The sequence below is a fragment of the Lutjanus erythropterus genome, chromosome 20 (genome assembly GCF_056507025.1).
Source record: "Lutjanus erythropterus isolate fLutEry1 chromosome 20, fLutEry1.hap2, whole genome shotgun sequence".
Lineage (NCBI taxonomy): Eukaryota > Metazoa > Chordata > Actinopteri > Lutjaniformes > Lutjanidae > Lutjanus > Lutjanus erythropterus.
The window spans coordinates 20086848-20227930 of record NC_139336.1 but is presented as its reverse complement, the minus strand read 5'-3'; the positions used below and the strand labels follow the sequence as shown (position 1 = coordinate 20227930).

At 39.0% G+C, this 141083-nt stretch overlaps 7 protein-coding genes and 1 long non-coding RNA gene across 12 annotated transcripts; 4 read left to right on the top strand and 4 right to left on the bottom strand.

The window, feature by feature from the left end:
- Positions 1-2393: 2393 nt before the first annotated feature.
- LOC146308439 (calsenilin-like) lies at positions 2394-21453 on the bottom strand. Its single transcript, XM_084746526.1, has 10 exons — positions 21335-21453; positions 21131-21221; positions 16064-16238; positions 5945-6069; positions 3943-4012; positions 3563-3633; positions 3367-3474; positions 3173-3277; positions 3039-3101; positions 2394-2943 (listed from the first exon to the last, which is right to left on the bottom strand). Exons 2-10 carry the CDS (start codon positions 21134-21136, stop codon positions 2896-2898), a joined length of 771 nt encoding a protein of 256 aa, XP_084602652.1. The 5' UTR covers positions 21137-21221; positions 21335-21453; the 3' UTR covers positions 2394-2895.
- Positions 21454-29171: 7718 nt separating this feature from the next.
- Positions 29172-33747, top strand: trim69 (tripartite motif containing 69). Its single transcript, XM_084746523.1, has 6 exons — positions 29172-29943; positions 30628-30723; positions 31572-31805; positions 32488-32510; positions 32606-32721; positions 33015-33747. The coding sequence occupies exons 1-6, from the start codon at positions 29302-29304 to the stop codon at positions 33557-33559; spliced, it is 1656 nt and encodes a 551-aa protein (XP_084602649.1). The 5' UTR covers positions 29172-29301; the 3' UTR covers positions 33560-33747.
- A 2112-nt stretch (positions 33748-35859) lies between these two features.
- Positions 35860-55866, bottom strand: LOC146308437 (bone morphogenetic protein 1-like). 3 transcript variants are annotated; one of them, XM_084746518.1, is made up of 20 exons: positions 55502-55866; positions 48271-48369; positions 48017-48166; positions 47640-47757; positions 46790-46968; positions 46582-46687; positions 44512-44636; positions 44243-44358; positions 43295-43397; positions 43034-43150; positions 42773-42918; positions 42462-42657; positions 42256-42381; positions 40574-40737; positions 40246-40426; positions 39134-39259; positions 38626-38753; positions 37737-37950; positions 37267-37517; positions 35860-36451 (listed from the first exon to the last, which is right to left on the bottom strand). In XM_084746518.1, the coding sequence occupies exons 1-20, from the start codon at positions 55635-55637 to the stop codon at positions 36317-36319; spliced, it is 2916 nt and encodes a 971-aa protein (XP_084602644.1). In that variant the 5' UTR covers positions 55638-55866; the 3' UTR covers positions 35860-36316. The 3 variants fall into 3 exon arrangements, with proteins under 3 accessions (XP_084602644.1, XP_084602645.1, XP_084602646.1); XM_084746519.1 differs by having other exon boundaries at positions 40574-40734; XM_084746520.1 differs by lacking the exons at positions 48271-48369; positions 55502-55866 and having other exon boundaries at positions 47640-47753; positions 48017-48146.
- antxr1b (ANTXR cell adhesion molecule 1b) lies at positions 55831-76592 on the top strand. 2 transcript variants are annotated; one of them, XM_084746522.1, is made up of 19 exons: positions 55831-55878; positions 59017-59168; positions 63997-64068; positions 64156-64227; positions 64353-64434; positions 64557-64590; positions 64881-64960; positions 65731-65799; positions 65895-65975; positions 66279-66339; positions 66571-66669; positions 68562-68631; positions 68882-68960; positions 70002-70097; positions 70184-70225; positions 70370-70462; positions 73306-73464; positions 74243-74323; positions 75701-76592. In XM_084746522.1, the coding sequence occupies exons 1-19, from the start codon at positions 55846-55848 to the stop codon at positions 76070-76072; spliced, it is 1827 nt and encodes a 608-aa protein (XP_084602648.1). In that variant the 5' UTR covers positions 55831-55845; the 3' UTR covers positions 76073-76592. The 2 variants fall into 2 exon arrangements, with proteins under 2 accessions (XP_084602648.1, XP_084602647.1); XM_084746521.1 differs by lacking the exon at positions 55831-55878 and having other exon boundaries at positions 58918-59168.
- A 6537-nt stretch (positions 76593-83129) lies between these two features.
- On the bottom strand, positions 83130-109683 carry LOC146308434 (AP2-associated protein kinase 1-like). Of its 2 annotated transcripts, none has more exons than XM_084746516.1 (20): positions 108559-109681; positions 106240-106358; positions 103522-103630; positions 102550-102692; positions 101306-101427; positions 100834-100915; positions 100369-100501; positions 100134-100237; positions 99724-99806; positions 99400-99560; positions 98273-98394; positions 97773-98138; positions 97262-97398; positions 96963-97159; positions 96788-96877; positions 95618-95710; positions 95413-95520; positions 94861-95031; positions 92499-92606; positions 83130-84091 (listed from the first exon to the last, which is right to left on the bottom strand). In XM_084746516.1, the coding sequence occupies exons 1-20, from the start codon at positions 108719-108721 to the stop codon at positions 83388-83390; spliced, it is 3315 nt and encodes a 1104-aa protein (XP_084602642.1). In that variant the 5' UTR covers positions 108722-109681; the 3' UTR covers positions 83130-83387. The 2 variants fall into 2 exon arrangements, with proteins under 2 accessions (XP_084602642.1, XP_084602643.1); XM_084746517.1 differs by lacking the exon at positions 83130-84091 and adding an exon at positions 90563-91251 and having other exon boundaries at positions 108559-109683.
- LOC146308435 (uncharacterized) lies at positions 86427-90009 on the bottom strand. The gene is made up of 2 exons (XR_014772663.1): positions 87931-90009; positions 86427-87866 (listed from the first exon to the last, which is right to left on the bottom strand). It is a non-coding gene; the product is annotated as an uncharacterized LOC146308435 (long non-coding RNA).
- Positions 109684-110558: 875 nt separating the features above from the next.
- On the top strand, positions 110559-124143 carry anxa4 (annexin A4). Its single transcript, XM_084746525.1, has 13 exons — positions 110559-110662; positions 112601-112653; positions 113650-113737; positions 115643-115737; positions 117545-117658; positions 119032-119122; positions 120805-120884; positions 121270-121326; positions 121410-121503; positions 121958-122053; positions 122779-122837; positions 122964-123086; positions 123888-124143. Exons 2-13 carry the CDS (start codon positions 112645-112647, stop codon positions 123942-123944), a joined length of 963 nt encoding a protein of 320 aa, XP_084602651.1. The 5' UTR covers positions 110559-110662; positions 112601-112644; the 3' UTR covers positions 123945-124143.
- Positions 124144-137712: 13569 nt separating this feature from the next.
- On the top strand, positions 137713-140645 carry prlhr2b (prolactin releasing hormone receptor 2b). The gene is made up of 2 exons (XM_084746060.1): positions 137713-138146; positions 139819-140645. Exons 1-2 carry the CDS (start codon positions 137713-137715, stop codon positions 140450-140452), a joined length of 1068 nt encoding a protein of 355 aa, XP_084602186.1. The 3' UTR covers positions 140453-140645.
- Positions 140646-141083: the final 438 nt, after the last annotated feature.

Sequence of the window (141083 nt, the reverse complement as noted above, 5' to 3'; positions counted from 1 at the left end):
GTGTCTCCCATTATTCACAAGGTGCAAAGGCTGGGGTTGTTTTCTATCACAGATCTGCAACAGCTCCCTCCTGTATGTTTGTACTTCCATTTATTCATTAAAAGCTTGTATGTTAATGTCAACACGATTCAAATGCTCAGCAGTGGTTGGGGAAACGATTGGTTTGTCTCCTTAACTTTAAAGACAGGCTTTATTAATGTCAGCTGTAAGGATGGCCTGTTGGAAGAGTGAGACAGTAAAACAAATAAACAAGAGAGGAGCTATTATTGTCAGACAGCGAATCATTAATCATATCATAAGTTCAACGAAAGAATATTCTTTTTCAGAATTAATTTGCACTGTTGCTTTTACTTTATGCCCAATTTAAACCAGAAATCTCATTTTTTGCTCAGGCTCTGCTTGAGTTCTCTTGGTTTTCTGCATGACTGCCACCCAAATCCCCAAATCCCTGGTATTTGTACGCCACAGCAGTTACAGTCAGCTTCTGAGCATCTCAATCAGTGGAAGAAGAAAATAACAATAGAAATGCAGAAAAAACACTTTGTATTTCCATTCAGAACATTCTACAACCATTTTAGTAGCTCTACAGGCAGCCAAGTGTTGCACCTTTGTACCTCAATAACATCTTAATTTATTGTACTATAAAATGTGAAACCCAGAACTTAAAGCGAACTGAAATGTTTAAAATCTCTAACTTACAGTTGAAGTACAGTGGATAGTCTATAAGAGATGTTTGAGACATTTTAAAATCTTTCTTATAAATGGACGTATTCATCATGTAGAACAAGAACAGAATAAGTTAACTGCAAATGACAGACTGGCTCACAGAATAAATGAAATACCAAGACTGTGATGTTATGAATGTGATGGAGTCCAGATGATGTAGAACAAGAGAGATGATTATTCAGAAGAGACTGTCAGACTGGTCAAAATACTGATAATTGGTGGGAAACTGCTCCAGGCAAATTCAAAGAACTATGAAGTTTTACATTGTGTCATTGGTAAGGAATCTTCTTCAGGGTTTTTTTTTTTTTTTTTTTGGACAATTGTACATTTGTTCAATATCACTCTTACAATGACACACTGAATTTTCCATACTTAACTGGATGCATACACAAGCTGCATAGATCTTTGTTTTGTTGCTTTTTTTTTTGCAGATTTGCAGATACATAACCTCAGTGCAACACATTCGATGTGATTATTTACAAGATATTAAAACTGTACAGAAACTAGTTACAAACAAGATAAAAACAACTGCATATAGAAAGGCTTTATGGTGGAGCCGATGTATGTTGCATAAATATACTGCATAATGCTTTCAAATTCAATCACAAACAAACAGTTAAATTCTTTCTGTGTATGCCATCAGCGTCCCGTGGGACGTTATTGACTTCAACAGGCTGTGACACAAGATATTCTTCGGAAAACAGTCAAGAGTTCTCAGAAATAACCAGTGGAGGATAACATCTGGGTTCAATCAAGGACACACACACACACACACACACACACACACACACACACACACATACAGTACATGCAAATTCACGTGCATATACAGTACACACACATATACACAGATGAGACTTTACAAAAGGAGGTGGTGCATCTTTGCTCTGGCTTTCTATTTGTCAAATAAACTGCTGCTTTTATGCACTAAGTTCCCGTCTCTGACTCATCTCTGATTCGACTTTGAATTGCCACCACAACTTTTGCACTTTTTGATCATCTGTAGGCCCATAAAAAATGACGCATAAAGAAATGTTCCCCAGTTTTAATGTTTTGACCAGTCTGACCAGTCTTGTCTGAACAATCACCTCTCTTGTTCTACATCCTCCAGACTCTTTACTTTTTTTTTTTTTGTTACATCACGGTCTTGATATTTCATACAAAAAGGGATAAAATTGAAATCTGTGGTTTGTGAGAAATTTTTGTCCGTATTCTCTACAAACAAAATCCATGAAATCAAACTCCTGACTGGTCACATCATTGGTAATCCTTCTCCACACTGCGACTTCTGCTTTTCTCAGTCATTTCAAAGCCCGTTCACGGTGCACTTTGAAACACGCAAATGCCAAATTAAAGCCTTCATTGAGACTGTTAGATGTGACGCCAGATTTCTAAAAGGTTTTGTTGATCCCGCTGTTTTATCTATTACAAAGATACTGTACAGCAACAATAAATGCCTGTTCTGAGTTTCTCACGCCACAGAAACTTGTTATTAACCCCCCAGCAAAATGTGCATGTTGAGCAGTTTGATTGGACATGTCCAGATAGGTTTGAGCAACCAGAGCCAGAGGACGGTTGTATTATTCTAACAAATAAATATATAATACACTTTAGGCTTACTATGATTCATGAGATTATGATATTTGAAAAGAAGCTATTCAGTGGAGTTATCATTAAGTGAAGGTATTTATTTATTCCAGCAGGTTTTGGGTCAACATGACAATGACTGGGCATCACATTTACACAAAAATCTGAAGAACTTAGAAACAGATTTTTTTTCTTTACAGTATAATACAAAGTATTCTCATTCGCCCAATTTTCAAAACCCAAGGTGGTTTGCATCACATGCTGTTAAGTGTTGGGCAAGCACTCATGCTTATCCGGCAACAATGATGTTTTTTTCACATTTCCTTCGTGTGCTAAATTAAAACTGTCATGCAAAGAAACATTTCTTCTTCAAGTGAGTTGGTGAATTCTGCACATTTCTGTGTGTGCATAGAACAGCTTGACAGGAAAAGCAAATAGTGTTTGCCAGTTTGTTTTGAAATGTGTCAAATGTGTTGCATGACCCAGTTTTTCCTTCTCAGGATGACTGAAGTTATTCCAGGCCCAGAGGCTTGTAGCTGGAAGCACTGTACGAAATTACTGACCCACGTCCCTCTACAGAAACTAGATGACGTTCTCAAAGAGCTGCATGGAAGCCATTATATTTTCATCCTGTTGTAAAAAAAAAGAAGACAGATTCAAGAGAAAATGTGTTATTTGTTGACAAAGCTGCATGAACAAAACTGTCTGTTTGTTGTTAACTTTACCTTTTGGCAGGTTTCTATGAATTCATCAATGGTCACCACTCCGTCTCTGTTCCGATCCATTTTCTGAAAAATGTCAGACACGTAAAGGATGCAGTCATATACTGCACATTCAGAGTGTAGCACAGATAACATACCTGGAAGAATCTCTCCACATGCTCATAGGGGGAATCATCTCGTACACTTGGTAAGGTATACCTGCCCATCATGTCATAAATGGAGGTCATTATTGCCATCATTTCCTGTGGGAAACCACAGACACATGTAGCACATCTACAGAAACATCACCGCAGCAGATTTTGGTATGTTTTCTCTTGTATGTTGAATGTACCTCCTTAGTAATGTAGCCATCTTTGTTGATGTCGTACAGGTTGAACGCCCATCGCAGTTTCTCGGTAACAGAGCCTCTAAGCAACACAGACAATCCTATCACAAAGTCCTGTAAAAGCAAGATGCAGTTTAACTAGGTTAACTATCTTACGTGGCAACAGGATACAAGCTTATCGGCAAACAATCAGTGAACTCACCTCAAATCGGATGGAGCCACTTCTGTCCATGTCAAATGCATTGAACAAGAAATGTGCATATGTGGTTGCATCTGTGAATTAATAATTAATATGCATGACTTTGTTCAACCTTGTTCAATTGCCACACATTTTTAACTTTATTTATTTTATACTGCAAATCATGAGTAACTGCTTGTCCTACAACATTTAACACATTTTTTCCCATTATTCTTTCTGTCAGTTGAAGATGAAATATTAGTTTTTGATGAGGCGTGTTCAGACATTTTGAAATCAACTGTTGACTCCAAACAGTAGCAACATTTACAAGGAAACAATATCAACCTCAGCCAGTGAGGGCAGTCTGCTCATATGATGCTAGTGACATTAGTAACATACTTTACCTCCTTGAGGGAAGAACTGTGAATAAATGGTCTTAAAAGTCTCCTCATCCACGAGCCCACTAGGACACTCCTGTTGAAAGAGAAACATGAACATGAATATTTACATTTATTGCTTATGTTATTATAAGAAGTGTTGAGATCAGCTGCACTTTCTGCAACAGCTCTACTGTCAGTCATTTTTCAGCTCGGGACTAGCATGCTGCCATCACCTTAAATCATGCTTATCATTCAGATTTGTTATGTTGATATGAAAAAAGAAAAAAAAAAAACAGGAGATAGGGCGATGCACCAAATTCTGACCTTAGAAATACATTCATAAATAAATAAAAGTAGAGCAATGCATGAATTAAAATGTAATGGGGTAAAAGTAATGATGAATTATTATGCATGAGTATGAAGTATGTTGCATTTAAACTACTATGACAAGTACAACCTCTCAAAAAAGTTAGAGTACATGTAACAGAGGAAATTTAACTCCATGCCTGCTCATCACCCATTTGATGAGCCCACTTTTTGTTAAATACCATAATTTGAAAATTTGTGTTACTGACATCCTCTCTTTGCTGGCTGCATTGCATGTATGTGGCCACTAGAGGTCACCAAGAGCAGGATATTACAAGCTTCATTATCATCAGCTGAATTTTGAGTGAGGCCTTTTATGCTGAAAAATAATATCCTCAAAATGCAGTTACAGTACCCCAAAGCTGTAAAGTAATGAAAAGGTTAATGACCTGTGTGTACAAGCTCTAACGTTCTGTGCTGATTGAAGCCAACAGAGGATGTTACAGAGGAAGATGAAAGTGATGCAAAGATAAGGAAACACCAGTAACAATACAACAAGGAACAGAAGAAAAAAAAAAAAAAACAAGTGAGAGAATTTTAGATTTTGAAAACTAAAATCAATTTAAATGGCCTGTTTTCCAGCAACGTCACTTAGCAGAGCAGTCTAGCACCAGGAACACTGTGAACAAATATCACAGGCCAAACAGGTGAGTCACAGGCAATATGTTTAGTCCCTCAGGTTGCCAGCTCATTGTAGGTAGGTTATAGGTTTCCAGTACATTAAAAAAAACTGACTTTACTGACAACTGCAATGAGCTGACTTGTTATAGCAAGGAAAGCTCAGGTGGAACTAACAACATTAGTGATGCCTCTGCATTTCCTGCTACGACAAGTCAAAATGTCCTCACTGAAACAGGTCTATTTGGTTATTTAAAGGCACCCTGTGGATTTTTCATTACAGTGTTGTTTACACAGCTGAGCATCTGCCACCACAACTCATTATGGGTATTATTAACGCCTAAGAAACCTCAGCAGGCTTTTTGTTTAAGTCTGCTTTGTTTAGATCAGCTTGTGCTCTTCTACTCCTTCTTCTTCTTCCCTTTAATGGCACTTTACTACCTTTAATGGCATATCATAGTCACTAACTGCTGACATGCATTAACTGTCTCTGCAGTTCTCAAAACTATGTATCACATATCACATCTGTGCATGCGTTGGTAGAACCATCGGCATGTCTCGGGAGAACACAGCGGGCACGACCTCCTCAATATTCACAATACATGCATTTGTAAATGGTTAGATAGTGCTCATATCTGGGATATTTTGGCGAGGTCACATGTAAAAAAAAAAACACTGTTTTGAAGTGTGCTTCTGACTGCAAGTTTGGTGAGGGCTAAGGAAAGGTCTCACACATATTGTAACCGCTCAGACATACATGGAGTGTTCACACACACATATTCACTCTCTCTCTCTGTCACATTTTTGCTAACGGCTGGATTTCCATTAAAAAGAAAAAGAAAAGGCAGATAAAGTCGCCCTTTAACTGCTCAGTTTCAACTGCATCCCTAAGCCGTCGTTACTACTGCTAAAACTTCACTGATAATGCCTGATATAATGGCAACATGCAAAAATGAAAGCTGATATTTAAAGTCCAAACCACTTGACTGAGTTTGTGAACAGGATGGACATCTACCCCTGACTGTGCTGAGTGTTTTCATACATTTTTGAAGCCTCTGTAAAGCGACTGCAGCTCCTTCCTGGTGAACTGTGTCTGGGCCTGGAGCTGATCGAGGCCCTCGGGTTGGTGACGCACCATGGAGAGTTCAAGGTCGCTGTCACAGCTGTCTGTCAGCGGGAAACAGAGGAGACAACAGGGCGAGGGAGGGTGGGAAAGAGGGGGGAGGAAGAGAGGAGGAAGGGAAAAGCGGTAAGACAAGAAAGAAAGGAAAAAAAACTAAAGGAAGGGTCCGGGAGGAGTTGAAAATACTAGAAACAGAAATTTAAAATTACTGCACAAAACTCAAAATGCTCACCATCTTTACACAAATGAAATATAATTTTTAAAACAAATATGGAAAGGTTAGAGAAGGAAAGGTGAGACAAGGAAATGGGTGGGAGATAAAAAAAAAAAAAGTGGTGAGAGTACAGTATTAGATAAATGGATGAGACAGAAGGAAAGATGTAGGACTGTTTTTGATAGAGAAGTGGAAAAATAAGTTTTGAAAAAGCATTTTGAGAAGAAGGGAGGTTAGAGGCAGTAAGCAGGTATAGTGCATAGCACTGGTTCCCAACCTGGAGGTTCCAAAAACCACTAGAGGTCACCATAGCTTGTTGTGGTGATGTTATATTTTAATATTTAATATTTTTTTAATATATTTTTTATTTTTTTATTTGATTTTTTTTTTTTTTAATTTATATAGTAGGCCTATATTTCAGCATTTAATTTATTTATATGAAGAAACAAAATGAAATTGTTGTTTTTCAAGGTTGGATTACTATTTAAGATAAAAAGTTAAAAATAAAATCCCACAGGATAAGATCCTTCACTCTCAGCCTCATCCTGCATTAGAGAAGTAGAACAACTAAAGAGCAGAACAGAAGAATGATCGAGCATCAGAGAGAAGACAACACAGAATTTGTCAAAAAGAAATCTTCCGCATATGAATGAGTATTAACAATTGTTCCTAAAAATATTGGGAAAATGCATCTTCACAGGAAATATTCAGCTCAAAATTAATCCAAATAGCTCATTTTACACAAATGTTCTGCAGTTATTGTGGGTTAACTGTACAGTTTATCAGTTGTTCTGTCCTGTTACTGTTATGCATTATGAAATAATCATAAAATGTGTCACTTAGTCAGAGGTCCTCTATAAGGAAAAAGGTTGGGAACCACTCTGTAGGATAGTATAGGATAACTAGCAGGTAAGAGCAGTTTATTAAGGAAAAAAGACCTTCGTAATTGTGGACACTTTGGCTGTGTCTGGAAATAACTCCCTCTTTCACTCATCCCCTGTCCCCTACATAATGAAAACACAATAATTTAATTTCTAATAAGGAATAAATTGAGATTTCAGTATCATTATCACCGAACTTTAGTACAGTTTTACCAAAAATATTGTTCTAACCACAATTCTTTGCTTAAAAAAGGGACAGTTTTTAAATCACTATCATTATTATTATTATACACTCACCGACCACCTTTTTAGGTACACCTGTTTAACTGCTTGTTAACACAAATATCTTATCAGCCAATCATATGGCAGCAACTCAAAACATTTTGGCATGTGGACATGGTCGAGACGACCTGCTGAAGTTCAACCCAAGCATCAGAATGTGGAAGAAAGGTGATTTAAGTGACTTTGAATGTGGCATGGTTGTTGGTGCCAGACTGGCTGGTCCGAATATTTCAGAAACTGCTGATCTACTGGGATTTTCACACACAAACATCTCTAGGGTTTACAAAGAATGATCCGAAAAGGAGAAAATATCCAGTGAGCCGCAGTTCTCTGGCCGGAAATTCCTTGTTGATGCCAGAGGTCAGAGTAAAATGGCCAGACTGGTTTGAGATGATAGAAAGGCAACAGTAACTCAAATAACCAGTCGTTACAACCAAGGTATGCAGAAGATCGTCTCTGAACGCACAACATGTCAAACCTTGAAGCAGATGGGTTACAGCAGCAGACCACACCGGGTGCCACTCCTGTCTGCTAAGAACAGGAAACTGAGGCTACAGTTCACACGGGCTCAACAAAATTGGGCCAGTGGAAGGCTGGTCTGATGAGTCTCGATTTCTGCTGCGACTTTCAGATGGTAGGGTGACAATTTAGTGTAAACAACATGAAAGCATGGATCCATCCTGTATCAACGGTTCACAGGATATTTTCTTGTCACACTTTCGGCCCCGTAGTACCAACTGAGCATCGTTCAAACACTACAGTCTACTGGAGTATTGTTGCTGACCATGTCCATCCCTTCATGACCACAGTGTACCCGTCTTCTGATGGCTACTTCCAGCAGGATAATCCACCATGTCACGAAGCTCAAATCATCTCAAACTGGTTTCCTGACTCCAATGGCCTCCACAGTCACCAGATCTCAATCCAATAGAGCACCTTCGGGATGTGGTGGAACAGGAGAGTCGCATCATGGATGTGCAGCCGACAAACCTGCAGCAACTGTGTGACGCTATCATGTCAATATGGACCAAAATCTGAGGAATGTTTCCAGTTCCTTGTTGAATCTATGCCATGAAGAATTAAGGCAGTTTTGGAGGCACAAGGGGGTCCGATCAGGTATTAGCACGGTGTACCTAATGAAGCGGCTGGTGAGTGCACATTTCATCTTAACTAAGAGAAAGTAAACATACATGGTAGCAAATAGGGAGTGATTTTAGACACAGTCCTTCCCTTGTAAAAATCACAGGTGTCACTAATTAACATTGATGAAGTTTCATTTTGTTGTAGCAGTGAGTCAGTGTACATGACATAGCATGTCATACCAGAAACATCTCAGGTGTATTAATGATGCTTCTATTGTACATGCTGGTTCACTGTCACTGTTACTGGGACACTTAATGAAGCTGTGCCCTAATTACTGTTATTAAGCCCACCTGTGTTTGTTCCTGCTCTGAAAAGTCAAAATGTCTGCTGTGTAACTAAACCATTAATCTCATTCGTGACACCTGCGTTTGACAAGTCTTCAAGGGTTACTCCATCAGCGGAAGGGACAAAACTGTTCAACTTTAGTTCAATAAAAAATTAAAGGCAAGAAGTTCTTCAGAGATGGCAGGGATGAAACTAAAGAATAACGCTCAGAGGATCATCACTGCAGATACTCACCATCTTTACAAGAATAAAACACAAATGGGAGTGAAGAGAGTGAGGAAAGGTGAAGAAGAGAGACACAGACTTGTTAAAATATTTCACAGTGAACACACTATTAAAGCACAGATTCACATTTGAACATGCCAATATATGCACTGAAAGCAGGAGCGAAAGAAAATATTGATATACTTGTTTGTGATATTGTGATGTTATGTTTTGTGGCAAAAACACTATTGATTTTTAGAAATGTGGCAGTGTTGTAATCAGTCTTCAGCCATTGACTCTTACACCCTAATGTAACAACATTAAGTGAGAAAACAGAAAAAGGTAAATACATATTGTTCCTTTGCACAGGTACAAGAAGTAGTACTATGATGTTTCACGTTACAGGGACTGTGATAAATTCAGACAGATGTTCCTACTGATCTGACTGCATAAACCTTTTACTTAGATTATATTCATATGGCAGTATGTTCTTAATACTAAAATTAAATTTAAAATAATTGTAATATATCACAGTTTTGCAACATATCACAATATATTGAACTTTAACCCCTGTATTGTGACACATATCACTTTGCCAGGTTCTGCCAGAAACTAAAAGCGTTTTGTTTGCTGTTCACAGCCAGTATGAACAGGATGAACAATAATATTACTTATTGTCTATGGAAATATATGAATGCTGTTTCATTCATTCATTCAACCTTTATTTATACTGAAGAGATCACTGAGGGGCAACACTCATCCACAGTGACAAGTAAGGAAACAAAGAAAAAGGATTAAAATTAATAAAATATAAAAAAAAAAAAATAGTTATATTAAAATTGTGCAAGACAGTCTACCATAAAACACTGAAAGAAATAGCTGAGAAAACTCAAAATTTCAAAGCAACTGTCTTCACTGAAGTTTTGAATTTTAAATCAGACTAAAACTCTTAAAGGTGGAGTCAGTAAGATTAATCCAATGCTGTTTGTAAATGCAGCAGGACGTCAGAGGCCAGTGTTTATGGTTGGTGAAACGTCCCGAGTTTTAGAAACAAAAAAAGTAAAAAAAAATGTTGAGTAAATTCATTAAAGTAAAAGTGAATAATAGTCAATAATTTATATGTTTAGTTGCAGCCATTTAATTTTTAATTTTCAAGCAAGTATGGATAAATCGGGCTCACAGTTTACTATGAACAGTTTGTGAAATATGGAATTTTGGGGGGTTTCTAAAATGCAAAATAAAATTTGGGGGGGTTTCTAAAAATAGTTTCAGTTCATTTCAAAACAGCAACAAGAAGAGTTTAAGTTTGACCTAAAACTTAAAAATTTACTGAAGCCAGTTGCCATGACATTAGAGTTTTCTCAACTATTTACTTTTTTTTTTACGGTGAGTACAATTATTTAAAATAATTACAAGAAGAGGGAGTTTAAGGGTCTTGTTTCTAAATTGTCTCGATAAAAATGTGATCCTTTAATATTTTACAGACGGCTCATGTGACTGCGGTTCATTTTAGCTTTACTGTTACAGTCAACAGTTTAAATCAAATAACAAGAAGGTTGATAAGATTGTACAAGATTTTAACTTGCTCTTCGTGTCTTACCTTCCAGTGATAAGGGCTCCCAAATCCCAAACTGTTTGAGCACGATAATAAACAGTCCAATGACAACAACAATGGCAATTACTTCCATGCCATCCAATCCCATCATTTTGTTGCATTAGATGTCTCCTGTACAAAGATCTTCTTAAAAAACTTGTGTCATCACAAACATAATCTGCTGCCACTCATTTCCAGCCGGTACAGGCATCAGCTATTATATTCACTTAAATGAAACCTCTCACTTAAACCACTGACCAGTTAGGGGGGAAAAAGCTGATAGATTGACTGCAGAGCATCCTCCTTTCAGTAAACAGGTTCAAAGTCCATCATGTGCAAAGAAATCCCTTAATCCCTCAAGATCATCCAAAACTACCTCCGCTCGCAGACGATCCATCTCTGTTTATGCTCGCCGGCATTTAATGTCCTGCATGGCCAGTTCATTTTAGGATCTCTCCCACAACTCCCATCAACTCAGGTGCTCCACCCCCCTACTCACTCCATCCATCTCCTCTCACTCTGTCCTGGGCTGTGTGTGTGGTGAGGGTGAGGCTGTGGGGGAGGGGGGGGTTAGTACTGAAGGAATTCTTTACTAATAGTTGCTGATTGACAGCCTTTATTTGCTCAGTCATTTCAATGATGTAAAGCTGTAAAACCAAGCAGGCATTGATCCACATTCGCTGATGGCTGGGATATGAACAGCACTTAAAATGAAGGAGCCGGCCCTGCCCTGTGTGGCGCTGCTCACGTCTACTGGGTCATTCAGCAATATGCACGGTCAATAACTCAGAAAGATTCACTCAGAGCTGAAAAACATTGTGACCGCTGTGACTGTAAAAGCATTGTAGTTAAGAATAGTAAAGTTGTGAAGTGAAATACAGGACATCTGGGACATAAAGTTGACCTGCATCCCTCAGAGATCAGTTCTGCGGTGGTCCAAAAAGACTTTTTCACAAGTCTTTGTTGGCGAGACTTGAGTGAGTCTTTGCATGATTGTGCTGTACTGGAGGACGATGAGAGTAAAGAAGAATATGAGTATAGTTCACAACTGATGACTCTGCACAACATAATGGACTCAGTTTAAGTAGGAAAGGAGGGTGGAGAGGAAATCAATTGTTGAGAGCTAAAATATTGGTCTTAGGACAGGGAGAGAAAGCGGCCAGGCCAGAAATGCATTTGGATAGCTGGGGACGGTTTATGTAAATGGCCTTGTCCTTGATGTCTGAGTTAAACAGCTACTGAAATAACTAAGGGACTGGCCTGGGATAGTGCCACTCCAAAAATACCAAAGACATTCAATACTATGGCTGCAGCGCACCTTAGGAGCACTGTGACGGCTGCATGCCTTCATTCGAAATTTGTATTGTTTGTATTTGTTCTCCAACATGTGGTTTCAGAGTGAGATTGGATGTGATAGTCCAAGGACCATCAACTGGTGGCCCGCTGGCCACAACAGGCCCTGTAAAGCTTCCCATCTGACCCACAGAATGGTCCTGATGAAAGCATTTACGAACTGGGTGTCTGTGGTGAAAAACCCTGGGAAACTGCTGTATCAAATTACTGCTACTGTTGCAGCTTCACATTAAAAGCATTTAACTGGAGAAACACAGGCTAACCTTTACTATGAAGTGGTCAAAGGAAGTGCATTGCCTTTGTCAGTAATCTTTACCACTATCATTCAGCACGTAATGATGGAAAAAGGTCAGTACGTACCTGACTTATTTATGAAATGCACAATATGTAAAGTCTGCTGCTAATAATCTCTCTCACATTAAAAACAGTAATGAAAGATTGATGACATTGTGAGGTAGCCTGGGGTCATGGGAGTTGTTATCTTCAGTTTTAAACAACCACTACATGTGATGAAAATCTATCTGACGTGACTAAGGCAGAAATCATGTTCATGTTCATGTTCAATCAATTCATAATGTCATCAAACTAACGTCTTTTGCTATTGCTTTAAAATGAGGGAGACAATTAATTAATGAATAAATAAATAAACAGAAAATAAATTAATTATAAATAAAAAGGTAAGAAATAAAAAAAAATACAACATGGCAGAATTTACACAACGTTAATCATATATGATCTATGAATCCAAAAGCTCTTTCAGTTTGTCAGTAAAAGAGAGATATATATGCAATGTCCAACAGAGACTGTAGCCAGTGATTTCAGGACAGAGAATTAGGAGGCTGCCAATGAAGGGCTAACCTTTTTTTTTTTGCTGCTTTCAGACCAAGTCCAAGCATTCAATGAGATGGTAGACCTAGAGAGGAAGTATCATTCAACAGTGGCAGCTTAGGACAACATGGCAATTTAGTATCAAGGAAATTAGATGAGGTTGTGGATACCATTTTCCAAAAATGCACTACGCCTGGACAGATACAGACCCTGTATCTACATTTGGGCAGTGCTCGCTACTTCTTGGATTTTTGTAAGGATGGCTGAGCGTGAGCAACTGCAGGTAAATTAACCCACTAAAAATATGCTTAACTTTGCATTATATGGGTCAGTCAGAGTGTAAACTGTGTGATCAGAGTTGATAGACTGCTTCAGCCAGGTATCCTTTGAATATGAATGTCTGTTTTTGCAGTGTTTTTGACTTGTGCGTTAGTCCGACCTCACCAGACAGAAACACACTGATCCATTACACCAACATGCAAGATGCATGAGCTCATGTGGGAACTCTCTCCTGCCATAAAAATAATGCAGCATTATTATACTGTTTAATGCGCCCTAAGTGCTGAGCTATCCCTGTTCTTCTATTAAATACAGACCAGAGTGAGGTGGCTTAAGCATGCAGAGATGCAGACAGTGCAGCCATCAGTCTCACCGTCAGCTTTTAATGACTGCAGAGAGAGAGAGCCACATTACAACTCAGACCCTAAAGTCATCAATCAAAAAAAACTATCACGCAAGTTCCCGTCACACGATTAAACACCCTTAACTTTGCTCCCTCTCAGCCCTTTTCTTAGTTCAGCCTTTAAGCTCTTTCACTGACTTTTTTGGCAAGAAGTTGCTTTTCTGAAGAGGCCTCATACACACATCTTGAACTGCGTATCATTGAACTTTGAATTACACCATCAAACATGCACATTTCTAAATGGACAGCTACCCTAAATGTCATTTTATTGCAGTATTTCCACCATCTGTAGCCTATTCACTCTCTGTAATATTGTATGACAGTTAGTTTCACCTCACACACAGTTATCAAGGAGAAAAATATCCCTGCAGCAGCCACTATGACGATTTATTGTACATTTTGACCTCTGAAATACCCAGACGTTTTTCACAAAGTGACCAGTTCACAGAGGAATAGTTTCCTCTACTCACACCAAAACAGATAACAGCTCAAACATAATAACAAAGCAAAGAAACTTGACACAAATAGACAATATGTTGTGAGATAATCTCACGGCTATAAGAAGATATTCAAATAGGCCCTTTAAGACTGAAGAGTGAAGAAGAAGAAGTGGTGTGAGAGGCGGTCAAGAGAAATTGATCAGGCTGCTGTGGGCCAGACACAAATGTGATGTATACAGTATGATATACAGTATGATGTGGAAGAACTCACAAGGCAGAATGACATTTTACAGTAAGTGCTATCTGTATTAGAACAGATACATACTAATTCTAGCCAAACAAATATTTAAAAATCCTTGTTTTCAGCTTTCACACAATCTTACAGTCCAACATTGTCTGCTGATATCTGTCTATGATATCAGAAATATTTATTATTTGAAATTGTGTTATTCTCACTTTCATAATGTATAAATCATGTTGTGCATCACATCATGGAACCCAACATTTTTATATTATTAAACAGCAGTTCCACCCTTTTTCAGTATGATTTTTTTAAATGTTAGGAACTGACACAAAACTGCTTTATTAAAACAACAACAAAAAACAATCAGAAGAAAAACAACAGAGGCCTTTTCACATTGTCTTGCACATAGGAACGTGTGGAGGCCAACTAATAGCATGGAGGGCAGCCTATATGATAATGTATTGCATCTCCTTCACCGGAAGATCACCCATTAGTGCCCTGGATCATATTTTCTCCACTGGAAGGGCATCTTATAGGGCACTTTATCATGTGTTATCTACCACAGGAACATACAAGAGGACACTTTTGCCATGTTTTTTCCCACAAGGGGGCATTGGGGGAATGTTTTTGCATACGTTACAGCTGTACCTATGAGAGTGAGTGCAGACCACCTCTTACTGAATGGAGACAGTGGTGTAGGAGACATTCAGGTGCTATAATGCCCACAGACCAGTAGATGGTGATCTAGATGTTCTAAAGTGGAGGGGATTGATTAACAAATACTTCATATTTTAATATGCAATGAAGAGTCAAAGTCATTTCCTTGCTAATCTCCAAATTAAGGACTAGATACATTTTTAGATTTAAACTGTATATTATGACAGAACACCAGGACATTTGTTCTGTAACTGTTTTCATCAGTGTCCTGTCCGAGGCACATGACCATCTGTCTGCTGGCAGAGAGAGAAGTCAGCAATAAACGAGTGTGGATGACAACAGCAGGTCATTTCTGGAAACTGTCTGCTCATCACTGTGTTTGTTATCCAGCCTGGTTAACATGTCAGCGAGGAAAACAATCTAATAATTCAAAGAGACTGTTTCCACATTAGTTGAAATGAAAGAATTATGTGACGTTGCTTTGACAGATTGTATAAATTCCTGTCCTGTCTGTCAGGTGCATGTACATCATTGACTGTCTGCACTGTCTGCCCACACAGAAGGACAATGTCAATAATTTAGACAAAGAAAATGGGGGCATGTAAGGGGCAGTCAGTGGAAGGCAGTGTGACCTGCATCCTAAGAATGTGCTGCCTTTCCTTTTGTGATACATAAACATGATGAAAAGACGTGCAAACTTCATATTTTTTCATTTTCTTGTTGTTTAATTCCGTCATAAATTGAGCTATTTGAATTGTTAAGATTGAAACTAGTCCCTAAGATGTAATCATTCCTCATAATTTCTCAGGGGTGAGGTTGTGAGACAAAAATAACAGCAGGGGGTGAGGGGAAAGCAGTAAATAGGGAGGGACGGATGTGTGGAAGATCAAAGTTAATTTTATGCAGAAGAATCAGAGGTGAGAGTGAAACCAGCAGCCCACCATTCATTGACTGATTAGCTGCTGAAATAAAGTGACATTTGGTGAAGAGGGAGGTCTGTGTTATAAACACTGAACAGAGGCGAAGAAGGGTGAGACATATAGCAGATATATACTGTACTGTAGATGGGGCAGATGCTTTAAAATTCATGTATTCTGTAGTGCAGCAGATTGAAGGCCTGCCCTCCTGCTCTGTTCCCCCTGCTGTCACACACAATCATGCAGATACTAAAATATGCTGTGTTGTTGTTTTGGGTGTTACCCTGCTGCCGTGTTTGTCTTTGTGCCTGTACCTGGCCCTTGTTGCGTGGTGCTGGCGATAATCCACTTGACGAGACAACACTTCATCAGAGATTTACGGGACAGCCGTGGTCTCTGCCACTTGGAGCCCTCCGTCTGTCCACCTGGGTTTGGATCCTTGCCGTTGGCATCAGGCAGCAGACCGCCATCCACTGCCTTCTCATCCGCCTGAGGGAGACATAAAAAAGACAGAAGATGGACCTTATGTTGCTTCTGCACTTTTAAAAGTCCCCAACAGAGGGTTCACCTGTCCACAGCGGCAGGCACGGAGAGAAAACAAGCTCCCCTGCTTGGAGACAGAGACAAACAACCCAGGCGTAATTTCTTCCATTTCGTTCCACCAGACAATTTTGCCTGTAATGATCTCCAATAATTCATTGTCCAAACTGAAAAAGAGGCTTTAGATTCCTCTTTGATCTGTCTTTTGACTCCCAGCTGCATAGCTCCATGGATGGCAGACAATCAGTCCACCACTTAGGACTGAAATATCTCAACAATTATTTGATGGATCTCCAGGAAATTTGGTAGATGAATTGATGGTGCCCAGATAATGAAAGAGCCGCTGACTTTTCCTTGAGGTTCTTGTTTATGGTTTTCAGGGAAGCTTTGCGACAAATATTGGATGGATTGCTATGAAATATTTTGGTTTATGGCTGGATGCATATAGATCGACCTATGACCAATCAGAGCAACGAAACACGGTGTAGAGCTGAGTGACAGAGCAGAGTTATGCATGTGAAATTAACATTAGTGAATTTTCACCTCCTGTTCATTTCCAGTCTATTTGAATATAGGGACCAATAAAACCTTCACTTCCTGTGGCAAAGCAGATTTACATCTCTGCTTCGTCTGGAATTCACATCACATCACATTCACATTTTGCCTCAGTCTGTGATAGTCCCTTTCCTGCATTCATGTATGTGAAACTGAAAAGATTTGGGGTGAGAAACAGGCGATGCTGTAACAGAATCTTGATTCATATTTGATCAGCACTGCCTTGTTTGACAGTGTGGTCTGAGTTTTGCATCACAGATGTTCAGATCTGGACTGGTGAGGCTCAGTTATTGTATAACATCCTCCCTATATAAAACAAAAGGTTGTGATTGGCCTGACTTAATCCAGGATGGACCAATTACAACCAGACTTATCTACCAGGGCAAATGAAACATGAGCTTGCAGATTCGTCTGGTTCTTAGACTAGTTTACAGCCAAATATCTTCAAAACCAGTGAGATTCCCATCAGCCTCAGCTTTACTTTATCTCGAGTGCTAAGCAAATGTCAGCACGCTAACACACAAAACTAAGAGGGTAAACATTGTAAATATCATGCCTGCATGACAGCATGCTGATGTCAGCATTTAGATCAAAGCTCCACTGTGCTTAAATACAGCCTCACAGAGCCGCTGGCATGTCTGTAGACTCTTAATCTTGTTGTTGGTATATCTGATTCAAAAAGTTAATAATGTTGTTCATTTTTGCTGAGCCTCAAACAAAACATGCAGACAGAAACGCAAGAAAATGCATTTTACGGAGCCCTGGTGTCTCAGGGGTTTATGATGCTGACCATGTAATTGCAATGTCTCTGTTTCGAGTTCTGCTGGGGCATTTGTTACACATCATCTCTCTCTCTCTCCTTGTTTCCTGTCAGCTCTCTGCTGCTCTCTGTCTAATAAAGGCTGAAAACACCCCCAGTACTTAGAAAAAAGAAAATTTCTCTGCATTGCAACTTGGAGTCCTGCCTTAGAAGCCAATGGTGTCTCTCAATCCCTAAAAACTAGGTTTATGAACCGTTGTCTGGTAGAGGATGGAAGTTGCAGAAAACAGAAGGTCCTGAACACAGAAGACACTGAATCTAAGCACATTTTCCTCTGGTACAACTTCCCATAATTGCCATTTAGAAAGGACAAGTGAAACAATGATAAAGGTTTTTAATCACATGCTGGTATGACATGACAGTAGCTTTGGCACTGGAAAGCTGGATCTGCTTTCATAGCTTTGCATGGTGAAACTTAGGAGGCTCTTATGACAGCTGGACCAGCAGCAGGAGTTACATTCAAACATCCAGCCAACTGGTGAGTGTGGATGAACAGATCGATACCGCGGTAATCAATACTTCAATACTCAAAGGCTGCACATTTGATACCAGAATGTGTTGATTACACAGAACTATTTATATTTATCTGTCTGGAAGGCTCTGACTCTTTACAACTACATACATTTGTGTCAAGTATATTCTGACATTGCAGTTAGGAAAGGATCAGTTTACGTAGTTCTGTAAAATGATGGTCTTTTTTATGTATTATATAAATATTAAAGAAGTTTTAAATGTGTGAGCTTCCGGAAAAAGAGAGAAAAAAAAATCTAATATACTTGTAACATGAGCACTTATGAGAATAGGGACATGCAAGCTCTCACGTTTCCAGTTATTTGCACCATCACATAACATCTTCTCATCTCACACTGCATGCACATTCACTGTTTCTACAGTCGGATGAATATTTCAGTGATAATAAAGCTGTACATAAGTGAGATGGCGAATTTAAATAGCACAGCTGATGTAGGAATATTCCTCTTTGAATATTTTGTTCACTCATTCTCCATCTTTAGTGGACTATGTTTCACTCTTATCGCATAATATTCTGTTTTGCCCTCAGTTTTTTTTCTTTCTTCTTCAGATTTTTCTTCTTCCTTCCTTTTCTTATCTGGATCTTTAGAGCCTTAATGCTCTTGTCTGCCTTTACTTTGTCTCTGCAAAGTCTTCCCCTCGCTTGCAATAACAGGCTTTATGAATAAAACAGCTTTCTTTAAGAGGCTGTTGCGAATGTAATGTAAAGAGTTTGTAGAGAAAATAGACGGGGCTGCTATCTGGGGAGCTGTCTCCGTCCCCCTACTCCCCTATTTGAATATGAAGGGATGCCAAAGCTTACAGAGCATCGAGAGCGCCGCTCAATAATTCACACTCCTTAAAACTGCATCAATAAAAGATCACAGTTGGCTGCCATGTTGAGGTGAATGATGACAAGAGTAAAACACTAAGACGGATACTTGATGGATCAGCCAAAAGCATGATAGGCAGCTACTGTACACACACATACACAATCACACTGTATGCACCCATGCCAGATACACAATCACATTAAAAAACTAAAAAAATACCTGTACTGACTGTCTAAGGGTTAATCTGATAACATATCAGGCAAATTATAAAATATCAGCCATTGGTCATCTGTGACCCATCTAGCATTTCTCTGAGTCCAGGTTGAGAAACTGGAGAGACTAAAAGATGTGAAGAGCAGGTGATTTTGGTTCTTAACATCCAGAGCGCTGCATTATTAAAAGACCTGAAGCCATGTGTGCTGAGGAGTGAGCTGCTCCCCGTGATCATCTAAGTCATCGTGAACACCGTGGGTGACTGTCCTCCCCTGATCATCACATATGTTACCTTTGTGAGCACACACACACACACACTAAAACAAAGAGACTACCTGATAACTGCCAAAATCGTGTCTTTCTTCCAGCCCACTTGAAAAAAAAAAACAACACAGCTGCTGGTGGATATTTCAATGAAATGATAAACCTTGTGTAGTTTACCTGCTTTGGATCTCTTCAAAGCTAAAATCCTGCTGCCTGCACAGCTCAGTACAACTCTTTACTATAATTACTAGAAAGACTACACCCAAAATTCACGTAAGTGACATCACAACTTTCTCTCTCCAAAAGCTGAAAAACAGCTGCTGCAGTTATGATGCCTGTGTGTTTTCATACCAGGATGCAATGACACAAACAACGGGTTTTTTCTTGTTCTTTTGCATCCTGGAAGATAAAAGGACCAGGAGCCACTGGATAAAACACTTAAAGTAAGACAACGTTAAACAGACAGCAATGTAAGATATAGTTCACTGAGTGATTCCACACTAAACTACAACAGTGACTGTCTTAACATGTGAAATTATGCTTTAAGTGGACAAACATCATATGTGCAATTCAATTCCGATCCAAAAAATTATTTGTCCATCACTGCTAACTACTGTTTATACTTTTTCCGAAATAAAGTCACACCCAAACTCAAAGCTCTTATGCCACTTTGAATTGGTCTTTAATACCCTTGATGAAAATGGCTAGTTTTTTTTGGATATGAAGGGGTAGTTTAAATTGTTCGTGGGCTGGAGGGAGGGGATCAGGGACCTGCACTTTTAGACCTCTGCAGTAGGTCTACAAGTTTTATTTCATTCGCCACTGCCTAGCAAACCCACTCATGAACAACTCTCTTTTACAACATGAAACTGACAGGAAAAAAAAAAGAAGAAGTCCTGACAACAAATCTGTGCAACTTCAGCACCACGGACAGCAGCACAGATTTATCAATACACAGCACAGTTAGACTGCTGATATTTCTGCGCCATGGTCGGGGCCACAAATTCTAACTGACACAAACCTCAGTTTCTAACCCTATCCCTACTTTATAATTGATTTCACTATATTTCAGAGGGAAATGTGCATTTTACTCCACTACATTATTTGGCAGCTTTAATTATTTTGCAGGTCCAGAATTAGATACAAAACAAACAAAATTGATGAAAATAATATAATGCATTTTTAGAAATTTATGTACACAGCATTGAAATTCTTCATTTTTTTAAACTTTTGCAAAAGTAAAATGATAATAATTAAAGTAATATTATATTATCAATAATAGTAATAGTAGTAGTAGTAGTAGTAGTAGTAGTATTTTGATATTTTGTCTGTACTTTTATGTAAAATAAAATAATTTACTTTTAGCCAACCTGTAACTGAATATTTGTACATTAATGTATTCAGTATATATGTAAAGTACTTCTTCCACCACTGGAAATCACAATGCATGCCTCACTAAATTGCTTTTTCTCTGTAAAGGTCAGTTTAGTTTAAAGAGTTTCTGCTATAACTGGCACAGGTAGGCTGCACACTATAAACACATACAGGAGTATTAGCCTACCATAGTTAATCGTTCTGCATGCCAGTGTATTCCAGTAATAACAAAATATAAAATTATTGCACGTAGTGTCAAACGTTTATTGTACCTGCATTGCGTCTGGATTCAAATCGCGGTTTTGCAGAATAAATCGCTGCGCTCCTCCTCAGCTCCCGATCCTGAAGCGACTCCTGACTGATCTGCAGCAGCAGCAGAGAGACAAGAGAGAAAAGAGTGAAGGAGAGGAGGAGCAGAGCTGCTCACAGTCCTCAGCGGACTGAGACCGAGGAGAAACAGCTGCAGATTAACGAACCTGAAGAGTCAAGAGATCAGACAGTCTTCAGGAGAGTCGTGATCCTGTACAGAGGAGAGCCTGAGTTCTGCTGAAGCTGGTCCTCAACAAGTGAAGCAAAGGAGGCAAACAATTTATAGAGCGACCTGTGGATGAGGTTGCTTACATCGTGACAAATATTATTAAAAGAGGCAGACACGTTATAACCTGCTGTGATGGAGTGTGGGTCCAGCTCAGACAGGAGCTAACAGTCTGACTCTCTGAGGAAATTAAAAAGGATTCCTGTGTCTTTGATACACACTCACTCTTTCTTATAACTGTCTGCTTGGCTTTGTGTATGATCCTGCTTAGATATAATAATAATAATAATAATAATAAGAGCAGGTCAGGAGAATATTATTAGATTTACAGTCCTCCACATCAACAGACAGGACAATCTCGCAGACTGTAACATTTTCTCACTTTTATCTCTGAGTCACAGTTAGTTTTGGGGGAACAAACTGTGATGATTCACTTTCTTTCAGCTGAAAAATTCTGACACATTTCTCAGGTTAAAATGACAGCATGACAACATGTAAAGCTGTGTTTTTTGTTTGTTATAGAGAGGAACAAAAACATAATGTACTAGTCAGAGAAGATGTTTTAGTAGGGGAGAGCAGGGGCAATCCTAACGGGAAGCAGTGGTAGCACACTTAACTCCTCCAATCAGAAACAAGCTAGAGTGATGCCAGTTATACTGCACATGCTCAGTAGGATTCTCTCTCGGCCAGTGGACCAACAGCAGGATCATTTCACACTGATGGAAATTTTGAATGAAAAAATGATTTTGAGGTATTAAAGTTACTTTTTGGATGCACAATATGTTTTTTTCTGCTGTATAAAGTTTAGATGACTGTTAATTTAAAATACATCAGCCTTATCTTGACGTTGCTGGTTAAAAATGAACATGAACAATCAATGCTAATACATGTGTTTAACTAACATAGATTTTATCATGCCTGCAAGATGATGCAATCGGAACATTGTGCAACTGAGGCACATGGCCCATGTTTGTCTGCACTGACACACTTTCCTTTTAGAAAATTGAATGTGAAATTACTTTACTCCTAGCTAGCTACCACTAGAACAGTTGTCTAGAAATCTGCCACAATAGAAAGAGAATTTTGTTTTGAATCATGTACGTATGTATGACGAATGTCATCTAAAAGAATTTGAACCGCATACAAAAAGTAATTAATTAATGCCAATTATTTTTTCAGTGTTACAGTTGTCCACAATGACTCTGACTTCTTACATTAGATTTAATATTATAGTCCTGTTAGTATTAGTGAAAATATATCAGTTGTATTATTATGTTGTGCATTTGTGCCAAATGTTCTAAACCCACAGAAAACAACAAAACATTGAATAAACAGGCTACATTTATGTTCATGTGGTTGCGTACACACAAAATGGCATCATGCAGCAAAATTTGACTTTGAAATTTGACATTAAGCTATAGCTCAGTGAGTGCACACTTTGTACTGTGCACCTGTTTCTATCCACAGTCTCACATTAACTCGAAAGGTAAATGAATACGAGTGCAGGAAGCTGCCTCCTGTGCCCAAAATATGCTCTGACATTGCCTCTGCATCCGTTTAAGTGTCTCTTCTCAAATTCTATGAAAGTCATGAGGAAGAGGAGAGTTGTTTTATTGTTGGGGGGTAATCTGACAAAAGAAAAAACAGGGATGAAGACCAACAGAGAGGGAGAGAGAAAGAAATTTATGGGTTTAAAGTGATGCATGGGAAGAAAGTAAATATATTTTGGAGAAGAAATAATCACTTTTTAAGTTTTGACCTGATGATGGTGCAAAAGCAATTAGGAGGATCATCAAAATCATTCAGCAATGCTACTAGCAAGGACAAAATGTTACAAAGAAATGAATAGAAATTCAAATCATCATTACAATTATAATATTTTCTTTGCTTAAGATAACTGTCAGTTGTCAGAGAACATAGTAATTGAAAACAATATCTTTACCGTGGTCACCGCCATCATCAAAATTTGAGAAATTCAATATTTTCATACCGTCTGTCCTTGTGGCTCTTATCTTCCTACAGGTCTGTCTCACTCCTGCAGACACTGAGGTTATTTTTAGCCTCACAAGTTCCCAGAGAGCCTCCAGTTTCCCTGGTGCCTTACACATCAGCTCAGGGTTTAATTGAGGGTGTGTGTTCAGTGCAGATGTGTCTTTTGTGTGTGTGTGTGTGTGTGTGTGTGTGTGTGTGTGTGTGTGTGTGTGTGTGTGTGTGTGTGTGTGTGTAGTCTGTGTGAAAAGGAGTTTCTTTTATTTCCTCTCTTTCCTCATAAATGTTGCATTTTTCTTGCAGAATTTGCCACAAACACTCACATGCATGGCTGCACACATTTGAGCCCATATTCACACTTTGTCTCCAGCTGTGCCACAAATATCCACTGCTCCTCTTCTCTATGTATGATGAGAGACATGAACATGACCTTTAAATATAATGTAAAACTTCTTTATGAGTTATAGAAGATACTGACATGTTCACGTAGTGGGGGAAGATGAAGATAAACAGCCTCTTAGCAAAGAGGACATTAAAGTTTTCTTGTTGTTTACCGTCTGTGGTTATAACTCTTTTCCCCAAAGGTATAAACACAAAACAAAAATATGGAAGAGACAAAATTAAAATCTCCACAGCTAGTCCCAATAAACAAAACTATAGGCTATAATAAAATACAGTATTGTGGGTTTTTTTTTGTCATGTTGGCATGATAGGATGCTAACATTTGCTAATTAGCACTAAACAGAAAGTACAGCTGACGCTCATGAGAACTAGTTTTGCAGATATTTAGTTATAAGCCAAAACATTGGGCAAATTTTGACCTGATGATGATGCTAGATGAAAAGTCAGAGGATTACGAAAATGATTACAATTGACCCTCTCAAAGTCCTTTTGCTGTATACTCCAAAAGAGCTGAGCAAGCTTGGTACCCGCCAGAACCTCAGTCAACTTTCTCCTTCCGAGGGTCGTAATGAGACGGTAACCCCAGTCTCACAAGAGTGATTACTTTAAACCACACCATGGTCCCTACCTAACCCTAGCCAAGCATCCTTAAACCTACCTAGAGCCTAACCACAGTGTTGCCCCATTATTAAACACATAAGTTTGTATAACGTGCACAATGAAGAAACAAGACATACAAATCTCGCAAGCGTTTTGCCAACCAAGGGCTCCATTTTAGACATAATCCCTTTCCTGTACTTAGATATGCTTTGTGCTAGGTGTAGTCACATAGGTAGCTATGTCTGCAAGCTAGTTCATGCAGTCAACTCGAGTTGCATCCCAATCACATGTGACACGCCTCACACTCTGTAGTACATATCAAACGCACCCTTCGAATCTAGTGTTTTTTTTAAAACTGCTAAAACCTCCCATCTCTCCCTCTGCCTGTCGTTGCAAGGCAGCAACGGCTTCACTACCTGATCATTCAGCCCCACCTCCACCCCAGCATCCACCTGCAGGCTCCAACAAGATATGTATTCATCACTCCTCAATATCTCTATGTAAACATAATCTGCGAGGAGTGATGAGGTCGGAGCCTTGATGCCAAACTCATATTCTGCTGCTGCAATAAACATTCTTAAATAATAATAAAGTTATCTAATGTCAGCAAAATGTTAGGCAACTGACTAGTTAATCTACATCAATCATTAACTAGTTAGCTAGTTCTAACATTAGCTGACTTAAGATGTAACTATATGTGACTTTTACAAGTCCCAGTCAAGTCAAGACATATTTTAACTACTTTAAAAATGTGTTTTCCTTTTAAACATAGATGAGCTCAGCACATAGCATGTCTAAGTTCAGGAAAAGGAAAAGAGAAAGTTGACCGAGGTTCCACCAGGCATCGAGCTCGCTCGACAACAACAAATAGTTGTTAAGATATTTCAGTCTGGTGGTGGACCGACAGGACATGCCACACAACTAAAAACACTGTTTCTGCCAGCATTTAATTTTCTGTGCAACACCACATGCTTGTGGCAGAAAGGTATTCTGATGTAAAGGATTAGTAGTAACCCTCTTGCTTGCTCTACCTCTCTGCACTGCAGCCGTGAATTTACCTCCATCAATTTGACTATAATGTGACTAAAATGCAAAAACTGCTGCTGTGTTTTCTGCGTTTTACGGGTTGAGTGCACTTGGAAAAACAGGAAAGACTTTTAAAGCTCCCAGTTTAGTTTTTGCTGTTAAAGATGTGGTGGACTATAAGCACTTCACTGACCCTCTGCTGAGCCCCTCTCAAAATTTTCCTGACCCATGAGGCTCACAGAGGAATCATTGTACTACAGAATTTCAACAGTTTAATTAACTCAACAATCCTAATCTGCCCTCTGTGTTAATTACGTGTGTGCAGCTCTGAAGATGCTGTGATGGCCGTTTTTATTACGAACCACTGAAGGTTACAAGTTAATTACTCTGGGTGCCACCACTTAACTTAATTTCCACTAAAACCTCAGTGAATATAGAAGAGAGCAGATAAAACTTTCATATCATATAGCTTTTCTTCTTCACAGTACTTTCCAGTAATTACTCATCTTAACAACAGCAACACGTCACGCCGCATCAGTGCTGATTTACTGCAGGCTGATTGGATTTGACGGCATTATACTGAGCAGTATTTGACGTGTTCATCTTATTGTGTTACCTCATGTAATATTTCACAGTTTCACATGTGATACTGTACTTAATGTGTTTGTGCTCATGCAACACAATGGAGAAGCAAATAACATAACATTCCTTTACAGAGGATCATTTGTTGTCGCTGTCCAGCAAAAACCTTTTATCTTCAAATTTTTATGTTGATTTTTTTTGTGTATTTAGGCTGTTTTTGCTGATAAAAAGTTGACATTTTGGAGAGTCATTCTTTTCACACAGACAACGAAAGTTATATAAAAATAACGATGCCATTAGTTGAGCATAATTCTTTTTATGTGTTTATTTGGTTGCACCAGTGTGAAGGATTTAGTGGCATCTAGCTGTGAATTTGCAGACTACAAACATGTTACCTCACTCTCCCCTTCCGAACATGTAGGAGAAACTACAGCGCCCATGAAACTTGTGAAAAATGCAAAATGCCATATCTGGAGTCAGTGTTTGGTTTGTCTGTTCTGAGCATGGCAACATGACAAATCAAGTTAACGAGTTAGTTCAACAAAATTGAAAAAGGAAAAAATATTTTGTTGGCTGTCATTTGAAATAATTTGTTTGGTCCAACAATTTTTTTTTATGAGAAAATGTGCTTGAAAAAGTGAAGTTTGGTATTTTGTGTTTAGGCAGGTTTTGAAAAGTATCAGTCTGTGAAATCTTTCATGATTCTCGAAGACGTCAGACATGTTGCTCAAAGGGCGTGTTCATACTTGGCCGTACATGTTCAGCACCATGGACAGCTCCAGCAGCTTTTCAGCACCACAGACAGCGACTTCACGTGATTACAACACTTATTCATGGGGCTGCAGAGGCACAGCTGCAGCACACTGAGCTTTATCAGCTCCTCATCATGTGTCTTACACTGTTGGTCTGTGTGAGGGGTTTTGGCACACAAAGAGCAAAACTTGTTTCTCATTTGCTTTCCATTATTTACCACTTAGTGCACTTAACTGTTTTCTTGCTGCTTCTTGAGCCCCAGGGCCTCTGTGCTCCTTGGTCTAGATTTTTGTGAGTAATTAACTTATTCAATGTTTACCTCCTCTGTATATTTTTTTGTCTTGGTTTTAGGAATTTGTACTTAAGACATTTATTTGTCTTTCTACTTTTAATTAACTATACCATTCCAAAATGGCATCTTCGGCTGCAGTTTCAGATTTCAGATCAATTTTCAGACCTTTTTTTTACAGCAGACATTCTGACATGAAATAGTAGGGTGTTGAAGGTTCTGTTCCATTTAGGTCAAACAGAGTCAGGGTGCTGCTGTTGTGTATACTGGCTCGCTGATAAGGCTGTGCTAAATTGTACAGGACCCTATTTAGGACTTTCTTCTCATTCCAAACTGTATCTGATGCACAATTCTGTTCAACAAGTGAAAATCCTTGAGTAGAATTGTGCATCAGGCACATAAGATAACTGGTATCAGCCTGCCAGCTCTACAGGATCTCCGTACTTCCAGGCTCTTGTCTCGTGCCGCTTGCATAATCAGGGACCCTTCATGTCATCCTGCTGCCAGTCTTTTTGTTCCTCTTCCTTTGGGCAGATGCTGTCATTCTTTAAATGCTCCACCACGTGAGAACTGAGTTGAAGAACTCTTGATGCTTGAGTCTCTCACGTGTCTACAGAAGCTGTTCTAGGGAGACACTTTTGCATATGTTCTGTTCCATAATAGTACCAGGGAGGCCGCATTCTGTTTTTATGCACCTAAACTGTGAAACTCTCTGGATACTTGAATGGCAACCCCTTATTTTTTAAAGTCATGTTTTAACCCAGTGTTTATTTCATTTTATTTTATCTTGTTTTATTTTATTGCATTTTATTTATTGATATTTAACATTTTATCACTGTAATTTTAGTCTTGTCAGATTTTATTTATTGTTGTTTATTGTCTTTTTTTATTTCTTGTCTGTGTCATTTTAATATTGCTATTTGAAGCTCTTTGGTCTGCATGTTTGTATCAAAGTTGAGAAATTAATAAAAAGCTGAGTTGATCACAAACATCTAATAACTGATACACACATAATGTGCAATACTATATATCATAATTACCACATATCAAAATTTCTTTCATATCTCATTTTATCTCTATCTGACCAGTACTGTTATGTCGGCTCTTTTTGCGTAGCTGACCTGTTCCTCTTGTCCCACACATTTCATTGTACCATGAACCCTGTGTTAACCTACATAACAGAACCGAACTTGAATAATTCATCCTTGTTTAATATTGAGCCACCAGATGTCACTATTGTCCATAGCATACTGCAGAGAGCATTTCAAAGATGTAACTTAACTTATTAAACTCCACACACCAGGATGTTAAATGTGCATCTGTGTCTGTCTGTGTGTGTATCTGTCTCTGACACACACCCACGTATTTTTTAAATTAACATAATCCTATTTATGCTCCCCTGACCTGTGATTATGTTCCAGTGCATAATCACAGGGTGTCAGTATTGAGTTCACGGTGATACGGTGTGATTAGCCTGATGTAACACCCTGTAATATTTATATTAGAGACTACAGCCATTATATTATGCCAATATGTAGCAAGTCACATAAAAACTCTTAACTAGTGAGATGAAAGGAGCTTTAATTTACTGGACAGATGTTGCAGCCCTCAGGGAACAAGATCTAAATATCTGTAGAAAAGTTACAGGATGCCTGGAGAATTTGTATTTGCTCATGGTGGAGTTTTTCTTCCTGCAGGACGTTTTCTTTCTTTGTGTAAATCTCTTAATGATCTTGTTTACCCTTCAGCAGCGATGATTACTTTCTGGGCAGAGAGCAGTTTCCATAAAAAGAAGCAGGAAATCTGTTACTGCTCACAGACTTCTGGTCAAACACACTCATGCGTGGGTGCACACACACACACACACACACACACACACACACACATATGAACTCAAAGTCACATAAAATGGATTTACATGTTTCTGTAGTTCCGCTAAAGCAGATTAGGAGTTGCGAATTAGGAATTTTTCGCAGTTACCAGCCAGACTTCACTAAACAAACATGCCAAGGATAGAATATCCACGGTCCGCCTTGGTTTCCTGAGATGTGACGTCAGTCTGGAGGGAAAAGGGGGGCTCAGTGAGATCCCCTCACTATCTGCTGAGGATGTGAGAGGCTGTGGCTGTTTCTGCACCACCCACTTTATTTCCCCACAATCAACAGGAAGACTGGAGGCCGGAGAGAGCAGCCACACTCTGCAGAAGAGGAAGGACGTAGAGGTCCAGCTGTATAGTCAGAACAAAGGATAACAATCAAGGCAAAGGAATGAGCAAGAATCAGAAGGAAGTGAAGAAAATCCAGTCAGTCTATCTGCAGAACTTGGAGAAACTGAACCAGGGGATAAAGCCAGACAAGAAAAGTTGGAAACCAAAGGAAGGAGATTTTGCTGTGCAGACAGCGATGGAAAAGCTGCGACAGCCTCCCATAGCTGGAAAAGTCACCAAAAGCTCAGCACACACACACAGAATCAGCAGAGATCTCACCTGCTCCATCTGCCTGGATCTTTTCAAGCAGCCTGTGTCCCTGCCCTGTGATCACACCTTCTGCCAGGCGTGCATTGAGGGTTACTGGACTGGTCCCAGGGGCCCTGGGCAGGGGGGCACAGGCTCCTGCCCCCAGTGCAGGAAGGTGTACCCGGGACAGAGTTACAGGCCCAACCGCATTGTCGCCAACATAGTGGAGAGTTACTGTCAGGGTCTGGAGGAGAGCGGGACCGGACCCTGCCTGCCAGATGTTGGGGTGGCAGAGAGGGCTCCTGCTCCGGTCCCACGCTGCAGCAGACACAGAGAGGAGCTCAAGCTTTACTGTGAGGAGGACCAGGAGCTGGTGTGTCTGGTGTGTGGTCTCTCCCAGGAGCACAGAAATCACACCATGGTGTGTGTCCAGGAGGCTGAACTGAAGTACAGGGTGAGTGAAGCTTTAATAATCTCAGGAAGTATGCATATTTTACTTAGTGCATGGCACAGTATGACCACTGTTTTCCATCTGTAATGGTGACAACCTGTCAACATCAACTTTGACAGTAGGTGCAAATGCTCCTTCTCTGTTCTTATAGTACCTGCTATGGTCCTTTTAATCATCGTTTGTCCCATGTTTATCACTGCTGTGCATCCTTGTTTTCATACATCAGTGCAGGGGACTTAAAGGCATACTATGCAGGATTTTTCCAAAATAACAAGCACAGACACGGTCATACAAAAATAACCACTCTCAATCATCATGCACGACCCACCAGAAGTGTGTGGTGGCGCCTGCATCCGCAGAGACCCAGCCCTCTGCCCGTACCCTCTTATTTTCTCATTATTCTGCTGTGCTAGGGATGCTTTACAAACCCCAAGCGACTGCATTTGACGTCCTGGGAATAAGATTCACAATCAGCTGGGTTTTTTTTTTTTTTTGGTGCATTTAAGAACCAAAACAGACAAATCCTGCATATTGTACCTTTAAGGAAACACCAGTGCTTATTTACTATGTTTATTTTTATTGTATAAGGATTTTTTTTAAATCTGCATCCAAAACAACCATTTTAACATTGTATTCAAAGTGAGAGGCAGATCAGTGTGCAATGACATTGTGTCTCTGTCCCATCAGGCGTCCCTGAATAGCTCCATGGATTCCCTTAAAGCTGAGCTCAACACAGCGCTGCAGTGTGACAGAGAAGCTGAGGACGAGGTTAAAAAGCTCAAGGTGAGAAGGAACACCTCAGAAACAAGATTTCATGTCATAATGCACACTCTGCAATCACTACTGCATTTTCTGCACCACTGTAAACATCCAGTTTGATCCATTTATACTGGCTTGCACCAACAAAGACTAATTTAATCTAAAATTAGTTCTAATCAGAGATCAGCAAAACTAGGTTCAAAATGAGTAAATCCAGATTCAAAAGACAGCAGATCTCTGTTGTTAAAAACTGTTCTCCATTCAGTAAATCCAACTTTAGTGATGTAAACCAAAATTAAATAGAGTTTAATCAGGAGTATTCCTTACCCAAATTAAAATAAATAAAAAGTAAAGTGTGGGACCCAGTTAAGACTAAAAGAGGGGGACAACTGTTTCTGGCTGCTCTGTGTTTCTTAATGAAATGTTGTGTTGTTTGATAGCTAGGTATAAAATTTATAAAATGTGAAAAAAACAGACAGCTCAGTATGGAAAAATAAGGATTTAAACTTAATTTTTCTTATTTTAAGATCATTTCAAATTTTGATGCAACATTTTTTAAGATAAAGCCATGATTTAATTGGGTGAATCCTTGTTGGTACAACTCAGCCTTTACATCTTAAAATCAGATTATACTTGAAAGAAATGATTATATCTGCAAGGCAAATATGATGTTTTTCTCTAATATTCAGTGCAGAAGAGTGTTCTGCCTAATTTGGACATTTGAACATTTGTTTCTACATCATAAAAGAGTAAAACATGAAATGGATTCATCCTTCCATCTTTGTAGTCATGCAACCACTGTAATTCTTGAGAAATCTAAAGGTAATTAATTGCTCCCAGCGACAAATACTCATCATCCTCCACCTCCTTAGGAGCACACCGCTGACCTGAAGCAGCGCATCGAGGCCCAGTTCAGCGACCTGCACCAGTTCCTGTACCAGGAGGAAAAGCTGCTGCAGGTGAAGCTGAAGACGGAGGAGCGCAGAGAGCTGATCCGACTGGACGAGCACAAGGCCCTGCTGTGTGTGGAGATCTCTCGTCTGCAGCGGGCCGTCCAGGAGATAGAGGAAAAACTGAAGGAGCAGGACCCATTCACTCTGCTCCGGGTGAGCTCAGCACATATGAACTTCATGCACCATGAATACAGTCCATCTGGAAGTTATTGAGTGCATGATGACTCAGCTCTGGGGATGATTAAGACGAGAAATGCTGAGCTCTTGATTTTTAACTTATTTGGTCCAAGACTTTTTATAAGCCAAAAAGTAAAGAGGTAGAATTTAGGCTGAAAGTTAGTTTTATACATCTTTTTGTCATAAATCAGACATACATGGTGATTCTGTGCCAGAATGTTAAACAGTTTCCAACATCAACATTAAAGATTTGACTGAGCAGGGTGTGACCATTCTTAAAGGCCATGGACATGTTTATCATGTCAGTTTGCATGTATTCAGAGAGTAAACTTTGACATACTGGTGAAAATAGTAACACTGCTGCTGCTTTTCTAATAACAAAAGACTTGAGCGGTGAGCGGAGACAGGATGTAGGATGTAGTCTAGTGATCTCACTCGTTGATCTGGGGGATAAGGAGTTTAGTTCAGGCACAGGGCCATACTCAGGCCACAACTGCGGGACTTTCCCCCGGCCACAGGGAGATCCCACAGGGTGGGATAGCGTGCGCTCAGACATTGATGTAATGTGGAAAAAGCTTTCTCGTCTTTCAGATACAACAAAACTAATCACCAGACTGTGTCTCTCTTTTCCTGTGTTTATTCTTGTGTCTTGTTTCAGAGCATTAAAGTCCTCCTCCAGAGGTGAGTGTGAGAAAAGTTTTTTACTCCCTCATCCTGCAATAGGCTTTTGTTTTTAATCTCTCTCTTCACTGTTCTGACTTTGCTTCTGTTGGCAGGCCTTCGCTGAAGTTTGAGAAACCTGCGTTTACACCGCCCAGTCTGTGCGAGGGGCGGTTTGCCGGGCCCCTGCAGTACAGAGTCTGGAAATCCATGAAGGGAAGCATTTATCCAGGTATTTTAAAGGGATCATTTGCATTACTCGAAGTCAGTGTTACCTACAGTAGATGGTGTTTGGCAGAAGCAGCATGGAAGCTCCGTTTTGTTGGACCCTGTCCACAGCAGTACATTGCCTAGCGTCCATGCGGGTACTCCTCTCTGCTTCTCCAACACTGGGGGTATGTTGACTGCCATCTACTGTAGGTAATACACTACACTACATTCCCACTTAAAATAATTGATATTCTAAGTATCAACATATACTTTCAAAAAACATTTAAAATCCTTTGTTATGTTTCCTCGTTTTAGTTCCAGCAGCCATCACGTTCAACTCCAGCACGGCCAACCCTTGGCTCAGCCTGACCTCGTCCCTCACCTGCGTTCGCTACCAGACCTTTAACCACACAGTGCAGGACAACCCCTACAGGTTCAACGCTGCCCTGTCCCTTCTCGGCAGCCAGGGCTTCACCCACGGACGCCACTACTGGGAGATCGAAGTCTACAGCAGCACAGTCTGGACCGTGGGGGTGGCGAGAGAGTCGGTGCCCAGGAAGGGAGTCATCAAAGCCCTGCCAGCCAACGGCTTCTGGACTCTGTCCCTCTCTTATGGGATTCAGTACATGGCTGGCACTTCACCACCAAAGGTCCTGTCCCTGGAGGAGCCACTGGCACGGATCGGAGTGTACCTGGACTACAAGAGGGGCCTGGTGTCCTTTTACAACGCAGAGAGCATGACACACCTCTACACCTTCAGGGAGAACTTCACAGAGACACTGTACCCATACTTCAACTTAGGCTTTCTGGACAAAGTGCATGAGAATGAGCCTCTCAAAGTTTTCTTGCCAAAGATTTAAAAAACTGTGCCAGAAATACAACAGAAAGGGGAGCAAAAGGGTAAAAAGTTACCAAAAAACATACAAATAAAAGATTTCTACTTTCTATTTTACAGAAAAACAGTGGGTTTGTAATTGTGCAATGTATTTGTACATTAGATATCTGAATAATCTCCATTAGAAACAGATGTACCATAAAGGGACCCTGTGGAGTTAAAAAGCTATTTTTACATTCAGCATTACTCACTAAATTGCATTGGGTGTATCCTGGAGGTCTAACAAACGTGTTGAGTGCATTTCCTTTCTCATAAACATTTTCAAAGCTGATGTTTTAAGTATTTCAAGTATTCCAGTGAAACAGTGACATCACTGGTAGGACTATGTATCGTCCAATAAACATAAACCAAATGGGGACCGACTCATAGACAAACAGCTCTGTTGAGGTCTAAAACTCTGCAGGGAGCCTTTAAACTGTAACACTTTTGTTGACATTGTTCAGTTTGTAGACTGGATCTACAGCCACACATTTCATTTCAGAGAAGCTGTGCTTCGGTGACGAATGTGAACTGTCTGGTTACATGATGAATGCAACGTGCTATTATGTTTATTTTTGCAATACTTCAATAATCTTTCTTGTGCATGATACACTAATACATTCAAAAATATATCTTTACCATTGAGATGCTGACAAAATTGTGCATTATGTTTTAGTTGATTATGTCATATATTACTAATGATGTTTTCTGGTGCATTCAAGGACCTTGGGAGATGTTAAGAGGCAGAACGGTAATAAGACGTATATAAAAGCAACTTGGGTTTAATAGTCTTTTTTTTATAAGAACAAATGGTTATAATTTTGGATATCTACTTTGTACTTATTGTGGTAGATGCTTTGACTGGACCAACTGTTTACTGTGGTGATCTGAGGGCTAATGCATGTTACATGGCACCCAATATGACACAGGATAATATGGGTAACAATTTAATAAAAGCATTTCTTGAAAAAGAAAAAAAAAAGAGTTTGCTTTTTCCAACATCACCGTAAATTGTCCTTTAGTTACATAATGTAGATGTTGAAGCACTATTTGCCATTGTTTAAGTGTCAGAAGTTCCCATCATAGCTGAGGCAGGGAGAACAATACAGGCGCAACCACTTCACCTTCATGAGAGGATATTAATGTTCTGTCTTTGACCCTGGCCATGTTTTGTGCTTCCTGTAAGTGAATTTACTCATTTAAGAGGTGCAGTAAGTGATTTTGGGGACAGCTGATTGTCATTCGTTGGTTGCCAAATACCAACGCTTCGGGTTGGCGGCTTGGACCGACCTGGGAATGAGACTCAACAATCAACTGTCTTTCTCTAGAATTGCTTACTGCACCTTTAACACCACACTGAAAGCAATGTTTCGCTGTCTTCACTGGTTTAGAGTTTCAAGTTTCTCCTCTGACAACACCTAGCAATAAGACGTATTCTGTTGCACCTGTAAGCGAGCACACTTTAAATGAATCTTTATGAATGTTTGTCTGTTGTTGTCAGTATCATTTGGTCAGTTAGGTAATTTTCAATATACTTTGCATTAGTGTTGCGGGGGCACTGTGATTAATCTGCAGATCGGGTGCATCTTCCCAGTAAGTTAGAAGCTTGCACACATTTACGCAGCAGCACAACATCTATGATTATTTAATTGTTTCCACTGGAGTTTCCTCTATCGTGTCAAGTTTAGGTTTTCTACTTAAATATTGATATAATAATGATATTTGCTTCAGTAACATTACTGAGCACATGATATTTAATTTAAAATCACTGAAAGTAGCCTCTCAAATTATTAAAGAAAGCATTTGTACATCAATACAACAAACATTAAAGAAACCAGCATAATTTAAATATGTAAATATATAGGCAGCAGGGCTTTACACAAAAAAATTACACAGCTGACCAAATGACAACAGTCATACGTATTCATAAAGATTATGGTTATGATGGGGGTATGTTAATCTTATGCTCACCCCTTTAAATAAAGTATTACAGAAAACGTTTACTGATAACAATGTAGTCTGAAAGTAAAGGAAAAATACCGGATGGATTTCACCCATTATACTGCTGTACTGCTGTGTGTTGCAATAGTATATAACACACATAAACACCAATCAGAGGGAAGGCTTTTCACAAAAAACAAAGTCACGAAGTACCTCAAAATGTACTGTGGGGACTGTTAATATACTGCAAAGGAACTTAAGTAAATCAAAGGCAGGTAGGAAAAAAAATATTAAATAACAGATCAGATCTGTACAAACTGAGCTTTTAACATATTTGATTTGTTCTTCATCCTCCATTCTCATTATGTGCATTTGTCCAGTGATATAATAAAGTGCATCACATTCATTAGAAGTGACCGTACTTTCAACTTCAGACAGTAAAAAGTGACACAGTTGATATTATGATTAAAAAAAACAAGGCAAACTATATCACAATATATACATTTTATATCTTAAAACAGTGCTATGATGTAATCAGCTCATTACAGGCGGTGCGACTGAATTTACTTAAAATAATCACTGCAAACTAGTCCTTGCCTTTCATCCTATATAGCTATATAATGAGGAGGAGTAAAGGTGCAATTTGTCTGCATGGCTTCACCCTGTCTAACAGATGTAAAGTATGTGGGTTGGTGTTTGTGGTGTCAATCCGTGCATTCACTCCTCGTCTGGAGATGGGTGTGTCCCACCCAAATGTTAGGGGTGAAGTCTCCATTTAGGTTTTGGGGGTAGATTTAGAGAGTCACTTGCTTGCGTGTAACGTGTCCTGGAACTTTGTGCTTGTGTAGCGTACATGAAAGCCTTTTTTATTGATGCTGTCATCCGAGTGAAACTTTAAGACTATGGCGTCTCCAGCTGAGTAGACCTCCTCTGGGGCCTGAGAAAGACAAAAAGGAGGTCTCAGCATAATAATAAGAAGCAACCAGCTTTACTTAACATCAAGTCAGACACAAACTAGAAATAATATGTTTGTTTTTAGACAGTAGACAACTGAAATTGACTGTAAACTAAAGTAGACTATTTTCCAATCCTAGACCCTTATTATACTTTACTAGAGGGTATAATTTCATCAAATTAGACAAAAAAACCTTTACTCTTTATTTGACAGTAGTGGACTTTTTCAGAAGGTAATACAACAGAAATGTACTGTAAACTAAAATGGATAATCTTCTACTGTTATGCCCTTATTGGTTATTATTTTATCAAATTAGATGTACACCAGAAATAATATTTTCTTTATTAGACAGTATTAGACTTGATTATAGAGCAATAAGGGGCACATTACAACAGAAATGTACTGTAAACTAAAGTGAAATCACATTATCTGCCCACAGTATTACAATACACCTGACAAAATATTCCTCTACATCTATGATTTTGGCCTTTACTTGTTAGATCTGGTTCACATATTGTTTTTAAAAGGAGGAAACAGTACATATGTGATTTAATTTCAGTTTTCAGTACAGTTCTGCAGTAATGTGTCTTTAATTAACCTCTAATTAAGTCTAATAAGGGTCTAATAAATGCTCTAATACTATATAATAACATGCTCATTAACAATTAATTTCTAGTTTGTCTAATTTGATACAAAGTACTTCTTGTTTCGTTTTATTAGTGTACTGTAAAACAAAACACGACTGCATTTAATTTATACAGTGTTTACTAACACGAGACTGATATTTTTAGCCTTACCCCAGATCCACAGTATCGTCCCAGCCTCGGAGACTTGATGTCAGCGCCGTCATAGAGCTCCACGTAATCATAGCCGCAGTCTGCCTCCTCCTCGATCTCAAACACTTGGAAGATGATCTCCACTCCGTAGCCCTTCTCAGCAGAGACCACCCACAGACAGTCGGAGCCGCTGGGGTAGTTGTTATCTCCAAACTGGGCATGAGAGTAAAGATCTTTTGTCTTGACCTCGGCTTTCAGGCTTCCTCCACATTCTGGGAATTCACAACCACAAAATTAGAGGGGTCAAAAAGAGGAACTCATAAAAGTGTGGAAAGAATGCAGCGTTCTAAACCCAGCAGAGAACAAACCCAAGGTTTAAAATGTTACATTTATGGTGTTCTATTCTTTCTCCATTGTGCCATTTTACTCATTTTCCAGGCTTTTTGTGGGGGGGTATACAGAAAAAGTTACTTTATGGTTGCTTTGCCCACCTGCTCCATATGAAACCTCAAAGCCTCTCTTCTGCACTGAGTTGTCTGAGAAAAAACGCAGGAACATTTTGTTGCCACTGGAGATGACTGGAGAAGGCTTTTTGGTGCCACAGAAGCGTCCGAGGCTTGGGGCACGCACGTCTCGTCCGTCATAGATCTCCAGATGGTCGTAGGCGCACTCCAGATGAGCCTCCATGTCAATCTCATTGAAAACCTGAGAGTCATTTTGAAAAGCTATGAACGGTCTGAATAAGTTGGTCTTGGTTATGTATTGGCATATTGTTTAAAGGGACAGTTCACCCCAGAACTCAACATCAGTGTTTCTTCCTAGAAGTCATGACTCGGTCCTGACCAAGTTACTCAAGATAATCCACAGTCGAGAATCTAATCACGGACGAGAGATTACAGTTCAGCTGAGGAGGACGTAATTAATGTTTACATCCTGCACTGTCACAAGCACAAGCCTCTCTTCCATGAGTAGATGCACACTTCCGTCCGCGCAGTAATTGGTATTGTGCAAGTTCACACTTCACAAGAGCTATATATAAGTTGGAAGAGATTAAAATTAACTAGTTCACATTCATAGTTCACAATTTTGAAGTTTTTAAGTTCGTAGTCCCCAAAATGAACCAGTTTACATTAATTTCTACTGTTTTTCAAAAAATAACATTCTACATAGAACTTCCTCCTACCAGGGACACTGGATTCAATATGCTGACGTCCTATTAAATGGTTTTCAATATGCATGTTTTTATAATTAAATAATAATTAAATAAAGAGACACTGATGTTGAGGTACTACAGGTTACAGGAAAAACACGTATAATCTTTTTGAAATTTGTGGTAAAGTGTCCCTTTAAATTAAAAACAAAAACATACTATTAACATACAAGTTTGATACGATGGCCTGGGGTTGTGGACAGAGACCAGGTACAGGCCTTCTTGCTGGGATACCTATCAGGCCAGTTGGGGCTGCTTATTGTGCCCGACACACTGTTAACAACATGATCACAGCCCGCTGAAAGACATAAACACAGCGTGTCAGAGCACAACAATGAAAGCTGCATGAGAGATGACATAATTTCCTCTTCCTCAACACTTGGGTAACCTCCCTATTAATAGATGAAAAGTGAAGGAAAATGAAAGCAAACCTAAACCTTGTCATGCTCAAACACACTGGGCATTTCCCAACAATTTCCATTTTCAATTGGGACAAAGTGGCTATAAGCAGTTATAAGAATTTCCACACTGAGGTCAGAGCACGATGATCAACTCAAAAGGACTGATGGAGAGTCAAGCCTTCAAATCAAAACAACAAATCTTATCCACACTTTTTTCTCATTTGGGTGACCTGACCCTTGAAATGAAGCGGACAGTGGACGCTGCAGACAACTGTACCTTCCTTGCAGTCGTGTCTGTTATCGTGCAGCATGAAGCCGCTGCGGCACTGGCAGCTGTAGCTTCCAAAGGTGTTCACGCACTCATGCTGGCAGCCTCCGTTTTCTTTGGAGCACTCATCGATATCTGTTGGGTAATGTTACACATAATGTCACTTAAATATTCTTTGCACACGATGTGAGTATGACAGAACAGGCTGCCAAAAACTCGCAGAACATACTGAGTTAACATTTCAGGCCCAGATCTACTGCTGCTGAGTGCAAGCATAAAGGTCTCTGTCTGAAACAAGCCCCACAACCCTGGATCATCTAATAGAAATCTGCCAAATTTATTTTTGAACTCTTCCCATTCATAGAACAAAATGATCAGTTAAATATATCCACAATTTGCATTTCCACATGTATCAACATTAATGTGGATATGGCTCCATGAGTGAATAATTCCAAAATAAAAACATGTGAGCAGGCCATCACCAACTTTTGATGTTAAAATAAGAAGTGACAGTTCACATAAACAGCATATTGTAAATTTCTAAATGTAGAATTTTCCGATAAGAAGTGGAACATTCCAATATTATCAGCAAACTTTGGACATGTACACTGCATTTGGGATATGTGTTGCAGTTGGGGTTTTTACTGCAGTTTGCAGCACACGGCCTCTTGCCTGTTTACTGTCAGCTCTGTGCAAAAGCCCACATTTCAGGTCAGAAGGAGAAACACACCTACTTTTAAATATCATGAAAGACTTTGATGTCAAAATTGTTTTGTGTATGCTTTGATATGACTTGGAAGCTGTATGAAAACCTTTTTTGGCTTCTGAAAGGGGGGCATACCAGGAATGGTTTGGAACCACTGTTCTAAGGTAACAGACACACCACGATTCTTATTTTCAGGCGATTATACACTAATAAAAACTAACTTATATTCACTTTCTGGCATATTCTGACAATTAATCCCAATTTGTCAAAGAGTCACACTGAACTATTGTGGAATTCTTGGTCTTGGATTGGGCTGATGGTTTTCCTTCCTACAGCACCACATCTAAACCTTAAATAATAGATTTTTAATATCCTTCCTCCACACTTCCTAAATACTTCACTCTTCATGACTTACCAGAGAAGAAGTGAGCCTTGAAGCCCCTCTTGGAGACGGTGTTGTCAGACTTGAACTCGATCCTCATGTTGTTGTTTTGGGAGGTGATGACCTCAGGTTTCTCTGCCCCACAGAACTTCCCATGAAGCTTTGAGTCTGAGCTCAGCCCGCTGCGCACCTCCACATAATCATACTTACACACCTGATGGTGAACACTGGACAATTTTACTTACTACAAAGGACAAAGAATTGGTCTGTGAAACTGTCATGACTTTATGTGAATAAACCTCTGTAGAAGGACAATGATGCATTAGCTATGAGCAGAAAAACATAGCTTTCGTTAACTTACATCGTTTCCTTCTGTCTCAAACACGTCAAACACCAGAGTGATCCGATACTGGATGGGTGCGACCAGCTGCCACACACAGTTCTTGTTGGGAGGGTATTCTTTGGGCCACCCAGGGGTGGTGAGGGAGCCATTAAGCTTGGTAATGAACCCACCACAGGCAGCTGCTGGTGGGACAGAGAGCACTGGTTTTAGTGGTCAATGTGTGAGAAAAAAACACTTTCAGAACATAAATTATATTACCCATTTGTGTGAACTTGTGCAATCTTTAAAGGGACAGTTCATCCCAAAATCAAAAATAAATGTTTTTTTTTTTCTCAGAGAGAAAAGGCAATTAACGGAAGGTGCTTCCAGCTCTCAAAGAAACAGAATAGTGTAATTGCAGTAAAAAGGCAATAACAGCTTTTAAATCAAAATAAAAATTGCAAAATGTTTTTCTATTTATTTCTATAAAATCAAAGCAATGCACCACAATGTTGAATTTATGAATCAGATCAGTGCTGTGATGGACTGGACTGTCAAGGCTCAACCTGCAAAAACGAGTGCAAGTGAGCGCTGCCCTCTTGTGGTAGAAGAGAAACTACCAGGCCAACACAACTGGTTTCAGGTACAATACACTATTTAAATGGAATGAAGTGCAAACTGCCTTCAAACTAGAGTCTTGCATCCCCCCTGTAGATTTTAACACTGATGTTTTGTCTTTTTTATTTTTTTTTTAAATTTTTTAAATTAATTTCTTGTTTATAGTGTAGTTGTGATCCGTTTACTCGTTGTGTTTTTGTGAGTGATTTTTGTTCTCAGGCCTCTCTTGGAAAGGAGAGCTTAATCTCAGTGAGACTGCCTGACAAAATAAAGATAAATTAAAATAAATTAATTTGAACAATTTGAATGGATTATGTGAATGTTCAGCAACGTTCTTTGGCATCAGGTCTCTGACATGTCATCCCCCACAAGGAAACCTTACATGGTTAGGTAAGAACATTGATACCATACTTATGTCTGCAGGCTAAACAAGCTAAAACAAGTAGGTGGTTAGAGACAAGAGGAAACAGGTGTTGATCTTCCCAATTTTTCCCAGCAAGCACAGATCTGCTGGTGATGTCTCTAGGCAAAAATGGTCCCTGTCGTATGCCAAAAACTGCAACATAGTTATGAACTGGAGGGCCAGGAAACCAGGAAATATTGATTATATTACTACTATGTCTTTTTTGTCACGTGTCTTTTTTTATATGAGACTCCACACCCATCTTTTTGAATATAAAAACACATTAATGCCATTTATGTATATCTGCATGTAAATTATATCACTTTCTCATTATTTCAAGCCTGTGGTGTCTTTGATTACGCATGGAACAAGTTTGCCTTCCGGGCTTTCTGCCAGAAAGTCAAGTGATGTTGTGTAAAGAGTGACAAAGTCTGCGTTGGGAGCAGGACTTTCCCCCAGAGGACACAGGTCAGAGTCCTGTGAGTCATACAAATTTTTAGACTTAGTTGACTTATTATTTTTTATTTTTCAGGATGTATAAACATACTGAAACAACGATTTGCAACGTTTGCTGTGCTGTAACAGGAGGTGAATAAGCATATTTGTTCAGGCTCCTTAGCCTTTGCTTCATACTTTGAAGTAGTGGCACTCTAATGTTGGGTATCAGTATTGTGTTAGTGTGTTAGTGCTCTGCACTCACTCTCACAGCTGCGTCTGTCAGCTGCCAGTTCATATCCAGGATCACAGGCACATCTGTAGCTGCCCAGCGTGTTCATACAGCGCTGCTCACAGTGACCATTGTCAGGTCTGGAGCACTCGTCCATCTCTGGAAAATCAACAGAATTAGCTCCAAATGAAAAAGTTCTTTTTATTTCTAGCAGTTTATACCTGAAAGGACTTCCTGACCTTTAAAAAAGTTGGCCGCAAACCCAGCTTTGTTGACTGATCCATCAGATACAAACTTCAGCCAGAGCTGGTTGGAGCTGCTCTTGATGTCGTCTGGTTTGTCGTAGCCGCAGAAACGGCCAAGCAGCGGGCTGTTCTCCGCACCACCGTCCCTCACCTCCACGTAGTCGTAAGAACAACTGTCATGCCTCTCAATCTGCAGTCAAAGCAAAGGATAGTGAAGTTTATGAACAGTCAGTTATAGTTGTAAATTTCCCCCAAAATGTTTTTTTTTCTTAATATGCAACCAATAACAATAAAAGTAATCTTACCTCAAATGACTGAAAGGAGAGGCCAACATCGAAACCCTCTGCTACTGTGATTTTCCACACGCACACTTTGTTAGACTGATAGTCATCAGGATAATTGGGGGACTGGATCTGGCCACTGTCCCGCTTCACCTCGCCCCCACAGATGGCTGAACAGGAGGTGAGAAGTGAGATTTTTAGCTTCAGCTGTCTACATTATACAGTGAAAAGAGATGGCAAATGCAGCATGTGTAAATTGCATATTAAATCCATGTACTGTCACACCTTCATAAACTGCTGAAAAGCCTTTGCCCACCCAGCTGCTGCTGCTTCTGAATTCAATCCACAGCTGACTGTCAGTTGAAATGATCGGCTCTGGAAGTGTGTCGCCACAAAAACGACCTGCCACAGCACATGAACAAATAACAGCGTGCTCAGTAGTGAGTATATAACACAGCTCTGACAGGTTTCTGGATGACACTCAGTGGAGAGAGAGGAGGAGGAAGAGGAGGAGGAGGAGGTCTATTGTAAATCAAAGTTAAAGACCTTTCAGAGGAGCTTTTCTCCAGAAGCCGTCTCGGACCTCCACGTGGTCGTACCAACACAAGTGACTCCTAAAGAGGTCCATGGCGGTAAAATTCAGAACAATCTATGGGACAGATGACACAGACGGACAGATTGTTATGAGAAAAACATGGCATCAAAATTTAATATCTATCTAGATTCAGAGTGTTGAAAATGTGCAAACATAAGTGACAGCAACATGGCGTTTTGCTCATGTAAGTTTCCTTGCCATGTACTGACTACAGACAAAATTCAATTTCAGTGACTGGAAATTTTTTAATGCTTTGATTGAAAGGCAGCCTTTTCTAACAGGAAACTGCTGTTACAGTATACAAGCCAAATAAAACTCTCTCTAAAACTGCGGCCTCAATCAGTAGGTTTGTTTGGGCTATTGTGTGACTTCTGTGAATCCAAACTAACCTCTTAAAGCACTGAAGTCACACAATAACACAAACAAACTAACAGATCTCGGCAGCACTAAACCAGCAACTCCCGTGTTCTGCGAGGTGAAATGACCTGATCTTGCCAACGGAGGCTGGTTGGTTTGGAGAGAGCGATATTTGGCTTATATGAGGCTTGGGAAAGGCTGCCCGGTGACAAGGTTAAGTCCATAGCATACACTTACACTTTTTTTTGGGTGAATTTTTTTTTAAGTCACTAAAATACATTTTGTTGCTGACCCTGTCCACAGTAGACCATTGACTAGTTTTCTACATTGGTACTCCTGCAGGGCATGAGGACCACCATCTACTGTAAGCAAAATACTGACTATAGATGAGTACCTCATATAACCCCACTTCAAAAAATCCGAACTATCCCTGGAATTAACTTATTTTGTTAGTGATATGACCATTCATTAAGTCAGTAACTTTGGTTAACTGTCTAGTTCTTATTGAGTTTATGTAATTTAACTTATTTATAATCACTCACCTTCTCTCCAGGAGTGACAGAAATTCTCCAGACACAGTGAGCGTATGCTGAGTAACCGTTCGGAAAACCAGGAGAAGAGAAGTTTCCAGCACTCTCCTGCAGGCTGTCCCCACACCCTTTAACCAACACACACCATCACGGACACACATGATCACACCAAAAAAGTCCCAGACTGAAGAACAGAGGAGATTTTAAACTCTTTTTTTTAATTCTGTTTTAACTTTATTCAGTGAACGACATGCTTTGAAAACACATATAATGCCTCTTACTTGCACACTTGTAGAGTTTGCGGGCTTGTGCAATGTCCCCTTTGCTAAGCCTGGTCCTCTGTCCAATGGGTGGCCTGACTCCGTTGACATCATAACGGGGCAGGATTGTGTCTAAGAAGATGCCTCTGTTTCAGCGAAACCACAAACATCAAAAGTCAATTACAGCACAAGAAGTCTGATGGGAAAAACATTGTTTACTACACTGATGTGCAGGAAAATGTGGTTTTCAAAAGTTCCCACAAAGAAGAGTACTTTTTTTTATATCTGACTTCTGTTCAACACCTTGATACTTTATTGATTCTGATAATCTCTCTCTGGGTTTAGAGCTCACTCTTGCACAGTTCCCATGGTGATGCACCCATGAATGACAGGCATGTGCAAACAGAGCGCTCTGAATGGGGCCTTTCGGCGGTGCCAGCCGGCTCAGTGGAGCCCGCTCCTGAATGCCAGAGAAAAAGGCCACTCCAGCCCAAATTGTTCAACAAAGCCTGAACTGCCAGGCCTTTATTTAGCTTGGCTTGCCTCCATGACCCAGACCAGCAAAGCGGTGATGGAGGTAAAAAACCAAAGCGCAGAGAAAAAGCAACGGGGCAACAACATGCACGAGACAGAAATGAAAAGGAGACTACTGTGAAACCAGTTCTGTGACAATAAAGGATCAAATCCCCTGAGGTTTCCTATGGAGCTTGTTTAGCAAAGCTGAATAAAAGGACAAACAGCAGGTCAGCTGATGATGCAGTCGGATATTAGTATCATGGAGGGATATTTTTTTTTTCTTATGGCTGCATTGAACTTGATGACATCTTCTCCAAATGACCACGAAACCTGTATTAAATACTGAACAACAAATAAGAAATTTTAAAAAGGGGTAGTTAGTTATATGAAGTACTTAACAACAGTAAGTGTATTACCTATAGTAGATGCTGGTTGGCGTTCACCCAGTTAGGAGAAGTAGAGAGGAGCACCAGGTCGGAAGCTAACCAATGAGCTGCTATGGACAGGGTCAGCAACCGAAGGTATTTTAGCCACTTAAAAAGGTCTCTCCAAACCAACCAAAACTCCATAGGCAAAATCAGTCATTTTACCTCACCGAGCACAGGAGCTGCCGGTCCACCACTGCCTTGATCTGTTAGTGTTATTGTGTGACTTTGTTGAATCTGAACCGTCCTTCAAAAACACCAAAGGCAGGGCACCCCTGTAGTTCAGCAGAGCACGACCCATGTACTGAGGCCGTCAGTCCACACTAGTCCAACTCCCACCTGCGGCCCTTTCTGTCTCTCTCCCTACCCGCTTTGCTGTCGTATCTTCAGCTGTCTCTATGAACTAAAGGCAAAAATGTCCCAAAATAATGATCTAAAAAGAAAGTCACAAAATAATACAAACAAAATAACAAATCAAGACAGTTGCAGACCATCAACTCCCACATTCTGTGAGGTAAAAGGACAGATTGTGTGGAGTTTCGGTTGGTTTGGAGAGAGCGATATTTCACATATATAACAGCAGTTTCCCATCCGAAGTGTCTGTCTGACAGCAAAGTAAAGCGGGAAAAATATTCTAAATATAGTGTACACTGATTTTTTTTAATAGGGGGACCTTTTTAGTGGCTAAAGTATTTCATTGTTTAGCTTCCATGCTGGTGCTCCTATCTGCTTCTCCAAACTGAGGGCACGTTGACCACCATCTACTGTGGATAATACACTAATTATTGAGTGCTTCATACAACCTTACTATAAACAAACAGAACTATCCCTTTAAGGTCAAAAGCAAGGTAGTGGTGATGATGGCCTGGTTAGAGAAGCAGACTGGTGAACTGTATGCTGCCAATTTAAATATAGAGGCAGGGTGGACAGAGTGAATCACAAAATGTCCAACATTAGGCTCTCAAGCAGGACATTTAACCAATAGCTGCTCCAGTGAAGCTGTTTAATGTTGAACCAGAGCTTAAAATGAAGTGTGCATGCTCAGGAAACTTTCACCTGGAAAATAAAAGTGATGAAATCCTTGCAGTCAAAACATAAAACTAACTTTAGAAAAGAAAACTTGAAGCATAAGAATTCACGACATACCAACCTGGAAAACGTATTCCTTGCATAATGCATGATGCTGCCGAAGTCGTACACTTCCCCGAGCGAGTCGACCTCGCCAGGCTCCATCTTCAGGAAGTTATACTCCTGTCCTAGTCATACACAGACAGTCAATGCAAGGAGAAACATCTGGAGCACACACACACACACACACACACTTATTTTTGTATCAGCACACCTCAAGTTAACAGTACCTGGTTGGATGTTGTCTCTGATGATGCTTACATGCTCGTCGCGGTCTGGACGTGTGTGCTCGTGCCAGAAGCCGATCACATGGCCAAGTTCATGTACCACAATGCCAAATTTGTCACAGTTCTTTCCTATAGAGATGGCCTGAGGGCCGCCGCCTCTCCTCCCCACGTAGGAGCAACACCTGCAGGGGGGCAACACTGTTCAGGTCCACGTCCTAGAGCTGCCTTTGAATATTAATGGGTCATACCAGCATGTTTGCCAGTTTTTTCTCCTTAACTACAATATAAATTATATACTCTTTATTTCTGTTGATCTTTTTAGAAGGCAGGTTTAGGTAATTTCCTGTAGTTCCAGGCAGCCAGACAACACGTGTGCAGCATTTAGAAAACATGCTTCACAAAAAGCAAAAAATGTTGCCAGACACTAAAACACTAGTATGTTTATGTTAACTTTGTCTGTCTGCTGTTTGGTGCTGGGCAGGCAGAGTACAGTACACTGTGGTTTTTTGGAGCTTTTAAAAATGTTTCTGGCTGTGTCCAAAAATGACGGGAAAACAGTGAGACTGTACCAAAACAATAAAGTTGTGGGTTGAAACAAAACAAAACAAACAATGAGCTGGAGGGAGATATCATGTTCTGCAGAGACGGGTGGTGATCCTCTGTAGGTTCATCGCTTTGAGCAACTCCTTTCACATACACAGTCATTTAATATATTGTTTATATAAATATTGATCATAGCAGCTTTAACTGCAGAGATTGTGTTCTTATGGGCTGAAGCATTATTTATGTGCAAATTTGTTGATTAATTAGTAAATAATGGGAATTAAATGAGACTAATGAGTACAAAACTCACCCACAAGGTCGGTAGGTGAAAACAATATAGCTTTCTTCAGTCGTCCTCTCTGTGAATGTTACACAAGTGTGTTTCTCCCAATGACGCATCGCCTGACGGAAAATGGCTCGCTGGCTGCCTGAAAGGAATTAAAGTTTGTCAGCTTCAGCAAAACCACACATGGCAACCAGCACATCCCGACTGTATAAAGTACACAACTCCCCTGTAAGAATGAATGAAAGATTTGGGCTATTAATTTGCAAAATTCATTTTCCTAAATCATGTTTTTGTTGTGTGTGCAGTCCAGGGAACATCAATCAAATTGGTGTTTATTCGTTTTAAGAATGGTGTTTGTCTGCAAATGAACTCTTCATTTGCTGCTTTTATTCAGAACTCACCGGTGAAATTCCCACTGATCAGATACGGGATGATGCCATCAGGCCACACTCGCTCAGGTCTGGACGTGGCCGCTCTCCTCCATCGATGGAGACTCCGTCTGTCTACGGCTCTCTTACTCCTGAAACTTGCACTGGCAGTGGAGCCGTTAACTGTAACAAGTACACGGCAAATCAGCATTGATTCTCATTCATGTCTCTGAACTCAGTGAAATCAGTCCACATTATGAAGAACAAGTCTACTCCCGCTTCGATACCTGAGTCTGTGTGGTTGGTCTGCGCACCATCACTGCTGTGGGCGTCTTTGAACATGCGGAGGTCATCTTCATCAAGGGCAATATCTCCCAAAAAGGCAGCTAGGACAAACACATGAATACAGAGATAAAGAATACATACATAAAACTGAAATTATGCGAAAAAGAAAACAATAAACTCAAAATGAATGTCAGAAATCAGAATACATGCAATATACTAGATTTGCTATACTTTAAATTCCCATGAGGTCAATCACATGTTTTTTGTTATAGGTCACCTGTATGCCAGTATCTGGCTCATCATGGAAAAGTCATTTTACAGATATTCTTGGGTATTTTTTAATGGTATTTCAACCTTTTTCTGGAAAATCATTTGAAACTACCGATGACTCATCCTGCACTTGTGGCCATCCAATGAAACACTGTCTAGCCTATGACACAGCAGAGCGTTGAAGAAGAAGTCATCTGTTCACCATTGCAGTGTTTCTGGGGAACATTGCGCAAATACTGTGCAAAAACACAACGTTGTTCACTGATTTTTGTGGAACTAGATCACATTTTATGGAGAAAAACGTTCTGGTTTCTCCTCTGATCTCCAGCTGGACAGATAGCTTTAGCTTACTTGTTAATTGTAACTGTTAGCTGCCGTTATTGAGCAACATAACTGGGCTCAGCAGCCTCACACTGAACAATACTAGTGACCGGGACAAACACAGCTTCAGAAACAGGGAATACAGTATTGGGGTTGTTTATGGTGCATCCTGATTGAAAGACCGCTTTACTTGTTGCTAAAGTAAGTTAGCTAACCGGGGTGATAACCACTACCTGGGAGCCAAACCTGACAAGAAAACCATCTTGGTACTGTAGCCTGCTCTCTGTCATCAAACTGGCCTTAAGGTTAGAGAAGCAAGCTTGCGACCAGAATGTCACCGGTTCAATCTCCCAACTGGCAGGATAAATCCGGGTGGGTAAAGTGAAAGGCAGCACTTTCTTATCCCTTATTACCACCACCGGGGTCCCCTTGAGCAGGGTTATTAACCCTAACCCCAGTGTCTGCAGATAAGACTGTGGTTGTACTGGGCAGCTTCCAGATGTGAGTGTGCGACTGTGATCAGGGCATTCCTGCAAAAGACAGCATCACTCTCGGTTAACCTTCCTTAACAAAAAGATTAGAAACATGAAAACAGCTAGCTTGACTCTGTACAGAGGTAACAAAATCCACCTAATTACGACGTTATGAATTAGTGAGCTTTAGAGGGTCTGTACATGAACACAAAATTCATACATATAAGCTCACCAGCTCACACTCCTCAGTTAATTATATGCAGTAGTATTATGCCGTTTGAAAAGTGGATTAATTAAAATTTTTTAGTGATTTTTTTTACACTTGATCTGTGAATTCCAGGTTTCTCTGGTTTATAGAAGCCAAAACTAACTGCATGCTTTATTGTACTCTAAGTACACATCTCTGTCCTGAAAAAAGTCCTGAACAGGACTCGATGTGTCTGTTTGATCAGCAAACACCTCCTGAGTACACTCCACGCTGCACACACACTGAAGCATATTGGAGGACTGTCCAGCTAGTGTCATTTTAAAGAATGAAGATGTGAACTGAATACTTCACACAGCACTGTGATCTGGACTTTGCAGTGTTGCTGAAAAGCTGCTCAAACAGCAACCTACAGTAAAAATCAGCCTTTTGTATTGAACCATTGTTAGTAGCCTCATATAGAGGGCCTATAGAAAATGTGTGCATAGTTGCTTTCCCCAGATTTACACAACTCTATTATGCTCTGGTCAGAAAGCAGGAATATGTTGTTTAAAAAAACAAACCTGAAGAGCAGTGTTTCTCTTGCATATTTGCTGTAGCAACCTGCTCTCAAATGTTCAGCAACTGATTAACCCAGGAGTGATGTCCTCTGTGTGAGAGCAAAGACCTCAACATGCCTGATAAGATGAAGTAATGCATCTTTGCTATACGGACTAAACATATGTACAGTGTTTCTCCACCTGTGAAATTATTATGAGAGGAAACTTTTAAAATTAAACAGCTGTGACCAACCACCTGGATCTTGATTGTCCACTGAGCAGGATTGGAGTTCCCAAACAATATTAGCTTTTGTACGATGCCCAAAGTTGTTCTTGATCATGTTTAACAACACGATAATGCCAGTGTCAGGCTTCACCTTTTCTACAGCCGCAGAATATGCAATGTGCTGATTGCTATGTGGAAAGAATGATCACAACAGAACCATGAAATGATTTTGCCTTTTGACACACAGACTGAACACAAACTCAGTCTCAAGTTTACTCAAGTACTGTATTGTGCAGATCTCCACAATTCTGAAAAACTACCACAGTGCTTTACTTGAGTATCTCAATTTTCTATGACTTTATACTGAACAGTTCACCCTAAAACTAAAAAAACCCATTTTTTTTTACCTGTAGTGATATTTGTTCATCTAGATAGCTTTGGTGTGAGTTGCAGAGTTTTGGAGATACTGGCACGGAGCTGTATCACCATATCACTGCGCAGAAGGAAGCATGCATCTACTCATGGACAAGAGGCTTGTGCTCGTGACCGTGCATTGAGAGCAACATAGCAAAATTCAAGGGCTAGTTCACCCAAAAATGAAAATTCAGTCATTATCTTCTCACCCTCATGCCGATTGAGTGTCGGGTTTATTTTGTTAGTCCACAAAACACTGCTGGAGTTAAAAACAACGGGAAAATAAAACATGAACTGCCTCCATAATGCTTGCCTGGCATAATCCAAGTCTCCTAAAGTCCCAACAAGCCATTTACACACTGTGACAACACACACACACACAGTTCAGACAGTGTTAATGTGCACATGAACGTGGCTCCAAGCTAAGGATCCAAAGTGAAGATTCAGGCTTTCGGAGACTTGGATTACACCAGACGAGACGGTTTGGGAGATTCTGCAATGCTGTTTCCCTGTGAAACTCCAGCAGTGGTTTGTGGCATGAGGGTGAGTAGATAATGACTGAATTTTCATTTTTGGGTGAACTATAACTTTAATGTCATTCTCCTTAGCTAAGCTGTAACATTAGCACCACTGAGTAGTTTGGTAGAGAATACACTGCTCACAACAAGTGGATTATCTTGAGTAACCAGGTCAGGACTTCTGGAAAGAGACATCGCTGTTGTAGTTTTTCAAATGTATTTTTTAGTTCTTTGCGCACCACAAACTGAGCGCCATCTAATTCCATTATATTTTTATATTTGAGAGAAAGCCACTATCTCCAAAACTTGGCGACTCACACCAAAACAATCTAGATGGATAAATAGAACTACAGGCCAGAGGAAACATACATATTTTGGATTTTGGATTTTGGGGTGGACTTTTACAATCAAAACGCATCTGCCTCTAAGATATGACTTGTTAGATTAACATACAGCCATATATAAACAGTTAGCTTCACCTCCACCTGTTACAAAATTGAAATACTGTTTACATTCTACTAAGAAATGATTGAAGTAATGATGAGTACATCAGACAAAAATCTCATGTAAATAAAAGATTTTAGTAGCTTGATGTGTCAGTTTGTACGTAACATTTGCTCAGAATCATTAAACAAATATGAAAATAAGTTTTTATTCTTACAATGTGATCCCACTGAAAGTTTCTGCAAAGTGAATATTCTTCTGACCACTGATTACTGCAGGATTTAATGTGTTTTTACATAGTCAGCAGTGCAGCTCAGAAACTGGAAGATAAGAGGAGTAAAAGCAGTGAAGAGTCGTAACTTAATAGCTTGAGTAGCCACACTCAGTATTGCTGAAGTGGATAATTCCTTTCAAATAATTCCACCTCAGCAGCTGAAGATTGCGAGGAAAAGAAGGGCAATCATCAACAATCATAAATATGAAACACGCCAAAAGCAATAATGATTGTCAGTGACAGAAAATTGGCCTAAAATTGGGTTGTTGGCTCCAACAAACTGAATGGGAAAACCCTCAACTTCTGTCTTGAAATTCAGACTTTATCTAATGAACTCTGTCTGCCTGATTCAGGATTTTCTGGCTCCGGTAAGACGCCACCGACCAGTTAACCTAAATCCAGGCTTCAAACCATCCTTTCTGAAACTTCTAGGTGACATCACACACCCATTTGGTCCATGCCCCCGCCTCCCGCCCTCTTTAACATTTTGTTTCCATTATTATGACCATACCACCTCCTGTATAAATCAACCGGCCAAGCAGAACAGCTCACTAGAGACTTTCCCATTAAATAGCTCATTTAGGCGTGTGATGTAACAACCTTTGAAAGTCCAAATGAAAAGACGTAGCGGACCCTGTGTCGGCCTTTGAAGTGAATTCACTCATGCAAAGGGTGACTGTAAATGACTGTCACCCCTGCGGCGTGCACCCCATGCCCTGAAGCCAGAGGGATTTCACCGGCGTCCAGCCGAGGACTGCGCTGGCACGGCCTCAATGACCTCTAGTCTCCAGGCAACTGCTGCCTCGGAGGAGAAGAGGAGTGGTGTGTTTTGGAAGTTTCAGAAGTCACCAGTGAAAAAGGGACCCCGACCAGCTGGAGGCTGCCTAGTAAGCAAAGCAACTGTTTGGCATATGAGATGATGGAAAAAAAAAATCAACACAAATCAAATTCAATTAGATTTGACATTTAATTCATAACACACGAATGAAATATAATCTTCATCTGAATATTTCTTCAAAGTAGATGATTTATAAGACAAACCCTTAAATTTGACTTGCTCTAAACATTCGCATGACCCCTTTAACTTAAACTCAGCAGTGGAATATCACTAAATACATTTATTCAAGTACACTACGTAAAGGGACAGTTCACCCCAAAATCAATGGGACTAAATGGGACTCAGGTTGTGGTGCTCAAAGCACCAAAAAACAAATTTGAAAAGTTCAGAACCTGTGTCTCCTTCCAAAAACCATGAACCAGTTAGTCAGGATAATTCATACGCCTTGTTGTGAAGAGTTTCATGGAGAAACTATTTCCTTTCTGCATTAGAATTTGCTGGAACTACTTTCTTTCTGCTAGTAAGACAGTAGTACCTATATGACACTGCTCTCAACAAGGTCTGTGAATTATCTTGAGTAAACGGGTCATAATTTTTGGAAAAAGACACTGGTGTTGAATTTTTCAAATATATATTTTTTTGGTGCTCTGTGCACCACATGCCGAGTCCCATTATATTGGAGAGAAGACAGACATATCTACGGCTGATATCTCCAAAACTCAAAAACCCACACGAAAAATCTAGATGGATAAATAGAACAACAGGCCAGGGGAAAATATGCATTTTTGATTTTTTTCTGGGGGGGAATGTCCCCTTAAGTACAATTCTGCTCTGCCTACTTGTACTTTATTTGAGTACATCCATTTAAAGCTACTTTATACTTCTACTCCATTACATTTCAGAGATAAACATTGTGTTTCACTTTACTACATTTATCTGACAGCTGTAGTTAGTCCAATATTTTGTTTTAAATGTTTAAGTTGACTGAATTTGAAAAGACATATTGACGTAATTTTGTAATGATTCAAAACAAATAAATTTCTTAAGCTTAAGACATTAAGTTGAACCAACGACTCTTCATTCACACTGATCAGCATTATAAACAGGTTTGATTTCCTTTTACATTTTATCAGTTTGAAAAGTCAGTTCTTCATTTCACACAAAGAACTTACGTCTGCTCCCAAACGATGCATACTGGGAAGTTTATATGTTAATATGCTTATCATGTCTCTTTAAAAACTGAATTTAATGATTTGACTGAACTCTGTACAGTACATTCATTCAACTTATCATTTAAGTTAAAGGACCTCAAAAACTCGTAAGTTCTTAAGAGGTCTGAAGATAAATACGAGAAATTTTCAATTTTATTAACTTAAATAATTAAACTTGTATATTTATGTATTTACATTAAGCCAGAGAGAAAACATGATATTGAACTTTAATTCATTTGTATCAATAACATGATAAAAGGGGCCATTCTGTCACCTAATTAATACTTTGATTACATTTTGTTTCTAGTACTTTTGTATTTCTACTTTAGTAAAATTATAAATGCAGAACTTTCACTTATAATGGAGTACTTTATTATATTGTGGTATTGCTACTTTTTCTGCCACTGCCTAAAACTTGAACATTACTTGAGAGCTGTTGAATAAAGGTGCTTTCCCTCAACCATCACTGTACTAGTAAACCAAGATTAACCAGATACCCTACAATGAAAGAAATAAGTGAGTACGTATCGTGGTCCAAATGCAGTATGTCCTTCAAATACAGCAACATATACATAAAAATACTACAAGTCTGATGATGAATATATTAGTGATTTGGCTCCCTGCAAACCATGTCAACAGTCTATTACCACTGGAGCTGCTCTGCACTGATCTCATCCACCTTGATCAATGATAACTGCTGTGTCAAAGAACCATTAGTGTCTTCAGGTTAGTGTTGCTCTCCGGGCTTTGTTGAGAGATTCAACTGGAAACATTCCACTACAAAATGAAGCAGCCCATTAAAATGTCACATTAAAATTACTGGTTGGCTATTTTGAGCAGTTGAAGTGCATGACTCACAATATTCGTATGATTCCTTTAACTTAAACCCAGCAGTGAAATGTCACTAAATACATTTACTCAAGTTCAGTTTTTTTTTTTTTGTTTTTTTTTTAATACATTTTTTACACTTTTACTACATTTTTGATGAACACACTGTGGTTTTTAACTCCTACATTTATTTAATAATTAATAGTTATTTTGAAGATCAAGATTGTGAACAAACAATTATGTTTAAAATATGATGCATTGCTTACTTTTGTTGCATTTTACTCACTATTTCGTGAGCAAAACTATGAATACAGGACGTGCACTTTTAGACCATAAGAGTATTTTTATAGTGTGTTTTTAACACTAAAGTACAAGATCTGTTTTAGAATTGCTCTGTACATTAGCAAGCAAGTTGAAAGAAGGCATTTCACAAATTTTTATTGCTTTGTACTAGTAGCAAATAATTAATACTTAATTTTCGCTTTAATTAACAGAAATTATGGAGATTGTTGTTTTGCAAGTAAATATTTGCAGTAGCCTACATTTAATCCTTCACATCCACATCATAAGAGCTACATTTAACTTATCTTCCATAGCTCATAGTGATCAGGGACAATAGTTATTAGCAAAAACACAAACAGGAAAAGCAAAAGATAAATAAATGCACTGTACCAGCTTTACAGGGATCCTTGTAGTCGATTGCATCACCGAGGTAGGTAAAATTACTGTCCACAAACTCAAAATCAGCCGCCAGAGAAACGCGCAGACAGAAGCACAGCAGGAGCAAAAAACTAGGAGCGACTTCCATGACTTCTGGTCCAGAATCTATAAGAGGTGAAGGTGACTGTAGGAAGAGAAAAGAGCGTAAAAAAAAAAAGTTGGTCGCCGGCGGCGATGTGATTTAATAAAACACATGCAGCAGCGCTGTTTTCTCACGTCTCCATTCTGCTGCAGTGACTCGCTGACATACAGCAGTGAGAGCAATGCTCACACAGTTCACAGCTAAACACACATGCATGCATCTGCAACCAGAGAGGTGCTTCACCTGCAGCCACATGGCTTACACACATCCTACTAACATAATTAGAGCCTATTTGTGCGTCCCACCATTAAACCCACATTCCTCCAGTCCCCTCCAAACCTGTCTGGGGGGGGGGGGCAATTTTTGCATATGGTGTTTATTATGGGTGTTTTTTTTGTTTTACTTTGTTTTTTAAAACTCATTCTATTCATTGTTAATGTTAAAAAATACTCTAGTTTTATTTTTTTAACTTTACTTTTGAATCCTTTATTTTGAAAGCCAGACCTTTATGCTGAAATCCAGAACTACTACCACCCTAAAAAACTTTTTTTTAACTCAGTACCACAATCAGGAAGAAAAAAAAAAAACAACTACTACACTAACATTTGCAGCATGTACGCTTAATCTCCTTGACTTTGAGAAGCACCATCTGAGCCAGCTCAACAATTGGGAGCTGCTGAAGATGACTCCTGTGACCCAAACAGTAATTTGACCTTGCAGAAATCAATATTGCTTTATGTGTACGCTATATTTAGAACATTTATAATGCTTTACTTTGCCATCAGACAGCCTTTTCCAATGGAGAACTGAAGCTGCTCTCACTGCCTATGTGCATTTGGTGCCCATGTTAATACATTGGACTGAATAAACAAAGTGTGACACGGTGTGGAGCTCCGTGTCTGGCTCATGATCTGATTCAGTTTCTGTGATCCATTGTCAGGGGTCAAAGGTCAAGCTGTCTGAGAGCTGGAGATGCAGCTCTGAGAGGGCCCACCTGATGTCAGCCGCACTCAGGAGGCCTCCTCGGTGATGATGATGATGATGATGATGATCTTCACACAAGGATCAGAACGTAATGCTAATCAAAAACATTTCACAGAATCAATTCATTCTAGTAGCTTGGCCAAAACAAATAACACAAGAGGAAAATAAGTTGGACACCAGCTACAACTAATACAAAGCAAAAACTAAGAAAAGCCAAATCCCCCCTCTGACTTGGCAACACATGGTTGGGTCTGATTGGGGTGGGTCCAGGATTTAAGACTCCTCAGCTCTCAGCCACGCCTTTTACTCCTCCAGGAAGGGACCAACCCCAACAACCAGGTAACTCAAAGACAAAGAAACAAATGATTCATATAACAGAAGAGTTCTTGTTCAACCCTGCAGTGAGAGATTGTTTGCACTCTGTTAAGCCTAAAAGCAAATCTACAGGATTACAAACTGAACAAACTGTGTAATGTGATTTGTTTGATTGATGCATTATGAACTGTACACAGATTTTTTTTAAAAAGGTGTTAAAGACTTAAAGGGACATTCATCTCCAAATCCAAAATACATGTTGCCTCCTACTTGTAGTGGTATCTACTAGAAGGAAAGTGGTTTCTATGAAACTGCTCATAACAAGGTGTGTGGAGTATCCAGGTAGTCCCATTTAGTCCTGTCATGTTGGAGAGAAGGCAGTCGTCTCTATGGCCGATATCTCCAAAATTCAGCAACCCACACCAAAACTATCTAGATGGATAAATAGCACCACAGGCAAGAAGAAAAATGTGCATTATTGATTTTAGGGTGAACTGTCCCTTTAAGTTCAAATTATTCTTCCAAAAAACTCCTCAGAATATGAATGAGTTTTTAACTGTTGATGTTTAAATGCAGTATCATTCATGGACAGTTCAGTATGAGTTAGTGATGCTGATGCATTGATTTGAACTCACTTGTCTTCTTCTACTGCTTTTATTTCTTCTTCTACTTCTGTATACAGGAAATCATCAGTGGCTTGAACGCTACAGCAGCTTGGCGGCAAAACACAAGACAAAAGCTGTCTTCATGCACTGGACATGGACACTCCTTGGAGATACGGAGCAGTTGGATGACAGTCAGCTGATGAGAGCTGATTAGTGATGAGCCACAGGTGTGAAAACCAGAGGAGCAGACTGAGGACACCTGGTGGACAGGCGAGGAATGAAACTCACACAGGCAGAAAAACTGGGGAGAGTATGAGACTGGAGGGAGAGGAGAACAACTGTGGAAAAGGAGCACAAAGTTTACAGGAATAGTTCAACATTCTTGCAGAAAATCTAATTTTTGTTAGTTGCATTTCTTTTTTGTAAATCACTTGAGGCTATTAATCTGTCTCTAAACTAACCAAAGTTCTTTTGTTGCCTAAATCTAACATCTTGATCTTTGCTTACCTTATCCTTAACTGATTTTGTTGCAGAGCTCTGGTCACAAACCCTAGACTTTGGTCACAGTCCTGCACTTTGCACAGCCGCTGTCCACCCAGCCACCTCCTTGTGTATCCGCTGTGGTAAATTAATGTACTGTTTCATTCACTCAGAGAAACCTCATCTGTGAACTTAATCCAGGCAGGAATTACGTTGTCACCAGAATGTAATTTTGAAAACCTTTTAATAATATACAAATGTAAATTCAAGGATGCAGTTGACTTTTCAGACCCTGAAGGCTAAGTGTAATCTGTTGTACACAATAGTTTATGAATGGTTAAAGATAATATAAGTGGTTGTTTGGTTTAAACTGAAGGCAGTGAGCCAGGAATCTAGTTTGCAGAATGTTGTATAGCATAAAAAGCTTTATCAAAAGATGCATGAGAAGAAAGGGGCCCACAGAGACTCCTTTTAGATTTCATTGAGGTAAAGTTCTAACTTTTGAATGAGAAACTAAATGGATGTTTGAGTGGAGCTGCAGTGAGTTGCATGGTGCATGCGTTTACCACTAAGTGGCACTGATGGATAGGCTGTAGAATAAACCTGCAAGAAAGGTGAAAGACAAAGCAAACAAAAGTATTTCCAAGAACAAATGTCTGACGAAAGTTGTGGGATCATTCAGACAACACAGTAAATCACACACTAGGACTTAAAAAAAATCACTGATGTGATCTCATTGTGTGTTAAAATGGTTTAGTGTGGTGAGAGAGGGAGAGGAAGACTCAGTCCCACCAGCTTCACTCCTCCTCTGAGTCTGCCAGCACACATCTGCTGTGAGGAGATGGGACACTGATCCAGAGAGGAGCGTTTAATGCCTTGGAGATCAGCTCTGCACATGCCTGCATCAGTGTGCTGTGAGAGTGGAAAGTGGACCAAAACCTCCAAACTGGAGAGTATTTATGTTTACCTTCTCTTTTCTTTGTCTTAAACTTGGGGTGATGTCCCAGTGCTGGTGCAGGCAGGTCCTGCTCGGTGTGGAACTGGGCATGCTGGTGGCGGTCCTGGTGGCCGGGAGCGCGGGACAGATCCATGACAGGAGGGAGGCAGGGTCGTCCTGCTATGGAGGATTTGACCTTTACTTTGTTTTGGATAAGTGAGTGCTACTACTAACCTACTTTTATTTCATCACAGAGGAACTCGGCTTTTAACGCATGACTCATGTGAGGTTGTTTTGAAGACACAGGTGCAAACCTTCAAGATGATCTCCGGAGACATTAATGGGCTGCTTGCATGAAAAATATGTGCTACTGTGCCGTAACCGGCAGCTTTAGCCAGTTTATTCTCAGTGTTGGTCTCCCTGGTGTTTATTTTGTTATGTAAAATTAAATTAGGTCATGTGAGTGACTCAGAGTCATAACTGCCAAAACAAAGCACATGGGGATATCATGTATGTTTATATTGAAATGTCACCTGTCCAGTTCCTTCTGCTGACTAAAGGTTAAATCAAAAACAGTCAGTCACCAGATCTGCTGATTTCTTGTGGTGCAACAAGTTGTTGTTTGGCGCAGAGGTGATAAAAGTACACACATTCTTAGTTCAAGTAAAAGTACAGATAGTTCTGTAAAAATGAGTGTGGTAGAAGTAGAAGCACTGATTCAGCTTCTTTACTGAAGTTCAAGTGAAATAGTACAGTTTCAACATGTACTCAAAGTACAAAAGTGAAAAGAAGCCCCCTGAAGCATATTTCTACCAGCTGTTTCTGTGCAAAGCTAACTGAACCTCAGCTCTTCTGTGCAGTTGAGTCTTACCCGTCTGTTTTGTCATGTTACAGCCATTATGTTGTTTTTGTCTTGATATGTCTGCTGTGTGTTGTATGCCCTGATGGATACACCAGGGGTTTGTCTTTTCTGTGTCTTATTGTCATCTATTTAGGGGAGGTGGGCAGCGTGCAATGATGCAAAATAAAAATAATCAATAGTTCCCTTCAAATGCATTAAAATTAAGATAACGAGACGGTTTCAAAAATGTAAGGAGTGGAAAGTACAGGTATGTGTGTTGAAATGCAGGGGATTAAAAGTACAAAGTTGTCAGAAAAAGAAAAGTAATAGAAAAATACCCCTTACGGTATCCCGGAGTCCTTGTGGCATCTTCAAATATCTTGTTTTGTCTGATCAACTGTTCAAAACCCAAAGATATTCAATGATATGTCATATTTAATGACCTGGCTATAAAAAAGAGAAAAATAGCAACGTTCTCCCAGTGGAACCAGAGAATGGTTAGCATTTTTGCTTCAAAAATGACTCAGAAGATTAATTGATCATCAGAATAGTTGTAGATTAATTTACTATCAACAGATCAGTTATGTAACAAAATATCAAATATTGCGATATTGCAATTAAAAAAGGCTCAGTATTACACTCAGCTGTGACTGTATACTGACTGTTGCATTAGTTTTGTTTTGTACATACCTAATTCAAATAATTACCTAATTCTAAACCTAACTACATGCTGAACACACCAGATTTATCATTTTATAAAGGACATTTTTTCAAGTTTAGGTCAAATTACACTGTAAAGATGAAAAAGCTGATAAAACGCAAGATTTCTGGGCAACTTACTGAACCACATTTTTGGTTTTTTTTTAGCGCAACTCTTGAGTTTTGAAAAAGTTTTATCAACTTACAATATTGTGTTGAGTTATACTGACAAATCAGGTTCACAGCTCACTATGAACTATTTTTAAAAAGTTTCTAAAACTCAAAGATTCAAGCTTATCCAAAGAAGAGAAGTGAATTAGCTCAACAAAAGGTTGGCAAAACTTTGTTTAGTTTATTTCAGAACTTAAGAGATTGATTCAAAACTCAAAAATCTAGTGAATGTGGTTTCCTTGAAATGGAGTTTTCTGAACTTTTTGTTTTTTGTTTTAGAGTGCAGTAGGATGTGTCTGACTTGTTTAGAAACGCACCAGAGAGATAGTTGATTGCTGTGGCTACTTGCCAGAACGTCTAATACTGATGTTTTGGGTTGGTAAAGCGTCCTGAGCACAACAAAATGATGAGAAATCCTGGCAGGGGGCAGGATGTCTGTAGATACAGCTACCACCACAAGATTCTGATAAGAGTTATTTTTAAGAGCCTACACGTTGTTTTTGGGGGGGAAATGTTGCATATTATGCCTTAAACATCAAGATAAATATTACATTGTGGACTTTTTACTGTGGTATTATCGTACTGGGTTCTTGTTATGGTTACATCCCAACTGTGTCTTCTTATGTACCAAACAAAGGAGCGGATTTCTCAAGACTTGAATTCCCTGTGAATGCAGACATAAGGGTTAAATTACACCGTCCATCAAACTGTCACGAAGCTAATGTGAAGCTCCTGAACGGGTCACGTCAAGTGTTATTGTTTTTGTAGGCCAGATCATAGTAAACATTCAGCATGAGCAACTTAGAATGAGTAAGACAGTTGACAGAAAGTGTGTTTACACAGTGATGAATCATTTGCAAAGTGCTTATGCAGTCACTTGAATGATAAAGTGCGCTGCAGGGATTCTTGTTGTCAAACTGTGGCCACGTTTCACTGACAGGAGCCCACATCTAGTCCCAGCTTCAGCTCTCTCTGCTTCAGTCTGCAGAACCCTTTCTCCATTAGAGCCAGATGTTCCAAAGATCCCCAGTTTTTGGCTGTGCACTGGGACTCACATCACAGGATAAATGAAAACATAAGGGAGTGAGGAGAAAAAGCAGAGGGGCAGTGCAGCGTGAGAAGAGGCTGCAGAGGTTTTTGCATATTTTGCCTCACGAATTATCTTTAATTGCTGACTTCCGCTTTAAATGCTGCGCTCTTCTTCTGATTGCTTTGTCGCGTCGGCACCTGTTTTCACAATCAGGACCTGACACGAAGCTGAGCTCATCTGAGAAACTGACGTGGCACTTGAGTTTGTGTTTGGCATTTAAGAATGAGCTGCAAAGCCACATGAGAAAGAGTGGAAAAATTAAGCATCAGCACTCAGAACAAAATACAAAGGCTGAAACTCTCTGGCCTCTCTATGTCAAGCTTCACCATGTGTTCATTCATTACATATACAGTAAAAGTAAAGTGATGGCTCTGGACACACGGACAACAGTGAAACAAATCTGCAAGAAAGAGTAGGTACAGTATAACCATCAGATTTTGGTTCCTAAATTCATCCAAAGATTTTTAACCCTAGGCTAAATGTGTAGTGCTTTTGATCAGGCATCAGCATTTTACTCATCTATTTTGTTAATAATAAGTTGGGGTAAGTGATACTGAGTGGCTCTGTCTGAGCGACCAACCCAAAGAATCAGTATTTGATGACCTGGGAATTAGATTCAACTACTTTTCTCCAGAATCACTTACAAAGCCTTTAATTGTTTCAATCACTTTTCAACCAGAATGCAAAAGAAATAGCTGACTCCAGACTCTCACATGTGAAGTGTCCTGCTTTTCTTTGTCTAATATGATAGTTAACTCAGTGTCTTTGGGTTCTTAACTGTTTTTTGGACAAAACAAGCAATTGGAAAATGATGCCTTGGGATCTGCATACTTGTCATAATTTACTCTACTTTCTGATAGTTTCTAGATTCAGCAGATTACTTGATTCAGAAAATTATCATCGGTTGCAGCCCCATATCTGGTTGTACTGTAAATGCAATCCCCAGTCAGTTCCACCTTTTTATGCATGGTTCCAATCTCTCTTTTGTAAGTCCTTTCAAGGCAAAAGTGTGTGGTGTTAATGGTAAACATAGTCAAGTGAAACAAACTCCTCATTGTGTGGTGTAATGACCAAGAAAACTGAGTTCTCCTGCTCATGGGCCTGTGCAGCAATGCCTACATGTACCAGGATGCATTGTGGATTAACTTGACCCCACGCCCAAGTTGCTGAGTTATCACCAACTGCGCTTAAAACTATTACTTTGTTGGCCAGTGTTAGGTGACAATAATACTCATCTACCATGTCCCCTACCTACCCAGAGACAGAGACTAGAAATCCAAGATGAAGTGTCCTGTGGTTCTTCCTCACAAGAACAACTACAGGTTTTCCTGCAAGAGAACAATTAATTGATCAATATAGCATCCACTGAGGAATTTACTACCTCAACTGACTACATTTACCATCAACACTGATTGGACATCCACATGAAACATGCTGAATTTTCCCTTTAACTGTATGGAAGTACAACACTAAATCATTTGAGTACTCTCATACACATTTTAGTTCATTGTTTGTGTTGAACTATCTCCAAAGGAGTCATGAATTAAACTTACTGTGCTAGAATTATAAACAGAACTGGACAACCTTAAGGACCACTACAGTTATCTTACTATATATTCATGAAACAAGACCGTTACAGCTGCTATAGGAAGTTTATTTTGGATGTCACTAAGCAAAAGTTCCATAAATTACATAAAGTGTAGTTCAAGTGGCCTGAGAGAAAACTAGACTTCTGCTCCTCCTCTCTGCTCTGTTTTCAAGCTGCAGAAAGTCTAGCCTGAGACGGGAGACTTTGACCAATCACATGCTGGCTAAATCTCACCAGGCTGCCCTGCTCTGTTTCAAATATGAGTCTCTTTTAAGAGGGATGCCACCTCAATCTGCACCGCACAGATCGAGCAGGCAGGAAGTCGGACACAGAAAAAGCAGAGAGTCTGGTCAGTTTTCAAAATAAAAGACCCTCTGCAGACTAATGATTATAAAGACAGATAGAAAAGACTCTATTTATCCATGGTAGAAGCACAAAAAGCAAGGGAAGTGGACTAAATCAACAAAATCTGAGTAAGTAAACATACTTACACACTTCTGAAACACTGCTGGTGTGACCTGCAGTTGTGTCGAGGATGGATCAAAACTGTGATGCCACGCCTAGAAGAATACTCACTCACCTGGGAACAATCAGCTGTTTTCTCCAGAACCGCTTATTGCACCTTTAACTGATCTTAATGATTTTTCCCCCTCAGGTCTGGCAGTGTGCAGCATTACTGGAATGAGATATATTACTTTGTTGACCACCTGGCTCACAAGTTTATCAGGTACGTTCACACAGAAACATCAGATTTAAAGAGAAGAAGAGTAAAACATGTTTTGCCTCATGAATGCCTCTTCTTTTTTTTTTCCAGTCCTCAGCTGCGGATGTCCTTTATTGTATTTTCAACAGATGGAAGGACTCTCATGCCACTAACAGAAGACAGGTCAATACATGATCTTAATGACTTTATTTGTTTGTCCCTTGTATTTTCTGATATTTAGCTAAATTGAATCTTATTCCATTTTAATTAATTTATATTTTTCTTGTCTGGATTATGTCGATGACCAGGGAGCAGATTCGGGCCGGACTGGAGGAGCTGAGGATGGTGCAGCCAGGTGGAGACACCTACATGCACAGAGGTTTTCAAAGAGTAAGCCATCTGTTAAGTTAATGGGGAACTGATCCCACTTACCCGATAGTACGGCATCTAACTTTTTTAAAATGAGGCTCATTTAAATTTATAACCGCTGACGCCTTAAACTTCTCCCTCAGGCCAGCGAGCAAATATACTACGGGACTGGAGACGGTGAGTTGAAAATTTTCCTTTTTAACACTTAATCATTTCTTCTACTCGTGGAGTCTTTATCCATTCATCAGAGCTCAATTCAAACAGATGGAAGAATCATCATATGCAGAAAGAATGAACAACAAAAACCAGCTGCTGCTTCCATCACATGACAATTGTGTTTTCCAAACGGCTCACGTTAACTCTTATTTTGAAAAACAAAAGAAAAGAAAAAGAATGCCACTAGGTGAGCGGGATTTTACATTATTTAAATGGCTAATATTTTTCTCCACTCTGTCTCTGACTTGAAGGTTACCGGACAGCCAGTGTTATCATCGCCCTGACAGATGGTGAACTGAGAGAGAATCAGTTTGACCTGGCACAAAGAGAGGTGACATGAATACGCTATATTTAGAATATTTTCTCTGCTTTACCAGCATTTTTGGACAGGAAAATATATGCCAAATGTGTACATATATTTCGAATCATTCTATCTTGCTCAACCAGACTCCACTGATGAGATCAGTAATTGCTGGTCTACCACTGCTTCAATCTGTTTGTGTAATTGTGTCACTTTGGTATTTTAAAAGCTAGTCACACAGTAACACAAACGATCTAACCCAATGAAGCAGCAGTAGACCAGAAACTCCTCCTATTTGTTCCCGTTGGAATCTGTACTGATAAGTACTTTGTACAGTCCCCCTTCAAAAATTTCAAATTATCCCTTTAATTCTACCCTTTTCCCAAAACCATGTATTAATAATTCATAATGTCACTTTATCAACATCACATGATAATGCATCATATTGTTTGTTTTTCCCCTCATTATGTTACTTGAAATTTAAATTTAAAGGTTAAAGGTTTAAAAAGGTTTAAAGGTTAAATCCACTCTGAATTACAAACTGCAGGAAGTATCACCCAAACTTCCAGGCTTGTTGTGTTTGTGGCCACACCCCTTTCAGTGATGTCACAGCAGATGTTTTCCAGCAGTTGTCAATGGCAAAACATCAGCAGCAACATCCACTGATGGAGGCGCAGCCGAGTGGATTTAAAGATTTAAAGTTTCAGACCCATGACGATCAGTGTCGCCGTTGTGATTCATAATATTTACTGCGGCTTATTTTGTTGTTTGTTTGTTTGTTTAATGTCTTTTTAAATCAGGCCAGCAGAGCACGCCAGTTGGGCGCCACTGTGTACTGTGTAGGAGTAAAAGACTTTAATGAAACGCAGGTAAATCAATATGACAGCCAATAAACCAGTTAACCAGTGGAGGAATTGATTAATTATTCAAACACTAAGATGTATAAAATTATATTTCTTGACAGCTTTCAACGATAGCAGACAGTAAGGACCATGTCTTCCCTGTGAATGATGGATTTGAGGCGCTACAAGGCATCATCGACTCGGTAGGAAAGACGCAAGCATGACACTATAATATCACAGAAAGATGCACATTCCTGATTAAATAAAACAAAGCAGCACAAATCAAAATCTGATGTATTGGGTGCACGGTCAAAATAAGGATCAGTTTAGTTGTTTATTGTGGGCATGTTGATGGTGGCTTAGAGCTGAAACGTGTAAAACCACTAAACCACTAAACTAATAATCAGTGAGTGCAGGTATTTTGTATGCTTTTTATTACTGCTTAAATACCTCATCACATAACTGTGCTTTTTTTCAGCTGTTTGTATTATTATTTTGCCTTTCAGATACTAAAGAGATCGTGCATTGAGATCCTGGCTGTAGAGCCATCCAGCATCTGTGAAGGAGGTAAAGACACACAACCACAGAGGAAAACTGTACTGTATACACTATTGTTTACATACACATGTATTATTTATATCATATTTAGTTTATAAAACTGCAACAGAAAATTACCTACAATTATATGCAGTATATAGATTGATTGATATTGATGGTTCCAAGCTTCCTCAGAAATACGCATTGCATAGCCTGCTGTAAGTAAACATGATATAAATGGTCAATTTAATCCCACTTCAGAATCTTTCCAGGTGGTAGTCAAAGGAAATGGTTTCCTTCACGCTCGAGACGTGCAGAAAGTTCTCTGCAGCTTTCGCATCAATGACACAGTTACTTTGAGTAAGTACACGCTCCAGTCGTATAGATTCTACCTTTCCTACCTTTGTAATATTTCTTCATTCATGTTTTTTCACAACAAGATTTCACACATTTATACTGTCAGTTATTTCTCATGCTTGTGTGTATTTGTTATGGCTGCTGGCTTAAATGTACTTCGGATTATGCGCTTGCTCTTTCCATATTCTTCCAAGAGAACAACATTCCCATCATCTGTCCAGTTAGGCTTTCTGTCTCATTTTCTATTCTCTATGTTGTCCAACTTGGAGAAGCTAGCTAACATTGTTGAAACTCAGCAGTTGGTGGAGACCAAAACTGAGCCAAAAAAACGAAAAAAGTGAATATTGGAATTGCAATCATCAGGTCAGATTGTGTCTGATGGGAGTGCAAATAGGCAAATGTTTGCTAACATGTTCATCATATCAACATATGTCAGTCGTCAGAGCTTGTTGTGAAGTTGTCGTGGAGGCAAAAAAAAAAACGGTACAGTTGCAATTTGTTGCTTTAAGATAATTGTCTCATTCCCAAAACTTCAGTATTTGACAACCTGGGAATGAGACCCAACAACTAACTATGGTACTGACCCGTGATTGGCCAAAGTCCCCTGTCACAGGCTAGACTTACTAAAGCCTGAAAACAGAGCCAGTAGGAGGAGTAGAAGTATATGTTTTCCCAGACAACTTCAATCGCAATATGTTTAAGGTTTATTATTGAACATTTGTCCAATGAAGCCAAAAATAAACTGCCTGTCGCCTCTTTAATGCAGCTAAACATTTCTTACAATGCACAGTATAATCAGTCCAAAGTAAATCATAGGTAAACTTGTGTAGACTTGGATGAAGAACCAAATTTAATCCACAAGCTTTTGAGTTGATCATACTGTTAAAACTTATGTTAGTAAATCATAGAACTGATGGATGTAAATGTGCTTAAAGGAGCAGTTTGTCATTTTGGGAAATACACTCACATTTGCCAAAAGTATTAAGGCAGTTCAGGACCCAGAAGCAGACGCAGACACTGCAGGTAGTTGCACAAGGTAAAGGGGCACTGGAGAGGGAAGGAAACAGGCTGGCAGATGAGCTGGGTGGACGAGTGGAGGAATGAGCCGCAGCGGTGTCTGTAGATGGCTGGTCCTGGAGATGTTGGCACTGGAATTCTGGGGCACAGGAGATGAGACATTGGATCTCTATACTAAATATGAAGCTGCAGCCTGTTAGCTTACCTTAGAATAAAGACTGCAAACAAAGGGAAACTGCTAACCTGGCTCTCTCAACAGAGGACAGCAACATCGTAGGTGTGTGAATTTGAACATCACATGAAATTCATCTAGCTATTAATAGATAGAATAGAAAAGCAGCAGTTTATGGGATTCCACTCAGCAGCCATTTTACATCATCGTGCCAAGTTTGTTTTGGCCAGTATGTATGGGGATGGGTGGGGGGAGAGCAGCTCTTTGCGGCTCACAATGATTTAAACCACCGCCCTCCCCAAAAACCATCAGCACCATCTCCTCCAGCTTTGAATCAGCTGGTTTAACGCTCAGCGCTTCTCAGATGTCTAAGGGGGAATGTGGATCTCATCAGCAACAACGAGTGCTGTCTCTGCACACACTAGACACTCACTCAGCCAGGGTAAATAAACCACAGCCCTACGTACCTCATTTGCTTCATTTTCCATAAGGAGAGGAAGTTCAGGAATTTAATAACAAAAAGAATATTTTTGGTCTTGAATCGACTGAAGTTTCAGGACTGGTAGAGAAAAGTCAAGTTAACATTTCCCTTCACTTTCAATACTTTCTTCCACTAATGATTCTGATTTATTTTGCAATCTTACTATGTGCGATATATTCTCATTACATCCATATACATATTTTCATGTTAATTCTATTTCTACAGTGAAAAGACCTCTGGTGGTGCAAGATGTCTACCTTTTATGCCCAGCTCCTGTTCTAGAGAAAGAGGGAACGTAAGTGATTATTGCTCACAAGATATATTGTGGCATATTAGACTGAGAGGATCAAAACAGGAACTTTTCACCAAAAAACAAAGATTGTAACTTAACGTCAGCATCACAGTTTTGTGATCAACAACACTGCACTTCTCATAGCAACCTCTACAGTTTCTATTATGCAAAGCATATTTTTGAAGATTTTAACTTAAGATTGAAATGAAGCAAACTACTGTTGCTCTTATTTACTCTCCCACCATTTCTGCAGGTCTGCCACCCTCCACGTCAGCATGAATAATGGCCTGAGCTTCATATCGAGCTCTGTCACAATCACTGCCGTCAGTTGTGTAAGTATAATGTAAAGAACGTTGTCCTAAGAAGCTGAACTCACACATTAGCTTATATGAGCTTCAGTCTAGACTCTGACTTTGCGTGAAGCAGGGCCTTCAAACTGCCAGCTCAGGGACGAAAATGTATCACATCTATAAATTTCTGAAAGATTGCATGTTGCAATTCACTGATATTCTATGTCCAGAAAATAATTGAGCTTGTTTAACAGTATTTCTCTGTTGGCAAACACAGTGGCAGAGCAGATTAGCAAGTTATCAAGTGATATTTAGGATCAGTCATGTGACAAAGCTGCAGTTTTCAGCACATACTCTGCTGTTTGACAAAAGAAAAGACAAAACTGACAATGCTCAGCTAGTCATTTGAGTTTGTGTCCAATACATGGCTAACTGATGTTTATAAAAATGTATAGAAAATGCTGGTTGCCTTTTTATTACATTTATGACCCCACGCCACTTTGGGGCTACTAATGTATGTACCAAGTAGTATCAAAACTTCTCCAGTCAAACATATATGATGACCAGTCATCTAAAATACTTAACCTTTTGGTTGAAAGTTCCAGAGGCGGGGCCAGTCATTGTTTTACACGTGACAAGTCTTTGCACTTGCTGTTCTTTGTGGAGCCTCAAAAGTCGAATGACGTTGGTAGTCGTTCCGTCTGTTGCATCTCCCTTTGTTGACCACCACATAGTTTCTGTGCACAAACGAAATTAGTTTTGGATAATTTTTTTTCCAACTGGAGCTCAGTAACGTAAGAATAGTTGTCTATGTATCTTGGAGCTTAAGTGTTGACTTGCTGAGAATGAATAGTGAAGGGAATAATTAATTGATTCCATCCGCTCTTTTCACATATGTTTTGATATTTGAGCTAGGAAAGTGTCAAGTATTTGACATAAAATACACATATGAAACATCATTGAGTATGAAATGTTTCATGTGGTGTTTTTGTCATTTTATCCTGCAAACACACACGTCATTATAACAGCAGTCATACAAATCAGTGACTACAACTCATCCTGTTTATGTCCTTTCTCTTCTAGTCTGATGGGACCTTTGTGGCCATAGCTCTGCTCATCCTGATGCTCCTGCTCACCATCGCTCTGCTGTGGTGGTTCTGGCCTCTCTGCTGCACCGTGGTACGAACATGCAGTGGCAAATATGTTTATGTGACAACACATCAGCCACCCTTTGAGGCTTATGATACATATTTCTGTTCTCGCAGGTCATTCATGAGCCGCCTCCTCCGGTCATAGATGACTTCTCTGTGAGTAGTTTTATTTATTCATCACCACGTAATGACAAAATTCTTGGCAGCTGCATTTGTTGCTTTACAACACATCTGCTCTTCAGCTATAGCCTCATCTATTTGTTTTACTCTTGTTAATATTAATGTTTCCTTCCTTTTTAGGATGATGAGGATGGTTTTCCCAAGAAGAGGTGGCCCACAGTGGATGCCTCGTACTACGGAGGACGTGGAGTCGGAGGCATCAAGAGAATGGAGGTAGAAAGAGATAAAATTCAAATTAAAACTACTGCTTATATGTATCTATCAACCAGCTTTGGGTTCATGTAGTTCATGAATGAAACACGTGGCAATCTCTCACACAGTTACTGACAGGAGTGGGATCAAACACAAGTACAGCAGAAATACAAAGGGAAACAGGAAAACGACTCATTCCTTAAAAGAGATGAGTCTGCAATTCTATGCTGGAAGAGGCTGAGTCACTTTACTCTTGTGACTAGTTTGGAGCGTTGGTGAGGGTTAAAATGAGGCCATCTGGCCGCTAAACTGCAAAGACAACAGATCTACCAAAAGCTTGGTAGAAGCAAACAGTCGGACTGTTTTAAGACCCAGAGGCTAGCATGTGTACTCTGTTAGCAGCCAAATCATGCAAGCTTGCATGATTCGTTTGTGGTTTATCTTTGGTGTTTGGCAGCCTGCTCAGTAGAGAAGAAGGTTCCTGTCAGTGAAACCTTGTGTAAAGGCTTAGAGTTTGCCGCTTGAGATGGTGAAAGGAATCAACTCAAAAGGAAAAGGTAGCAGTGGAAAATAAAAGTTCAGAAACATGACGTCAAGAGATTTTTGAGGCAGTCAGACATCTGAGCCCAGCGCTGAATGACACCCGAGAGCAGCCTTCAGTTGAATATGAGGTGAACAACAGAAATGAGACGTCCACAGGTCGAGAGGGACCAGATGTGTCTGTGGTCAAAGAGGAAGAAGGTCAAGGAGACAGACATCAACCCCTCAGTGTGCTCAAGTGCTTTACAGACTGGTGGTGCAGTCTGAGGAGCCTGTGCTGTGAACTTGAAGCAGCACTACTTCCAAACAGAGCAGTGGAAAATATGCATAACTTCATTTAAGTGTTTTCTCTGCCAAGTTAAAGCTTTCATGGTTGGTCTGTCGCAGCTGCAAGGGAGTGAATCTGAGTAATGAGCTTGCAAGATTGCTTTGACAGTACCGGTTTCATTCTTGATGTGATGGATCGGTTTTAGATTTGCATCAGGTTTTTTTAGTGGTTCTCTAGGCATCAAGGTAATTATGTTGGCAACAAAAAATCTAATCTCATCTAAAGCTTTACCTAAAGGTACCTACCTGTGGCAGTGGTTCTCTTGCTGAATTTTGAACCTGTTTAATGCCATAACATTTTTGAAAATAACTTTGGAAAATAAAATGAAACAATTACACTTTGAGGCAAGGGAGCCAGCGTCTGTTTTTCTGTGGATTTTAGAGGACTGGGTTTAATTAAATTCCACGTAGACATGCTACAAACATCTGCCAAACAAGGAAATAGTAGCTTAATCTTCTACATGTAAAAATAATGCAGCAAGTTGTTGCAAAGACTGACATCTTTTACAGCCGTTTCAGTCACTGAATGCAGATGCAAAGGCATTGGTAGAAATGGTCTCTTCTGGTGTTGACATTATCAGCTCAAATCAGATCACAACATTGTGCTGATGTGATAAAACTGTCATCTATAACAAGGTAGTATTGTATCAAGAAATTCTAAATGTTAGCATGCGAACAGACAGCAATCCGCCCAGGTCCTTTCCTCCTGTGTCATGCTTCCGCCCCCTTTTTGGGTGAAAACAACCACTCTAATTCGACTTATGGTCAATACAAATTCAGAGGTCTTTGCCAGTTTAAATTTGTAAAATAAGATCTCTTTTGAGCTTTTAGTGGCCCAAATCGTCTGGCTAGTCAGGTGAACAATCATGCTATGTCTTTGGCGATGAACAATTAGCATCATTACATAGGAAAAAAAAAAAGACAAAATAGAGGTTGGTGAGTGTCTGCCTCCATCAAAATGGAAGAATGACCCCACCGAGTAGTTGGAGGTAGTATATCCTGACATATACATGTACCTTATTAAATCCCCAGGTAATGTATTTCTTTCGCTTTTTCTTTTTGGCGCTGGCATTTTAACCATACTTGTTTTCACTCAAAATGCAGCATGGTCGAGGGAAGTGACGTATGGCTGCTCTCATCTGTGACAATGCTAACATGCTGATGTTAAGTAGATTTAATGTTTGATTTAACACATACACCTGAACCTCATAGGAATAGCTTTAGTTTTACAGCTATTTAGTCAGAAACAAAAGGTTAGACAAATAAAACAGTTGACGACACTTGAAGAAAAGTTAAAGGTGCAGGAAAAATCTGGAGAAAGATAGCTGAAGAGTCTCATTCCCATTGGTCGAGACTTTCTGGGAATGAGACTCAACAATCAGCTATCCTCCCAGCCTGTGATTGGCCAAAGTCTCCCAACATGGGCTATGTTTTCTAAAGCCTGAAAACAGAGGCAAAAGGAGGAGCAAGATTCTAGTTTTCTCTCAGACCACTTGAATTACATCATGGTGAAAGTTTACAAATGAAGGTTTGCCCAGTGATGCCAAAAATAAACTGCCTGCACCGGCTTTAAGAGATCACCAAATTTATGACAATCCATCCTCTGAGCAATAGTTGAGGGAAATCTCTAGGAACTAATGTCAAGCTCATGGTGGTACTAGAGTAAAAGTAAGGGGATCATCAAATGTGTAGAATTCATCATTTGGGAGCAATGAATGTTTGTGCAAAATTTCATGGCAATCCATCCATCAGTTGCTCAGATATTTCAGTCTCGACCAAAGTTGCAAACCAACCAACAGGTCAGCTTTGCAACAGAGCCACACGACGACGTGGCTAAAAATAATCATAAACACTCTCTGCATCTGCAGCCAATAAAACCAAATACAATGGTTGATCTATCAGCAGTATTTCTATTTTAAACCAGTCTTACTTACAATGAATGACTCACATTTATTGCTGACTGCAGCACAGTGCTGAAAGCTCCTGCTTCTGTTCAGGTCCGATGGGGAGATAAAGGCTCAACTGAAGAAGGAGCCAAACTGGAAAAAGCTAAAAACGCTCGAGTTGTGATGCCCCCGGAGGAGTTCGAGCCGCCACGGCCTTACTACACCATGCACAAACCTACCCGCCCCCAGAAGTGGTACTCTCCCATCAAGGTTATTCACTTTTTCCTTTCATTTTAATTATGTCATTTATGAATTCATTCAATTATTCAGGCGGGACTCTTTGGATTCTGTGCACGTTACTCTTATCTCATGTTTCATTCGACCATTTGTGACCAGATGTTTGTTTTGCTTTCAGCCTCATCTCATGGTCTTTCTTAGTTTGCACAGTTGTCATAGAGAGCGGTTATAGCTGTCATGAAATGTATCTCAAGTAATGAATCACATGTAATGTACAGCATGACACCTCTTCCAGATGTATTCCAGATGTGAAACCAGTTTCACATTTAAGACCTCTTCCTTATGATGGCGTCTGTCCACCATAACCTAAAAATCTTTCATTTTTAGTGTTTCTGGGACTGATACCAGTGCTACCAGGAAATAGTTAATAAAATTAGTTTCCGAACATATTAGTCAGCTGAATGGATGGTAATGAGAAGCAGACACGAACTGAGCTGAACCCTGAATATGGAATCTGTTGAGTTGGTGTTATTCCTGACAAAATACATTCTTTGTTTATCTGTCTCTCCACCATACTAAGCTTCCTATGCAAGAATCAAAGAGAGACATCTGGAGCACAAAGTGGAGCAAATACAGTCTGGCAGAGTCACAAATAAACACACAAATCCAGCTTTTTAGTTAACGCAGCTTTACAAAGGATTGTTTTGGCCAATCTATACAACTTATGTTAATATTCTGGTAGTTATTGGCAATTATTGATATAATAAAGCATATTTATTTTTTACTGTCATCTGTGATCGTCTTTTTACAGGGCAAACTGGATGCTCTGTGTGTATTCCTGAGAAAAGGCTATGACAGAGTGTCTGTGATGCGACCTCATCCTGGAGACAAGGTGAGACATTTTGGCAAGCGTGACGAAGGCATTGGCGTACGATTTCCTCTGCGGAGTAATGAAAAACAGCATCAACTCTTTACAGCTGTTAGATAAGCACACGTTCATTCAAAACAAAGCAATCAATAAGATTGTGAACCAACTATGTCAACTTTTGGCAGGCAGATGTTTAAGAGGAATTTGCCAAAGCTCAAATTCACAAGCATGGAAATGAGGGATAAGGGAAGTTTGAATCAAACATCCCAGAGGAAAGCAAGTTGAAGTCTGCATGACGTTTACTGCAGTTATTCCATGGAATAAACATTTTTAGAAAGTCAAAGCTGCATCAAACCATAAGAAGTGACTTCAAGGAAACTGACAAGTGGCATAGTGAGTAAACAAAAGGTAAATTTGGAGCAGTATTGTCTGGAAGAATGCTCTTGTCTGTAGAAGTCATTAGAAGTAGATGCTGCCGGTTCCCAGCGTCAGCTCGGCTTGGCTGGCAGGAATGCTGTTTCCTTCCATGACACTCACTAACAGAGGAATTTTCTCTTTCCATCTGTTGAAAGCTGTACCCTTTCAAACCTGCCAATCGCTGTGGTATATATGAGTTTTTCATTAAGTTTCACTGCAGTTTCTCTTCTTTACTTTTCTTTATATCTGGCATTGCACACTTATGGTACCAGTGTTTAGACCCTCATCCCAGCTCACTGAATACCAACGCTGCTTTGTCCCACCCCTCGGCGTCTCATACTGATGCATAAGGTACTTTTTAGTGGCTGTATGAGATGCTCCCAGAAAGGCTTTTTAAACACGTCGTTAATGTTATGTAAAGGTCACAGTTCATCAGAGTTTGGTTTAGGAGAAGACCATGGTTTAGGTTCAAATAAGTTATGTTTCGTATGGTAAGTGAAGCAAGTCACAAGACGAAAGTTGCATGACACAAGTCACAAGAAGCACATGATGTACCTTAAAACCTTTAACAATGTTTTGGTTCCACTTGAGACAAAATCCCAGCCTCTTGTTGAAAGTAGACTTGGGCTGTATAAAGGTATTAAGATAAACCAGAGTATTAAGAAATCTCAACAGTGTGATCCTCAGTACCATCATAAATACAGACACTCCTCTGACTATCAAACTGATAAGGAGAAACATGGTGTTGAGGGGAAGAATTACAGGACTGGCTAGTGGAAAGAAAAATGACTCAACTAAAGGTACACATTACTCTGACCAGAGAGTGAATGCGTTTCTGAGCAGAGGAGGAGCTGCGCAGTGCAGCTGTCAGTCTGGCAGTAAATGTACAGTTTAGGTCTGAGTTTGGCAGTCAATACAGGCTGCAGCAGACTTCCTGACTCTTACTGTTTGTGACCTGAACAAACTTCTTTTTCTGTATTTCAGGGAAAGTGCATAAACTTCACCCGAAGCAAATCCTACCCTGCTCCTCGCTATCCCATCTACAACCACCCCTCCACACCTGTCTACACTTTGCCCCATAGATACCAGCGCCGCCCATCAGATGACAGCCACCTCTTCAACTTGCCCCCTTCGCCTACTTCAACGCTGCCCCCTCTTCCGTCCACTCCTCCCCCGTGCTCCAGCTCCCCACCCATATACTACACACCGCCTCCAAACAGAGCCCTGCCCCCAGCCAACGTCTCTGCACCCCCATCTCCGACCGGCTCCCTCCCGCCTCCACCTCAGGGTCCACCTCCATGTAGAGCGCCTCCTCCTTCACGGCCTCCTCCACGCCCCAACCAGGAGAACCACTGATGGATCAAATCTCAGGATGGAAACCTGAAAAGACCTTCTCACTGTGCCTCTGTTTAATTACGTCTGAACAGAGTGAGAATTAAAGTGACTGAGTAATGCTGGTGATTCAACACCTGCGCAATGAAAAACTTTCAACAATTAAGTCTGTTTTCCTCAACAAGTGGCTCACGCATGATGTGCCATGAACTAAGACTTTTTTTAGAATGAATATTTAGTGTAGCAAGTACAGCTTTAGCTATTAAATGCTATTGGAGCTAAGCAATTTATTAATTTTTTCAGAACATTTCTTCCTAATATTGGATCAGACAAATTGGTCAAGAATTGCGATGTGCTATAGACTGGTATAAACTTGCATTTTAGCATCTTTTACTGCTTTGCGCAGTGAAAAACAATAATCCTGAGTTAAAACCGCAAAAGAAGCCCGTAGCTCAGCAACTGCGTCATGTGTTTTATACATGCAAGTCTGTATATTTTGTGAATGAATATTCATTAAATCACAGAAATATATGTGTATACATAATATTGCTTTATATGTCTGATTTCCATACACAATTTTTTTTTTAGGTTAAACAAGGAGGAGCAGTTAATAGTTGGGTATTTTGGACTTATTCTTTTTCTTGGTGAGAGTGAATTAAGGAGATAAAAACCACTGTCATGCTGTATGGCCATGACCAATGTTTGCTATCAGTAAGGTGGCTTTAAAAAATCTGCATTGAAATGCCAGAATCAAAAAAATAAAACAATCAACATGGAAATAAATCTTAGAGTTATACAACTAGAGACTTTAATCTGTAAAACTGTCTGGATGAAGCTCTTAAAAGTCAAGGGTTACATCTTTGGCAGAGTATGAGGCTGCCTGTCAGGAGCTGTTATAAAGTTATGTAGCGCCACAAAAAAACTGACCTCTGGAAGATCATCCTGAGACTGCAGACTGCAGTCTTATGATAAGATGTGTTCATACCAATATGATGAGCAATGAATCAGTAAAAAGTTGTTTTTCAGTTTTTTTCCACTTTATTCTCCATTTATCATCACCATTAATCCTCCTTGTCAGGCTTTTTCACTGTGATGGATTCACTGACCACGACACAAAGGAGTTGTTTGTTTAACACTGAGCTCAGTCACTCAATGCTTAGGGTTGACAATTTAGGATTATAACTGAGACTTATTACAACCACGACTTTAAAGGGTCCTCACATGGTTTACTACCACAACTATGCATGTGCACAGCTATGCAGCTGGCTGACCACACTTTTAATAAAGACTGAAAATTGTCTTTGAGGTTTTTAATTAATTGTGAAACTGAAAACACTACTGAAAAACATTGAGATTAGATTAACAAGAGTTAGACCAAAGATATTGTAAAAATTAACAGAGTAACAATGAAACTGGATTCAAAAACATAGACTAGGTGTCAGAGTAGTTACACTGAGCCTCATATCACTTCTCAGTGAAAGTAAAACAAAGAAAATGATGATGATGATGATGAGTACACAATAATAATTCAACAATGATGCCTTAACAATATATTAGCTCCAAACAGCTAGCTATATAGAACAGTGGCCTGCTTGGTTAGCAGTAAGCTGATCATAGAAAAATTAAATTTTGTTTTGCATATATTAGTTGTAAAAGGAGTTCCAACAGATAATGCAGGAACAATGACATCTGGAGTATAAAAGATAACCTATTTCTCAGTCCACAGTTGCTTGGACACAGATCTGATGCTGGTGGATGTAATAATGTCAGTTAGGCCTCTAATCGGCGCTCTGTGGGCGTGTACAAACTGTGACAGCTCCCTTACTTTCCTGTTAGCTTTGTGCAACTGTTTGGGCAGGACAACCATAAATGGACCAATCAGTGTGTCCAAAACCACTCATTTGTTCCCTCATCATGTAAATAAAATTAATGATGACTGAATTACTTTTAGCTGCTTCAGTCTCATGGTCCCGGTGGCCTGTTGGTCATGATGTCACCATGAATCGCTGGGACACTTCCAATAAAATGCAGCCGTCGTAAAGGTTATTAGTAACACCTGTGCTTTCTCCACTATGACAAACTGAATTTGTGAAGGCAGTATACAATATAATGCATATATTTTACACTCAGAACTCTCACATAAAATGTAGACTAGCAAATGTGGTGTGAGCAGGGAGGGGTCTCTGACACAGCCCAGGACTTTTATTACTGCATAAAGTTTGGTGACATCATGTAAAACTCTGTGTAACTGCATCCATCTTCAACCTGAGCAGAGGTCCAATCAGCAAGAGGAATCAAAAAAACACCTGTGTGGGTGTGCAGGGCGTTTCACTTTATTACCTTTACCCAAATGGACCTCCTTTGGCACCACTAGAAACTTGGAAAAGCTGGAGAAATGTGCAAGGAAAACACATCTGGGCTGCTCTGCTCTGCTTTCCAAAGTGCTGCAGGGAATGTGCATACAGCTAGAATGTGGCAGGATTAATAGAGGGGTAAATAAAGTGAAACTATTTATTTATAACAGTACTCTAAAATGTTTGGAGTGAATAGTTTCCATTTTGGGTAAGATGTGTATAGACTGTCTTTAAATTAAAAAAAAATATAGGCCTAACATGATATCAGAGTTTGTCATTATGCAACAGTCAGCTGAGTCTTATTCCAGTCAGATCTACGAAAATAAACCCTGTTATATCTTTTCCATGTGCATTCCTGTTCATTCTCCATTTGCAAATGCTTTTACAGGCAGGCGCACGCAGACCGACCTGCAGTCCTGTGGGCAGCAGTGAGCTCATGGAGGCGTGTCCGAGAATAACGCCAGACACAGAGGCAGACAATAAAATCAAAATCCAACTATGATGCCATGAAGATCTGGAAGAGGTATTTACACAGCTTAACACTTCACCAAGTTCATCAGCAAGCAGTGAAACGGCAGTTAAGAAAATGCTTTATTATACCCTCCTATTGAAAAGCATACAACTGGAGCTTAAAACGAGGCAAGTTAAGTCCTCTGGGGCCATTTAAAAGCATGTTTGTCTGTTTTTATCCTTTTTGTCTGCTTCCAGCCTTTTGTTGGCAGACAGTATTGTTTTTTCTTCTGTCTGATGAACATGACACAAAATTAAATTCTCCAAAGGACAACAGCACAACTAGGGACATTGTTTAGGAAGTGTGAACACACGTGACAACTAGTATATGGTTCTTTTTTTGATTTTCTCAGTGTGTTGAGTATTTCAAGCTCCCTCCCTCCTATATGTTTTGTGTGTTAGATCTCACAGCTGTGGCACCTGTAGCATCACAAAATAACCCATACCACATTAATATGCTTGATTTTAAAGGGACAGTTCACTACAAAATATGAAATATTTAAATATGAATTTTTGTATTTTGTAGTGTTATTTATCCATTTAGATAGTTTTGGTGTGAGATGACGAGTTTTGGAGATGCTGATTGTTTTCTGCCTTCTCTCGAGTACAATGGAAGCAAATGGCGCTCGGCTTCTCAAAATGCATCATGAGAACTAAATTTTTTCTACCATAAAAAGAAAATAGTCCCTTATAAAAATGCTCTAAAAAGGTCTGTGGATTATCTGGAGTAACCAGGTCATGATTTCTGGGTGGAGACATTGCTGTTGAGTCAAATAAAAATCTCTTCCTGCTTCATTTTAGATGACCAATATACTACGCAATGCCACTTTGGCTGGAAAAATGTAAACACAGGCTTTTGATTTCATCTGATTTAAAGGAGAATCTGAGCTGGTGGCAGGTATGAAGAATTACTATACAGAAATAGCCAATCTTCTTTCAGATGATCTTGTTATTTAACTTATGTCATATAGTGGCATCACTATTAAATTGAGGTTGTTTCAGAAACAGTAAAAAATTCTTTGTAGCAGCTTTAAAAGGCAAGAAATAATCTGAATACATAAAATTTGGACTGATAATGGTAGTGTGTTGAATGTAGTAATATCCTGTCACAACCCAGTTTGTTTCTCTCCCTCTTTTTTCTCTTTTTTGGGGGGTCTTCAGAAATTTTTTTAACAATTGGAAAGGGACTTTAAGTTACAAAAGGTTGGGAACCCCCAATCTAGATGGATAAGCACTGCAGGTAAGAGGAAAATACACATTTTTGATTTTGGGGCAAACTGTTCCTTTCAGGATGAGACTGTAAAAGTAGGCTCAGCAGTGGCCTCAACTTGGCCAGTGACAAAGTCTACCTTGGCTGAACAAACAATGGCAATCACTGACATCACAACAGCTAATCAGCTCCACCGCTGTGTACGAACTACTTCAGCACACGGCCTCCTCAGACTTATCTATTTCCATTCACATATACAAAAAAAAACATGTTTACTGTGATGAAATCAGCTCAAGATTCACTTGGCTCATTCTCCTCTTTTTCCGTGTGCTCTGCTTGTTTTGGATTCAGGAAAATGAACCTCTTACTAAATCTAAAATCACATGCTGTTTTACGCATTGTTGAACAAAAACAAGCGGCTCATCTTTCACACAAGCTCATCTTACCCCTTTTTCTTCCTGAAGTAGAAGCTGTGAGTCACATTTTTGTGCTTGTTTATTGGGGGCTCAGCCTGATGTGAAATAGCAGACACTTGTGTTTATAGTTTTATATGTTTTTCCATTTTACCTCTGCATTTTGTTTGATCTGCATAATCTGGTACGAATAACAATGAAGATAAATTAAAAACCTTCCTGGAAAGACCATACTTTGGCATACAGATTTGTTTTCATTGCATTTTATAAGGACACGATTGCAACAGCAGCCTGGGGAGCAACATCCTGCTGCATCTACAGTAAAAGGGACTCATCATCCTCATTAAGTAAATCTCAGCAAGTCTATCAATACAGTGGGGACATGAAACAACAAATCTTACTGTTGGTTAAGAGGGATTTGCCATCATGCCCCAACTCAAGTGCAGCCACGAAAGTCTGGATCTCCCATGAAACAAGGACTTAAGTGGATATCAAGATCCACCAGGGACGTGACTGGGATATACCTTAACATCTGCAGTGAGTGTAATAAGTGGTTAAATGCCACAAGATTGAAAAATTGTTTTCTATATGTTCTTATTGTCCTGAACAAGTGAAAGTGAAAAAGAAAGATGTCATGTAAAAAAAGGTCTTGGACTACAATCACACTTAGAAGAAAAAAAGGATGCCATGGTGCTTACAATGTTTTAATAAAATACAGTTTAAAGTTAAATTTTCACTGACAACCATCTTGTCCAGTTTTAATAGCCAGATAATATAGACATACACATATGCTGTTAGCAAAGGCAGCACAGTTTACATAAAGTCCTTATCTGTGCAAAAGTATAAAGCAAAATCAGGAGCATTATTCACTTTAAGAGAAACTTCCTAAAATCTCAGCTTGGTGGAGCTCTGTTGTTTTTCTTTCCTTAACACTTCTTTAGAATTCCTTCTGACTGTAAAACATCAGCGAGTCTGAATAACAGACATGATATGTGTCATTTAAAAGACCAAGACCAAAGACAAACAACATTAGCAGGTTAAAAAAAATGCTTTCAAGAGAACGATAAAGGTCCATTAACACTGGTGCAGTTTGTGGGAAAATGGCAGCAGCAACCTGCGAACAATTATCAAGCAGTAAAGCAGGTAAATTGAGCTTGAAATGATTGACTTAAGTCTTTTGAAATCTTAACATTAAACTAGTTCCAGCATAATGTTCTCTAGTGATCAGCCATTTGGGATTTTGCGTAACTCGCCTGCCTTTTCCTAAAATATTTATAAATAGTTTACAGTGTGTTCACTGTTCATATGAAAGTAATAATGCATAAATAATTTTTGTCCTTCATTAAGTTTAATTTCCAATTATTTCTTTGGCTTGCAGCAAAAATGTTTGGTGTCTTCTGCAGCACTGATACTGAATATCAACCACAGGGTCTGCAATTATACCACCGATATTAAAGGCACAATCTGTCATGTAAATGTAAACAACTAAAAAGAGAACACAATAAGAACCTGATCACTGCCAAGTCAACTGACATGTTTTGAATACAAACACTACATGAAAACTTCTATAAGAAAACTATAGGCGAGAGATGAAAACTATCTATAAGCTATTTTCTGATGCTGTTAAATATTTGTCTATAACAGTAATGTTTGTAAAGGTCCGAGTTAAACAGACCCATATTTTCAATTATGATAACTGAGAAAAAAACACTACGTACTTCTTATTCATTATTTGAATAAAAGTGTTCTTTAAATAGGCAAAAAATACAGGTTGGGCTTTTAATGAAACCCTTCTTGATATCTTAAATTGAGTCCAGGACCAGTCCTTCAAGTTCTTCTCAGAACTTCTCAGTCCAAATTCAGACTGTTTGTAAAGTGCTGAAATGTTGCACTCACATGACTGAGGTAGAACTTTAAAGAGGTTCTTATCACAGTCAGTGTTTTAACTACAGTAGATAGTGGTCGACACGCCCCCAGTTTAGAGAAGCAGAGAGGAGTACCAGCACGGTAGCTAAGCAATGTTCTGCTGTGGACAGGGTCAGCAACAACGTGTATTTAAGCCACTTAAAAAAGGTCCAGCTCAAAAATTAATATCAGTTGAAGTGTACGTTATGTTTAGAATACTTTCACCACTTTGCCTTGCCGTCAGACAGCCTTTTCTGATGGGAAACTGCCGTTATAGAAGCTAAATAACACTCACACTTGCTCAACCAACCTTCTTTTGCAAAGTCAGTAATTTTTTGCCTTGGGTGTTGCTGGTCTACCACTGCCTCGATCAGTTAGTTAGTTTGTGTTATTATGTCACTGTCACTTTAAAACACACAAACTGACTACTCGAGGCAGCGGTAGACCAGCAACACCCAAGGCAAAATGAGCAAGTGTGAGTGTTACTTGGCTTCTATAACGGCAGTTTCCCATCAGAAAAGGCTGTCTGACGGCAAGGCAAAGTGGTGAAAGTATTCTAACATAACGTACACTTCAACTGATATTAATTTTTGAGATGGACCTTTTTTAAGTGGCTTAAATACATGTTGTTGCTGACCATGTCCACAGCAGAACACTGCTAAACTTCCGTGCTGGTACTATTTCAACCTCAGGGCGTATCACGAACATCTAGTGTAGGTAATACACTGACTATTGAAATGTACCTCATACAACCCCACTTCACATAATCTGAACTATCCCTTTAGGTTTAAACAAGTACATACTTGGTAAAAATGATTATTTAGTCATCTTAATACTGCAGAATAATGACAAGAGTAAACTACATTAGAAACTTGGGTAATACTGTCACTGAACTGTATTTTGGCTCCTTAGATTATTGGAAAAAGCTCTGACTTGGCGTATTTATCTCAAGGTTTCCCCTGAGAGCATCTCGGATGAAAAGGTGCAGCAGTAAATGGGTCTTCCAGGGGTTTCCCCCCAATGGTCCAGGCATGCAAAGGCCCCACAGCAACCGAACCGACGGCGGCCTGCTGACCAATCCTGGAGACGACCCGGTGCACCGCCACCGGCTGCTGGAGCAGAGGCGCCTCCATGTGCATGTGAGGGGCCCGAACACCAAGAGACTGAGGGGCAGCAGGAGATGATACTGGGACCAGGCGACATTGTTGCTGTACACCAGACTTAAATATGTGAGTGTTACTGGGAACAGCTTTGGTGGTTTCATGCCTCTTTCCGAACGGTGCCTGGAGGAAAACATCAGACGCCTCAGCAGGTTTATAAGACGCAGAAGAGGAGGAGCTGCTGAATGCCATCTTGCTCTCTTTCGCTGGTGTTTTAAAAGGGGCCAGCTGGAAGACATCAGAGGTGACTGGTCTCTGTGGGGGCTGGAACTGGGACACTTGGTTGACAGGTATAAACTGTAGGCTGGTGGAAGTATCTGGTGTTGTAATGTGCTGTATGTGCCTCTCATCCGATGGCAACATGTGTTTATTATGGACACACGCAGCAGTCTTCTGCTGGATCCTCTGCCTCTGACTGTCCTCAGTGAACCGCACAAAAGCCGCGGTCTGAGCGGCTCGCAGTACATTACTGTTGAGCTCCCTCTGCAGGTCTGTGTGTGGAAATAATGAGAGAAAGGTCATATATGAAGATGCATTGCTGAAAAGCTTTGCTGACCTCCAAATCACTAACATATAACTGCATAAAATATAGTTATGCCTATTAAACATCATAATAAGAAATGGTAAGGAATATTATTTGTATTATTTACATGTGTATTTTATTTTTAGAGTTCCAGCATTGTTTTGCTACCATTTATGTTCTATATTCAAGCCAATTTTCCACTTTGGTGGACAACTGAGTTCTATTATTGTTTACCTGGACAATCTTTATTAAGTAAATTAAAGTCTAATGATATAACACTGCACAAAGGAAGTGGAAAAGTGGAAAAGAAAAACAGTAACAAGGACAAAGGTGTAACATTTTCCTGTGTTCTTTAAACTGCATGTTCTGAATGTGATATTTATCAGCAAACTCAGACAGGTCATGTGAAAAAAAAGCCCAACATACCCTGGAGTTCTGAGACTGATAGATATCTGTTCCCAGCCTGTACAATAGTTTAGCTACTAAGAGCAACAGAATGTCTGTGGCTGTGATGGATGAAGAGGTTAAACACAGAACTCTTCCCCAGAATTTGAAACAGACTGGGATCTGGGTCCCGTGTGAAGCTAGAGGTCAATTTTTAATCCTTAGACATGGTTGATTTATTATTTTTTATTTAGTTTTCAAGTCATAACCATACAACCATACCACTACTGACACCTGGGTGCTTGCATTTGCCTTGAAAAAAAAAAACGATTCACGACAAAGACACACACACACACACACATGCTTATAGATATATATATATGAATAAACTCAAGACAAGCATCTTTTATAAAGACCTGTTGAATTTGGTTGTTGGAGATATTATGTACTGTGTGGATCACCTTACAGTTGAAAGTAAACTCGTCTGTGCTCTCTGGTGGATAAACTATCTGCAATAAAATGTTTCACGTCAATATATCAGTCAGGCTCTGGAAACAATCCTAACCTGCTCAGTAGCAGATGTGAAAAAATGATGGAGTCATAGTCACAAAAATGTAAATAAAACAAAAAAACAAAAATGGACTGGCATTTTAATGGGGCATGAAGTTGATGTCGATGCTTACCTGAGTAGAATTAACCTGCTATTTGAGCAGAATAAGAATTTTGTTAGTGCATCAGACAACTGAACCTGCTCGAAAATATTATGCAACAAATTAACAAATAACTTATTATATAATTTTAATCTTATTCTCATACAGATACTTTTGCATGCAAGTCTGATGAGAAGCAGTTAAAAGAGAACTCCATGGATTTGTTGTACTCCTATAAAAGTCTTGGACTAATGATGGACAGTTTAGGAACAAAAAAGGATAATAATCGATACAGCAGAACCAGAGATATTGTCGTTGTTTTACTCTTCAATTATGTGGGGAAAACACATTTTAAAAGATTAAACTCCTGGCTATTAAACCTTGTAATGGGTCAACCTCCTTGTTATTACTTTTTTTAAATTAAATTTAGACGTCAAGTCAGATGGAAAATTTGACGGAGTTGATGTCTTACAGAGTTAACAAAATATTACTTATTTCACTTATTTCCCTCATTTCACAGCACAGTTGCAGTGAGTAGCCATTTTATTCTTTAAAGTTTAAAGTTCTTAACATTAATCAAAATGCACATTTTTAAACAATAATTCTTATTTATCTTTGATGTAAAAGGCTACAGAGTTGACATTTTATGGTTGAGACACATGATCGCAATATTATTTAATGAATTTGCCAAAAAATAGTGAGATAGCTTAACCTTTTTTATACCTAATTAAACCATGTTTTAATTAGGTAACCAAAATCTGACTGAGAAGACAGGAATCTGGGACAATTTTAAAGGGTCCAACCATTTCCTTAAAATAATTATTTTAAAACAATGGAACAGATTTTTTAAATGTCTGAAGTTGTGAGTTTTTGTCTGGGACAAGGAAGTTTTCTGACACAGAGCAAGTTTAGAAAAATAAAAAAAAAATAAAACAGCCCCAAACATAACAGTAATTAGTAATATGTAATATATTACATTTGAAAGTAACTTTCCAAAACTGAAGATGATATCTAGTCTCATATCACAATATCAATTTAATACTGACACATTGCCCTGCTCCCTTAGTTTGGAGCCACAAAAGGCTTCAAAATGTGTTTTAAGATCAGATTGTTTAAAGCAAATATTTTAAATACAAATATAATTCAGAATTTTGACAAAACATTATGAACCCAATAATTCTGTGTATATATCATGTACTTTTGTTGCATTACATTAATCAATTTTCTAAACAAGGACATAAATAAACCTTACAATCAATACTCGACACGTTGACATTCACATTTGTATTTTATTTGCCATCCCTTTATAATTCTTTAATTATCTCACAAAAATAGAAGGAGCACACGATACCACAGCTCTGACGCAGGTTTGGGCCATAAAGACAAGAGGCGTCTCAAAACACTCAATAGTATCAGATAATTGACAGCTTTCATTTTTGGCAAAACAACAGAGAAAAAGGAGGGGCGTCTGTTTCACATCGAGGACTAATCTCACTACCTGCTTGGCTTTTATTGATTACAACAGCACACTGGCGGCTACAGGGAGAAGAAGCTCGGGAGTTGCATAGGTTCAAACAGTAACTGCAAATGATTGAGTTGTTCAGTGGAAGGATCAGAAAGATGATTTTAAAAAAAACAAGCTTTCAGCTTCACATGCAGTGCCCACTGTAGATGCACCTGGGAGCCACTCCTGCAAGCTTTAATTTGTTTCTAAGATAAAATTATGTCATTCAAAATTCAAATCAGGAATTCAAAATACTGTCAGTTTTGGGGGTTAACAAATAAAATTGAAATAGGAGAGAAACAAATATATTTAATCACATTATTATGAATTTCTTGACCATTTATCATCAAAGAGGATATGAACAGGTCACAACCTGTGCTCCCTGATTTTGGCACTATTTTCAGATTCTGAAATTTAAGATTCAGTTTTGAGGTGATTTATTTTATACTGCTGCCTTGACTTCAGTCATTCAACAGCTAACTACATTTTTAAGTGGAATAAATATAACTTGTATGTGAAATCAATTAAGATTTGTGCACTTCCTCAGCATCAAACCACAAGATGACTGATTTAGCATTCATGATTCTTGTTTTACTTAAATAATAATAAAAAAAACTATTAATCCTGATCATTTAAACTTATCTCTGAATTACCTTCCAGTTCTTCCAGATCTAGTTGATCAAACAAAGACATAATGCACTATAAATGCTATTTGAAATCACTTTCTAACATGCAAAATGAAATAAAAAAGTTGGAGGTAGTCTTCCCACTGTTATGGAAGCTCATATCTGTCAGTGTAATGAAAAAGAAAATCCTGTAAGTCATTATAATGAGAAACTTTCTCAAAATAATGAGTTGGCATCTAAAAATACTGAGAATTTTTCTCAAAAATAATGAGTTAATATCGCAAAATTATGAAAACCTTTATTAAAGTAATGAGTCTGTATCTCAAAATGAGAAATTTTCTCAAAATAATGAGTTCATGTCTTAAAATTATGAGAAATGTTCTAAAAAAAAAAGCAATTTTCTCAAAATAATGAGCTCATATCTTAAAATAATGAGAATTTTTCTCAAAATGAGCACTTTTCTCAAAATAATTACTTAGTATCTCAAAATAATACATTTTCTCAAAAATGAGATAGTATTGCAAAATAATGAAGACCTTTATCAAAATAATGAGTTTGTATCTCAAAATAGTGAGAAACCTTCCAAAAATAATGACTTCCTTATCTCAAAGTAATGAGTTAGCATCTCAAAATAATGAGAAACTTTCTCTAAATAATAACTTGGTATGACTTAGTATGTAATTATTTTTAGAAAGTTTCTCACTCTTGCTCTTTGAAATACTAACTCATTATGTAAGGAAATCTTTGAGAAACTATTTTGAGATATTAACTCATTATTTTGAATAAGTTTCTCATTGTAATGACTTACAGGATCTTTTTCTTCAGCATATTGGCAGAAATGCACATCCATACCCCGTGATCATGCATGGGAAGCAAAATAACTTTGTTTGATCCTACAGAAACATTTATATTGCTGATTGGAGCTGATCTTTCAAACCCTGGACAGCTGACTCAATGCTGCCTGATAACCAAATCAAACCAATGCTACAGCAGCGTCGCTGTTTAGACTGGCAGATTAAACTTTTTCACACTTCACAGAGCCCCTCGCACACATCACCTATCAGACAAATTCTCTTCACCGCAATATGGAGCGCAGACTTCCGGCGGACAGCGAGACTGGGGAGCAGTAAGCCAATACTTATCTCAGAGAGAGTGATGTAGCTCTGACTTCCTGAGAGAATTTAGGGGGTGGGGTGGAGGGGTGGAGGGGTGGGGCTGTGCTTTCAGAAGAGATTTTAATGACAACGTGACCGTCGCCATGTTTGCAGCAAACAACAACACAAGTAGGCTACTGGAAAACACATCCAACAATTCTGACTCCACGCACACACACATACTTATCATTAACACTGTATACCAACACACATGAACATAACATTCAACAACACTGCCATGCTTTTTGATATGAACTCTGTGATCACTAAAACCGGTAAAGCAAAACAAAGCTTTACAAAGCACAAGTTCAGAAAAGAGTTTCTAGTTTTTAGCGATGAAATGAAACAAGAGGTTATTTACGCTCCCCACTTTCCAGAAAACTGTCGACTGTTTTGAATAAAAATATAATCCTTCGTCAGTCCATGTAAACAAACATAACACAGGCTCGCGTTCTGTTCACAGAGGAGGAGGAGGAGGAGGAGGGTGGAGTAAGACATGGGATTCAGCCTAATCTCCAGGTTGAACAAAGACTAGGATTATCATCTATACATTTGAATGTACTGACAATAATTGAGTAGATATAACCAAGAAAAAAACTTTCTCAACACACAATTCCACAAAGAGGAATGAAATATTTATATAGAGTATTCTTCAATATTATTCAGTGATTATGGTGTTAAGAATCATAGATATTTTTTATTATAGACTAATATTTATTTCTTACATTCATTCTCTAACACTCTATTCATATTAACATTTATTAACAGGAAAACAATGTCATTTTTCATTCATATATATATCCATATACGGAGTGTATATATCGATATATATGTGAGATTTCACAAGTAAAGCAATATGTTTTCCACAAGTAAAGCTTTATGACAATGACTTGATATATACATGGGAAGAACCAATTCTATGGTCTGGATAAGAGCCCGCAGGGTAGCAGATATCTATTTACATAAATCAGGAGTAACAAATGATAGGAATGTAAGAAAGATTGCACAATGCGGGATGAATGTTTGTGTTATTAATAAAATAAAAGGTGAGTGAGTGAAAATGCCATATTAGACTGTTTCTGTTAGTGCCAAAAAATGACCTGAATAGTCTCTCTATATATATTATAGCTATTGTATTTCTACTATTTCCTATTACTGTTGATTACTCAAATTATTTTCATGATTTCATGCATTTTCTATTGATATGGCACACTGCTATAAACACTGTTAAATGACTGATTTGTCATTTAATTCCAAAACAACCTATTGCTTGCCTTGACGATGAAGTGAAAAATAAGCTTAAAATAATAGGTCCTTGTCTGAAAAGTACAGTGCGTCTGGAAAACAAGTTCACCTTGAATTGTCGGATGTTGTTTTGCAGTTGGATTTTGAGTTTCAGAGCTCCACCAGTCAGCAGTTTTCTTCACAGATTATTTTATGGCACTTCACTGTTTAGTCTGATCAGGGAAAGTTTTAGGCTGGGTTGGACCAACAAGGATTCACATTTAATCTTTTTGGTCTTTAAATTATGTTGCACCAAACTTCAAAACTATCTTAAAGTTAAAAAGTTGAAACCCCACATAAGCCAGCTAACTAGGCTAACTAACTTTTTAACTAGCTAACAAACAATGTAGTGTTTTGTTAACTTTTTAGCTAACTAGCACACAACATAATGTTTTGTTAAGGAATAGCTCCTGAGCGCACTGAAATTTATTTTCTAATTATCTATATTATAAATAGATTTGGGTAATCAAATATATCCACATTCATTAAACTCAATTTTAAATCTGGAATTACAAATTCTACATCCAGCTTTGTTAAACTCTGATTTGATCTAATCTTTGTTTAAATTAATCTTCGTTGGTGCAACCCAATCTTAGTGTCCTCTCTCTGACCCAATAACTTAGTGTTGCGTTAGCAGGACGTGTGGTTATGGCTGTGTTGTTTCCAGATTGTTTGATAAGATTTTTCAGTCTAATCTATAGCAGCTTTAAATTGTTAAAGATATTCCATTCCATACAGCCCTGACAGAGGTAACATTTATGCTACTGTGCAAATCAGGCTACATGACTAAGTTTCCCTTTTATAGAGGAAATGAACTGACCTCATTTCAACAAATGCTCATTTAACTTTTCCATGGTTTTACTTTAAAATGTGCAAATAAATCTGGGGAGGAGAATTTAAAAAGGCAAACGACGACAAATTCACTTGTGCACCATAATAACTACAACCACTTATAACTATGCCTATTGTACATTACAACAATGATCTTCTATTGTTTGCTATTAGACATAATGCAATATTGTTCAAACAAACGGGATAGCAATATTATATCCTGATTGACAGAAAGATGTAATGGCTTGTAATGGTTTAGAAAGGATGATGTTAGTGTACTGGCCACTCTTTAACTGATGGACGATAAGTGATGTGTGGAGACTACAACAAAGAGAAAATGTGAGTGAGAGGGTGAGAGATGAGAGGTGAAGAGAAGCCAGATGATGCAATCGATACGGCAGAGAGGGCAGGAATGAAGAAGCACTGAAAGGCGAAGGTTATTTCTACTGTAGGAACTAGAATGGAGATGACAGCCGGGGGGGGTTGCAAGAAGCTAGCTATGACAACAGTGTTGATTGCCGTTATGCTATGCCAGTCTATAATCCAGTGTTACAGCTTCTACTGGGGGGCGGGGAGTGAGGGGGGGGGGCGCGCCTACAAGTCGATGAGCTGGTCCACCAGCAGCAGGGAGCGCGCCAAGCTGGGCAGGCTGGATTCAGAGCCGCCACTGTTACTGCGCGAGTGGCCTCCTGAAACTGGCCGGAGAGACAAGAAGGAAGGGGGAGGAAGGCAGGGGAGGAGACGAATACAGGCAAACACAAGGGGGGGGGGGGGAGCAGAGGAGCGGGAGTCACAACAAGCAAACACAGCAGTCAAGGAGGGGGAGAGAGAGGTCAAGAAAGAGAGAGAAGAGAGGGCAGAATTTACCCTGTTAACGTCTACTGGTTTTAAAACATTCTTAAAGGGATAGTTCAGATTTTCTGAGGTGGGGTTGTATGAGGTACTTATCTTATTTCAAGTCACTTGCTTTTTACTGATATTACTGTTTGTTTTTACTAGTTTCACTGTTTTATTATCTTTCATTATATCTTAACTGCTCTGACTGCCCTTTTTTTTATAACTGTATAAATAAGTGCTTCTTAGCTTGTTTTGAAAAGCGCAAAATACTGAAGATATTATTATTGATAGTCAATATATTAGCTATAGTATATGTGGGTCGCCATGCCTCCAGTTTGTTGAAGCAGTAGAATTACCAGCGTGGAAGCAAAACAATGTACTGCCGTGGACAGGGGCAACAGCAACACATATTTTGGCCAACTGGAAACCAGTGTTATAATAAGCCAAATATCACTTTCTCCAAACCAACCAAACTCCATTATCAAAATTAATAAAAGTAAATTTACCTCAAAGAACACAGGAGTTGCTGGTCTACCTCTGTCTTAACCGTTTAGTCAGTTTGTTATGGTGTGACTTTAGTGCTTCAAAGTGACAGTTCAGAGTAACACAATAACACAATCAAACTAACAGACTGACGCACTGGTAGACCAGCAGCTCTGTGTTCCTTGAGGTAAAATCACTGTTTTTGCCAAAGGAGTCTGGTTGCTTGGTAGAGAGTGATATTTGGCTTATATAATGATCATTTTTCATCTGAAAATGCTTATAGACAGTAAGATAAAATGGCAAAAATATTCTAAATATAGTGTATATTTAAACTGATATTGAAGGTACTTCTGCTTTTCTAAACTGGAGGTGTGTTGAAGGCCATCTACTGTAAATAATACAATGACTATGCATAATACCTCATACACCACTTCAAATAATTTGAATTCCCTTTAACTCTAAGGATGTAAAAATAGTGAAGGCACCTGATCCTGTTATCAGCAGGTTTGACTAATCCATTCATTATTTATCAAATTAGCATGCAACGCAGTGGAACCCATAAACCAAAAGATCAACCCGTGTCACCCACCTGTGCTTCCTTGTGGAGAATGTAAAGACTCACCTTGGGAGTTCTTTCTGCCTGTGACGGGAATAGGATCGAACTCGTCCTCTGTGCCGGCCTCTGCACTGGCCTGTTGGGGCTCGAAGTCTGAGATCAGGAGGGACGAGTCTGCAGGGGATAAAAGATAGGAGGGTTGTTGAGGTAAAAGTATGAAAGCCGGAAAAAGTTTTAGGTGAAGGAGTGAAAAGATTAGAAAAATAAGCTCTGGTTTTTCCCTCAGTACCTTCCTCGACATTATATATATATATATATATATATATATATATATATATAAAAATCAGAAAGTCAGCAGTTACTGCAAAAACATGTCAGAAGCTCTCCAAAGCGTGTTTGATAAGATATTATGAGAAGAGATCAGCAGCAATTAGGCTCATGCAGCTGGTGGTCGGGCTGTAATTCAGAGTTGGCACAGAGAAATGCCTTCATTATTCAGCCAAGAACCAACAACTAAACCACAGCTGTGGAGCGCTCAATGTCGGACACACAAGACGGTTTTATAGATTGTTCCACTCAAAAGAAGCACTCGGTTATCTTTCTAAAACTAGTTTTTGATTTTTTTTCATTTACTTTAATGTTGAAACTTCATGAAGTTATGGGGATAAAGGTAACATAGTCTGTCAGGATGAATTTGGATCAGATGAGTTTGTCAGGAGGTGATGGAAATGCTTCTGCTGCCACCCAGTGGTTGAAAACTTCAGCTTACTGCACAAAATGTCACTAAAGTTACAAATGTCACTCCACAAGTAGTTGGAAAGTTTATGTTTGTTTTAGAGTTTTTCTGCCCTCTTGTGTTGACAACAGCTTTAAGCCCAACTACCGTCAAATTGATTTGCTTTCTTAGAATTTTTTTTGTGTGCTACAGCATCCATATCAGCTCGATGAGCCTCATCTTGTGTGAACTTCCTCCAGAAAATTAATCGGAAAGCAATAGGAAGAAATTTATATTTTAAATTTAAACATTTCATGACGGTGTCCCCTGAATTTGTTTAATTTGTTGAATACTGTCAGCTCTGTCTATATAGATGGCACAGATGGTCACATTAACAGTCAGCGGCCAACACAGACTTTGGACAACAACCCACATTAGCTTTCCTGCTAAAGTGTCCTTATCTAACTTCTAAACACAAATACGCATCTTGTCCTGAAACTTAGCTGGTTGAATGAACGACCAAACAAAAAAAAAGTAGAATAAAGTGCATTGCTTACTAGAGCTGCCCCTTTACAGTCGACAAAAAGTTAGAAAGAAAGGAAAAGTCTTTGTTGAGTTTTCATTTATCCGTTTGTCGCAGAAAAAAAAAAACACCTCAAACTTCATTGAGGAGTTGCACCATACCATTAAGCCCCGAGGAACACAGACTCTTGTAACACTGTGGTCACTGGTGCACTGTTGCTAACAGCTCGAGTGAGTTAATTTGTAAGTACACATCATTCATTGTGTTTAAGTCTAGTAATATTTGTTTTGTGAAGTTGGAAGTTATTTATCCCCATGTTTTGAACAACAAAACCTGAGAGATTGCACTGTGTTGAAATAAATTACCTAAGTGTCCGGTCTCCATGCTGGTTTTTCAGACACATTTAGAATCATTAGCATCTTTGCTGTTAGCATTTAACAGGCGGCTAACTTTGAGCCCCAAAATATGTATTTCAATAATTAAATTTGTATCATAAATGTGTGAAGACATATCAGCTAATAGCCTGAACTAACAACTACTGGTTGACTAAGAAAATCTTTAGTTGGGGGCAGCCCTACTGCTTACATCGGTTAGCAGGCTGCTTAGCTAAATAACACTAGATGATCAGCTCCAGCACAATAAACAACACATAAACATACCTGTAAATATCATTAAAGTTCAGTTAGATGTTGTGGTCCTTACTCTTCAGTATTACTGCTAACAACACACTGTCTAACTGTGGCTTCTATGCTGCAAAGCAAGTTTATTTAATTTGTCTCTCTTAGTGCCTGTTGTTCAGTAGCGCAGCCTGCCAGCTGCTCAATCAAACTCAGACACTGACATGTCCCTTCAGCACAGACCATTTTTCTTCTTTTTGATAGTAAAAAATTAGCAATACATTAAAAAAACAAGTTAATTAAGTTGAAAGTTCATTTCAACTGCAAAAAGGAATGACTGATTGTAATTTCAGCTATACTTCATGGCACTTTTTTTCTGATCTTAAAAGATCCACAGCAGTTACAAATTTCTCTCAGCTATACAAAACTGGGTCTAAATAAAATGTAGCATAAAACAGACAAACCTTATCACTGGAAGACAACATCTAATCAAAGTTTGTTCTTAGTAGTTTTAAATATTTGGCGCTAATGTGACGAAACCCTTCTGTGACTAATTAAAAAGCATCGTCTTACCTGCTTTAGGCTGTGTGGAGTCTCCAGACAACAGGCTGAAATCATCCAAAGCAGAGGCTGCGGAGGTGGGAGCAGAAGAGACGGAGGAGGTGGCACTGCTTGCTGGGGGAGGGGCGGACGGACCGGAGATCAGGGAGCAGCCCAGGAGAGAGTCATCTGTAGTGAGAGGATCTGAAACAGGCCAAAGGTGGACAGAAAAGAGAGTTAAGTTTAGTTATGGCTCAAGCACGAAGACAAGGCCACGGTTCTAAGATATAATCATCATACACCTTCTGATTTTGGGTTCTTCTTCTTTTTGCAAAGCTGAAGGATAACAACAATATTTAAAGATCAAGAGTTTGACACAACACAGAAACATATTATGTTATGTGTTAGGTGTTATTAACCACTCAACCAGATTTGAACAATTAAAATATCATGAGAAAAACTATGACTCCTCCACATCACTGATCATGTTTCAGGTTTGCCCAAAAAAATCCTGGGCACAGAAACCCTGACTGCAAATACCACCGAAGAAATAAATAAATGGAATGCATTTTGAAACACACAGACCTTTTGCAGCCTCTTCCACAGAGCCACCAAAGGGATCAGACAATGACAAGAGGTCGGGAAGCATGAGTGAAGACGTGTCTGGAGATTTGAGTCCTTCAATCAGCTTCTCTAAAGGTCAATCAAGAATTGAAGAGACATACTTGAGCCAAGTGCAAAATCAAGATCAACTGTAGCAACCACAACTAAGAAAAAGAGAAATATTTACCTGGGGCATCTGACAGTTCGATACCAAAAGGATCAGGGACAACCAACAGTGAGGCTCCTGAATCCATATCAAGAAGGGTTGATGGTTTTTCAACTGGGACACAGAGGCAGTGTTTTAGAGCAGGTAGATAACGGATTTATAACATTCTCTATAAAGCCTAAAAATGAGCTTTAAAATGTATGTGTGAGGAAGCTGATGAAGCAGATTTTTTCAGTTGGGTATGTGTCATTACAAATGCTTGTTTGGGCAGATTGCAACAATTAATACCAAGTCAAGTAAGTATGTGTTATCTGTAGCTGGTATTAACTGCAGTTTCTTAAACATTATCAAATTTATTCACAAGTCTAAATAAGTAGAAATTCCTTGAATGCATGTTAAACAAACCAACAGAGGAAATGAGGAAACTTGAGCCACACTTTAACCTAATAAGTCTATGAACAAATAAAGTCTTTAACTTTCCTAACTTGTTAAAGGAAACGCATAAAAAAATCAGTGGGTACATTTGCTGGGCTGATCAGCAGTACTGTCTCTTTAGATTAACATCATTAGAGTAACGTCACTTCTAGTATTCTGACTGAACCCCTTATTTTATTTATGTGATGCACAGAGGCAGCCCTGGCTTTCAGAAGCTTCTTAAAGCCATCAGATTAATGGATGAGGTGCATTGAGATGCTTGACATTACATTATTCAGACTGATACTGTACAATGCATTATATGGCATCGGTAAAGTGAAGTGGGGACAATTTTTTGCTGTACATCTCTTGTACTGATCTAATATTTGTGATGACCAGTCATTAAATGCCGCTAAAAGCTAAAATAAGATAATTTTCTCCCCCAATATTCAGTGTTAAACTGACCCAGAAACAAACTGATGCTCCTGCAATGATCTGAATTTCACTGTTATTTCCCTGACAACACAGAAAAACACATTTGCTTGTTTTACAAAATATGCTCACATATGTGTCTCAAATTTGGTAATCAAATTCTGTATTTAATGTGATTTTGCTGTTAGGATTGTTCTATTGTATTTCCCTCCATCCTGAGAGTGGGATCCCTCCTCTGTGGTTCTCCCTGAGGATGAGTTTGTGATGATGTCACTAAATGGTCAGTGAAAGTTTCATGGGTTCAGGTTCATGAAAAAGAGAGAGAAGGAGAAAACTGAGACATACCAGTCTCTGGAGGTGTATTATCCACAGCTGAGGACTGCAGGCCTGGTATCAACTCTTCAGAGGATGTTGGCTCAAGATCTGAAGGTGCGTCTGGAAGAAAGAAACACAACTTTCAACAGTTAATCACACATTAAAAATATTTAAAACACAATGTACACATGCACATCAACTCTACCAGCAGGCTTTTTGTCTTCAGTTTTGAATTCGTCTGCACTGAGATTGGAGAAGTTGTCATCGTCAAACGGGTTCCATGCAGGTTGAGTGGTTGTGTTGGTGGCACCGCCAGACGCAGGAACAGCAGCTCCAGATTTGCTTTGGTCCTGTCCTGCATCCCCAACAGGCTGGGTGGTACTTGGTTGAGATGTAAGTGACCTACAGGTTAAAAACACATACAAAATGTCATAAATAAAACAAACAGGAGAAGACCTGAGTGTCACTCTTCTTCAGGCCAGTTCTAGTATATATGGCACTTACTGAGCAGTGTCTCCATTAGCTGCTTGTGGCTGCTGTGAGGTGTCACTGACTGGGACTCCGGCAACGCTGCTCACTGTGGCATCACTCGGTGTGCGCTCATGGCCTCGTTCTTCGGTCTTTGGAGAAGCAGGTGGAGTCTGATCAAAAAAACACAGATCAGGGAAATATTTCATGGAAGATCTCACAAGTCACAGAAACTCTCACAGCCAACTGTGTTTAACTGCTTGACACAAATGTGTGGACAAGCCATGTCATTAAGTTTTCATTTCACTCAAAGCCACAGTTTTTGATGAGAAAACGTGTCTAAGAGAAGCAAAATGGTTGATAGATTTAGGAGGTAACAAGCAGGGATAGTACAGTTATTCTTTTTTTTTTTCTCAAATAAGGAAAATTTGAAACAATTGAGGGATGGATGGATGAAAAGAACAAATGACACCCACTTAAAAGTTTATAGACAAATACAAAGCTCTACAGTGATGATAATGTTCAGATACTGCAGAGGGCCACTCACTGCCTCAGCCGCTTTTTGGCTGATCTCGGTGGAGGCGGGCTGAGCCTGGGCTGCTGATGGCTGAGTTATCTGCTGCTGAAGAGATGCAGGCAGCTGACCAGCGGTCGGTTTGCTGGGTGAAGGCTGAGCCGCTGGCTGCTGAGCCTGGCTGGCCTGCTTGCGTCGGGCTGGGCGCTGAGGCGGAGCCGGGCTCGATGGAGTCTGGGCTGGCTGCTGGGAGGCGGCGCTGACCCCGGCTGGAGGTGTGGTCTGTTGCTGAACTATCGGCTGTGCTTGTGGTTGGATGTCAGCTTTGGTCACTGGTGACACGACTGCTGCTGCTGTTGTTGTGGTCTCTGCTGCTGCAGCTGCAACTGGCTGCACTGGCTGTCACACATGATTACATTTAAATCTCAAATGACTTCCTGCTCCAGGTCCCAAAAGCAACTGTGATTTTTTTTTTTTGTGAAATGTGTGTAATGCTGATATAAATGGTGTCAGTGTAATTTGTCAGTACGTACCTGCTTCTGTGGAGTCACAGCCTGATTTGAATTGTTTTGTGCCGGGATGAGAGGCAGGGCTGAAGTCTGTACCTTCTGTGACTGCAGAGCTGCAGCTGGCTGAGAGAGGTCTAAGCTGACTCCTGTGAGATGTTAACAAGAGCACAGGCTACACATTAGACAGCAGCATTGGAATATTCTGTATCTTAAAACCATGTTAGTTTGTCATGTGCAGACAAGAGACACAATTAATCAGTCTACATATTTTCATTATATTGTTGTGCTTACTAAATGGCGTGAAGACAATGCCCTTTTCATTAATGGAATTAAGACTAAGGAGTTGTTTTTTGTGACTCAACATAATGCCTATTATTCACCTGTTGTAATTAATGACCAGGTGTTTCACAGAGGAGACGAGGGGATCTGTCTGTTTGTCACTGAGAGGAGGGCTGCTGTCTGATGGGGACATCTTAGATGCAACAGTTAACTGGCTTTGTAAATTAATAAAATATAGTTAATTAATTATAGTATTTCTGGCACCAGCTAGTGAGGGCGGTGTCATTTAATTGTTTAGCCAACTAATTGTGCAAGTACTTATTCAGTTGAGACCCTAAATCACATCATCTTTTTTTCAGTCAGAATAAAATGCTAAATCTACCATTCCCATGAAAATCATGTCTCATACTACAAATGCAACATCTGTCAAAATGATTACAATATGTTTAATTTATATATTGTTCAGTACTAATGCACAACAATTTAAATATAAGCAATATAAAAAGTTTACTGGAGCATCTGAGGTAATATTTATCTTACATGTAATCTGCAAAAGAGGATTATATGATCTGTTAAATGCTGGTAGAAGACATCAAAGTGATTAGTAACAGGTACAAAAAGTGATATCAACAGCAGCTGCGTTCAGAGTGCAGAGAAAATCATTACATAATCACTTTGGGCCTGTGGTTATCCTGCTTTAATTTGCACGAGTCTTAACCTGTATTCTTGATCTGTTCCTGTTGAGAACTGCAGCATTTATTGTGTGCATTGAGGATTAGAGGGATTCCTGTTTTTATGCACATCTTTATTCAGAAGCTCAGTTTCATCTCCCTATGATGAATAGGAGAATAAGAACGGAGCACTGTACATACCCACAGGCTGAGCTGCACCACCAGGGAGATTAGCCCGCTTGCGAGGGGTGAGAGCAGCAGGCTGGATGGGTAGGATGCCAGCCGCAGGCTGGGTATGGGCTGCTTTGGGCCTCTGGCGAGGGGTGATCGAGGTTTCAGTGGTGGGAATTGGATCCGTCAGTCTGGCAACAAAGGGAGCATGTTGGCCTTCGTGTTAATCATGGCCAATAGTGTTAACATAATTATTAAATGAGTATCAGAATACTGATTGTACCTAATTACTTCCACAGAATGTAGTGTCACTACAGCTTTATTGGTAATACAATGTAAGCAGGTCATGCTTGCCTGGGCTTAGTCTGGCTCTTCTTTGCTGCAGCAGCCTCACTTGCTTTGACTGGCTCAGGAAGTTTAGAAGGAATCGGAGAATTCTGGATTATGGAAAAAAAAATGTATAATTGTTGAATTTCCACAAGACAGCAGTATCAATGACAATGGTAGACAGGCAAAACTTGGTGATTCCTGCAGTTGGCAGTTACTGTAATAAAGAATATAGTCAGTGCTGTAAGCATTTCCTGCTGCATGCAACTGATGAACTGGACTAGATTTTCCTCCCACAGTGTGAAAACTGACTGGTCAGGCAGTGAACCAACTGTATAGCAGATTCCACTAAATACAACATGGAAATCGATCCCTGTTGACAGAAAGCCAAGAAAATCCAAATATTTCAGCTGACGTTGGTGCTGAGAGAGACTGACCTTCACATTCTGAACAGGGCAGGTCCGCTGAGCTAGTTTAAAAGCAAAGTGGGACACCTGGTAGATATCTGGTCTTTTGTCTGGGTCTGGCTCCAGCATGTACCCTAAAACACACCATGAAAAAACAAGAGTGAGACTCCAAAAATGGATGAAAGGAAGATATCCATGCTTCAATCACAAGTGAAAACTCAATTTGATGTTGCCGAAGAATGATCAGTGTTTAAGAAGGACTAACGAATGAGGCAGTGAAGATCATAAGAGTAGCGGGAGTTATCTGGGATGGTGAAACTGCCATCACAGATGGCCACCTGGCTTTCACCAAAGGGCAGAGTGAAGAAGCACAACTTGTACAGCAAACACCCCAGCGCCTGGAGAAGACAATCACATGCACACCCCATCGCACCAAACAAAGACAGAGGAGGAGAGGAGAGAAAATTAATCTGAAAATACAAATAATACACAGTAAGTCACACAGCAAACATTTTCCCCACTAAATAGTAGCTGGTTTAAGGTTAAAACCTATGTATTCAGTCATATCACAGAAGCAAACCTTTTGGCTTTTGAACTATTGAAAAACTTAAAATTTTAACTTTTTGTTTTTAAGAAGAAACAACCACTAAAACTCATATCCCCAACTTAACAAACCTACACCAGGTTTCTCTTGGAGATCAGTTTATTTACCACAGGCTTTTTCACTCACCCAGATATCTGCTTTTGTGGTGATAATCTTGTTGTTGTAGAGGTTCACCATCTCAGGGGCACGATATGATAAAGTGGTGTACCTGAAACAAAATAGGAATAAATTGGTAGGAACTGAACAGGAGAAAATTAGTAAGAAAACTAACGGTTTTATGTGTGGCAGTGAAATGAAACAGCCTATCAAGTGTTATATGCTCATAAATACAAATGAAATAAGTGATTTTATCTGTAGCAAATTCAATTTTGCATCAAGCAAAGCCTGTTTTGCACATACATCAAAATATTTACAGTGCCGTCTAGAAACCTACAGTCCATATGAGGAAGAGGTGAAAAATTCAATTAGTCAAATAAAAACAACAATAGAGCTCATGAATGAAAAGCTGCTGACAAGTTTCTGAGCAGCCATACCTAAAAGGACTGCTAACAAATGAGAGCTGCAAATATCACCAAAGCGGATGAAAAGAGGCACAAACTTTTTGATCTCTTCCTCCACGGCGGCCACTCCTTCAGTCTGCGGACTCTGGAACTTGTTGGTGGCGCTGCCAAAGTCACACAGCACATAATGACCCTTGTCATGCAGGAGGATGTTCTCCACCTGCAGAAAACAAAAATGACACCCAAAGGCTTTATGATCAAAGAATGTTTATATCACATCAAAACTGTTCATATTCACACATGCTCTTTCTTGCGCTCGTTTGCATGACCACTTTCTTGCTCTTTCTCGCTTTCCCCTATCATGCTTAAATAGCCTGGTTTTTCAGCAGTTTTTACCAGGCTGAATGTGGTTACGCATTGCTCCAGTTGAGTGAATATATGCCGGTTTGTTTTGACACAGCCTACATACAACCTTATTTTTATTTTCTAGATCAAAATGCTGCCAAACCACACTGTTTACGCACCATAATCTCTCCCTTTTTGCTGATAACACCATCCAGGCCAGTGAGCCATAGCAAGGAGAGAGGAGGGCTGCTGCAATAGTTAACTGGCTTTGTAAATGAATAAAATATTGATAAATAGTATAACTGACTCATATTTCTGGTGCCTGCTAGCGAGGGCTGTGAGTTTGATCCTGCTGATCCTGTCCAGAGCAGTTCATTCCTTAGCTTTTCACATCAGACGTCCTGCTGCTGCTTCTCCAGACTTGGGGGTGTGTCGACCACCATTTACTACCTCATACAACCCCACTTCAAATAATTCGAACTATCCCTTTAAGCATTCTCCTCAAGGAGATGGTGCAGTATTTGACCCGTTCTGACAGAAGTTTCTTGCTTCCTGCAACATGTGGACTTGAGTTAATGATTAATACAGAAATAAAGGTGAAACCAGCTTCACGTTATGACACACACACTCTCATTATTTTCATTTTTTATGCAAATCAATGCAAAAAAAAGGAATATTTCCATAAGAACTAAATCTAGTAAGTGACAGTAACTTAAAATTGATACAACCACAGTGTAGCTGACTGTGTTTTGCAGAAATTGAACTATTTGAGGTATTTTGACAGCTGACAATCTCTTCTCCCCTCCTATTAGAGCCTTCCATAATTAAACAGCTTCTACTCACACAAACATATCAATCACGATTCTTCAAAAGACCTCACACAGCATGGTGATCTACATTTAGTAGGCGTTTCCCCTGTGTTAACACAGGCTGCCTGCCTGTCCCATCCTACGTATTGCAGAGCATCACACAGAACACGAGTGGCAAAATGTATCACCTTAAGGTCTCTATGGATGATGGGTATCTTGCGCTGGTGCAGGCGAGAAACAGCATCACAGGTGTCACAGAAGATCTGCAGAACCTCAGCCTCAGTGAAGCCAGTCTGCAGCCTCTGGTTCATCAGATTGACCACCTGCCCTCCTGTAAAATAACATCCAGTTTATACAGTAGGACATGACTGAATCTTAACTTATATTTTACAACAATGATGCTTTTAAAGAGACACTTTACTCCAAACTCAAAAATACACATTTTTCCTCTTACTTAGTGTTTTTACAGGTTTTGAAGAAATATATGCTGCCATTCAAAACTTGTCTTTTTAAGGGATGACCCTGCTTATTTCAGCAGGACAATGCCAAGCCATATTCTGTATTACAACAGTGTGGCTTTGTAGTAAAAGAGTGTGGGTACTAGACTGGCCTGTATGCAGTCCAGACCTGTCTCACACTGAAAACATGCTGCGCAGTATGAAGCACAAAACACGACAACAGACTCCAGACTGTTAACAACTGAGGTCATACACTGTGCAAAAATGGGAAAGAATTTCACTTTCAAACAAAAAATAGTGTCCTCAGTTCCCAAATGCTTACTAAAACAAAGGTGATGCATCATAGTAGTAAACATGCTCTAGTCTCAACTTCTTGGGAATATATTTCAGGCATCAAATTCAGAATGAGTGTATATTTACAAAAAACAATTAAGTTTATCAGTTTGAAGATTTAACATCTTGTCTTTGTACTGTATTCAACTGGATATAGGTCTGAAAGGACTTGCAAATCACTGTTTTCTGTTTTTATTTACTTTTCAAACAGTGTCTCAACCCTTTTAGAATCAAGCCTGTATTTTTGACGTGGGATGAACTTTTAATCACTCACCAGCATACCTATCCTGTAACACATGTTCAAGCTGAACCTGAAAGTGCTGCTTAAACTCATCATCAATCGCAGCCCATTTTCCTTTCATCACTCACCTTTGCAGTAGTCCATAAGTATGAAAACCTCCCACACATCCCTCGATCCCATAGCTGTAATACTGGAATCCAGATAACCAACAATATTCTTGTGACCAACAAGGTCTTTCTGCAAAAACACAAACACATGTTCAAGAGCATTAACGAACAACTGTGAATAAAGTTTGTAACAAAAAAACCTAGTGTTGAGGTGATGCATAGTGTTCACATATTATTACGTGACTGAAGATGGCCTCATTTTCTACTTTGAAAATGCCACCCGAACGACTAAATGATTTGAAACACAAAGAAAAGATGGAAAAGGCAGGGAAATATTTTCATATTGTGCCGCCATGAATTTTAATGCCATAACTCTTCCATTCAATCTGGTCAGTGCTGTTTTGGGGTGCAGTGTGAGGCCATCGCCTGTAGAGGGAGCTGCAATGGAGAGCTAAAATCAGGAAGCTATTAGGCAATGAAAAAATGTCAAGCACTGCAGCTGAGGTGAAGCACTGTCTGTCTGCCAATGAGTGAGTGTGTGTGTGTGTGTGTGTGTGTGTGTGTGTGTGTGTGTGTGTGTGTGTGTGTGTGTGTGTGTGTGTGTGTGTGTGTGTATGAATGGAAGAAGGTGAGTAAAAGAGAGAATGAATAAGACTGTGATATAAAGTAATCACATAAGATGAATAAAGATGACACCACACATCATCTGTAACTAAATATTTTAAGGTCTTCTAGTGTTTGTTTCAAAAGCAAAACTAGGCCCTATGTTGTTACAATGTACTGTCTGTAATTCTGTTTAATGTTTATGCATTCACTCTTTTTGTAATTTGACCATCCAGTGCTTCCTTCCTTCCTTCCTGAATGTTCCTTCAGACATAAAAGAACAGATTCTGTGTTTGAAATCGGTGAATGATGGAGTCCAGCTACAAAATATGCTTCAAAACTAAGAAATAACTCTTCAAGGCTGCCAATGGAATATTTACACATTGTGGTTAGTGTCTATTATACATTAAATAAATCCCAGTTCTGCTCTGATATCTATCAGATCAAATGGTTGGATGATACAGGGACATTCCTCCTTTCCAGTGTATAGGATTTACAGGGATTTATCAGCAGAACCTGGCAGAAATTTAACATAATTTTCATCCGTATATTTTCATTAATCTATATTCACCTGAAAATAAGAATTGTTGCTTTTGTTACCTCAGAATGAGCCCTTTATGTCAACAGAGAGAGGGCGTCTCTGCCATAGAGGTCTTCATTTTTCGCCACCATCTTTCTATGGTAACTCTTAACGAAAAAACGAAACACTGGCTGGAAATGGACTTTCAGGGATTTTTTGCGGTCTGCAAGTTCACTGCTAGACGCTACAGAATCTTACACACTGGTCCTTTAAATCTATAGCGGGGATACATTCAGTGTCATTTTTCAGGGATACAAGCAACCGACAAAATTTGTCATAAATTTGTCAAAGACCTCACTGGGGAACAACTACTCAAATCTTAACAACGAATGCTGGAAAAATAACATCCCATCAAGAGCTAGATAGTCCTTTAAGAATTGATGTCCATACAAAAAACGCCTACAATTCATCATCAGGAAAGCAGGACATGTAAGACAATACAATGAAAACAAAAACAAAGCACACCAAGAACCAGATGAATAAATACAGTACAACTATCCAAACAACCCTGCTGCAGGCTGTGTGTGTACCAAATTCAGCACTTGTTCTTAGTTATTCTGGATAGAGCAGAGAACTTGCATCTGTGGATTTCTTGGAAAAATGCAGGCACAATTAGAGTTTCAAAAGACATATGCTTTATTTTTGACTTTGTGCGCAGTTGGAAAGCTTTAATATGTAACATTTTTGCATTTAAGTATCTAAAAGTTCTAGACCTATGCTATATATTTTATTGAGTTGAGTACTTACATTATCCCATGTTTCTAACAACCGTCAAACCCAGAGAAAAACGCAACTTATTCACGGTAGCAGTGCATTTCCAGCTGCTAGTTTGCAATAAGTTCCAGGAAAACACAGGACATGTCAGAGACTGACGAAGGAAACAAGACTGAACATGATGCGAAAAAACTTTAAGTCATTACCTCATCTGTGAACATGATTTCATGCCAGACAGCAGGAATAGATGCTAATTTTATGAAGCACTGGCCCCATGGGCCACCAAGCGCATACATTTGGTGGTCAAATTTTAAATGTATGTTAAAACAATACAGAAAAGGCAATGTAACGCAACTCAACATAGCCTACCTTAACTGTGACACTTGTGTTGTCCACTTTTCACATAAATTGTGATGTGGTGTTTCCTAATGGGTCATATTCAAGCTACTTCCACGATAGGTGACTGGCAACAAGTACTGTTCACTGTTTATGCTGAATGTTAAACCATAAGGCACAAAGGAATCAGGATGTTTGGATGTTTTGTTAAGTATGGGGATAAAACTAAATAAAACATATTTGGCAGCCACAGACTAACTTATTATGAAAAATATTAAACCCTGGATAGATTTTCATCAGCAATGGTGGTTGTTTAACAATGAAAACAACAACTCCCACAATCCCATGCTACTTCACTATATCATCACACTATGCCTTTTGTTATTGTTTTAAAGTGGGAGACCCCTAGTGACAGAACTTAAATATTGTGTGTTTACCCCCAACAGAAGATCACATGAGCTCAGCGCGAGAACAAGCAAGAGAGATATTTGATCTCAGCAACTCACCATAATTTGAATCTCGCATTTGCACACCTGCAGGTCATGCTCATTGTTGACGTACATCCTCTTCAGAGCACAACGCACCCCTTGATTTGTTCGCACAAGGAACACAATTGCAAAACCCCCTGCAGGATTGAGAAGGAGAGCAAATCAAACAAATGTCAGTCCTCAAAGAGATGATAGCATCAGAGTCTTGACAGTGAACAGTTAGGAAAAAATCTGAACACATTTTTTACCAAATTTAATTGTAACCAAGACTTTCTGTGAAACTCTAACATCAAATAATTCTCACAAGTTTTCTTAGGGCATCATTATTTTGGAAATTTAGCTGACATGCCTAATTGTTACACCCAATTACTTCAACAACTGTGGCAATTTGTGTTCATGTAGCCTCACATCAACACAGACAATCAGGACCAAATGGTGCAGCCTTATAGCGTTATGTATTAGTCATGTCATTGCTGCAGGGTTTACGTAGAGGCCTACATTGAGGCCTAACCATCTGGTATATCTCAGACCACAAATTCACTTTGCCGAGTTTAGTTGTGACAGAGTCATCAATTTCAGGCAGGCATTGCGGCTTCTACTGCATCCTCAACTTGGCATGTGTGAAATGCTATTGCATAGCACTGAAGCACTACAAATCTATAAAGAGATACAGATGGACATGTGTGCAGGTTGAGCGTCCACTTCTAATGCAAATATTGATATACAGTAACTGCAGACATTCTGATCAGTAGTACAACCGTGTCCTCCTTTATTACTCTCTTACTCAACTATTATACTGTGCTACAGGGGTTGTTCGCTCACATGGTGTTCAAAGAAACTGTTTAACTTATTCAAAACATTAGAAACACAAATATAAGAATAACCAAAAGACTGTATTCCCAGGCTAAAAATAATGAATAAAATGACTTTGTTTTGGTCGAGTACAGGCCTCTACGTCATGATCAGTAACTTGGTGCTGATACCCAACAGTTTTAGAGGTGGCCTAACCCTGGTATTTATAAATCAGGGCTGCAAAATATGGTTAAAAAAAATCCTAATGCAATTATTTTGACAGATACTGCAGCCGTGATATGATTAGTTTAGTTGATTAGTGGGAATTATCATTTTTGCTGAAAAAACCTACTGAAATCATGATAATGTAACATTTTTGTTTGTTACAGACAAGATTTGTAGGCCAGGACATCTCTGTTGTGCTACAGTGCTTCATTATTATTATGACCGGTAAAAAAGACATATGATGATTATTTTGACTGAAAATGCAATTGCAATATGCAGTACAATAAGTGGGAATGACCATTTTCGCATCATAATTTACATTTTAACTTTGTTTTGCTCACATACATTTTAACTTTATCAAAAAACTGCATTTTCTACAATTTGGATTTTGCACTTGGCCATATTGCAATTTCAATAATACTTTGATTAATTGTGAAGCCCTAATTCACAGTTTGAAAATGGTGAAAATGAGTTTATTTTGGTAAAGTGTCAGCATCTGCTTCAAAATCAGTACTTAGGTGCTGATGCCCAACAGCCTTACAAAGTGCCTTCCCTTGGATTCCATTAAGAAATCTAACAACTGTGTGTGATATGCATCTTTGCTCTATGCTAACCTTTATTTATTCATTTTAAATCAAATGCCTGTTCTAACTGTGCTGCACCAAGTAGATTTCAATCTACTTAAATCACACCTCTGAATCATAAAACAGCTAACAGGAATTTGTTGTACCAAACATGTTGATTACTACATTTCAAACAATGTATGTTTCTGTATCTTTTCTGTATTTTTTTTTTTTTTTACATTATATTCTGTAGGTGTAAGAATATTAGACTTTTACTGAACTTTATACTCCCTGATACTGATATCAGAATCAGCCCTAAAATTCAGTAGTGGTTGTTCCCCAATTCTAAAGCTGCAGAGGATAAATAAAAATGACTTTGTTTTGTTCAAGTAAGGCCTCTACTTCAGCATCAGTTGCTTTGCCCAACAGTCTCAACTGCTCTAACTGTGCTGTACCAGGTAGGTTTCTATCTCCTTGAATCACACCGAATCATAATCATAAAACAGCTAACAGGAAACTGTTGTTAGTCAGAGTGCAGCTGAGAGAAGGCCTCTAGTTTGCATTTATGTATCCAAGATACATGGATGCACAGCTCCATCATTCCTGTGAGGATGGCATAAGGTTACATCCCTGCTCTGTCACGTGACTCATGCATTTGGCTGGAGCATGCAGGACACACACATACATAAATATCCTCTCTCTAACAACATGCATGGAAATAAAAAAGATCTGTCTGGCCTGTGCATCCTCCTCTCACCTTCAGCAATGATTTCCTCCACAGTGACTTGGTGTCGCCCGACAGTGAAGGCTCTGCCAATGAAATTTCCGCCTGCATGACTGGACCCAGAGCTGCCACCTCCTCCTCCAGAACCAGGCCCGGAGCTCACCAACTCTCGACGAGAATCAAAGAACTTCCTCATGTTGTCGAGGAGGAGACAGGAGGACTATTTTTGTGGCTTCAATCACAGGCGCACAGCTTGTTTCCTGTGCTCTGAATTATTGCACTGATAGATAATCAGATTGTAAACCTAACGAAGTCTATTTGCAGCCTCAAAAACATGCAGTGACGCCTTTGTCACTTATGATGATGTTGAGACAACCCAGATTTTTTTTTGGTGGCAAATTTCCCATTTGCCTGCCAACACAAGCCAGTTGGTGGTGATAGCTAGAGCGGTTGCGACTAGCCGCCGTTATGTAAGTGAATTACACCACCCAGGAGGCTAAAGCATCTCCGGAGAAAGTATTTCTTTAGCTATCCATCCAGCTGTTCATGGTCGGGCTGCTGCTGCTGATGATAACATTAGGTCCTTCTCCATCTCGTCCAGCCATTACCCAGCTAGCTAAGTGCTAGCTACTTAGGCGCTATGACATTTCGTGTAAGGTTATCCAGGTTATCCCCTGAAGAAGAAGATAATGTCTTCGACTGCGATGTATCCGACGTGTAACTTGTGTGATACCGTTGCCCGAAAAAATCTTTCCATCCTCAGTCAAGTGGAGCGAACCGTTTGGTGGCACATAGCTGCCGTTTAGCTATTTAATTGCTTCCATTTACGATAAAACTATGATTTTTGTAAGCTAACGCGTTAGCGCGATGCAGCCTTTCATCAACACAAACAAGCGCAGAGACGACAGCAAACTAAAGCCTCCGTCTGTTGAAACTGCTAATGACAAACCACAGAATTTGACATCTACCAAAACATGAGACAGAGGTTTCAACCCAGCAGCCTAATCTCTGCAACCACAGCAATCTTTGGCTGCCAGCGATATCGCAACATCCTAGCTGTTGCTGTTGACGCGCGGACGGAATTGTGGGAATTGTAGTTCAAAGCGCAGCTGCAGCCTCCCTTCCCCCTCGCCTGTGTGGTCATATGCCGCGTTCAAGTCATATCGCTCAGCCCATATACGAACGGTCGAAAAACTATATGGGAACCCCAGATTTGCGAAACTCTCGCGATATTTAGAAATGTGTCGTTTCTTCCATGCGCACGTTGTACAAACTAATCATGTTTTATAACGTGGCAGTGTTGTGGTTAAGATCTGGGCAGGTTTCGGGGCAGAAAACACCGGTAATGATAAGAAAAGATCATGATAAATGTTCAAATGATCGGTCTCGCGAGATCTTTTGCGGGTTCCTTTCTGGACACGACCAGACCAGGGAAACCGTTCATGCCAGCCTGATTTCACTTCGAATATATAAGAATTTTATGGAACAGTCGATATCTCCTACATTGTGAAAAAAAATACTGTAGAGTCAATAAACCATTGGCGAAATAAAGTAAAAAAAAAAAAAAAATACAGTGTTACAAGTAAAAGTCCTGCACTGGAATTTTTATTTGAGTAAAAGTAGTATAATCAGGAAAATGTGCCAAAAGTGTTAAAGTTAAAGTGCTCAAAACAGAAAATGGCCTTTGTGACTGTTGTTACTATTCATAATCATGTCATTTGATTATTATTACCCATGCATTAATGTAAAAATAAGATTTTACTGTTGTACCTTTGACATGAAATGGTAGGGTAAACACTATCGTAATTTATAACAAAACACAATATTTTATACGCTCTTCTCATGTTTTGTATGCAAAACTCTGAATGTATAAAGTAACTAACAATTAAAACAGCCAGATAATTGTAACGAAGTAAAAGGTAATATTTTTCCATTTGAAACCTATTTATTGCTTCGTTCTTCCGATATTTCATGAATGCAGCAGTAGCTCGCGTGCGTGCACTAATGTGCACGCGGAGGGAGGTACCTAAAAATTTGCATCCCGGTGGGTGGGACGTGAGTGTAGCTGTTGTAAGGTGTGGTCTGTGGGTACATTGGTACTTTACCGTCTTGTCGGAGTACAGAGTCTTCAGGACAGGTAAGTGAAGTCCACAGTTCGGTTGGTTCTGTGTTCGAGGTTCTGCGGAAGATTATCTGACTTATCAGATCAGAGCTCAGACTGAAGCGGCTGCTCCTCTCTCTGTCTGCAGGGTGTGCCCACTAACTGCCAACTTAACTCTGCTTCCTGAATCACTTTCGTTACGATTTTCTCTCTACATTTTATTAATCACTCAGTTAAACCATCCTGAACATTATAGTGTAGATTTATATGGCTTTGCAGAATAACTTTTCAGTTGCAGTAATAACGTTCAGCCTTTGCTTTGAGTAAGAGAAGTGCGCTTTCCTGCTATTGCTCAATTCCTAAAGCTCTCACTGACGTTACAGGCTTGTGATCCAATCGTTTGTATGCAGGGCATAGTAGATAAAAGTTTGACAGCGGCATGTAAATGACCTTCAGGCTCTGAAATGTGCAATACACATGCATGTGAATTTTAATTTACCGTGTTGTTTATGCAGCGGTTAATACATGGAGCTATTTGCCTGAGGAATAACAGCTGTTATTGTGTTTGTTCAGAGGAGGAGTACAAAGTATTTAAACCATTTGTGTCTTAGCAACAGGATCCACTTTGTCTTCTTCTACGGTCTGTGGACCATATACACATGGTGCGCAGGAGCCACCTGCACTGTATTTACATCACAAACCACTCAGGTGTGGCTGCAAACCTACACACAGTGATCTGGTCACTGTTTGATTAGCAAATGTCCTTGCTGTCAAACTTCAGGACAGCATGTACTGTTTTTTTTTTTTTTTTTCTTTTGTTTTCCTTTTTGTTTGATTAGTAACACAAACTTTAATTGTGCTTGAGTGTGAATTACGTGAGAGTATCAGGGCCAAAATAAACTCAACCTTTCTGTATTAGTGCCAGTCATATATTTATATTTATTAATAGCTGTAATTATTTTGCATTTTGAAAATGAAGAGTTTAAATGCTGACAAGGATTAAGCTGAAATATCGAGAATAAGTGCCAGAGCATGCCATAAGAGAAAATAAATAAGATATTGCTTTATTTATTAATAAAATTATTTTTGCATTTTGAGAATAAAGTTTTTCAGCTTTATTCTCAAAATGAAAAAAAAGTCTAAATTTTGAGAATAAAGTTGAAATTCTGATAATATAAATAGAAGCTTTCATTATTAGCCAGGCGTAAGAGAAAATACGAGGTTGATTTGTTTTCATTTTGAGAATAAAGTTGAAATTTTTGGCAAAAAGGTCAAAATGTTTAAACAAAAGTTGAAATATTAAAAATAAAGGAAAAATGTTGGGAATAAAGTCGAAATAACGAGTCGAACTTTAAATATTAGTGCCATACAAAAGAAAAAATAAACCAGAGAAGGAAGCTTTTTTTCTTCTTTTTTTGCATTTTGAGAATAAAGTTGCAATGTCAAGAAATAACCCTAACCCTCCTCTCCTTTTTTCCTTTTTGCCTGCCTCTAATACTCTTCTGTTGTAAATGGAGGGTGTGGTCCATATATTAACATTTGTGTTATGGACAGACTTCCTACAGGACTTTGGCCTAAAAAAATTAAGTCTGTCTTTACAATACATTTTTAACTAAGTGGATTTTGACAAATATATGACAGTTGTCATTGGGGTAAGTTGATCCTTACAGACAGGAAAACCCTGCTACCTTTGCTCCCAGTGGTGTAATTACAGGTGTGTCCAAACAAACACTAGCTTAATGAGATTAGCTGCTGGGATGCCAGCAGCACAGACGTGGGACATAAGAGAGCCCAGGACCAAATGTGTGTGACGGAAACCCTCTCTTGAGATGATGAACAGCATACAATATTGATCAGAGGTTAATGAGGGTCACGCTCAAAACTGAGACCTTTTATGGCCCCTACACCTGATGCTCCACTTAATTTCTTCTTGTGCCACTGACAAACTGCCGTTATTTATTTTTTCTCTTGTAGCTTTCTGCACCTCCAGTTTGGAAATCTGCACTCTCCTTCCTACAATGGCAGCAGTAAGTCTGTCCCTTATCTGCTGTTCCACCTGTGCACAGAGGATAGAGTCAACAGTCTTGTAATCAACAACATTTACATTTATTTGCAACACCGGTAGAGACTTTGCTGTTATATTATGCTTGGTTTTGACTAGGGCTGGGCAGCAATAAAATATTCTGATTTTTCACCCTTTATCAGAATTATATTGCGATGATATGTAACTGCTATGATTCACAATCGCTAACTGGTGATGAAAAAGTTAAGTCTCTTAGGACTGTTCTAGATAGACACAAATTGTGGTACGAAAATTGAAACATTTTTAAGATTGCATTTCCTCTTAATGTTACTCATGATACTACCTTGCAACTCAATGCAACTGAAAAAATAGTTTTACAGTTATTAAATGTTGTCCTACATTTTGAAATTATAAAACACATCACTTTCTGACGCATAAATAGATGAATAGCTGTGCTTTGTACCATATTTGCATTATATTATAAGTATTATGGCTGTTATTTTGCCTTTAGCTCCCCTTAGATGTGTTTTAAGAACGGGTCCATCACTGGTTGAATGGGCGTCTGTAGCTCCATGTACACACTCCCCTCCTTCCTGCTCATTGAAAAATTCAGCCAATCCTGTATTTGAATATGCAAACATCATTTTCATAGTCACAGTCCGGTGTATGCGCTTGAAGTTTCAAATTTCTACGTCTATACATGTGTGATTGGCTTCCAAACTAGTTGCACAATATTGCAAAATCCTGCTCCCATCTGCACACTCTCAGATTTAAGGTGAGCACAGAGAAACTTTCTCCCTGCAGCAAATAATGTGAAAATAGCCCTCTAGCCTCACAACTGCACATACATCATTCTGCACAATGAAGGTCAAACATCCCAGTGAAGTGAACCATAAGCAAAACACATTTTTGTATGGACTTTAAGCTTTGTGACAGTTTATTTTATTTTTGGTAAATAGATGAATGGTTGTAAGTTTTTTTTTTTTTCATTTATCACCAGATTGGAAACCGTGGAACAGTGACTGAGGCGTCTGGTTTTAACGCAGAGACAGATGCCCAGAAGCTGAGACAAGCCATGAAGGGAGCTGGTGAGTGATCCATCCTGCCACTGTCACCCTAAAGCCATCATTAGCCAAAGATACGTTGGACCGTGTCATTAAGACGAGGTCTCTGTGGAGGAAAAATGTAATTATAATTTCCTTGGTCTCTCTCCTCCTCTCCAGGAAAGTTTGAAAACTAAATTCAGTGTCAGTGCTTGTGTTGTCATGGCAGCTTCATGTTTTCTATTTTCATTGTCTGTTCATTCTACTGAGTGCGTCCTTACACTTTGCCTCGCCTCACCTCACCTCTACATATTGTATTGTAAAGCTTCCTCTCCTCTTCTAGTATAAGGGGAAAATTGATCTTGACTTTGCTGATCATGCAGGAAGTAGAGGTAAAATAATCTCATTATGGGTTGTGCTTTCCTGACAGCATGTTGGCAGGTATGTACCACTCAAACAGGTACCTCCTGACAAACATTCGGGGCTATGTAACGGTCACATTTCCTTCACTATCAGCACATTCATGGTGTGGAATGTTGATGCTGTTAAGGTTTGCTAGTATAATTGTCTTCCCCTGACTCTACTTTGAGCTCTATTGCAAACAGATGGTTTCTATGCAGATGCCAACAAAACAACTGTGTGTTAGGATCATCTCCAGGGCTGCAGTCCTGCTGCCTGATTCTGTGTCAGACACATCAGGGCCGAACCCTTGTTCCTAACTTTTCCTTCCCTCCCTGCCATAGACCCACTTTTCATCATTTTGAGGGGGAGCAGGGGATATTAAGCAGGTCATCGGTATATGGCACTTAGAAGTGGTATACATAATCTGAAAGCTGCTCAGCACTGTGTGTCTATTCATAAATTTGCAATAAACATTGTTTTTTTTTTAAGGTGCTGAACTTTATGATTGCTGTATACGATTCTCGCGCTCTATCATGTTTCATAAGTTGTTGCAACAGTTTTTTGGATTTATACCATTTACTACACAGATTTGGGGCACAATTTAAAAGTTTTTGACCAGTCCAGAATTAATAAAAAAAAACAAAATTCCCTCCAAACTACCACATTAATACACAAAGACCTGGAGGAACACCAGAGAAAAAGATCATGCTGTGATTTGCTATCAAACACTTTTGACATTTGGCAACTGGATAACGAGCACTCCTGTCCGTGGATTGCTCAGTGAGCCCCTTATTGTCAATATATCCAGGAAAACCATCCATCTTCTAAATGTCCCAGGTCTCTAGCCTGTGGTTGTGAAGTTTCATGAAGCTGGGATTATCCTAGAGCTTACAATAGTTGATATTATACACTTGAGGTCAGTCTCACTACAATGAAATGGCTACTATGGGAACTAACATCATCACACATGAATGCAATTTGGCTCATTTAATCCACAAGAGTCTCAGCTTTCCAACCACACCCAAATTTATGATATTCCAGCTCTGTTCAGGGACCTCTAGTAATAGTGCAGAAATATTCAAAGGAAATAAAGCAAAACCAACATATTTCAACTGCATGCAAAAAATGCTGTTTTTTGCCCAAAACAGCATGAGATTAGCATAAAGTGGGCATGTCCATAAATGGGAGCCAATAGAACCATTTTCATTCAGAGATCTTGAGGTGAGACATGAAAAGACCCCTTTTGAAAAGTGCCATGCCAGTTTTTCCCTCGCCAAAATTTAGCCTAACTTTGGAGCGTTATTTAACCTACTTCGCCGACAAGTTAGCATGGCATGGTTTGTACCCACTGATGCTACATCTCCTTGTTTCATGGTATCGTCACTCTAGCTTAAGCCTACTACAGTCTCTTAAAGAGCGTAATGTTGGCTGCGGCCGTGGACGTCTTGAGAGCTACAAGAATTGAAATACATGATCATTACAACTGTAGATATTTAAGATTAATACTGGTTAATGATCTGAGCCTCTATATCATCTTATTTCTTACAGGCACTGATGAGGCAGCTGTCATTGAGGTCCTGGCACACCGTACCATTGCCCAGAGGCAGCGCATCAAAGAGGCCTACAAACAAGCAGTGGGGAAGGTGAGAGCTGTGACTGAGCTGTACTCAAAGGCAACAAACAGAGTGAATGAAAATGTGTTTTCCTTCAGAAGTCAGCACACATGTAGAAGAGAAATGAGCACTAGGAGTATTTTAAAAGTAGCCTTGATGGAGTCTGCTGTTGTCAAAAATATTGATTTATTGATATATTTGAATTCTGAAAATTTGAAATTATTTCACTACTCATTTTCTGCAGTATTAATGCACCTGTTCAAGCTGCGCTCTCTCCTCTCTCTGACAGCGAGTTGATACACACACACACAGCTGTGCCCACATAGCCCAGCCTCCTTTGACTATGTTCAGTAGTAAATTAACTTCGATGCTGTTGTGGATAATACACAGTACTATGTACTTCATTTCTAAGATTAGTTAATTAGATAATGTAGTTATCTTCTGTAGTTCTGTCGTGAGGGGTCTCTACCACATTAAAACAAAGACAAAAGACGTAGTTTGATGACATCAGGATCTTGGGAGTATTTGTCTTCATTGATTAACAACCACTGTTGCAGCTGGAAATCAATGTCATGCGACTCGGACAGAAATTATGTTCATGAATGAGGTAATATTAAAGTTTTATTCACATTGTGTTTAATCACTTTTGCAGACTTCCTTCCTCAGTCTAGTGTTTTCCTGGATGTTATGGCAACTCCCGGCCACTATGAAACATAAACTTACGGCTTGACAATTGTTGGAAACATTTAGGAAAACGTATCTCCACAGCTCAGCAAAACATATGACATATGTCTAGCGTTTTCAGACATTTTAATGCAGAAATGTTCCATAAAATAGCTTTTAAGACCTGATCTACAGAGAAAATGATAAATATTTTCTTGCTGTCATGTTATAGCCTTGTTATATTTATCATTTGATAAATACCAAAAATTTTATGTCCTCAGTCTTGTCAATTTTACCCCATTATTGAAAATGGTATAGAATATCAATCTTTTCCTGGGTAAGGTAGCGTAAGTTTGAAATTCCCATACCCAATAGTACGACTAACGCAGATAGTTGGCTGTAGTAGTGGATGTGTCATCTTGTAGCCTCTTTCCGTTGTTTACTCTCTCATCATTTGAGCATATAAGGTGGGTTTTGTTGTTCTAACATAGCACTGATAGTGTACAAGTTAACCATTAACTGTAAAGGAGAAATTATTACCACCTGTAAACAAACTTCAGGACAAAGAAGGCCTTGTAGTCTGTAAAAGAGGGAATGTACCCCTCTATAAATCAACGTCCACTGCACCCACAGAGGTACACTTCCACTGACTGCTTCTTTGTTTCATAATTATATGGATCAATATATTAACTAAAAAGTGAAGTCCAGTATGTTAACTCTGTTGACATAAAGAGATAATAACCAAACAAGCTCTTTGTGCTATTCGCAGCGAGACGTCAATAAAGTTAACTGGAAGTTCCTCTCAGGGAGCTGTAGAAAATGCAAAGCTTGTGAGAGGATTCCTTGCAGGCAAGCAGAAAGAGTGAGTCATGGTGACGCCTACATGTGGTCACACAGGCGAGTTGTGTGGAACAGCTCCTCTGCTCACAAAACTGTGTACAGAAACCACACCCTCTAGTGGAGACCCGAGTGAGGAAGAGTGGAATGTGTGAAGTCATGTGTCATGTCCACGCTGGCAACACAAAACCCCCCAAATAAAGCCAGTGTTTACTCATTTTGACACCAAAGATAAGCAGTTTTTATTACAGATTCTCCTCAATGAAAAAACTGAAGAACTGAGAGTGACTGGTCGGCTGTTCTTCCTGTTAATCCATCTGTTCCTGTCCTCCTACAGGACTTGGCTGATGGCCTTTCCTCAGAGCTGAGTGCGAACTTCAGGAGCGTTGTTCTAGGTCTGCTGATGCTGGCACCTGTCTATGATGCCTACGAGCTGAGGAATGCAATGAAGGTCAGAGATTCTCATATCTATATACATATCTGTAGATCTATATTTTTCGTATTATCAGGAGAACCAACAACGGATTTATCCATATTATAGTGTATGTGCTTAACAACCTTACTTATACCTTACTTTAATTTGCTTTGCTTGTTTTGGTAGACTGTCTAATATAAAGTTACAGTGTAACTCCAAGGATGTTAATAAGTAATTGCTGTTAAGAATTTAACAGATTTAAAATGCATTAACCAACAATTTATGTTTTGTGGGCCATTGCTCCAGAGCTCACAGGTTTTCTCATGGTTTGGTTTGGTCTGCCTAGTTAGTACCATGTTTAATAGTATAGTTAATGGCATAAAATGAAGAGTACCGTGTTTTAGTTTTTTTTTAGATGTTTTGTTGTTGATGTTATCAACAATTGGCATCGTTATATAAAATAAGTAGAGGTTTATGAGTGTCCTTTCAGTCTGCCTCTGACATATTCAACTATGTTATTGAATCTCCAGGTAATGTATTTGTGACATTAATGTCAGATCTGTTTTTTCTGTTTTTAAAACACTTTGTAGGTCTTTGGTCTGTTTAATGTTACATTACTGTAAATAAGTGGTTTTCAAACTGAGGTGTGGGCCCTATAGGTGGGGCATTGAGCACTGAGCAGAGGCATGGATGATGAGGGGAAAATATGGAGTGAAACTAATGTTGAATAAATATGATTTATGTAGGGAAACAACAGTGTCCTGTATTTAATGGATGAATCCTTTTTGTTGTAGTTGCTTCTTCTGTTAATGATTGCTTAAAAAAAGAGGGGGTGTGGGGTATGAACTGTTTTTCGCCTCTGAAGTGGGCATGCTAAAAAAGATTTTCACAGATTTTTTTTTTCACTTCTGGAGGAAATAAAGTAAATTGTGAACTTTTTTATTGTTTGACATGCAAAACGTGATGCAGCAGATTGTAGGCATGGTGCCACTAGTTTTTCAAAGACATGGATGTGACATATGTCTGCTCTCATGTATTGATGAAATTAGTCCTCAACAAATACACAGTTTACTCTTTTTTGAATAACTTTTGCTAAGAACTACAGTAACCAGGTGTTTTATGAAATTATTTAGCCTTTTAGAAATGCATGGTAATGTATTTGTGACATGTCATCAGTACAGATATGAACAAACGTGACTGGTGCTGAGAGGGACAGGTTAGGAAAGTCAAAGTATCGAGAGACAGACTAGCACATTATTGATTTTGGTCTTCTTATGGGATTTGTTGACAATCAAAGTATAAGCTATTGACAAACTTATCATTTAAGCTTCATTTCATTTAGTTCATTAACTTTTATCAGGTATTCAGAGTCTTCATGTTGTTTTTTAACACTCATCCATTCATCACAGGGTGCTGGAACAGAGGAGGCTTGTCTCATCGATATTCTCGCTTCAAGGTCAAATGCTGAAATAAACACCATCAACGCTTTCTACAAGAAAGGTAAGCGCGCCCCTTCTATGAATAGAACATATGACATCAGGTCATGGGTATGTCTCAGCATCTGTTGGCGCCCATGGGATGTGTATGATATCTGATATTGTCTATCAGTGACTAAGCCTCTTCTTTGTGTTGAAATGCAATGACCGCCATTATTAGAAAACAGTGGATGGCATAAATTATTCATAAAAGCCATTACTGCCGTCTTTGTAGCACTTTATTGTTTGCTCATTTGTTCTTCTGTGGTCGCAGTGACAGTAGCCGGAAAGTATTTCCAAATTGTTTTTTAAATGGCTTTGTCTTTCCATGCATGTAAATGAATTGTTATGGTATAGTGCTTTGTATTACTGACATGTACAGGTTTTGTACGAATTATACCAGCACAGTTGGTGAATTTAGATCACAACACAGTGAATATTACACATTTTTAACCTGTTCTTATGAACTAAATGTTGATTGAATTGTATAATAGCTGTAGAATAATGTCACTATACACATTTAGATTGGTTCCCTATACACCTCACTTTCACTATGCAAATCTGTCAGCCTCTGGCCATTATTTTTCTTAGGAAAATTATGTCTTCATTATAGACTAAATGAACAAATTAATTCATACTTTTTTATGTTTTTAACATTTTGCCCAAACTCAACCCCAGTGCCAACCCCTGCTGTTACTTGTCTTTGTGAAACAATAAGCTAATACTGCTAATGTTATGACTGCAATAAACATCATCACAGAAGCTTCCAATTTACCTCTCTGGTGAACATGCTTCTTTCTTTTCTCTTCTTTCCAAAGAGGAGTTAATTATTTCTTCACGGAGCCCGGCTCTGAGGGACAGAGAGCGGTCTGGTGTTGTGTGCAGGTTTTATCCTTGACAGCAGCACAAGCTATTATACCACTTGGAAATGCCAGGGGGAAAGTTGAAAAGTTTTCACTTTAATGAAACTGAATACATTTGCAAATATTTGCTTTCAAAACTTTTCAAAACTCTTTTTTTTTTATTAAACTAATAGAAAGTATGGCTCAAAACTCACTTTTTTGTTCTCTTTTGTTTGTGCAGTCATGGGATTCAGTTTTTAAAACACAAAGAATTAACAAATCTGCTTAACAAATCCACATTGAGCTCATTGTTTTGGTTTTATAAGACATTTACTGTATGGTAGAACCTGAGAAACTGCCTTGCACCAAACAGTAGACAAAGTTACTGAGTGGCTGGTGGACATGGTTAAAGGTATCAGGGTAGCTTTATTCATTATTTTACAACAAAGGATTATATAACAGGATAATAAGTTGTAGTTCCCTTTTTGCTGCTCACAAAAAGAAACATTATTTGTAGTACATTGGCTGAATGAATAATAAGTCGTAGAAACAAAAAATAAAGCAATAGTAGATAGATCTTTCTCAGAAGTTTGTGAAAACCAAAACAACTTAAAAGCAGAATGAATACTGGTTATAGAGTGTGTTCAGCAGGTGGCCAAAAATAATTGATAAGTTGATGACAGTTTGCTACTGACGCTGTTCATTAAATCTTTATAAGCTAGCTATAGCCATAACCATATGGTCTGTAGTGGCTGTGTGTGTCTGTCAGTTTGTATTGTTTTTCTGACCCCCAGTGGCCAAAATTGAACAGGTATTAGATTGCATGCATTACATTTAAATGACTTTATTATGTTTTTCATGGCAGAATATGGAAAGTCTTTGGAGGACGCTGTGTGTGGGGACACATCTGGAATGTTTCAGAGGGTTTTGGTGTCTTTACTCACGGTGAGCAAACCTTAGCCTGCAGCCTTTTAGCTTGAATCAATGAACGTTTTGATGGCACTTTATTATTGATTATGTAAAATTTAAAAAAAAAATTAAATTTGATGCAAGAATGCATTTAAAGTAACAAATATTAACTTCCTTGTATCATGGTGGAAAAGCTCAGCATTTCATGAGGTCAAATATTCTTTTCATTCAGAGTTTATTTGTCTGAGTTCAAACATTTTGAGATTCTTTTAGTCACAAATTGACTTATCAAATGTTAGAAGGAACTCAAGGTGAAAACTTTTTCAGCTGTTTTGTTTAGGGAAATGGAAGCAATAATCACTTCTGCATCATAAAAACACTTTTTTTTTTCTCTTACACTGCTGTCTCTTCTACGTTGCAGGCTGGCCGGGATGAAAGTGATAAAGTGGACGAGGCCCAGGCTGTTCAAGACGCCAAGGCAAGAGTTCAGGTTCTTTTAGACCAAAAAGTATGTGTTTCAGTCAAGACCCTCAGTTTTTTTATTAATGTTTGTGATTACAGGAAATCTATGAGGCTGGTGAGGCTCGATGGGGCACGGACGAGGTAAAATTCCTCACGGTGCTCTGTGTGAGGAACCGAAACCATCTGCTGCGAGGTACTGTCACTGCACATTCACACACATCATGTTAAAGTCTGCAGGCTTAATACACTTGTGTCTATCAGTGATGTGTCTCTAGTGAATATACTTCCTTTTACTTAGGGATAGTTCAGATTATTTAATGTGAGGTTGATTGAGGTACTTATCCATAGTCAGTGTTACCCACTGTAGATGTCAGTTTGTTCATCACTTTGTCTGTCATCTACTGTAGGTAATATACTGACATACCACCCCACATTAAATACTCCAAGCCATCCCTTTAAATTAGCTATTTAAGTTATGTACTTAAATCTAAGTATTTTACTGACCCGCTGTGGCAGCTTTAGGATCAAATACTCAGTTTCATCTTCATTCATGTCGTGTTGTGAGTTTGATCATGAAAAATCGTGTGTGACATGGATGGATTTGTTCTTGAATTAAAGCCATTAATCTTATTGTTTTCTTCCTTCAGTGTTCGAGGAGTATCAGAAGATTTCTGGGAGAGACATCGAGGACAGCATTAAGAGGGAGATGTCTGGCTGTCTGGAGGACGTCTTTCTGGCTATAGGTCTGTCTCTGCTGCAGCATGCTCCTTCAAATAGATATCTATTGCCAATTGATAATGATTTAAAAAATTAAAGGAAATACTATACAGCAGACCTGTTCCATTACTTATTGTGAAAGGTCAGATTTGAAAAAAGTAGTGTCGGACATTTATATTTCCTTTGTCTGACCTGCAAAGTTAGGGTTTAATTTGTAAAACAATGCACCTATGAAGAAAAACTTCAACTATTTTAGTTTTCTCAAATGGAAAGGAAACATTAAAACTACAGAACAAAACAATACGCATCTTTTTTTATTCAGTTTGACTATACCTTTCTTCTGTTTAAATGGATTGAGTTCAAACTTTTTAAAATAATATGTTTATCTGGCTTAACAACAGACATGACCAATTAATGGGCTAATTAGTTTCCTAATTCTTCACATTATCAATGAAAATGCCCATAAATGTTGACTGTTAGCAGGTTATTTTAAATAAAATCACAATTATGTACTTTTTCATATTTATAAATTATGAAAAAAAATAATTGTCTAGATTGAGTTGTTTAAGGGCCGGATTCTGGTCGATTGTATATGTTTGATACACAGTTTAGTATCTGCCTGTTTGCCAAATGCTCTGTCAGAGGTTGTTTTTTTTTTTTTTTTAACTTTGAGTTTATGCCACTGAATTTATAGTATTCATACTGTGAAAGAGTTGCACCTAATGTGCAGGGATTTGTTTCTGTCTTGTAGTGAAATGCATAAGGAGCAAGCCAGCGTTCTTTGCAGAGCGATTATACAAATCAATGAAGGTAAATATTTTATGCTTGTAATGGAGTAAGTGGAACAGACTGATTTTATCATACCGTATGTGGTGAAAACAAGTACAGGCAAAGTCTAGCACAGTATTAACAGTCTCTCTCTCTGTTTCTTGTCAGGGGCTGGGCACTACAGACAGCGTCCTCATCAGAATAATGGTTGCCAGGGCAGAGATTGACATGTTGGACATTAAGGCGCAGTTCCTGAAGATGTATGGCAAGACCCTCTACTCCTTCATCAAGGTGAAGCACTAAAAACAGGGCGGGGAAATACTGTAGTCAGCAAAAGCTTTGCAATACATGTGATATATACACCTGTGATATGATAATAATAGTAGTGATTCTAACTTAATGTAATGCCTTAATGAAGCTTTGCACCGTGATGGGACTTCAGTTCATCACTGCAGTCATTTAAAGGGTAACTCCGGTACTTTTCAACCTGTATTTGTGTTGACATGACTAAATGGGGACAATACACTTATCACCAGATTTCATATTATCACAATACTTGGATGCCAATTTGATACATATTGCGATTTTTAAATATTGTAGTGGGATCGATATGGACATAAGTTGAATCATACGCTTCTAGAGATCGTAGAGTCCAGAGTCATATTTCTGAAAACGATGCATATCACCTGTCAGTCAGCCTCTCTGAGTTTATTTCAGCAGGACCGTTACTATACTGCAAATAAAAGTGATCAATAAAATACTTTTTGAACTGCTACATTGTGTCATAAGATATGATACAGTGTCATAAGAAAATAATAAATAAAACAAGATGTTTGGTGAAACTTGACAGAGCCCCCTGGCTGTATTTTTAAACCCACTGGAACTTTTGAGTTTGAGTTTTGACCCTTTAAGGTTGCTGTAGGTCTTCACTTAAATTTGATTAGCTAAACTCGTGTCATGGGTAATATTGTCTGGCTTTTCATAGGTCTTGTAGTCTGAATGACAGCATCAGTTTGGCTTTGTGAGACTGATGACAGTTATTCCCTACACTGGTTCTTTTGAAGTCTCACTGATCTTTCTCTTACTGTGCAGGGAGACACGTCTGGTGACTACCGCAAAATCCTGCTGGAGCTGTGTGGAGGCGAGTAGAAGACACATCAGAACAACATCCAGCTCTGTCTTTTCTCTACAGACCAAATTATGAGCTCCTTTTTGTTCTCCATCGACAGCATACTGTTGCTTACATTTCTCTTCTTCCATTGCCTTTACATTTCACTTATTGACCGCAGTGCCTTGTTTTACCGTTTGTACTGTAATATCAATTAAACCAAAGACCAGTGACCTTTTACACATGTCTGTGTGTTTTGTTATCGATCCTGCGTTAAGGATTAATTAATGGTATTAGTTAGAGAGAGAGATATACGTTTCTCACATCTTTAAGGCCATAAAAGATGAATGTTATTGGCTTCCGGCTCTGGGTCTTGTTACAGCGCAACATTTTCATCATTGTCTAGTCAGGGAAGTCCATTTGTTTAATTGGTTGCAATTCCTCATTTGTTGAGTCAGCCCTTCATCATTTGACTCAATTACATTAACAGGCCGCTAGCTTGATTTGGGAGGCAGTAAAGTGTGCCCTAATCAAGTTAAGGAGGATGTCCCATAGCTCATACAAACTTACAGCACCATCTGAGAGCAATAAGCCTGGAAAATAACATGCAGTGGTTGTACTCAAGGTGACCACCAGGTGGAACCAAAATAACTCTCCATAAAGTTTTTTTTATAGCAGCAGTGCAGGAGAATCTAACAGCATGTTTAATGTTTTTGAATAGTACAGTCCTCAGTGTCATGTTTTAACATTGAGCTGCAAAGTAGGACCAATTTGTGTTTATACCGCTGCAAAATCTCACTTATCTGCAATGTTTATCACTAAAACCCTCATGTAGAATATACAGTATGTTCTTTCACTGTCCTTGGACAACATGAGCCTGATTCTTCTCTTGTTAAACCTGTCATGTGCTGTTTGCAGACTTTAATATACAACGAGTAAAGGCTTTACAGCAGAACACTCCCCCCCGTAGGCTCTCCACTCACGCTGTGTGGTGTAAACAGAAAGAAGAAATAACATCACTAAACACTCATCTGACTGATTGTTCACCAGTCACCATGTTGGACAGCTGAACGACTGCATCCATTTATGTCTTTCTCTGAGGGGCTGCCACCCTCTGTGGCCATCTGGTGAAAGCCTCGTTTAGGTATTTCACAGTGGTCAGAGCATTATAAAAATCATATAATAATTTAGTGGAATAAGTGTATGAGTTTTATTTATTCAAGTTAATTAACTAACATTTTTTAAGTCAAAACAAATACTTTAATTTTTACAGTAAAGTTTGTAAAGTGCCCCAGAGAGACTTGATTTTTACAACACTGTCAGTGGTACATTTGTTTTGCACAAGGTTTTTTATTCCTGTAGTGCTTTCAAACTGTTTTTTTTTTTTAAGAAATTCCTTGGCTTTATTGTTCAGTATAAAGCCTTTTTACAAGCACCTTCATTTATTTGAATTCATGGCATGAAGTGTATTTCATTTCATTATCATGTTTTCATTGTGTACAATAAACATAAACCCTTAAAAAGGGTTTTTAACAGGACCTCAAGAGAAACCACTTTATCAATTATATTCTGGATGATAATGCAGTAGTAAAGGATCACAGCCACGATTATAAGTGTTCTATTTGTCCGTACGCTTACTTATCATTAAAATGAACAAGTTGTTAGGTTGGGGACATACTGGAAATCCTTGATAAACGACGGAAAGCCTTAGCAAATCTAATAAAAAAGCGAGACAAAGTGGGTACAGCAAGAACCACAACATAAGGTCACACAGGTACACAGTTTGTTCATATCCACTTAAATAGCTTCATGAATATCATTTAATAACCGTCAATAGCTGAAAGAACACAATATTGCAAATATTACCATGGCAACAGTAATAAAACGCACCGCAATGGGAGACAACACATCCTAATGCCTACATTACACTCAACCTTCTGGTTGGTGACATATGTAGGTGGTGAGCTGAGACATAACAGCTCATTAACGTCATGAAAACAAAGAAAACATAAAGACAGCAGCTAATATTCTCTGTCAGGTCAAAAGAATGCAACTCTCACTTCAAACTTGGCGTAGCTTCAGTGTTACCTGCAGGTGAAAATATGTCAATGGAAAGCAGAGTTAACAAGGTAGATGTTAAATAGTTCACAGCCAGTGAGGCAAGAGACTAGAGGAGGTGGCAAATTAAACCACTGAAAATGAAATGAGACCTGGTCCATCACTGGTGGACCCAAGGGTGCCCTTCCAGTGGACAAAACATGATAAAGGGCGAGGAGTGTTTGTGAGAGCCATTTGAAGCCTGTGGCCGTCCCCCAGCAGTCCACAAGACAATGGGACAGAAGATGGTGAGAGGAGGACGACCGACCCTGCAAAAGTCATGAATAAAATTTGCATTTATTTAAAGAAATGAACATGAAAAGACTGGGTTTTTTTTTTTTTTCATATTAAAGCGTTTCAATCATGAATAGAGGCTGTAATCCCGACTCAGGGAAACTGCGACTTGTTGCACTAAGGCACTGACTGCTGCTGGATGCTGAGGAAGCAAATCGTGAAACACAAAACCAATGAAAAGCAGGTCTTTAACCTTTAACGCAGACAGCAGCAGTAACAGTAAAGTGAACATATCAGTGATGATGACGAACAGAGGACTGTAAGCTGCAGTTCTGCTTGCTGCTCGCAGTCCTGATCTGTCTCATTGAAAATGTGCGATGCACTATGAAGAGCAAAATACAACAGCAGAGAAACCAGACTGTTGAGATCCTGAAGCCACATCACATTGTATAGGATTGTATTGTATCTCGTCTCATCTCATCTCATCTTATCTTATCTGCATAGTAGCAAGAATGAATCCACCTTGGTCCGAGAGTGATTGCACTGCTGAATTTACTAATTAAATAGTGGGGAGGACAAAAGTGTTTGCTGCATATTAACTAGCCCTGTTTAGGACATTAAAACAATGTGAGAATTTATGGCTCTCCTTGTTTGTTTAAACATGCTTTGCGCTTGCCAACAATGACAAACATTTCCTGCAGCCGAATGATGTAATACACCCTGTAAAATAAGCAAAATTTATCCCAACATGGTTTCTGTTCATCACATTATAACCTCTGATCAAAAGTCAACACAAGGCTGCAAAACTTTGGGTGAGTCTTTACTTTGTACTTTACTTTACTTTGTCTTCTACACATGCAGAAGCTGATTTTGTACACTCCAGTGGGTAACATTACATTATGACCTCATATCCTGCGTATTATTAATATTGAACTTCACATATCAAAGAGGCTGGTGTGAATCTAACACTGCATAGTCGCTCTTTTCTTTAGGGAATTTTCCAATCCTATGATCTGTTGCGAACTGAAATGTTGAATTTTTAGACAGCAATCAGTCACAAGTCTCCACAGTAAACCGTGTGACACAGTAAGCAGTAAGCCAGCATGCATAATACAAGGAGCAGCTAAATTGAATCCAGCTATCATTCTTCTATTATTTTTATCTGTACATTCTTAGTTTGTGGAAACTGTCACAACTGAGTCAAAAGATAAAGGGAACTATTTCCACTTTGTTGAGGACTTGAAACCTGCAGTATCAGATTCATTGGCCGCTTGAGGGCAGCTGAAACAAGCTGGGAAGATCTTAATCACCTTGCCATGCTAATGAAAATTAAAATTTAAACATCTACAATTCCCTTACAACTGAGCAAATTCATTGAATCCCTTGAGACTCATATTCTGTCAGTGTTTTCAGCTACAGTAGAGAGGAAAAAACAGGTGTAGAATGCAAGCAATGCCATTGTAAGCTGAACAGAGCTACCAGTTACCTTTCCTCTTTTTCACAGTTTTTTTTTGATTGAGCAACACAGATCTTCTGTTTGTCGTGTGTAGAGGATACTGTACCTACATACAGTGTAATCACCAGACCTCATTAAAGAGAACAAGTTGAACTGCTGGTTTGGACAAAAATATGGAAGTATGATTAGAATAAATTATAAATAATGTAAGCTTAGTATAATAATTGACAGCCTTTGTCTAAATAATTGATGGTATTATGACATATGTAATGATTCCCATCCCACATGATGCATAATTATTTATTGTTATCCTTGTCCATATTGATGTGTACATAAATCTGATCGTATGTCCTTGAGTGATTTTAAGGTGATTTATAATAAGCCCTTAATATATATATATAATTTGTTGGCCTGTTTTCTACTGTTTAAGTTTAAAATTTTAAAAATTAAAAAAATAAAAATAACACAGATTAGTTCAACTGAGGGAATCACAATATCCAGAAAACATGCGAGAAAATAAATCATACATTGTGTTTGGATACAAACGCATTTCATCCGTGTCATGTAATCACAGAAAAGGCCACGTCTGAGATACACATGCCTGTAGCAGCTACAAATTAGCTCATGATTTTCACAAACAAACCGACTGAACAAACAAACCAAGAAAAATGTTTGACTAATGTGAAATTAAGCAGAAATTTGCATAACGCAGTTACAGATCAGTGACATGGGCAGGCGGAGGGGAGTTCCCTGTGCAAAGAAAACCAAGATGACAGATGGGAATTTAAAACACATGCTGATTGGAGATACAGAATCTTTTGACAGTCGGTGGTTGAAACCCTTTTCTTTGAAATTGTGTCTTTTTCCATTTGAATGAGCTCCTGTCAGTGACTCAGATCCCATCCTTATTTGTAGGATAATGATCATTTTCCATCATCTGCAGCTTTTCTAGACACTGATTGGAAACTTCAAAATTTGTTTCAACCCTTATATTAAACTAACTTTAATGGCAGTGTATTCAATATTCATATTATAATATATATATTATTTGCATATTTGATAATTCAAAACTGTCAGTTTTTTTTAGATAGTCCAATATTGATGCTATGGGAAAAGTCGACAGGCAACACAGGAAATGGAACAAAAAGATTTCCTGAGGCGAATAACAGTAGAAAGGATGAAGTGGTGATTGAGAGAAAGAGAAACCCATTGTGTGAGCTGTCCCAGGTCCAGAGTGTGGGTCAAACACCCCGAGGGCTGTCCAGCTCTTCTGACTGTCTGACTGACACAGAACTACTGATGACACACACATTAATATGGAATAGGCTCAGAAAAAACAGTCTCATGGGAGGGCTGAAGCTGTTTTTGTGAAGTTGAATACCATGAAATTCAAAGATCAACTAACGCCGCTGTGTTTGCAGTGTAACGACCTGAATACAAATATTGTATGAAAGAGGAAGATTTGATCAAAATCCCACAACTGCTGCTGAGACACACTGAAATTCAAAGACAAAGAATACACAGAATCCATCGGTGTGAAGCACAAACACTACTTGGCAACCATATCACCTCACATCAGAACCTGTGTGACTTGGGTGTTAAATTAACAGCACTCTTCCTGGCGGTTGTCAGGGTCCATCAGAATTCTCTGAAACTGCGCCGTCATAGATTAAAGTGAGCAGGGCTGCTGCATGTTCATCTTGATGATGTGGGTTCCTCCTGAGTGATTAAATGATTATAATGATTATGATTAGAATTTTTACTGAACTGCTTGTCTTGCACTGACAGTCACCTCATATGATTTTCAGTACCACTTCATAGAACATAGACAATATAAGGTATTTATTATTTGTAATTAATGACTTAATTAATGGTCAAGTCAAAAATACTGATGTGTGTATAATATGCATCAGTAGAACATCTAGAAGGTTTGAATCAGGTTTTTGTTTAGAGGTTATCAAGTTTATAATAAGGTTAAACTTTCTAATGAGCCATAAATTCAGCAGTGTTATGTTAGTAATCCAAAAGGGTCAAAACCATCAAGGCTACAGATATTAATAATTCTCCACGCTGTGCACACGCGAACATGTTTGCATGGTGGTTTCTTTATTATTTATAGCTTGTTTATGCCTGTTTTCATTTCAGTTTCAAACCTTCCTCCCAGCAGGAGATGAATCAACCAATCAACTTGCTTGGAGATCTCCATGGAGATATTTACATTTCCCCTCAGAGAAGCAGAACTGCAGCATAAACCATCAGCAAATTAGTAAGTAATCTGCATTTATAAATATTAGTAATAAAGGAAATGAAAAAGAATTAATTAAACAAGTCGGCCGTTGTCAGTGTTAATAAATTCTTAAGAAGCCAGCAATTTTTTGGCCACTAGGGGTAAGCACAACATAGACATATTTTCATTTTTTAAAGCAGCCATTTGTAAGATTTGGTATTTTCTGTGATTTAGTTCCCCAAATTTCAGAATGCAATTCACTTACACGCCACTGTTGTAAATATGGACGGCTGTGCATGTGCACTGAACCTTCACCTGGTTCCAGTTCTGTCACAACACCCACACCATTCCTGCCAGCTGACAATCTCCTCCTCTCAGCAGTCGAAAGCTCATGTGCTAGCTTTTTTTTTTTTTTTTTTTTCATTTTACTACAGTCAGTGACATAGTTGGTGGCTTAGTGCCACAAAATGTTATGCACTTCTCCTGACCAGGCCATTGAAGTTACAATGTGAGATTAGGCATATGAGGCACAGTGTGAACATGACAGTGGCACCATTCTTCTTATTACAAGTTTGATTCTAGTCACTAACTCAAGTCCAGTATTCACGCTCTTTTAGTTCTGGTTTTGGTCTTAAGGACAGTCCTAGCTCTTTAGCTGTTGTGGTATGTTCAGCAGCTAGTCGCTAACCGTATCATCCTGTCATATGTTACTGGACAGGTAATGCACAGAGGGGTTTTAGAGCTTTTTTTTGAACAGCTGTAACAGAAAACAATGATATAGAGTGTTGCAGGAATTAATCCTGAAAACGAATAAGTTAGCATATTAGCACTTCCCGTTCCCTCATCTTGAAGTCAACAGGTTCTTTGAATGGGCTATTGGTTAGGTCCCAAAAATAAGGTTTTTAAATTTGTTCCTACAACTTAAAATATGTCAGTGAATACTCCTCTTGTGAATTTTGAAGTTTTATGTGTCCTAAAAAAAGGCAGTTGCTTACAAGTGACTAAATTAGACTACAGAGATTTCCAGGGACATTAAGCACATTTTCTGGAGGGAACCAGAGCAATTCTATAAAAATACATCATCCCTGCAGCACTGTTTGAGAGCAGTATGAGTCAAACAAAACAGCAAAGGTTGGGCCAGTGAACCAAAATAATGAGCTGAAACACATCTGTTTGGGTTCATTACTAGGAGCAACCCCTACTCACAAATAGTCATGATCTCCTTATACAAAGAAGATTATAGCCACTTTAATTAATGGATTTGAGTCTACATGCCCTACAACTCTTCCAGAAAGTAATCTATATTAAACTATTTAAATATTATGTTAATGTCAGGCCATATAGTTGAAACATCTTTGGCCAACAGACTATTAAAACTTTAACTAAAGCATAATGTCATTAAGCATATTTACACTCCCAAGGCATCTAATTACCTGCCTGCTGAACTGAGAAGTGCATATACAGCACTCTACTTATTTCATATCGAACTGCTGTTTATGCAATTAATGAAGTTTATGTAAATACTTATTCTCATTGGTGAAATACTGAATGGAGTGTAGTGTGGGCCTGGCATCATGTAGTCCATCTCCTTGACTACGGATCAGTTCACTTATCATCTCTGCAGCCACGGGCATGCTTTTCTGCAGAAGCATTGCACTGGCAGATAATCATGTTGTTTCCTACAACGCCGTCCTTCTAAACCTGTGATAATTGTGTGTCTGTAGATAGATTTTTCCTGACCCCCTTGAGGAATAAATTGATTTCTCTTTTGTTTTCCCTTTCCGCATGTCTCATTGATTTACAAACTTGACAGCTCAAAAGATAGCAGTGCTGTCATTGTGCGTATGTTATGTATATGAAATGGTGATGCTTTCATAGTCATGCTTGTCATATGAGCCGACAGAATAGAATAGTTTCTGGTCCATATGTTGATACTGATTATTCTGCTGCTTGTTTTCTCTCTGGCATCTTTTTCTTTGCAGTGTTGGCAAGGTTTGCTGCTTCCAGACAACCTGTCTTTTACCTGACACATGAATGGGTGCCACTGTTTCCAAAAAGGTTTATCGTGTTTTTCTGTGGCTCCTTTCTGACAATTTCAGCTCGTGCTCAGTGCTGCAAAACAGACATGGCCTAATTGTGTTGTGTTGTGTTCTAACTTGAAGTCCATGGTCATTAATAACTACAAGGAAGAACAGTGAAGGCAAAACTGCTGCCCGACTTCCAGCATTCACCCTTCATCTAATGAAAGGTCATTTTGTTAGTATTTTCTGCAAAAGAAACTGAATGTCTCAGCCACGCTCTGCTATTTGGACCCAGAGAACATGTAACTGTGAATCACTCTGCACTTTAAAACCTTTTATCCAGGCAAAGTTTGTGGACAATGGCATTACTGCAGGTGGGAGTTTAGGACATGGTGCTTTAAGTGGAGACATTTTCAAAAAGGCTGTTTTTTAAAACCAAGCAGCTCCACATGTTTTCCACGTTGAGTGCAACTTTAGCTTTGTTGGGAACAAGGTTTTGATACAGAGACCCTCCTAAATTTATTATGAGGGGTGCAAAATTTTAATGCAACAAATAACTGGGTGTAAGCAGCATGCCGTGGATATGATATATTTACCATCTTTTCCATGTAAGGTGGCCTTCCAATGGGCAAAATATGGTAAAGTGTCCTGTAGGGTACCTTTCCTGTGGAAAAAAATTTGAACATGCAGTCTAGCATGCCTCTCCAGTGGAAAAAACATAATGAATATGTCCCCTTTGGGGTACCTTTCCAGTCGACAAACCGCAATAATCATCATAAGTCTTGGCATGTACCATATTCAGCTCATGTCCGTTTTATTTTGATTTTATGCCCCTTCCTCTCACACAGCCAGATTCCATCACTGGATGACAGCTCACAATTATGAAATCATTTTAGATAGTTTGCTGGTCAATTTCTTTCCAGAAAAATGTCTCCAAACAAGATATATTGAAAAAAAAAACATTCAGGCTGTTTTATTTCTTCAAAGCTTGTTTCAAAGCACCACAATTAAAATCTCCACTTTCATCAGCTCCATTCATAATCAATGATAAATGCAGAATTTCTAAAAACAGTGCAATGACAACACTTTAAAAGAAGGTTGCAGGGCATTCATCAACAAATAAACATGAAAACAGTCAAACTCTCCTCAGATAGAGTCCTGCACACGACTGTGAACAGATCAATAATCACCATTACTGTCTGTCCCTGTCCTGAGTCCTAATTAATCAGTTCAAATCAAACATCATCGTCAAGTCCAACAAAGGCATGAATCTTGTTGTTGTGTCCCTGGCATCTTAATGGCTTACTGTCATTTCCACAGACGTTTCTCTCCTTCTGTCTCCCCTCCATGCCCCCCCCCCCCTCCCTCTCTGCCTCTTTCTACAACAGCAGCAGCATCAGCTCAGTCACTGTGGAGAAGCGCACAAGGAGCGTCCACTCTTCATACTCACTCAACCCATCTTTACACTGAGAAACACCACCACAGGTGAGTTACTGGGGGATTTTTTTTATCTTTGAGTTTACCAATTTATTTTTTGTATGCTTCAGGTCATAGGCAGCAGTTGCATCTTTTCTCAGATAACAAAAATAACAGAATAGAAGAGAACTACAATTACAGGCAGTCATAAAGTAGTGAATATATTCTTAACAGTTACAGTGACACACACACTTTTCACATTATCCTCATTAAAATGCAGATCTGTGAAATATTTATGTCATAAAAGTCACATTGTATATAAACTGCATAATTTCCCATTTGCATATAATGCATGTAAAGCATGGGGCTCATATTATGTCATTTTCATACCCAGGATTGCATATCTTTTTCAAAAGTACACATTTCTTTTGTTTTAAACTAATGTGTACTGAGAGAAATATCATTAGATTCTAATGGCTGTATGTGCCAGAGGTCTATTATATAAGACTTCTTGACATTTTAATGCAGAGCCCTTGGTCTAGACTCCTGTAATAAAGTGGAATTATGCAAATAAAAATAATGTAGGAGATGGAGAAAGCTTCAAAAATGGTGTTCATATGATTGAGGATGGTGCAGAATCTGTTAACGTGAATAAATCTATTCCAAAGGAATAAAAGAGGGGAAAACACTAATATGTTGAATTTTTATTACTCTATTATTATTTTTTCCATTGTAATATCCAGGATCATAATAGTTTGTTTGGTCAGGTTATATTAGAACTTTATTGTCCACAGTGTGGAAAATTATCTTGACAGCCATCAACATGGATTATCAACAAATAAATGATGAATAAGCTTAGAGATCAATTATAGGCAATTCAAATGGGAGAGTTATTATATATATATACATATAAGAGTGCTATTACTAAAAGTACAAAACGCTAAAATTCTGCAAACAAAAAACAAATGTACAAATTCAGCACGAGGTGTGCTAAGAGGAGCTGTCCTGTACAACTGACAGGGTTGGGTAATAACATGTAATTCTGATTCTGTAATCGGATTACAAAATTACTAACTATAAATATGATCAACCCCGATTATAGTTGAAAAATGTGTAATTAGATAATAGTTACTTTATTAAGGATTACTTGATTACATTTTTGAATACAAATATGATATATATATGGTCAAAATTTTAGCAAAGATTTTTTATTATTTTTATTTTTTTAATTGTGACTTAAGTAATATTTCATTTATAGAGTATTTTTAATCATGATTAATGGATATGTTTTTATTCCCTTTAATTTACCCTGAAAATGGAAGACGGTCATGTTGAGTAAGTGCTCCTCTTACTGTTATTGTTAAGAGTATTTGACAGTATGTAAATGTTGAATATGCAAAATGCATTTTATTTGCAATGAATTTTTTTTAGATGTTTAAAGATGAAAAAATAATATTTGTCGAGGTCAAACTTTTGTGGCTGCATCCATTTTTTGCAGCTGAGGTGCAACATTTTCAGTGTTTGATTTTGAAGTAATCCAAGAGATAAGATTAAGATTACTTGTTTAATTCCACGCATTAAGTTACTAATTACAAAAATTCCAATGTAATATGTATTCAGTAACTGACTACAGTTCAAAGCAACCTGACAAACCCTGACATGTGACAGTGTATTTTAGATTAATAATTTGATGATTTCTTGTAGACATTTTTGGTGACTCATGCCAATCTGAGGAAACAAAGGATGGGTCCCATCACCTGTTAAGTCAGGTGCTTTCACTCAGTACATGATGTACAGAGGTGTCCGTACAGAAAAGATGCTTTCCAACAGATTCTGTGTCACCCCAAAGTCATTAAGCTTCCTGAGTAGGTATTACCCCTATAGATTATTTAAAAAAAAACATGATCTATGATATTTTTAATATTAAGGTGACTATTTATGTAAGTGCCTACATTTTTAAAACAACTAACCTCTTCAGCAGGGTGCTCTATGATTGGAATGTATTCAATTCAATTCAATGCAACTTAATTAATCCCACTAGGGGAAATTTGTCAGAGCAACTTGTTAGACACAAAAACAAAAAAGAAGAAAAAACCTGCAGTAACATACAAATAACAAATCATGATGCCATTGAGCTAATATAGAAAGGAATCTATAAATAATGCCAATAAACAGAGTTTTTAATCACTGTAAAAAGACCATAGAAAGACATACATAAAAAACATTTACCATGTAGTGCTTACTATATATGACCATTTCATAGTCAAAGAAGTAAGTACTTATTTTGCTTATTAAGCTGAATTTCAAATTTCAGCAGAATGATTCCGCTGATAAACAGCAGTGGTTAGTCTATAAAATGGGTTCAGCGTCCTTGTACTAACCATGCATCAAAAGACAATATATATAAGTATATAATAAGTGTAAGCCATGTCATACATATGTGGTAATACACAATTAATGTTTTTTTTTTTACATTTAAAGGCAATATATGGTGGAGTTTGCTGCAGAATTCTGCACTTACTGTACTGTATATGTTCACACAGTAGATGTTGATCATGTGACCTCGTCTTAAACACTGAGCCTTTTATCCTCCTGTGATAATTACAATCTTCAGTAACAGTCAACAAGCAGAAGACGAAATCTCTGATTAGTTTTTAATCAAATCTCTCTCACTCACTGTTCATGAATATCATGATAAGCTGTTGGTCACAAGTCTTTGCATGAACTGTAGTGGGAATGAATTTCATGTGAATAAATTCCTAATAAGTTGTGTTTTAACAGAAACCTTTCAACAACATGAAAGCTATACTGTTGAGAGGCCAAACGGTCGCTGTTGATGCTGCAGTTGTAAATGATGCAGTGCGTGGCAAGAGGAAAAGATCTAAAATATTGTAATGGAATTTTGTGCAAAACATAGGAAAACCACTTTTGCAAGTACCTCTTAACGAGACATTTAAAAACCAGCACAAGCTACGGCTGTGAAAGACGACAATCAAGATGAATCATCACAAAAATCACAAGAAAAATTCAAAACAGCTTCACAACAGTTTGTCAGTGTTTTAACAGTCAAATGTTTTAAGATTATTTTGTCCCCATCTTGTACTTCTAATTCTGCAATCAGTCACAGTTATGTGTTAATCGAATAATGAGACATTTGACTAAATTAGATGTTAAGTGTTAAATGTCTTAGTTTCTCACAAATGTCCAACTTGTACTATCCACAATGTCGTAAACATTGCTGTCAAATCAAACAGTGATGTCCCATTATTATGCAGGATGTGGGGTCAAAGGTTGTGTCATAGGCTTTCACAATAAAATCCTAGTAGCTAGTTAGACTAAAAAAACAAACAAACAAAACAAACAAACAAACAAACAAACTTCGAAAGTACTCCAAAATACTGCACAATCATTTTAATTTCTTACTTCTCCTGGGAAAAACATATTATTGTATTGTGCTATATTATTGCTGCACCTGCTCACGACCCATGACTTAAGTAGTTCATTTTTACTCATGTTTGTACCCATGAATTTATATAAATATGTTTTTACCTGTTATACAACTTTTTGTGGGTTATGTGGCGCATGTGCAACCCAGTGCTGGACTCTACGCTAAACGGCAGCTTTTGTTCCACATTATCTTGACCTGATAAAATGCTTTACATATTATTTATTGTTTTACGAAAGCAAAAGCAAGGTCAAATTCCAGAGGCTGCATCAGCAAGCTGTCCTCAAATTCATCATGCTTTGAAGTGATTTTGCACTGGAGATTTAATATTTAGAAAATCTCACAGCAAAAGGACAACAATTTGATCTTGCTTTAATATTTTCTGCATTCATTATCCGCAGAGTGACAATAATAATGAGCGAGTAAAAGACTGTTTACTGGTTATTATAATGCTTAGAATTCCAGCACCGCAGCCATGTTGATTAAATATTCCACTGATGCTAACAGCTGCTCTGTAATCTCACTAATAGAGCACCGATTGTCCTCTGCAGTCACAATCCTCTGATGTGATGTTTTCCATATGTACATCTTAGAGGAAGATGCATAGTGTTGTGCTGCTTGTTTTAGCAAATCACATTCAAATGCCTTCATGATTACAAACCCTTTAATAAAGTGCTCTTTGCCTCTTATTAGAGAGAATGTGTTGGTGTTGGTAAAAGCATTCAGTAATGGTCTTTCACTTAGTAAATGTCATGACCTGTTTTTATCTGAGTGTTATTTGAATTTCACATGCACTCTTGGATCGAATGCACTAATTTGATTGATATTTGGCCTTTAGAAAAATTGTTAATGTTGTGTAATAACAGCTGCAAACTTGTGTTACTGTGTTTTGGACAGATTGAGCTCTGCTGCCATGGAAGGTAATCACAGCGGCCTGGCTGGCAGCGCGGGAGAGCAGACAGATGGACACATTTATGAGGTTGCGGTACAGAACAGCTCCACCAACCACAGCTCCCAGTTTGCAGATGTGGCCCTGCTGCAGACCTTCAAGCCCCTCATCATCCCCTGTTATGTGCTCGTCGTAGCAGTGGGCGTCTTTGGGAATTACCTGCTCCTTTATGTCATCTGCCGAACCCGCAAGATGCACAATGTCACCAACTTCTTCATCGGGAACCTGGCCTTCTCTGACATGCTCATGTGTGTTACCTGCGTCCCATTTACCCTCGCCTACGCCTTCAACCCACGCGGTTGGGTCTTTGGCCGCCACATGTGCTACCTGGTGTTCCTCATCCAGCCAGTCACAGTCTATGTTTCAGTCTTCACACTCACTGCAATTGCTGTGGACAGGTGGGTTGATCTCTTTGCACTGCAGGAATTATGTCACTCAGATCTCAAATGACATTTTGAATTGTTTTTTAAGATTTTTTTTCCCTTCAGTCCTCTTCAGTTTAGTGTCTCTGCTGCTTTTGTGCTGCCATTTTAGCCAAGAATCTCTTAAGAAACTGATTTAGACCTCAAGCTCAAGATTGTAATTATATAGAGGATAATTAACATCAATTCACTCCCTGTATAATTAATTTCACATTATAATTATTTCACTCATTTTACATACTTCATTACTCACCTTTCTATGTAATTAGAAGGCAGAAATTAGACACCTAGGAAATCCTGACAATATCTGTCATTATGTTTCATTTATACTCCATAGAAATTATGGCGACGTGCACATAGATTGATTGATGAGCTCTTACTTACTTGTAATAGTAACGCTTCAACAAGCTTCAACACTCATGTTCAATAAATTCATGACTAAAATATGATTCATCAGGATTTGGTGCATAATACATAATGCAACAGACTCCTCTGGCTTAATATTCATCATTGAGTGGGGTTTTATTATCTCACTTAACAGATCAATGAATTTTAGACTTTAATTAAGAGTTAATTCATACATTAATTAACAATACTTTACAGCTGAATCTTATTTAATTTTCACAGTTTGGCAGGCTTGTAAATCTGTTTGTTGATTCATAAACAAAAGACCAGATGCAAGATAATTTGGGCTTGCAGCAGTATGTTCCTGATGGGACTAGGCATAGAACCAAATTATGCATCTTTATACTTTCTGCACAGATGGAAAAAACAGTCAGGTATGTGCTGCAAAGACTTGTCTCCCGGCAGACCACAGATCCACAGATCTGCAGCTCGCTGTTCCAGAAATACAAACAGCGACAGCAAAGCATCCTTCTGCAGTTTTGCTCTCAAACAATTCAAACTTTCTGAGCAAAACAAACATGAAAATACTCAAAACAATTTCCCAGAGCGACATCTTCAAATTGCTTCTTTTGTTCATCCAACAGATCAAAAACCCTCAAAGACTGTTCATTTCATAAATGACAAAGAAAAGCAGCAAATCATTATATATACGAAGCTGGAAATGGTAAATGTTTGACAGTTTTGATTGAAAAATTATTTAAAACATAATTGACAACAAATCATTGCAGTTGTCATGTAAAGCACATTTTGCTGCAGAGCTTTTATAAAAGGTGTTATTTAAAAATACATAATCAGTATCATTATTATACAGTTTGGTGTTTGAAAAGGCAAATTAAATAAGATTTTGTGCAGTTACAGTTTAGAGGCAATGAACTAATTCAACATTCATTAAAGAAACAATGCGTAGGATTTAGTTGCATAGCAGTGGGGTTGTAGACTGCAATGAAGTGAATGCTCCTCACCTCACCCTCCTCTGCCAAGCATGTAAAAAAAAAAATTTTAAAAGGCCATATGTAGTGCAAGTTCTTGGTTTGTCCGTTCTGGGCGACTGTAGAAACATATCGCCACAACATCGCAGCCCCAAAATCCCCGTAAATCTTACAGACTGGACCTTTACACAGTCACATAGCCCAAAAGTGACTTTTATTAGATTTGTGCTGCAGGACTTCTTGATAAATCATGCATTAATTAAACATGAGACCTGTACTTTTATTAGAAAGCCCAAGTCTTTTTTTAATTGCAGATATTATGCGACGGTTCATCCCCTGAAGAAGCGCACCACTGTGGCTACCTGTGCCTCCGTCCTCACTGGGATCTGGCTCCTGTCCTGTGGGCTGGTTGCTCCCGCGGTCGTCCACACCTATCACGTAGAGTTCAAAGATGAAGGCTTCACCATCTGTGAGGAATTCTGGTTGGGTCAGGAGAAGGAAAGGCGTGCTTATGCGTACAGCACCCTGCTGGTTACGTATGTCCTGCCATTGTCAGCTGTCTTTGTGTCTTATCTCTGTATCACTGTCAAACTGAGAAACTGTGTCGCACCAGGCCACAGGACACAAGACCAAGCAGGTGCTCACCAAGCCCGTAAGAGGAAGATCTTTCGCCTGGTTGCGCTCCTGGTGTCTGCGTTTGCAGTGTGTTGGCTTCCTATTCATGTCTTCAATGTGCTGCGAGATATAGACATTCACCTCATTAACAAGCGCTACTTTTTGCTCATCCAACTGCTGTGCCACCTGTGTGCCATGAGCTCATCCTGTTGTAACCCCTTCCTCTATGCTTGGCTACATGACCGCTTCCGCGCAGAGTTGCGTAAGATGTTCAAGTGCCATCGTCGCATTGGAGTACCTGCCAATCACTGTGCTGCCAGTGTCGTCTTGTAATTACCTGCTGAAGATACTCCTTTGTCATCATTTTAGTGTGAGTTGCTGAATCATCTTGACTACAAGTGGAAATGTTGGTGTGTCACCAAGCAAACGGAGTTGATCCTCCGGCCACCAGTAAAATCAACAGAAACTTTCATGGCAGTCCAGCCATTAAAGATGGCCGACTGACCTCTTGAGGAGAGGTCAAGCTTTTGGGCAGCATGAAGGTGTTCAGTCAGTTTAAAGGTGATCTCCCCACTAGAGTGGGAATTAAAAAGCAGACACTTTGAAGGAGACTCCATTTGTTGATTGTTCATCCTCTGTGGATCGTGAATATCAACAATTGCAATTTAGCCATTAGATCTTGTATAAAAATTGATTATTTGACAGAGGTTGTCACCAGGAGAAAGCCCATAGAGGATCCAAAACAGGACAGGGTTCATGTTCAGGGAGGCATAAGTGTGCCCAGTAAATTTCATGGCTGCCTCTTGGACTTTAACATTAGCACCCTATAACAAGACACATTGTCACTAGATAAAAGGTCAGTGGTTCAGTAGTAACATTATAACTATCCACTGGAGACTATGAAAATCAGACCATCATTTTTCAAACTGCTTTGTCACAGACTATAGTGTTGGTCAAGCGAAAC

Excerpts from the sequence above, each read along its gene's own strand:
- LOC146308439 (XM_084746526.1), bottom strand. Across the intron at positions 6,070-16,063 it reads CACCACGCAACAAGGGCCAG|ACAGCTGTGACAGCGACCTT; the intron begins GTACAGGCACAA and ends TCCCGCTGACAG. Across the intron at positions 3,634-3,942 it reads ACAGTTCTTCCCTCAAGGAG|ATGCAACCACATATGCACAT; the intron begins GTAAAGTATGTT and ends ATTAATTCACAG.
- trim69 (XM_084746523.1), top strand. The coding sequence starts at position 29,302 with ATGAGCAAGAATCAGAAGGAAGTGAAGAAAATCCAGTCAGTCTATCTG. Across the intron at positions 30,724-31,571 it reads ACGAGGTTAAAAAGCTCAAG|GAGCACACCGCTGACCTGAA; the intron begins GTGAGAAGGAAC and ends CCACCTCCTTAG. Across the intron at positions 32,511-32,605 it reads ATTAAAGTCCTCCTCCAGAG|GCCTTCGCTGAAGTTTGAGA; the intron begins GTGAGTGTGAGA and ends TTCTGTTGGCAG.
- LOC146308437 (XM_084746518.1), bottom strand. The coding sequence starts at position 55,637 with ATGGAAGTCGCTCCTAGTTTTTTGCTCCTGCTGTGCTTCTGTCTGCGC. Across the intron at positions 47,758-48,016 it reads GATCAGTGGGAATTTCACCG|GCAGCCAGCGAGCCATTTTC; the intron begins GTGAGTTCTGAA and ends AATTCCTTTCAG. Across the intron at positions 42,382-42,461 it reads TGCGGCCAACTTTTTTAAAG|AGATGGACGAGTGCTCCAGA; the intron begins GTCAGGAAGTCC and ends TTGATTTTCCAG.
- antxr1b (XM_084746521.1), top strand. The coding sequence starts at position 58,975 with ATGTTTACCTTCTCTTTTCTTTGTCTTAAACTTGGGGTGATGTCCCAG. Across the intron at positions 66,670-68,561 it reads CAATGACACAGTTACTTTGA|TGAAAAGACCTCTGGTGGTG; the intron begins GTAAGTACACGC and ends CTATTTCTACAG. Across the intron at positions 70,098-70,183 it reads GGCCTCTCTGCTGCACCGTG|GTCATTCATGAGCCGCCTCC; the intron begins GTACGAACATGC and ends CTGTTCTCGCAG.
- LOC146308434 (XM_084746516.1), bottom strand. The coding sequence starts at position 108,721 with ATGAGGAAGTTCTTTGATTCTCGTCGAGAGTTGGTGAGCTCCGGGCCT. Across the intron at positions 103,631-106,239 it reads AATGCGAGATTCAAATTATG|AAAGACCTTGTTGGTCACAA; the intron begins GTGAGTTGCTGA and ends GTGTTTTTGCAG. Across the intron at positions 97,160-97,261 it reads GCTAATGGAGACACTGCTCA|GTCACTTACATCTCAACCAA; the intron begins GTAAGTGCCATA and ends TTTAACCTGTAG.
- anxa4 (XM_084746525.1), top strand. Across the intron at positions 122,838-122,963 it reads GATTATACAAATCAATGAAG|GGGCTGGGCACTACAGACAG; the intron begins GTAAATATTTTA and ends GTTTCTTGTCAG. Across the intron at positions 123,087-123,887 it reads CCCTCTACTCCTTCATCAAG|GGAGACACGTCTGGTGACTA; the intron begins GTGAAGCACTAA and ends CTTACTGTGCAG.
- prlhr2b (XM_084746060.1), top strand. The coding sequence starts at position 137,713 with ATGGAAGGTAATCACAGCGGCCTGGCTGGCAGCGCGGGAGAGCAGACA. Across the intron at positions 138,147-139,818 it reads ACTGCAATTGCTGTGGACAG|ATATTATGCGACGGTTCATC; the intron begins GTGGGTTGATCT and ends TTTTAATTGCAG.